The sequence below is a fragment of the Arachis stenosperma genome, chromosome 5 (assembly GCF_014773155.1).
Source record: "Arachis stenosperma cultivar V10309 chromosome 5, arast.V10309.gnm1.PFL2, whole genome shotgun sequence".
NCBI lineage: Eukaryota > Viridiplantae > Streptophyta > Magnoliopsida > Fabales > Fabaceae > Arachis > Arachis stenosperma.
Window position 1 is genome coordinate 2,370,417 of NC_080381.1, and position 134,502 is coordinate 2,504,918.

Genomic DNA, 134,502 nt, shown 5'->3' on the forward strand with positions numbered 1-134,502 from the left:
AAAAAATAGATCCAATGACTCAATGAGACCATGACTATAAAAATTGATAGTTAATGTGTAGTTAGGAGTGCACATGATCGAATGAAATCGGATTTGTCTTAATTTGGATTCGATTTTAAATAATGATCGAATTTATTTTTTAGATTTTTATTCAATTTTAAATTTAATAAAATCATACTATTTTTAAATTATACTAAAATTGAATCTAAACTGATAAAATTTAAATCTCAATAAATTTTATGTTAAAACATTATAATGTATTTATTTATAAAAAAATATTTATTATCAAAAAATTAATATCAATATTTAAATTTAAATTTGTCATAAATTCTAAACAGGGGAATCTACCTTTTTACTTCTCACTTGAAACCATAGAATTTTCAATTTTCCTTTTTCTTCGTTGACAGTCATATTTTTTAAGAAAATAGTGAAACCTAGTGTCAACATTTCAATTTCACCCCATGTGTCAACATTTATATATAACCTAACAGGCGGGCCTAGCTGCCTAAGTGACAGGCGATTTAGGTAATATAATTGGATGAATGGAACTATGGAAGTTCCTCCAAAAAAAAAGAAGAGGAAAGTTCCTCCGAAAAAAAAAAAAGAGAAATTCCTCCTATACCCTTATTTTCGAAGAGAAACGTTACTAGATATTATTATTATTATTATTATTATTATTATTATTATTATTATTATTATTATTATTATTATAAGAATAAAATATACTTTTTATTTTTAAAATTTATCAAAAAATTTAAAAATATTTTTAAATTTTATTTTATTTTAATTTTATCAAAATAATATTTTATTTGTATCAAATATATTTCTAACAACTAATTTTTAAAAAGGTTTAGAATCAATTTACTATTAATTTTACAAAGACAATTTTTAATACAAATAAATTAGATACATAATTATGTTATTGGCTTCTAATATTAAGTATGAGAAAGTCGCCAATATTTTTATTAAAATTTGAAAGGTATTTAATTATTAAACGAAAAATGAATAATTACATACTATTAGATATAATTTTATACCATTAAAAATATTAATTAATGGCTACAACTCACAAATCCTACTAACTTCCTAATACTTCTCATCAAATATTATTACTGAATTAATCCTAAACTTAAAAAGTTAGCTATTATAAATACAATTGATTCAAGTCAAAAATTAAAAATATTTTTATTTTTTATAAATTTTAAAAATAAAAAATATATTTTATTCTCAATTTTTATCTTCAATATTTAAATAATAATTTAAATGAATTGATTGGTTATATTTTAAGAATAATTTTATGTGCTCAGTATATATTAATTATTTATGACATTTTAGTTTAAAATTTATTTTGATATATTAATAATTTTTTTTTTTGGTGACTGATATATTAATAATCTAAATAAATTTTACCCATGTATCCAATTTCTTTTTTACAATCATTTTATAAATAGCCATTTAAAAAATCAATATAATTAAATAATAGTATAAAATTTACAATAATAGTTTAAAATTAAACTTTTTATTTTTCTTTTATTATTATAACGAATCTGGTGGGTGTTGTGGTGTGGGGACCAATATAGTTGCGTTACGCAGACGCACGTGACTAGCCATGGATAAAAAAAATAAAAATAAAAATGACGTGTCAATTACAGAGTAGAGAGTAGAGAGAAGAGGCCCATACTCTGAGAATCTATATAACGCTACGCTTCGAACGTAACGCTTCTCAACATAACTACGAACACAAACAGATCGGGGTCAATCTCATATCTCAGCGCATTCATCATCATGGGTTTGCAGGTCTTTCTTCTTTCCTTTTTTCAACCCTATCTTCTTTCTAATTGAACTCACTGCATCGAATTCATTAATTTGCTTTCGGATCATTGAATTTCTCTTTTTTTCGGATCCATGTCATTGTTTAAATCGTTGCAGGGACGATGAGATAAGACTCGTTTTGGATTGATGTGTATTTTTGTTGAGATTTTACCTGAAGTTTGTGGAAAAATTTATTCTGATGTTTTTGAATAACAGTCCTTTTGTGTAGTCTCAGCATGATAGTTTTTGGTAGTTTCTGTGGAAATTTATCATAAGCTCTGTTTTTTAGCTTCAGGACTAATGATTTGTGGTAGGAATCCCTTGATCTGAAGTTCCTTGTTTTAGCCACAGTGAAATCAAACTTCTGGAAATATTGAGGATTGTTCTTTTAGAAGTTTAGTTTGGTTTGCATCAGAATCTTATTTCGGAGTAGTTTTATGCTTCTATGTTTATTATTATTTGGTTATGAGAATTTCTTTGGCAAGTTATAACTAAATTTTTTAGAAAATGTGCATTACATATAATCGTTTTGAGTTATGCTAAGTGTACACCAAAATTAGCCATCAAAGTCAGCCACTAGTATAAAATATATGCTGAAATACAAATTCACATTGAAAATAAATTTATACACAAATATATTAGTGGCTGATTTTGGTGTACAAATAGCATTTTTGAATTGTTTTATTTGCTTTTTATTTTATCCATATCGTCATCATAAAAAGAACAATTCTTACTATTTCATTAAAAATGTACTCTTCACAATACCATGAACTTTTGGAAATAAGATTAGATTGGAACTTCCGAGAATCTCATTCATTAGAGAGGGCATTGTTATTGTGATGTAGGAGGATTTGAGAAGTATGCTGAGAAAGCAAAGACTTTGCCAGAGAGCACATCAAATGAGAACAAGCTTATCCTTTATGGATTGTACAAGCAGGCCACTGTTGGACCTGTCAACACCAGTGAGTGCACTTATTCCTAACATTTTGATATTGACATCAACATTTTAGTCTCTGCACTTTTAGATTTTACTTCTATTTCATGCTTCCATCAAATTCTTGAATAAATTTCATTATCATTCATCTTATTCGGGTAAGCTGTGTTATTTGTGTATCTTCTTTGACTGATGAGAGGAAACAACTTCTACCTCATGAGCTCGAAAATATATATATAGATATGAAAAATGAAAAAATCAGACAGAATTTGTTCACATTACTTTTTGTATCTCTGTCATGCTTTCCACTATGGTTTGATTTTCTTTTTTCTTCTCTTATTTGATTATATGATGTGTACAGGCCGTCCTGGAGTGTTCAACATGAGGGACAGAGCTAAGTGGGATGCATGGAAGGCTGTTGAAGGTAAAAATCCTCTTCTCTTATAAGCTTCCTTTCAAAGAGATGCGCTTTCTTGTATACCAAGTCGACACATACGCGCACACTCCTCTACCTCTGCCGTTGGATATCTAGTATGTGTCATCTTGGCATACAAGGCAAAATAAGTACACAAGACATTTTTCTTCCTTTAAGGTCAATTTATATGTTTAATCTTTTGGCAGGGAAATCCAAGGAGGAAGCAATGAATGACTACATCACCAAGGTGAAACAGCTGTTGGAAGAAGCTGGCCTCCCTGCTTGATAACATTGTCATCATCACTTTGATGTCTTGCTTTCTGATTCTGTGCTAGAAAGTTCTTATTTAAGGGTTTTGGAAATAAACAATGGCAGTGTTTGATCTAGAACTCCCATCTCAAGCATGTATCATCTTATATATGTTTGATGAATTAGATATGTTGGTTTGAGTTGGGTTATCTATATCGCTACAATTGAAACATCTATCTATTATTAGAATTAAGATTATTTGAACTTTGGACTAAAGCTGCTTAATCTAGGGTTTTTCATTTTGAGATCTCTATCATATGAATGGAATTCATATAATGCTTGATTAATTAACTCGGCCACTTACCTTTCTCAAATTTTTGGCTAAAAAAATTTCTCTGTTTATTTGTCAATAAATTTTGGTGTTTTCTTCTATTTTTTTTTTTCAAAAAGTTGTGTATTTTACCTTTAAAAAATTTGAGTTTATGTTAAAATTTTTACATTTTTATTCAAAAAATTATTGTGTTTAATTTAAAAAAAATTATGTATTAATCATAATTTTTTAATATTTATTGTTAATAAATTTATGGGTTTTTTTTTTCAATATTTTTTTCCAAGATGTTGTGTCTACCTTAAAAAAATTATGTTTTTATCATCACAACGTTTATGTGCTTTAATATCTTATCATCACAACGTTTATGTGCTTTAATATCAATAATTTTTTTTCTTCGATGTTTCTCTTCAAAAAAATTGAAATTATTACTCAAAATTTGACAAAGCCTGACTCAAGTTCGCCTCTTTCGTCACGGAAAAATGATGTGGCAAACGTCGTTTTACTCCCCCTTCCTACTCCTCTTCAATGTCTGAACCTCGTACCACTCCATTGTCACTTCCCTCAATCTTGCCTTTCTAACCCCATCATTCTTACCACCACCACCACGGCACCACCACCCTTCTCCTTATAGTTTCCGGTCCTCTGCACCTCAAGTATCATCTTATCATCTTAATATATAGCACGTTTATTATCTTGAACTTCATTCATGACCAAGTTCATCTCTCCTTTCTCACCCAATTATCATTCAATTTCCAAATCTGAATCATAGGCCAGCATCTCTCTTAAACAGTATACAGAATCTTCCCATAGCTTGTGCGTTTTTATTAGAAGAATGTGGACATATCGTTAATTTTTAGATATATAAGTATAGGACATACATTACTTCATATTATTCAAGCACCTCTATAACATGTCCAAAGATGAGATTAATATTGTAAGATGTGAGTATCATGTTTGGTGATAAATTGTGATTATGTAAAATCTCGCTATTGGGCTCCATTTATTGGTATGTTTTATGATCAATCAAGGTCTTTATATTATTTCCACCTAACCTTGCTAGATACACCAATCGGGTTTTTTAATATTGGATTCAAGCCTTAAAAATAGAGAAAAATCCTGTCCAAAATAAATAAATAAATAGGGAGAAATGTATATTTTATAATAAACGATATTTTAATAAAGACATTTGTATGCCAATTATTTTCATGTTCTCATCTTAACATATGTATTTATACCCAAAAAAATTGCTATATATATCTTAAAAATCAACCACTATATATTTATGTATAAATAAATATTGTGCCTAATTCATTTTTAAAGTGTATTTTATATTTTAACATATATTTTATGTGAATGACTGATTTAATTATAGATAATATATTTTATCTATTATTTATTATATAAGATATAGGAGAATTTTGGTACATAATTTTCATTTTTTAAAATTTTCTTAGTTACATATATAAAAATAATATTTTTACCATTTCAAAAGCTCGATCTCAAGCAAGAAATCTCTTAATTAAAAATTTAAACATTTACCATCTTGATTAATTTTATCTATATTATTATTTGGTTTAATTATTCTATTAGTTTCTATAATTTATCAAATTTTTAATTGAATTTTCATACTTTTTTTTAATTGAGTTCTATGCTACTTTTAATTTTGTAATTAGGTCTTTGTGAGTAAAAAATATATTAGAGTTAACGGAATATTTATTTGCAAATTGAAAGTAACCACAATTAAATACCTAATTAGATATTTGACCATACATTTTTTAAAAGTAATATTATGTTAATTTTAATATTTTTTATATGAAAATGACTTAATTACAAAATTAAAGTAACGTAAGAACCTAATTAAAAATATATATATAATGACATAATTACAAATTTGATAAAATTATAAAAATTAACAAAATAATTAAATTTTATTATTTTTATACATGTTTAATTTATAAAAAAGATGAACTAATACGCACATTAATACCATTTAATACTAAGGTTGTACGCAGATCGGATATGGCCGAAAATTCGATCTGATCCACACAATTTCCATCGGATCGGATCGGATATGATATTTGCGTTTTTTGGTGTCAAATCCAATCTTGTCCGCACATTTGCGGATCGGATATCGGGTATATCCGCATAATTGAACATTCTCTTTTTAATCATATTTCTATGTAAAAGAAATTCAATAAAAATGTTTCTTTCACATTTTTAAATCTATTTATTCCTAAAATATTTTTAATCAATTTTTTCTAAATAACAAAAATAAAATAATATAATATATGAATAATAACTACTAACTAAAACATACAAACAAGTAAATATAATACCAAATATATATATATATATACTTTTTTTTAATTATTATTGTGCTATATGCGGATCCGTGGATCGCATACGCGGATGTAGAGCTGATATCCGCGATCCGATCCATAAAGAGTGTGGATCGGATCCTATCCGATCAGATTGCGGATCGGATCATATTCACAATTTTTGGATCGGATGCGGATATTTACCACGGATACGATCCGATCCACGAACACCCCTATTTAATACACTAATAATAATGCATAATACTACAACATTGATGAAGGTCCTACAGAAAAATATATAAACATCATTTAAAAAAAAAACATAACTGCTATATTCATTTCGGATTTAGATCCTTTAAATTTTGAATTTTTACTTTAGAGAGTAAAGTATGATCTTCTACCCGTGAATAATTTCTCTCTTATATTTATTCTTGACCCCACTTATAAAATAAATAATAAAAAATTACACTTTACTCTCTAAAATATAATTCAAAATTTAAAAGATCCAAATCCATTCATTTCTATTTATTTTCCTTAAAAGAAATTGTTTCCTTTAGCCTTCCCTTATCATAAAGAGGGCAATAGGCCATTTCTTATATTGTGTGAAATTTGTGATATATGTTTAGGTCAAATAGGAAATATCACTCCCATATAGTAATAATGAAGTAATGAACCCATCCTTCAATTTAATGGAATGCATGGGCCATGGGTGCCACTCCATATATTAAGAAAATAAAAATCTTCCCCACTTCTACCCTATAAAAAAAATCGAGACAAATAATTAATGAGGGAGTACTTGTTGAACGAGCAATAGTTTAAAACTTTAAAAGTTAAAAATTCAGCTATAGTCAATTTCATGTTAATTTGATAGTTGAGAGTCGTTAAATGATTTAACTGATTTGGTTAAATTTTTATCTAACGACCCTCAATTATCAACTTCACGTAAAGATAATTGCACCTGAGTTTCTACCAAATTTAAATATTTTAAAATTATCTACAAGATATGGTATGGTTTTAGAAATAAAAAAATATTTTTTAAATGATATTATATTATAGTTACACAAATACAATCACACCACAAGAAATTGTTAAAATATGAATCATTTGAAAAAAGGTGAATCAAACTAATACAATGTACTATATATTTTTTGTTGTCCAACTCTCAATTTAACAAACTTAGTACTAATTTGCTGTGAATTTAAATTTTATTTAAGTGTCGCTAATAGATTTTTGTATTTAAAAACGATATTTGAATCTTGTAAACTTATTTAAGTGAACGAGTAAATTAATCACTCGCATCAACATAAGTTGTTTATATTACATATTTAATTCCCCTTCTTCACCTTCGAACAAAACCACTTTGGACAACAGCAATTTGCACCATATCAATGCCTTGGCGTGCATTATTATTATTATTCAAGCCATAACCACTATGATCACCAAAAACATTTAAAGGGCCATGGTTGAGCCCCACCGGCGACGGCGTGGCGCTGGCGCGGCAAACGGGACAACTTGTATGAGAATAAAGCCACATATCAATGCATGGCACGTGAAAAGAGTGCATGCATTCCGGCAAAGTCTTCAACTCCTCACCCTCTTCAAAATCTCCCAAACACACGGCACAAGTGCCGCCACTGCCGCCACCTTGATCGTCGGCCTCTTCGCCGTTCTCATTAACCTTTTTCTTGTGATACTTATGCGACGGAATCAAATGCGCCACAGAAGTAGAAGTGCTTGGTTCACCACCATCTTGTTGATGTAGATTTTGCTCATTATTATTTGAATTTTGCCGGTTATTGCAAAAACAAATTGCTATGAGATGGTAAATTGAGACAACAAAAGCAGCTGAACCCATTGCAAGAAGTAACACAACAATGTTATTAGATAATGGATTACCTTGGCCACCACCACCATCGTTATCCATAGATCATATCATAGATATCATGTGATGATGATGATGATGAAGGTATAATAATGGATCATAGGTCTACAAAGATATGTATGTGATTGAAATAATGAATTTGAGGCATTAAAAAAATTTGAGCAAAAGTGACAAATTAAATTAAATGCCAGCCTAAGACGACGGCTACAATGTTTTAATGTGTTCAATTATTATGTGTTTGGCAGGTGGCGGTGAATTCAAAGAGGTTGGTGTTAATTTAATGACTTGTGATTTAAGTTTTTGCTTCTTTTTTTCTTAATTTGGTCAAACATAAGAAATTACAAGGAGATACTCTTACATGCTAAGGAAAGTTGTTGTGCATTTAGCTGATGACTCTGTTTCAATAATACCTGTGAATTACTCTAGTAGTTTGTTAAAGGACTTCAACAAATAAATACAATTAGATACTTATTGGGTAAGCATCCTATGATGAGAAAATTGTGGAGACAATAGGAACATAATAAACATATCTAAGGAATAACGGTTTTGAAACAATCTCTGTAAAAATGTCTCTGGAACAATAATGTTGACTCAAGAATAGTTTGGGATAAAAATGATTTTTCAAACTACTATCAAACTTGGTTAAAAAGAAAAAGACAAATAAGTTTTTAATTTTTTAATTTAAAGACATATAAATTTTTTATTAATTAAAAATATAAAAATATTTTTTATTTTCTAAAATGTAAAATATTTAAGTTTTTTCTTCTAAAATATAAGGACAAATAAATTTTTTAGAAGAATTTAGATATCTCATTTTTTAAAAAATATAGACATTTTTATATTTTTAATTAATTAATCATTTATTTATCTTCAAAATAAAAAATTAAAGACCTATTTATAATTTTCTCTAAATTTTATTATATTCGTATATGTTGTCTTGAAATATTTGCTAAATAAGTCCAAAAGTAGATCTTAAGTTTATTATATTTATGAGTGTGACATTGCAGGCTATTTTTTTTTTATATTGTAACAACCTGTGTGATGTGCCCAAATATTTTAGAATATGTGAGTTTTACTGTGCTATGAGATATTTTCTATGATGCACGGACACTGACACAGATACGGGACACGACACGACATGGGACGCGCTGACATGCGAATTTTAAAATCTTACATGACATAGTATGCTACGGACGAACTTTTAAAGTGTCTTATTTAAATATAAAGTATTTTTTAGATAAATCGTAATGATATTTTAATATTTTATTGATATTAAAATATAAATTAATTTTTAAATTATTTTTAATGTCTTATTTTAATTATATCAAGTATTTAAAATATTTTTTATTTTAATAAATAATAATACATACTATATCTAAATTTATTTTAAGAATATATCTTAAGATTAAGACCGGACACGCTGACACGTGATGATATTAGGTGTGTCCAAGTGTATCCGGGGAAGAATTTTTTATTTTTTATTGAGACACATTTTGGACACAGTAGACACGCGTGTCGGACGAGTGTCGGTAAGTGTCGTGTCCGAAATGTGTCTGACATGCAGACACGGTAACTCAACAAAGTGTCCATGCTTCATAGGATATTTTTTATTTTTTAGAAGGCACAAAATGTCATATAAAAATATTCTTTTAAATTCATTAAATACAAAACGGCAGTGCCGTTTTCATTAAAAAATTTTTACTCCACAAAACAGCAGAGTCGTTTTGCATGTGATCAATTTTTTTACAAATTGGAAGATGAAAAATCTAAATTTGAGATCTAAGAACTGATACGAGAATTAAATGGTAAGCTCTTTGAAAACCTGCACCATTATGCTAAAGTTCTAAAGTAGCCATCACCAAAGTTACGGACATGTAAAATTAAATTTCGTTGAAAAAGTTAGATGAATATATTCCATAAATGATGTAAAGACAACACCTTGGCAAATATATAAAGAAAAGAAATGAAGGTTTGTCCCGTTCAAACTAAGTATTATTTAAACGCATAACGTGCATTTTAACAATCGGATAGTTCAAATCAGTATATGCATAAAACAACAGAAATCTGACGGTTCCAACTTCCAAGTATATGAAGACAGTGCAATTATATATTTATATTCCTAGGTATGGATAGACCATATAGGCTTCATTTTTTCTTTACTCTTTATTCATTGTTAAAGCAACTTAGGTGTTTTGGCCCTACCACCTTCTGTGGCAGAGCTTTTATCAATCAAGCCATCCATTGAATTGAATGCAGAATGCAAGAACATTAATCATCGGTTGGTACCAATATTTATGTAACTTCAATAAACAAAGAAGAAAGAGGGAAAAAAAGTTAACGGAATGTGATATTGATATCTCAAGGAGTCATTGCATTTTTTTCCCCTTAGGTACCAATATCTTAATCATGTTATCATAAGAATATAAGATTGGCTAATTCAATTTGAAAAACTGAGTTTCATTTCCTCAAACCAAGGCTACTAAAAAGGCAATGAACCTTGTTCTTATAGAGGAAGAAATTTTATGACAAAGACTAACAATAGAAATGGACCAATTAAGAAATGGGATTTTGGATATTCTAAAGTGAGAAAATTAATAAAATAGTAAAGTAAAAAGTTAACTTCTACCAAATATGAACTCCACCATCTTAATTCAAGAATGATTAACTCCTCCCTTTACCACTTTATCAATTTTTTCACTTTAGAAAATCTTGATCCAAGAAATGGATATTATAACTTTTAACTTTTTGTGTTCTCCTTCTGCCCTTTTCTCTTTCTCTTCCCTTTTTTTACTTTGAATATTTTGGATTGTGGTGTTTTTCTTGGGATTTATTATATGATGATTTTTCAGTAAGCTCCTTCTTTCTTGACCGTTACACAATATATACAAATTGGGCTTGCATTTAAGATGGATGTCCTCAATGGGGGTGAAAAGAAAGGAGAATAATTAACATACCAAAATAAGTAGATCTGGCATGATTTCATTTTACAGGGATATCCAGCTACCACTTTTATGCATTGAAACATATACATAGCAAAATAAGATAATTTGGTTAGATTTAGAGTGGTGAGGTGAGGCTTCCTAAAAGTCACTTAAGACTCTATTGAACAAAAGGGTATCTAGAAATGTAATATTCTCTTACACGTGATGCACCATCCCTTGCCAGAATCCCCTCAAGATCACCAATGATTCTGGCCAACCATATCTCCAAATTCCGCTGGATCTCTTTCAAGTTGTTCCTGATCGAGTCCAGCAACCGCCTTGCAGTTGGCATGGTCTCGCTCCTTAGCTCGTCCCTGTAATGGCTCTTCCCAATTTCAGTTTGCAAACCCATCAGTTTCTGTCCGGTTTCAGATGCGCCCTGCTGAAGCCGAAATGCTTCAAGTAAGAACTCCGTTTGGGTTTGTGCTCGAAATTCTGAACTGAGGGAGGGTTCGGAGGGATCACTACCCTGCTGGAAAAAAGGTGATGTCAGCAATGAACAAGCTTGACACAAGCCTGTTGTTTTGCAGAAACATACATGCAAAGTAGTTGCAGCCAACTTCAAAGTCAACTTTCTTCATGTTGCATCATGCTTGCAAGAATTGAACTTAGATTTTGATGTCTGCCTTAATTATATGCACACATTATAACAATGTAGCCTATGATTTCCTATTTCTGGGATCAATCACGGTTCACAAAAAGAATAGAACTTAACAAACACTAATTTTGAATAGACATCATTGACAGTGAGCTTTCCCCAACCACCAGACAGACCTTTGCTTTATCTGTTTATCCAATACACTTAATTGTAGCACATGCATAAAACATGGTATGTACTCATACAGACAACCATTAATTATATAAGCTGATTTTGATCAGAGTTTCACCATTGATTATATACAGTTCTGATCGGACTGCTAACATTTCAAAATACGTAGGTGGCTGACTTTAAATGATTGGAGAATGAAGTATTTTTACATAAAAGGGCTAATTCAAATCCCAATTTATGGATTAATTACTAGTTGCAAGATTAGGGGGTGAACTTGAAGCTTGAGGCTAGAGTTACTTACTATTCTCCTGCATAAATCATCAATCTTTTCTGAAAGCACTTGATATCTCTTGGTCTGCTTCTTTATTAAGGACGACACTTTGGATAGATCACTCTTACTGATCTTCTCCAAATTCAATAATTCCTGTTCAAGTAATTTGAGTTTAGAGGACACTCCCGCAGAATCACCTTCTACCTTCCAAGGGGACTCCCTTCTGGACCAAGAAAACTCACCCTCGATTAGTTGCAGATTAATGCCAATGCAACAGAAATTATCAATGTGAGGGTTACCAACTATTTACCTTGCCACAAAATGCTTGGTATTGTACATAGATTCAAGGGATTCATACTGTACATCCTGCAAGAGTAAACATCTACTGTTCAGAAATTGACAAAATGACTGATCAACATGTTTATATGAATTGCCAAGCAAATTTCAGTCAATGGACTTTCATAAACACTTAAATTGCTTTCAGGATATCCCATGTGATTAAACATTTAATTGATAACTACTCAATTTTTATTGCTTTCAGACCATCCCTTCTGATATAACTACTCCTTTTAATTGCTTTTAGTTTTATGGCATCCTATGCCAATGGATTTATGGCTTTGAGAGGCTCAGAAGAGGCATCTTTCAGATCCAAATAATTCAATCCTAGGTCCATTACAACAAAGAAAAACACGAAGTAATTTACTACTTATTTTATGTGCAAGATGCAATCTAAAATCAAATTAAAAAATGGTAAACTACAGTTGACCTCCCCGAAAAAAGTGATATTAATATATGAAATCCCTTGATCCTTTATGCCTACATGCCTAAACTGACCTGAGTGTCATGTTTGGTAGGGAAATTCAGTGTCACATTTTGCAAAATAAAGTGATATTGTGTGTTGTATAAAACCTAGTGATACACATGAACGGGTGTGTATCCTCAAGAGAGTTTGCTGTAATTTACACACACAAATTTACCATAGGAGACACCAATAATGTTAGAGCTCTACGGAACATATCACCCCTTATGGGGATTTCACATATATTCTCAATCCTACAAGCAACATTGTCACTTTGTCAGTACCTTTTACCACAGCTTTATCCAAATACATTAATCCAAGGAGGTAACAATTTTTCATAGAGGAACGTATGAGTTAGTAATTAATAGGCATGACAACCACAAGCGCAACAAGCAACCGGGAGAATGATACCCCTAGATTTCAGCACTAGATAAGAAAAAGTGATCATCGCCTCTGCTGAAAGTGAAGTGGACCAACCATGCAAATAGCAACACCAACGTAACAGTAACACCACATAACAGTACCAAAAGTGATACAAGAGAAAAGAAAAAGATGGGGGTGCAAAAGCAGACAAATAACACATGGATGCACGGCTCCACCATCATGAACCATTACGAAACCAAAACCAACTCCATCTGAACTTGATAGGAAAAAATAAGACCCTTTTAGGACCCATTAAAAAAGGCAACATCTTTATCTTTCAGTAGAAGAAATGAAGAAAGAAAGTCAAGCCTAAAACACAGTTTTTTGCTGTACTAAGCACCAACACAAACACACGTCTCCTCAGAAAAATAAAAAACCTCTAGTTTGAAAAACTGGGTTAAAAGAATATAAGCTGTGGTAAAAGGAACAGGATACTGTGTTTCCCGAGCCAGTCCAAAAGTTGATAATGATCTTTCGTTAACAAAAATATAATAATAATACCAATAAAGGGGGTGTCACTTTATGCGGTGAACCACACTGTAATAAGTTAATAATCATACCATATAAAAATACAAAATCCCTCCCCCACTTTAATTATTGGCTTGACTGTGGATAGCCTTGTAAAGGAAAATGAAAGAGAACAAACTCTAACATAAGCCAACTTAAATTAATTTTTTGTATTTTTAATTTTAAAATTTTAAAAATTAAGATAGTGGGATGTTTTTTTTTTTATAATAAACTTCCTATTTTTCAGCTTACTTTATTTATTATTTATTAATTATTAATAATTAATAAATATTAAATAAAATAAATTTGGACTCTTTTTTATTAATTATTTTTTTGTTACCAAATAAAAATATTTTTACACGAATAAATAACAATTAAAAATAATCAAGGGTTCTAATTATCAATCTGAATTCTTAACTACGCTATCAAAACAGCAGTGTTAATGTCCAAGCCTTAATAAATTCTCTTAAACATCTACTAACTAGTAAATCTCTCTCTCTCTCTCTCTCCTCAGTATTTAGGAATATTTTCAGATAAAACAACATAATTATGCTTAACTATGCATTATGATATCACAAATTATGTCAAGAGACACGTCATTAAAAGACTTAAGAACAATAATAATTGACATTAATTTTGGTTTAATGAAGGGGAAAAAGGTAAAAAATAAAATAAAATACGAAGAAGATGGAGGAGGAGGAAATTTGAAGGAACCTGGAAAAGGGAAGCTTTTTCCGCCCAGAATTTGGAAGATGCGGAAGCCATAAACTCAGAATCAAAACCATTTCCAAGAAACTCCATAAATCCACCACCATGTCCATGATGCGATGCATGTTCATTCTCATGCGCATAACTAACAACTTCATCTTCCTCCACCACACTCTCTTCTTCTTCTTCTTCTTCTTCTTCTTCCTCCTCCTCCTCCTCCTCCTCTTCCTCTTTCTTGAACCACTCTCTACTATTCCCCGCGACCACACCGTAACTCTCCCTGCTCCCGCACCCACCGAACCTCTCCTCCGCCTCAACCTTCTCCCCATTTCTGACCCTCGACCTCGACATGAAGCTCATTACCTCGTCCCTCTCTTTCTGGAGCTCGGTGAGGGCTCCACGGAGGCGTGAGATTTCATCGGCGGCGGCGTCGATCTGGCGAAGGAGTCGCTTCTCCTCTTGCTGCCACGCGTTGCGGTGAGAGGCGAAGATCTCGACGACTCTAGCGTTGGCTTTGGAGTCTTCTTGCCTCCTCCACCGCATTTCTCTGAGGTCTGCTTGGAGCTTGTGAACGAGGGAGACAGTGTTCTTGGGGAGTTGGGCCAGGAATAGGCCCAGGCCCAGGCCCATGTAGATTGAGATGAGCTTCTTCATGTTACGACGCTCCTCGTCTTGTCTAAGTAGTGGCGGTGGTGGCGGTTGTTGGTCCTCTTCCTCTGCCATTTGGGAATAATTATTTTAATTTTGAAGGTGGTTAGTGGTTAGTGTGGAATCTGTAACAGAAAAAAGATGGAAAAGAGAGTGCAGAGTGCTGAGTGAAGCTAAGTAAGTTAGCTACAAGCTACTACTACACAGAAAAAAGAACATTGCCTTTTTGTCATTTCTACTTCTCTTTCTCTTCCTCTTTCTCTTTCTGCTCTGGTTAAGCACCTCCTAACCCCTATCTCTCTATAAGATATTTTAATTGTACTATATTCATATTCATAATATAAAGAAAAATGTTAACAACCATTATTTAGTCATTAATTTAATTTTTTTAATTTTTTAATTTTAAATTTAATAATATATTTTATTTTTAATAAAATAATATTTTAAAATTAAAATTAACAAAAAAATCAATTTTATAATTAAAATGATACATTTTTGTGGTAAAAAATAAATTTTCTACTTATCAAAATGTTGATTTACATTTACTCATTATTTTAAATTTTTTATAAATAGTACTGTATCCTATTTTATTAATTATTATAAATTTATATATATATATATATATATTTTTTAGAAAAAGTTCCCAGCAATCGAGAAGTGACAGATACCCGAATCAGATTAGATTGACACTAATGTATGTCTGCCGAACAGAGGCTATATGGTAGCATTTGGTGGAGAGACAGAGACAGAAAGACTGAGACTGAGAGACAGAGACTAAGAGACAGGAATTGAAACAAATCTCAGTATTCTGTTTGGTGCAAAATGAGAGACAGGAATTGAAACAAGAATGAAACTCTAATTTAATTTGTACAAATGGTAAAATTAGAATTAATTAATTGAAATGAAAGTATTTTAGGTATAAAATGTTATTAAAGTTTCAGTCTCCATCTCTAAAAATTTCAGTCCCTTGCGTCCCTACTTTTTGGAGGTACTGAAGTACTGAAATTTTAGAGACAAAAACAGAAATTTTAGTACCAGTCTCTGAACTAACAAACACAATACTAAGTCTCAGTCTCTCAGTCTCTGTCTCAGTACCTGGAAACAAACGCTACCTATTAGTATTGATTTCCTTGGGTTTCTTTTCAGTATTAATTATTTTATATATGATGGATGAAACTGTTACTATTTGCAAAACAAAAAATATCATTATTTACGATTTTATAAATTATATTTTTTTAATTAAAAAATTAAAATCGTGACTCACAATTTTTTTGTCTTATTTAAAATTATAATTCATAATTTCTGTTAATTTTTTTTATTTTTATCTTATTTAAAATTATTATTTACAATTTCTTTTTATTTTATATAATTACATTACACTAAAATATCATAATATTAATAAAAAATATCAATAATAATTCAATATAAAAAATAGTCTTTTTTATTTTTGTATTTTTTTGCTAAAAAATTTGGATATGGAAGTAGAATAAGTGATATATTTTAATGTAGTAATTTTTTGTATTTTTTAAAATTATGAGAGGTACAAAAATCAAACCCTCTAATTTGTGTTTAAAAATTTTTAAAAGTTTGGAGTACACAAATCAGACTCATCGATTTGTGTTAAAAAAATTAAAAAAATTTAGAATACACAAATGGAATATGTGTACTCCAAATTTTTTTAATTTTTTCAACACAAATCGGACAGTCCGAATACAGAAATCGGATAGTCCGATTTGTGTACCTAAAAATCGGACGGTCCAATTTCTTTACTTTTTAAAAATCAGACGGTCCAATTTGTACTCCGTACATTAAATCATCCTATATTTTAAAAAAATATCACAGTTAATCACAATTTAAAAAAATACTATTGTTAATCCAATATTAAAAATAAAAAAATGTCATTCTTTAGTTTCACAAGTTAATAATTAATTTATTGTAAATTTAATTTTTATTTACGAATTTTTTGTTAACTAATAAATTAATATATATAACATGAGTTTTAATTTTTTATATTTAATATTTAAATAAATAAATAAATAAATAAATTATTGAATCAACATAAATTGGTGTTAATTTCCTTAGTTGAAATAGTATTTTTTTTATGTATTGAAATGAACACGATGGGGTTGTAGCTACTTTAACTGTGACTTTAAATATTGACGTAATTGCAATGAAATGAATTTAGAGAGAGACAACCTCTCTGCCCCAAATCTCAATTCCTCTCGGTCTGGAATCTTCAACAGTCAACACCAACTCCGAAAAACAACTCTAATCTTAACACTTCCCTTATTTATTTATCTTTTTTAAAACACACTTGGTCCTATAAATTTTATGAAAATTGTAGGTAAATAATAAAAATATTAAATAATATAAATAATAAATATATTAGATGTTTACTTTATTTGGTATACGAATAATTATTTTAATAATAAAATTTAGATAAATAATTTAAAGATATAATATATTTTTATTTGATTGGTGATTGTTTATATTATTTAAAATGGTCATTATTTACTTAATACTTTTTTAAATTTTAAGATCAGTGTTATGGGATCGATTATTTAATTTTTATATTTATTTTAAACTAAATATAATATTAAGATATAATTAATTTAATATATTTTATATAAAATATAATATAAAAATATAATTTAATTTAATATATTTTATACCAAACTCAATACAAATATTTAATTCAACCATAAATATATGTCAATTCATAAAAGAACATAATTTAAAGATAATCTATCTAAAATGTACAGTAAAAATACCAGAAATTATTTTAACATAGAAATAAATATAATATTTTAATTAAATATTGACATTTAAAATGTATTATAATATTGTAAAAATTATTCAACATGTCTCTGCGTATTGGCCAAAATATTGCCATGTATTCAATACACACCTCCACCTATTTCCACTTACAAAATTTACTCACTTGCAATCATATCAAATAATTTTATTTTGGTTTAATTACTCTGTTGGTCCCTATAGTTTCATGAAATTTTCAATTAGGTTCATATATTTTTTTTCTTTTTAATTGAGTCCCTACACTAATTTTTTTTTTCAATTAAGTCCATCTTAGTAGTAATTGGCTTAATTTTATAGGGACCCAACTAAAAAAAAGAATTGGTATAGGGACCTAAATAAAAGGAAAAAAAGTATAGGAACTCAATTAAAAAAAAAAATTGGTGCAAGAACTCAATTAAAAAGAAAAAAAAGTATAGAGACTTAATTGAAAATTTCGCAAAACTATAGAGACCAACAAAATAATTAAACCTTTTATTTTTAACCAAAAAAAATATCAATATTTTTTCATATAAAAAAAACAGCCTAAAAATGCTGCATAAATTTATCTGAATTCTTTTTAACTTTTTCTTCCAATATTTTAATTAACAAACATACACAATATATGCAATTTAACCCTAATCTTCGTGAAGATGCTCATTTGGAGCAGAAAGATCCATTGTAACCTCGTATTCTATAAATTTATGTTGAACTATAAAAGATAATCTTAATCTCTCTTCTAAAACAATGCCAATAAAAATAAAGAGCGAGCACATAGAAGATGACAAGTTTTTGTGGCCTTTGGCAACAGTAAATACTAATAGTGAGTGAGGATGAGTGGTCAAGTCATGAATCATGATTGTAGTCACAGCCGCACAGGTTCCTCCTAAACTCCTATTTGCTTTTGCCTTTGTTACTTTCCCTCCCTAAGCAATTCTTATATCAATAACGAAGACAATTGTTTTCAACCAAAATGAGTAAATAACTATGACTAGTGGGCCTTAATAACGATTTTTATTTGTTGTCTTGTGGTGTAATCTTGGTATTTTTTTGGTATTTATACTATAAATTTGAGGGTTATATTTGTAATTTTTATTATTTTTTTAAAAATTTACAAATTCGACCTTTAGTTTTATTTAAAAATTTTAAATATACAAATTTAAGGGTTAGATTTATATTTTGGCGTTGAAAATTTTTTTATTGCAAATTTGATTCTCCAATTTATATTATATTAAAACTTTTTTTATTTCATCGCAAATCGAATCATTTGATTTGTGCAATATGAATATTGACTCAAATTTTTTTCAAATACGAGGGTTTGATTTATTATTTAAAATAAAAAAATAAAATTTATATAAAAAAAACACATCAATTAACTATAGAATAAATGATTGTTTTCGTTCCTAACGTTTGGAACTAGTCAGATCCTTTTAGAATTCGCATATAACATGAAGCTTTTTTTATTTATTCCTTTTTGGATCAGTTGTGGGCTTACAAACCTTACCGAAATTATAGACAAAACAATTACTTTATTAAAATGTGTAAAAAATAGAATTGCACTTAAAAGTCGAGTACTTTATCATTAAGTTAACAATCTCGTCTTCCTTCAACGTAATGTTCTAGTATCTTTGTGTTATTGATTCCCACAAAAAAAAGAAATAGGATATCCTTAAATAAGAAAAAATTTGTTCTGATGAAACTTTTTTTTTAATCAAAGATTGGGATAGGAATAAACAAATTATGGATAAATCTAAATCTTTTTATAGGCGTCTATCCTAATTTAATTAGAAGACCAAATTAATTATAAAAATATGAGTTTAATTAGTCAATTTATTAGTGAATTATCACCATGAAAAATTTTAATAAAATCCCTATTAAGAAGCTAACAAATAGGCCCTTGTTCATTATTGTCCTATTAAGATAATTATTGTCCTATTAAATAATTATTGTCCTAGGAAAAAAATAATTATTAAGATATTTTTCAATTTGTTGGATTTTTTTTCAGTACTTTTCAAAAAAATAATTATTTAATTAACGAGTTGCTAACAATAAGATATATGACATATATCAACAATGAAGACTTAAGAGCAATCCCATTTAAAATATAACTGAATGTAACTCATTTTCCAAAAAAAATCTTTATCCTTATCACAAGTTCTTTTTCATTTTTGTCCAATGAAAATGTGGAAAAAAATGCTTCATATTTACTGATAATAATACATGCGAAAATAACCAATCTATTTTGCTTCGTTTTCACTGTCAATACTCAATACCAGCAAAAATTATATAATTTTGATTTTTGCAATTTTAACTTGCGAAAATACAACTGAATGAATGTGTATATTAGTAAATTCTTATGTTAATTTATTTCTGTAAATAATGAGAATTTTTTATATAAAGAAAAAAAACCCACTTAGTTAAAGAATAAAATGTTTAACATCATCGTAAATCTCACATATACTATTATTAAGCTACTAATAGATTAAGGTCCAGTTTAAGTAAACGGATTAATTAATTTTTTTTTAAATAATTTAAATAATAAATGCTTATATTAAAAGTAAGAAAAAATAGTCAAATTAGTCTCCGAAAAAATAACTCAATCTCCAAATTGGTCTCCAAAAGAATAAATTAATCAAAAGTGTCTCTAAAAAATTTAAATTTGATAACGTTAGTCCTTCCGTCTATAATTTGACTAACAGCGTGAACATCTGCTTACCTAGCCGTTAGTGTGACACATCAGCTGAAACTTAAACGACGTTGTTTTCTTTGCTCCCCTTTACAATGCTTCATTTTCCATCGCTATTTCGTTACATGTCTCTAATTCCATCTCTCTTCTAGAAACAATACCTCTTTGTAATCCCTTCGTCTTCGTTCCTCACCTATACAAAGACGAAGCGTTGAACGGCGTGTGGCAGTCTAGACCGACGACAATATTGTGTTGGAGTTGAAGGTGACTGGTTTGCGACAACCTTGGTCAACCAAAAAGGATACACTATTGCCTTGCGTGAGAGGTAGGTTACCCTTTTTTTGTTAGTTTCTGAGATTGATTCTGGTTTTATCTCTCGATGAATGTGCTTCTATGATCGTTGGAAATCCATTGTTACTGTTTGCAATGTTAGGGTTTGAAAAAATATGTTTAGGCTTATGGTTTTCATGGTGATCCATGAATGACTTTATTTTCGAGATTTGAGAACTATTAATGCAGTCTGTATAGATGCATGTGTGTGTTTTATTTTCATTTTGGTAGTTGATGTTGAATCTGCTTTGCCTGCTTATGAAAAAAATTGCCAATAGTTGAGTGTGTTGCTGTTTTGGTTGCAGATGGAAGGTCCCCCTATGACCTTTGTATTTCACCATGGTGGGAAGTTCAAAATAGATGAATTAGGATATCTGTTTTATGAACCAAATAATACTGAAGTATTAATGGGTGTAGAAGCAGACACTTTAGACGTGTTTTTTGTGAAGGGATATTATAAAGAATTGAGATATACTGAGATGAATGATTGCTTGTGGAAAGTCCCTGGAACACTTCTGGATAATGGCTTGAGGATGCTAGAAAATGATACTGATCTATTGGCATTGGTTAAGGACTGCAGGAGGAACCATTACGTCATAAACATCTATTTTGAGCATGTAGTGTCTAAGCCACACGTGGTTGACTGCATGAACGAGGATTGTGATGATGTACTACAGTTGCCAACCATCCCTGAACCTCTAGAGAAACTGAATAAGGACCACAATGAAGTAATGACTCAACCTTGTTTTAGGACTACAAAAAAATCACCTCAGCCAAAAAGGAACAAATCTCAGCCCACCAAGTTACCCTATCCTCAACCCACACCTAATTGTGTACGAGTTATTGAAATTGCTTGTTTTATAATTCTATGTATTATTTGCTTGTATTACAATTTTGTGGTGAATTGATGTAATTTCAGATTCAGATGATGATTTATTGAACGAATAATCATCAGATGGAGATGAATGGAAGTCAGAAGACTTTGATCAAGAATTAGACTCTAAGAATGAAGGTCTAGCTGTGCATCCACAGTATAATGACAGGGCCAAATTTGGTGATATAAAATTTGAGGTAAGCATGGTTTCAAGTCCAAAAAACATTTTATGGCTATCACTAGAGAAGGAAAGACCCATTGGCACGAAGACAAAGATGAAAATGAAGTATAATCCAATTCGGTGCATGTATTGTGGAAAGGTGGGCCATAACAAGAGAACTTGCAGCAAGAAAAAGCAAGACGATGCTCAAGAGAAGGCAAGGCTAATGCAATTGCAGCTTGCAGTTGTGCCACCACCACAAGGTGCACCTGGTCCGGAAGCAGACGACGTAGCTGACACTCAGTCCATTCAGACACTCTCTGCAGTAGCACCAGCTGCTCTAGATGAACAGATTGAAATTTCTGTTAGTCAGGATGCTCAGCTTCTACCGACACAACAATCACATACTTCAACCAATGTTACTCAGGTTATCTTGTATTCAGTTTTAAATTGAACATTAGTAACTTGCATCTGCTGAATATCACCCTTTGTAATTCATTAAGAATCTGTTTTGTTTGAGACAATGATGATAACTGTTTGTGCAGACTAAAGGTAGAGGAAGGCCTCCAAAACTCCATGTCACCAAGGCCATGACAAAGGGAAATGCCTCTCCAAAGCCTGTTGCTCCAGGATCAGTTGTTGTGTCTACTAAAACGATCAAGGGTAGCAGCTCCGCAACAGCCAAAAAGCTTGCTAGCTTCATGACATTTGTTCCAACTCCGGGTTTCAAATCTCCCAGAAAAAAAGACATGAAATGACTTGAAGACATAAAATATAGGGTAGTTAGTATTTGTTATTTTGTCAGGACCAAAATTTACCATTTGTAGACAATGTGGTAGTTGTGGTATATTGGATAGCCCTGTTTTTTTTATAGCCCTTTAGGTAAGAATAGCCTTAGTACAAACTTCTGTTAGGCTTTTTGAGCTTACCCTTTTGACTATCAACTTCTATTTTTATGTTATTATCATCCTAAAACAGTGTTATTATTTGAATCTGAGACAACGGAAACTCGTAAACCATTGATCATGTTATGCTAATCCTAGTTTACTTCATTTTAATTATGTTTCTTCTGATTTGCTAAAATTATGTTATGATCAAGAAAAATGGTGCATGTAGAGAACCTTTTTAATAGTTAAAAAACAGGAACATGCATATCAACAGGTTTACTCAGAAGGTTGTTCATATAAAATAACAGTAAATTATGAAGGTTCAAAATATCCACATTTTCACAATAACTGCTTCACTTGCCACTAAAAAACATACACATAATCATAAAAACCACAATCACAACTATTAATCCAAAATACAGTTACATCCTAAGTGCTTTAACTTCAACCTTCTAAGCTCATCATTCTCCATGATAGGTTATGGTTCAAGACAACAACATCACTCTCCATTTATGCATCAGTTTTAACATCTCTCTTTGCACCATCTAATCCTTCATACTCATCATCCTCAACCCACCTAAAGTAATTGCAGTGGCTGCCCTTCTGCAAAACATTAGGTTACATAAATCTCAAAATTCCACGCAAATAATTAGAAGCTTCAAGAAGACTATATTCATAACTCACCCGATATCTTGGACAAGCATGGAACAATCTATCTGGATTTTTCTTTGTCCCAGACTTCTTGATCATTGTCTTCAGCCCACAAAAGTACACTTGGTCTGTGTTCTTCCTCCGCCACCGCAGCGACGAGCTCGAAGCATGGCTTCCGTGTGATTGCGACAATTGTCGATTGCGACCCCCACTTACGCTACCCATCATGCAGTTGCTCAACAATTTCGGCCTCTGCATAATCAATCTAACGCTGCAGCAACAATAGCATTTCACAGGAAGAAAGGATTAGGGTTTACATACCTAGGACTAATTTGACATAAATAGCGAAACATATCTTGTCACTAGCTATTCTACACCAAGCTGGCATGCTGATATGCCAAACTGACGGCCACATAAGCAACTGTTAACGGCGTCAATGACGAAATTAACAAAAGGTAGACGGAAGGACTAACGTTAGCAATTTTAAATTTTTCAGGGACTTTTTTTATTAATTTATTCTTTCGGGGACCAATTTGGAGATCGGGTTATCTTTTGAAGACTAATTTGGCTATTTACTCTTAAAAGTAATTTATAAATAAGTTATTTTGTATTTGATTTTTTAGTTCTAAAAGTGTTTATTTTAAGAGAAGAGTCATAAAAAGTTTTTTATTATGAAAAAAGTTATTTTTTTAATTTTTCTATAAATATTAAAATAATTTTTTAGGAAGTTGTAATTTAATTTTAAAAATTATACTAAATATTAATACTATACATTTTCATAAGTTAAAAATAAAAAAGTAACTTATTAACCTATCTAAAGGGACTAATATACACTTAAGTGTGTACGAAATATTAGCTAATACAAAATTAGCAGTTAAAATATAAAGAAAAAAGAAGGTATTTAAAAAAAAAAGACCAAATGCAGTACCTTAATTTTGTGTGAATCTGTCTTTATTATATTATTGTTAATTTATAAAATATCAATCAACACAAGATTAATCATAATAATAAATTCTTTAATCCCATAACCAATGGTTTTGAGTTTAAATGTTAAGAGAAGAAAATCTATTTATTCTAGAGAAAGGTCCAACAAAAGAAATCAACTTAAATACCACTATATATAAGTTTAAATAATATATTTAAGAGTTCTCTTTACATATTTTTATTCATTCATATGTATCTCCTGCTTGAGGTACAGTAGTGATTTTAAATTTTAAATTTTATTCCTTTTACAATAAGATATTAAATTTATAACTAAAATTAGCTTTAAATTATTATTTTGTTATAATTTAATTATAAGTTATACACCTTTCTTCTCATGACATATATAACTATATTTTTATTTTTAATTATTATTTATTATTATAGGAAAAAAAATCCTAATCCTAATGTGTATGTATTTTTGGCAAATATTTAACTTTTTTTTTACCACAAAGGAGATGTGTAACATAATATTAAAATATAAATATTTTTAAATATATATTTTTATAAATATTTGATTTATTTTATTTATATATAATTTTTAAGATAATTCATACTAATAAATGGAATAAAATTTAAAATTATGTGAATATTCTAAATTAATTTTCCTTACCTGCTATTGAATATTTTATGTAAATTACATCAATTAATTAGATTCGATTTAGTTATATTAGAAATAAATTGAATCAACTAAATTTAATTTATTATATATATAATATAGAGATAGTAGATATTTTAGAACAGATGTGTAACAGAAATTGATTTAAAACATGTTCGTAATTTTAAATTCTATTCTGTTTATTAGTGTAAATTACTCTTTTTTTATGTATTTTATTAGAGAAAGTATAGATAACCAATGAAAATTTTGTACAATGTGCACAATGGAGGTTTATTCAGTATTAGAGATATAATTATTAGTGTTATTTTTTTGTCAAATTTAAACTTTTAGGATGAATATTTTCATGATATGGTAGTAGAGTTTTAGATTCGAAAGGTCAATCCTAAAATTAACTTAAACTTATGAGATAGTATTATGAGATATTTATTATCTCTGTTATCCGGATAATTATTCTGAATAGGATAATTATTCTGAATAGTATGAGTGATGTTCATTTTATTCATATTGGATTAAAGATTTAGCCTATTGTACACATTGTACACTTAGATCATTAATTCCTTAGCAGTACTCATTTTATTTTGGCAAAAAGAAAAAGAAAAAATAAATCAATGATTGAATCCTCTCTCTTCAGCTATAAATATCCAAATCGAGATTAAAAAGGGGTGCGATTACGACAGTGTTTGGCACAGAGTAGCGATTAGCGTTTAAGCATAAGCCATAAGCCCCTTCTCTCTCTTTCCAGAGCGAAAGGATCTCACTTTTGAAAATAACATAATCGTGTGCTCTCTGTCCCAAACCAAAAACAAACCGCGGCAACTCAGTTTCTCCGATCACCGACTCAACAATATTCGAAACCCTTCGTTACTTCGATCGGCGAAGAAGAGAACCCAAACACCGGTGCTTTTTTTATATTTTGGGGCTCCGAATTGAATCTCGTCGGGGGAATAGCTTGAAGAAAAGGCGCACGGAATCTTAGGGTTTAGGAGCGTGGAACGAACGGTTTTCACTTCCCGAGCTTGGATTGATTTGGAAATGAATCGCTGATTGAGGAATTTGGAGGGAAATTCGCAAGGAGAGGAAAACCTAATTTTCCAACTTCATCTTTTTTCTTCCACTTCGGTTCTCTTCGTTTGCATGATTATCAGAGTGGAAGTGCGTCAGTGAAGTTAGGATTAGAGGGTTTTTGAGAGCTGTGATTGTATTTGATCGCGGGTGGAAGATCCATCGGCGCAGAAAACTCGTAACATGAAGATAGTTATTTGGAATTTTGAGGTTTGAGCTGTGTAAGTGTTCGCTTTGATGAGGTGTTGGTTAATACGTTGAATAGACATTGGTCGGTGAACACGACATGGACTACGATTCAGATAACCCATCGCAAGATGGGAGGGATGAAGGTGAGCTTGTTCAATGGAAAATTGCTAAAGTGCTATGAACATTTGAAAAGAGAATACTAATGAGAAAGAAGAAGCTGGAAAAGTTTATTAGCTGGCATAGTTGAATATATGGTGTAGCTTGGTGTTTTAGGCTGGGAATATAGTTCTTTATCTGATCTAGTTTGTTGTTTTAGACTCTTTTAACATCATGGTTATTTGCAGAGAAATGTGAACTAGAGTTCTTAATGGAGCCTTTTCTTTTCCTTTGTTTATTTATTTATTTTTTGATGTTCTAGTTTGTTACCTTACCATAGTTTGATGACTTGAATTTTAATTAATTCAACTTGATAGATGATGAAGAAGAATATGAGGAGTCTGGCAAGGATAGTGGTTTTTTAGCCCTCATGTTTGGAAATTTTGATAATTCGGGTGGTCTTGATGCTGATTACTTTGACGAGGTAATTTTATGCTGCTTTAGACATTCGTTGTAAACTTAAATACACATAAATTATGTTCAGATTGCAGGTCTATTGTTTGTTTCCTTTTTAATAGTTCCCTCCGTCCATTGTAATTATTAATCAACAGTTCATGTTTCCTGAAATTTATAAGCCATTGTCGTTTTTATGATTGATATGTGAGGTTCCTGAGAGAGATTCTTTTACTGGCCAGTTGCACTGTGTGGATGTCTAGGCTGAAAGAAACTATATGCACTTCATCGTCCTTTGAGGATTTAGTTAGTGTGCAAAGATTTTATCCTATGATACAATGGTTAAGCAGGAACACGTTGTTTCTTTACGATCACACTTCATGAAATACTATGTTTAAATGCCAAATTTGTAGCCGAGTTCTGAATGTGAGATGACCTTAGTAATCAATAGTGGATAGCGGTTCATAGCAATGAGCCAAAATCTGCTATGAAAATATAGCAGATTGTGTTGCAACATATAGCAGCAGGCATAGCAGTGTATATATGTATATACGAATGTAAAATATAACAATGAATAATATACATAAATCAAGCAAAATAGGATTAGAGACGTTCAATATTTCTAGGAAATCTAATTCATCAAATGTATCACTAAATGAAATAGAACACACAATCATAGAGAATGCAGATCACACAAGCAGAAAAGGCAAAGGCAGAAAATGTACATGAATAGGGGATAGGAAGAGAGATTGCTCTTGGTGGCTGAATGGGTATTACTTAAATTGAAAAAATTATGGCTTTTTCAAAAATAGAAATTAATATCACAAGTATGTCCTCTTTCTCTCTTTATTTTTATATAAAAGAGGTTTCCACCACTATTTTCGTGTCTGGCTGCAATGCTGCGACAGAGAATAGTGGCTGCTGTGGTCGTGATGTGAAGTCTAAATGCTGTGCGATTCTCGTCTTCGGTTGTTGTTGTTGCTGTTGTTTTGTTTTGTTTTTTTTAATGCTTTTAAATACTATGTCAGACCACGAAACATCTGTTTGGTACTGGGTTTGCATATATTTGGTGCAACTTTTGGGAGAATTACTTTTTAAAATAGCTAAGTTGAAATAATTACTTTAGTTTTAGGGAAATCACTTCTAAATAATTGAGTTGTTTGTTAAAAGTCAGAGTTTAAGAGACTGTTTTTGTATTGGTTGGATGGAGTAAGTATTCTTTTGAAGGCTAGATGAATGGCTGTTAATGTATAGGTAATGGAGGGTAGATTTGTGCATTTTGTGCTCACTTGCTTGCCTTCCATTTAGGTTGAGAGGAATGAAGGTCTGTTGTAACATGACATTTGATTTTGATAGAAAAGCTATACTATACAATCATGCATGGATTATTTACTTTTAAATTCTCTGAAGTGTTGGAGCCTGATTAGCTGTATATGTTTTCTCTGTCTTAAAATTTTGGAGATACTAGGATGCCCTGTCCAACATAGATGTTTCTATACGAGGGAGAGAGATAAATGAATATATGATCCCATATGTAGCGATTTTAGAATGCTGACCGTATTTTGCTTATTGTATAATAAAATGTGTCTTTTTCTATAGCTTTGAGCAGCTTATGTAAATCTTTTATTATGGTTGCAAGGGACTTTTATTGCTTATTCTCTTTGTTGTCACCTTCTGAATTCATTTTTGCTTATGCATCTCGGTAAGAAACTGTGCTTGGTGCTAAATAAGAGAGTGTGTGTGTATTTTTTCTTTTTCTAGGATGCAAAGGAGCATATTCATGCATTGGCCGGAAAGTTGGATTCATCACTGACAGATATAGATGTAAGCAGTTATGAATTTCATTGTTTTGGCTCTATTCGATTTTATAGTATTCAAAATGTTATGCTGATGTGATTAACAAGTGTCTAACGTTCAACTCTTCCTTCCATATTTAGTTGCTTCCACATCTTCATCTTGTTTGATGATGAAAATAATGGTGTCTTGCTTGCAGTTGTCAGGAAAATCACCGCAAACACCACCTGATGTTGTTGAACAAGGTGAAGTTGTCTGCCAGGAAACTATATCATGCAGTTTTTGATATTCTGTTGGTATCATTTTTTTCCCTCATCCACTGAGAGCACTTCGCCTGTGTTTTATTTATGCTTAAGTACTTTCCAAAATGAAGTTTGCTTGGTGGAAATTTCAAAGAGAGAAGTAACTTTTATTTTCTTTCCACTGAAACAAAGTAGTTCCTTCTTACATCCAAAACCATGTGTCTCCTGGTGGTGGTGCTTCTCTACTGTAAATGGTTCATAAGAAAACTAATTTTTTATTTTGGAAAATAGAAGGTTTGTAATTGCGGCTAGTGCTACCTATTACTAAGGGCTAGGCCTTCATGTCAGCTGAAGGACTAAGAAAGCAAAATGTTATGAGCAATGACTTGTAATTTATAACAAAAATGCACGAAACCATAGCTGTCCATTAGTGTTTACAGGAAGTGTTATAGAAGGGCAAAAATCAAACAAAAGCAAAAAGCCTTCTATGTAGTGTAGCTTTCCAATCTCCAACCTTATCCAAGTGAAAAGGACCTCTAAAAAGATCATGAGTTTAACACTAAATAGAGGTCAAACTTCAAATCATATCTGATAAAACTTGCATGTCTTAAAATCTTTCATTGTAGGCGTGGAATTGGACTCTAACTAAATACTCTAAGCAGTGGTGTATGCTGCACAATGGCACCAAAAATTTTGCCTCTTATTAGTAGAACTAGAAAAACCTAGTAAAGAGATACTGATCTAAGATAGTGGGGGCACCACAAACACTCACCCAAGGTACCAAAAAAGTCTTTCCTAAAATTTCAGCCACAGGGAAATGCAAAAATTGAGATTATCCTGATTCTAGTTTGCTCCACACATAACACACACATATAGGGAAATAGTTTTATGTTGTCCAAATCCTTGGTGGAGCATATTTTCTTTTACACGAAGTTGCTGAATATTTGTATGACGATGTTTATCTAGTTTTATGTTTTTCTGTCGGGAGGATTACCTGCTCTGCATATATCTTCATTCTTGTCAAAGTTTCATCCTAAACCTATAAACCTAATGGAGATCATATACTTATATTCTGACAAAAAAAAAAAAAAAGAAACACATCATCTCTTTCCCTGGGATTTCTGTGTTAATGGGCCAAATTTTATGCTACTTTTCAGACATCATCTGATATGCTTTGTCATTTGTAGTTTGTCAACTAGATTATACTTGTCTGTTTCTTAATCATAGATATGCTTTTCTTTGCTAAATTGTTAGTCTGTTAGAAGAGAATCTTATTATTAAACTTTAATAGCAAGGGTTAACAATTACAGTTAATTCTTCTGACATGCACGCTCTGTTGGAAGTCTTGCTTTGCTTGGGTTTCTAATGTCTAGTGAAGCTATCTGTTTAACTTACTAACTGGGATTCTTCTAATGTTTAGACTCTATTGAAAAGGCTGAAGATGCAGTTGATTATGAAGATATTGATGAGGAGTACGATGGCCCAGAGACTGAAGCTGCAAATGAAGAGGACTATTTACTCCCAAAAAAGGAATTTTTCGCTGCTGAAGCCTCCCTGGAAGCTCTAGGGTCTAGAACTTCTGTCTTTGATGATGAAAATTATGATGAAGAATCTGACAAGGAACAAGATGGAGTTGATGATTCTAAAGCTGTCTCATTGGCTGGTAATATTTATTTACCTGACATGCATCACTGGTATTGCTGTTGTACTTTCTGTACAGTCGACTAAAGGTGTGGTTTTGTGCCAATACAGTTTAAATTTGATATGTGAAGAAGTACTTCTAGTTGATGTAAGAAAAATGTTTCTTTGTTTGAAAGTGCCTTGGTGAAGTAAGTCCATTTTTCTGTTTATCAAAATGTAAAACAATGCCTAAATGTTGGCCAGGTCCTTATAAAAGTCTGTTGGTGTCACTTTAGTCCACCTATTCAATGGGTTGGTAGACTCCTCTTGATAATGTTTTCAAAACCATAAATGGTAGGGGAAGCAAATTGAAGTATTGTAGTTCACTTACGTCAGCTTTTCTCTTTCAGGGGAGCAGGAAAAGAGTGTTGTAGATGCATCTAAAGAAGACAAAGACAGTGCGCTTGAACGTGATGTACAAGTTGGGTTGCAGCAGACTGAAGAATTGGCCATCAAGGTAAAGACACTTGAGGTTGGTTTCATTTTCGTCCTGCTTACTATATGTCTGCTTTCACCTCCTTTCTATCCGTCTAATGTTTATTAACTTGATTGATATTTAAATGACGTAATTTTCTGATCATTATGGGAATACACTGGTTTAAAGGTGCGACAAGGTAGACCTTGAGTTCTATCATGATTGCTTTTAGTTTTAGTTTGAGAATGCTTGTAGACTCTTAATCGAGACTATGAACGAGTGTAACGTTTGAAACTTCAAAAAAAGATGATGGAGGACTTTGTTTATATTTTTTGGACCAGATAATTTTAGAAAAAGATGATGAAGGACTTTGTTTATATTTTTTGGACCAGATTAAAAGAGGGCTAATATTCTGTTTAATAAGGCATGTTAAGTAGCAGAACGACCATGCTACTAAGAAAGCTGATTGATTCAATGACGGCTTTCAAATTCCTTTTACCCGCGGGTGAAACTCTTAACTATGAAACTCTTAACTAAAAATGGAAATCATATCTCTTACAATGACTCAACTCATGGCCATTTAACTTAAAGCATTCACAAAACGAAAATCAATTTACAAGTAATATTAAAATAAAGCTTCACTAGTCAAATTCGTTATTAAAGTTCTTACATTGTGTACAAGACATATGAAAAGAAATGGATTACTGTTATATTTAGACACCAGCAACCCAAAAAGTGTAGAAACAAATGGCATGAATATGTATTTCAACAAATATATACCTTTAGGTGTCAAAGAAGCCTCTCTACATTCTCTTCTTTGCAATAAAATATTTTTTTTTCTATCAATATCAAAGTGTTTCAACAAATATATACTTTTGATTGAAAAATATGTTTCAAACAAATGCTTGTCTCGCATTCTTTTGTATGGCATCAGTCTCATTTGTAGGCTACCCTGTCTTGTGGGAAAAGGGTTCACTGTTTGTGGCTGAGCCCCCTATGACCAAATGGTATTGAGTACAAACCTTGCCAATGCCACTCTCTTCCTTTATAGTTGTGTAAAATTCAAGCATAGATGGTTCTTTGTCTTGGGAAACATTGATTGGCCTAAAAGTCATTCATTTATCTATCCAAAAATTCAAACATCTAGGAGAGATAGCTATTAACTGGTATTAAAGCTTCTATGACAAAATGTGTTAGGGTTGGTCTTTGTTGCCCCTAACTTTTTATATTAGTCGGTACAGGTAGGTGGACTTGCTCATTTTCCATGCACAAACAGCCCTTGTAAGTGGCATGTTAAGATATAGAGCCATTTGTTTGCTTCTGCCCCATATCTCTCCGGATTGTAAAAAGCCTTTGGAAATGTATAGGTTATGGAAGAGTCAGTCAGTTCCTCTGTGTGCACCTTGTTTGTGATTCTGTCTATGGGTGTACTCATTCTAGTAAAAGTAGTAATTGTAGATATAGTGCAGGTGTACTACACTGGCAAAAGCTCAGTTCATGTTGAATAAACTAATAATAATTTTGTCTAACTTGATACATTTTTGTTGACAGGATTATAAAATTATCATGGTTGACTTTCTATTGACATGTTAATGTCTTAATTGATGAAACAAACAGGAAGGGCCTGAAGTTCTGAAAAGGTCTACGCCGTTGCCAGTTTTGTATGTGGAAGATGGGATGGAAATTTTACGCTTCTCTGAAATCTTTGGTATTCATGAACCTCTGAGGAAAGGAGAAAGGAGAGAGCATCGGCATTCTGTTACACACGGTACTTACCTAGATATTGGGGATATTTATGTGGGTTTTGTTTGCAAATGTGAATCTATTGTGCTATTCTATGAGGGGTTTTATTGGAAAAGTGAAATAGTTTTAACACGATCGCTATTTCATGTGGTTGTAATTTAGCAGTTGAGAGATTTTAATGGCAAAATGATGTGCTTTCTATACAATGTGTCTTTGTGGTTTCTGTACTAATTGGCTGCTTTTCTCTCCTGTTGTATTTCCAGATAGATACAAATCATTGGATTTATCTGATGATATTGTAGAAGAGGATGAAGAGGCATTTCTCAAGGGATTCTCTAGTCTTTCACTGACCAAACAGGCTTGTGTAGTCCATAATGATGCATCAGAAAGTAATGATGTTGATTTGGAATTTCCAAAATTTGGATTTCTTCATGGGGATGCCTCAACACCTGCGAAAGATGATCGACAACAAAAGGACTCTTGTCTTAGTGCTGAACCAATGAAAGGCGATTTCACGAATGAGCTTCCATGGAAAGATACTTATGTCTTGTCAGCCAACTTTTATCCTCTTGATCAGCAAGATTGGGAAGATGAAATCATTTGGGGCAATTCTCCTGTTGTAAGTGACACTAATTTTGAGAGCTGTGAAATTTCGGGACCAGAGTTGGGAGCCTCTGGTGGTAGTGAAATAGAAATTGAAAGTGGGATACAGAATATACAGTTGGAGCCCCAGAAAATAATGGAGGAGAAAAAAAGTAATGTTTTCATGTGCAGCTCTCCTTTATCATTGGAACCAATTGGCTCAAGGGACTCTTCTGATGCTAAAACTGATTTATTATCTAAAAATCTATTTCATCCCCAGCTTTTGAGGTTAGAATCCAGATCAGAGATGGATGACACTGGTTATGCAGATGGAAGAGCGGAGTACACATCTGAAAAGCATAATGAGCTTGGCCATGTAAAGCGTTTTACCAAGGTGATGTCTCAAAATAGAGACCTGGCTGAGGGGTCTTGGTTAGACAATATTATATGGGAGTTCAATAAACCTTCTGTTAAACCAAAGCTTATCTTTGATCTTGAAGATGACCAAATGCACTTCGAAGTTTTGGATAACAAGAATAGTAGCCATCTTCACCTTCATGCTGGGGCTATGATTTTGACTCGTTCCCTAAAATCAAGCAGTGGGGATTCTGAGCTACCAGTACAGGGAGGTCAATATGGATGGCGATATGTTGCTAATGATAAACATTATTCAAACAGGAAAACTTCTCAGCAACTGAAGTCAAATTCTAAGAAACGCTCAGCGCATGGTGTCAAAATTTTCCACTCCCAACCTGCACTGAAGCTGCAGACAATGAAGTTGAAGTTGAGCAAGTAAGAATTTATAATTATTAATTATTGGTTTGTTGACTCTGCCTTCTTACTTTTGCATGGAAAGAAATCAAGTAAACAATAATAATATCCTGTTAAAGAATTATTTTTGGAGTGTGCTTTTGACCTTTAAGTTAGTTTACAATGAAATTATGTCTGTGGCTCCTCTTTGGTGTTTTGCTCAAGTTGTTCCAACGGTGTTCCTATTTTTGATGTTTGGATTGACTGGACATACTTGCTGCATGCTTTTGTTGTATTCTTGTTCCTTGCATCTCGGTGTTTTTTTTGGAGTTATCTTATTGGATACAGATCCAATCATCTTAAATATGGTTTTTCTAAAATTGACAAGTATTGCTGTGCATTCGTGATGATCTTCCTACTTAAAAAAAAATCTGATTATTATTATTATCTCTGAACATCTGTATTAATGTTCACTCATGTGTATCGTAAGAATGTGTTCATTAGTTGTGATATCTGACACTTCCCATGGTGCACCTGTAATTAGTCATTACTAATCTGTTAGACCTACGCATTCTATGATATATCTGTTGCCTCTCATAACATAGGCATTACGTATGCCAGTTATCAAGTTCTTGCATTTCTAGTTTGTTTTGAGTGGTACATATCAAATATGGTTTTTTGTTTTATTTTATTGTATTTTTCTTCCTGCTATCTGTTGTCTTCTACATTGCATATTTATGTATTTATAATCTTATTAATTTTCTTGCAGTAAAGATATTGCAAATTTTCACCGTCCTAAAGCATTATGGTATCCCCATGATAGTGAGGTTGTTGTCAGAGAACAGAGAAAACTGTCAACACAGGGACCCATGAAAATTATTATGAAGAGCTTGGGTGGCAAGGGGACAAAACTACATGTTGATGCTGAAGAAACTCTAGCTTCTGTTAAAGCAAAAGCTGCTAAAAAGCTAGGTTGTCAATTTTGTTTTTCTTTCCTCTGGCATCTCTCTCTCTCTCTCTCTAAAACATATAGTAAGATCATAGTTTGATTTGCAGTTTTGATTATTTTCTCTAATATTTTAATTTCCTTATGCTTTTGTTTTAGTCTCTTACTTTCATCTCTTGTTTGCACAACTTACTGGGGATTATTTTGGGCGACAGATTTCAAGGGATCAGAAAACGTGAAAACATTTTATTTGGGGAGGGAGCTTGAGGATCAGAAATCACTTGCTGCACAGAACGTTCAACCAAATTCATTGTTACACCTTGTACGGACAAAGATTCACTTGTGGTCAAGGGCACAAAGGGTTCCTGGTGAGAATAAGTCACTGCGTCCTCCAGGGGCATTCAAGAAAAAGTCTGATCTGTCCGTGAAAGATGGCCATGTTTTTCTGATGGAGTAAGTGGCTTGAAACTATTTTGGTACTCTGTTTGTGCTTTAAATTGGAGTTATATTTATTATTTTGTTGCCATAGGAAAAGTTCGTCTTTAAGAGATGGAGAGTGACAATCTAAATTACTATTTTCTGAAATTCACTGCTATTTGCTGATTTCTTTATTTGCTGATTGACAAGCGACCTTCTTATCATAAAACCTCCACTGGCTGTTAGCTTTATATATGTTTTGGTGCCTGATAACTGAACTTATGCAGCACCCATATTGAAGTATACATAATTATGCATAAACACTTCCCCATTTTGTCTAGTGATTTGTCTGTTGTCTTGTCAAGTTCCCCATGCATTTCTTGACGCATGCACCTAATATCATCCTAACTTGGTTTGTGGCTGATGCAACTAAGCTCCCCCCCTTTTCGACAAACTTCATTCTTCAGTGGTGATAATCTGATTGCTTTGTTTTCGCAAAGGATGGGCATTGCAAAGACTATATTTGAAATCTCATTGTCTTGGTTTCCTTTGTACTGTGTTCATTGCCAGATAGGATTATAATTGCAGATACTGTGTTGGAAATCACATTAAATGTGTCCTCTATGTAGGTATTGTGAGGAAAGGCCTTTACTTTTGGGCAATGCTGGAATGGGTGCAAGGCTTTGTACGTACTATCAAAAGTGTTCTCCAGATGATCAATCTGGCTCTTTATTACGCAACACTGATAATAGCTTGGGGCACATTATATCTCTCGATCCAGCTGATAAATCTCCGTTCCTTGGGGACTTGAAACCTGGCTGCAGTCAGTCCTCACTGGAGACAAATATGTATAGAGCACCTATATTTCCTCATAAAGTTCCATTAACTGACTACCTGCTGGTACGCTCACCAAAGGGAAAGCTATCACTAAGGCGCATTGATAAAATTAATGTTGTTGGACAGCAGGTGTGTACCATCGTTACATATTTTGTTTGTCAGTACTTAATAGTTGTCTTCATCGATTTTTATGAATGTTGCCTTACTTCTAAGCTAAGAAATTTCTATACAAATCTTATATTGTTTGGCAAATCTCTATGGCAAAATGTTTCAAGCAGACATAAGGTGTCATGTATCTCGATTAATTTGCTTTTGTTGCATACTGCAATTGAGCTATTAAAATTGTATCTGGAAAATTTCCAATAGAATGAAAAAAGAAAATAAAGTTCATCATTGCGACGAGGATACAATGGTTTATTCAATCACTTTCTGCAGGAGCCTCTGATGGAGGTGTTATCACCTGGAAGTAAGAATCTTCAGACTTACATGATGAACAGGCTATTAGTACACATGTGCCGTGAATTCCAAGCGGCAGAGAAGCGGCTCTTGCTCCCATGTGTCCGTATTGATGAGCTTCTGTCACAATTTCCTTACCTATCAGAAGCCTCTTTCCGTAAAAGGATTAAGGAATATGCCACTTTACAGGTATTGTTGCTCAGAATGGTTGTTATTGAAGTTATTTATTAAAGATGGTTGCTAAAAGAATTCCTACATTTCATTTTTGAATTGACTTTTTCAAGGTGCTTTAATGTATTGTTATCATATTTTTCCGTACTGATTATGCTTCCTTGTTTCTTCCTTGCTGCCAGAGGGGAACAAATGGACAGTCAATTTTGGTTAAAAAGCGAAATTTTCGCATGTGGTCTGAGGAAGAATTAAGAAAAATGGTGACCCCAGAACTTGTAAGTTGTGTATTATGACATTCAGTTTGTTTTGTGAGGAATTAAACACTACATTTCTTTTGAAATGCAATATGATAACACAGGAGATCATCTGTTGGTGATGATGTGATGGTCCATCAACGGCTTGTTTCATTGGGGTCTTGTTTCTTAGTGCACCATGGGTTGATGAAAAGCCGGGTTTTGATAAAGTATTAGAGTTATCATAGATTTGTGTGCTTGTGTGTTTGCTCTTTCTGCGTTGTACTGTTTTGATAACCTCGTTAGTTTCATGGTTTACTGTTTGGATTGCAATAATTTTTAATTATAAATTCTACATGCAACTTTGTTCTGTGCTCTCTCTCTCCATAATTTCTAATTTTATTTATTTGTTTTTGCTATGTGTGGGTTAGGGGAAGTAGGGGTGGGTGCGTATATTTTGAAAATTTTTTTGGCTGCTTGTAAATCTATGTCCTGAATCTTGTTTCTTGTGCCTAACTGCTCATTATTTTTAGATTAATATTATTCTTCTCATTCCTGTTTTAGGTTTGTGCTTATGAAAGCATGCAAGCTGGCCTCTACCGTCTAAAACATTTAGGCATAACCGAAACACACCCTACTAATATTTCGTCTGCAATGAGTCGGCTTCCCGATGAAGCGATTGCACTGGCTGCTGCATCACATATTGAAAGGGAACTGCAGATTACTCCTTGGAACTTGAGTAGCAACTTTGTTGCCTGTACAAGCCAGGTGATCTATGTTCAATTCGGTTTGGAGATGTTCTAGAATGATGTAATTGTCGGTTGTCTTTGTTAGATGTGCATATAATTTCTCCATGCAGTTGCCAATGTTCTTTCACAGTGGCATTTTGTTATTTATTTTGTACAAGATTTGGAAACTCTGCAATTATTGATTTTTTTAACTCCAAATCTCGTGGCAAGGCCCAAATACTGCAAAAATATATATACATATTTTTGCAGGCAGAGGGTGCAGGTGGGGGTGGACGAGAGCAAAAAGAATCAATCGGCATGGATGAATCATGAACCGACTAATATAGAATGATTGAATTGTTGCTTGTCTTTGTTTAGATGTGCATTTAATTTCTCCTTGCAAGAGTTGCCAATGTTCTTTTGCAGTGCCATTTGATTATGTATTTAATTTTATACAAGATTTTGAAGCTTTGTAATGTTGTATTGGTTGTTCACCACAAATCTTGTGCCAAGGCCCAAATACAGAAAAAAAAAACTAATTATTTTTTATATTTTCTATTTCTTCTATATTTCTTATCCCTTAATTGAAAAAAGTTTTGCGACAGCAAGTCGTAAGCTTTATCCTTTCTGAGATGTTCCATTAATAATATCATGCCTTCACTTGAATGAATTTTGTTTTAATTTAGTCTGAAACATTCTACTCTAGCATTCACATAAGGCCAAGATATACTGCAACTCATGAATGTAAACTCTTCTGTTATTATACTTGAATTTGTGTTCGGACAGCAAAGTATTGTTGCATTTATTAGCGCTTTAGTGATGGTTTACTTCTATTGCTGGAAATAAATGGCTATGCTGCTTTCATTTATTTATTGTTTTTGATTTTAGTATTTTGAAATAGGAATTAGCTGTTGGAAGGTGGGGATCATTTAGAATAATTATAAATAGTATTGCTGTGCAATGTAATGAGAATTTTTCACTATCTGATGATTTCGTATTTGTTAAGTTTTCTTATAAATCTGTAAATTTTTATCCTTATTTTTGGCAGGGTAAGGAAAATATTGAACGAATGGAAATCACTGGTGTCGGGGATCCATCTGGCCGTGGCTTGGGATTTAGCTATGCTCGGGCACCTCCAAAGGCACCAGTGTCTAGTGCAGTGGTGAAGAAGAAAGCTGCTGCTGGCCGGGGTGGTTCCACTGTTACTGGTACAGATGCTGATCTCCGTAGATTAAGCATGGAGGCTGCACGGGAGGTGGGTCTTTTTTAGATTAGTTATGAGGAAATCTGAGATAATTAGAGATTATCTCGTGGAATTGCTTCCATCATGAACTTGAGGAATATATATATTTGTTAGTTCTGCAAAGTGCTTAATTCATACTAAAAATGTGGTCCACTAAGCTAAAGGCAATTTTTATTTGAATAGGATAAGTATTCAGAAGGTGTGTGTGTGTGTGTGTGTGTATTGGCTTCTCATCCTTTTGTCTTGTTGGGTTTTGTTTACTAGTTTTGTGAAGGGATAGCATATTTCATCCATGTTGATTTCTATTTATTATCTCAAGTATGCTCTTATAACAGGTGCTGCTTAAATTCAATGTTGCTGAGGAAGTCATTGCAAAACAAACAAGATGGCATCGCATTGCTATGATACGCAAACTTTCAAGTGAGCAGGCTGCATCTGGGGTTAAGGTCGATCCAACTACTATCAGCAAATATGCTCGTGGCCAGCGAATGTCTTTTCTTCAGTTACAGCAACAGACCAGAGAGAAGTGCCAAGAGATCTGGGATCGACAACTTCAGAGTCTTTCAGCTGTAAATGGTGATGAAAATGAGAGTGATTCAGAAGAGAACAGTGATCTAGATTCTTTTGCTGGTGATCTTGAAAATTTACTTGATGCTGAGGAGTTTGAAGAGGGAGAAGAGGGTACCAATGACTTGAAACGTGATAAGGGAGATGGTGTTAAGGGTCTCAAAATGAGAAGACACCCAACCTCAGCCCAAGCTAAGGAGGAAAAAGAAGATGAAGAGGCTGAGGCTGCCGAATTATGCAGGTTGCTCATGGATGGTACGATATATTATTTGTCATTGTAATGACTTGCTCTTTTTCTTTCGTCTTTTTTGTGGTCAGCATGTATAATTATATATTATAAGACAAGAATTTGTATAAAAATATGAATCAATGTACTTCTGCCGTAAGTAACTATAAGTTGCAAGTTGAAATGACTTTTTTGAAGCTGAACTTAAATTTGCTGTTTAATCCAGATGATGAAGCTGACAGGAAGAAAAAGAAGAAAGCTAGAGTTGTGGAAGAAGCTAGACTGGTACCAAAGCCGCCACCAAAATTCATCATCTATGACAGTACTGAACAAAATAAGCAAGTAACAAATACTTCACAACTAGATGGAACCATTCATTTGAAAGATGATGCAATTACAGATCTCAGGGAGGCAAGGCAACTTCCCTCTAGTCTTGTACTGTTGTCTGTTTTGTTTAGCACAACTATTTCAGAGTTTTGCGTGAAGCTCAGATCATAAGTAGTCATGTAAACGGTTACTATTCTGTCCATTATGCTTAATTGTTCTATTATATATGTTGTGGCAGGAGGAAACTTTTCCTGCTAAAAAAGCGAAGTCAGTGAAGGTCACAAAAGCAAAGAAGAATGAAATTGCACCTATTAGTCTACCTAATAAAAAACTCAAACTAAATATAGGAGAAGGAGCAATCAAGGTAATTGTAATTTATCACCGTCTTCTTCCCATATGCAATTCAGTTATAGTGGTTCATTCTAATTTTGAAAGCTATATAGTATGTTACTCTGAAATTTCTGTGTATAATTGTGGTAGTTTATTAAGCGAGCAACAAATGCATTCATGCCTATATGGAAACGTTTTGTTATTTTCATTTATTATACTGATATTAATAATACTTAATCAGTAATAAATTATTATTTTATACCCCAATTTTTTGGCAAATTAGGATTGTATAGATTGTTGAATCTGTTTCTCCAGATTTGTGTTTTTCTGTCGACAAGTATTCTTTGAGAAGTATTAATTATCCTTATGGTTGTTATGCTACAATGACTTTAGGTTCATTGAAACGTACACGTCTATGAAGTGGGATAAGTTAGGGGAACCAGTTGGGTTACTTATATAACTTTTGATTATAAGTCTCAAGTTATGGTCTTTCTTCTATCGATTTCTGTTTCTCATGTGTTGCTAAAGTATCATATTTATTTCAGTCTACTATTATTTTCTTTGCTCTCCTCATCCCAAATAGAAAGTCATTCCTAACATGTTCAAGTAGCACACTTTTACATTTTTGGGACAATAAACTCGGAATGTCAAATCCACAATTTAATTGTGGTAACTGCTTTTTTTTTTGTCTGAATGAAGGGCTTAAACTGTTTTTAAGATGTCCGTTTCAGACAGTTCGGGGCATTTTATCGTTTATGACTAATGGCATAAGATGTATGGAATAATTTATTAGGTGTATCATGTACCATATAGCAACATGTTTTGCAGATATGGTAAAAGCTTGAAGCTTTAGGGTTGATCTCTCTGTGTATGTATGTGAACTGTGAATAATGGATTATTGTTGGTTGTTTCAGTAATCAGTACCATTGTTAGTGTTTTTATTTTTAACCCCTCTTCATTTATATCTGGTGAACCAGGTATTTAAGGAGAAAAAACCATCCAGGGAAACTTTTGTTTGTGGAGCATGTGGCCAGGTGCGTGTATTTTGAGTTGTATTAATATAACCTAGTAACCTTTAGTTATTCCAGAAAATTAGTTTTTTATGTGTTGTAAGAGGTGTATTAATTTTTTATCTGTTAACCAACATCTTCAATTCACTTTTCTAATGCTCAAATATGTTGTCTTTGTAAATATCTTAAATTTGTTTTTCGACCCTTGAAAATTATGATAATTTGATTATATTATTCAAAATGAGTTGAATCAAATTATTATAATTGTTTAGGACTTGAAACAAACATACTACTTTAATGCAGGAGTAAAAGATCAAGCAAATAAATGTAGGGAGTTAAACAAAATATTTTGGATGTTTGGATGTAAAGCAATAAAGATAATTTGGGATTAGGGATTAAAATCTGAATTTACTATGTTTCGATGGGTAAAAATATATTTTGGTCTATACAAGTTTATTATATCAAGAAACTAAAGATATATTTATCTCTTATATTTTTATATCTATATGATTTCTTTGAGCAATTCTTCCAAATAATCAATAGTGTTGTAAGGGAAGTTTTTTCGTTTCATAGAAGATTTTGCATCCAATGGGTACAGTAGTAATTATTTTGTTGATGAACCAGCTTGGGCACATGAGGACCAACAAGAACTGTCCAAAATATGGTGAAGATCTAGAAGCACAGATTGAATCTACAGACATTGAAAAACCATCTGGAAAGTCTATCATTTTGGATCCCTCTAATCAGTCCCAGCAGAAAAGCCTCACGAAAAAGTTGGTGCCTAAAACTGCACCCAAAACCCCTTCAGTTGACAATTCCACAAAATTGAAGTTCATATGCATCTCCACTGAGAAGTCTTCTGATAAACCTGCTTTAGAAAACCTGCAGAGTTCTGAGAAGCCAGTCACGTCTGATTCTGAAACTGCTAGGTCTGCTAAGGTTAATAGAATAATTTTTCCTAAAAAAGTAAAGCCAGATGATACACAGGCTGAATCTGTAAGACGTCCTATCGTTATTCGGCCTCCTACTGATTCTGCTAGAGGTCAGGTTGATTCTCCCAAGGTCCCAATTAAATTTCGGCCACCTACAGATATAGAGAGGGAGAGACATCATCAAAAGCTTGTTATTAAACCTGCAAAGGAGATTGTTGATGTGGACCTTGACAGTCCTTATGGAAACAAACGACTAGAACACAGAAAAACCAAGAGAATTGTTGAACTGGCCAATTTTGAGAAACAAAGAAAGCCAGAGCCCATGTATCGGCAAGCTAAAGAGGAGAGGAGATGGTGGGAAGAGCAAGAGAAACGAAGAAACGAAGCGAGACTCAAAGAAGAAAGGGCTAGAAGACACCACAAAGAAGAAGTTAGGATGCTCAGAGAGCAAGAGAAGTTAGACGAGATAAAAAGATTCGAAGAAGATATTAGAAGAGAGAGGGAGGAGGAGGAACGGCAAAAGGCGAAGAAGAAAAAGAAGAAGAAAAAGCCCGAATTTACAGACGACTATTTAGATGACCCCAGAGCTAGAAGATATGATAAGAGGATGCTAGACAGAGACAAGAGCACGAAGAGGAGATCCATCGAGTTAGGAAAACGTGGCGCAGACTTGATGCCGCCAACAAAACGGCGAAGAGGGGGAGGGGGAGAGGTACATTTCGTTCCTTAGTTGTTATTTCCTTTATCTTGTGGTGGTGCTTTTTTATCAAAGGATTTTTTTTCATGGCTGTGATGGTAGGTCTTACCATTTAGCTCTTGTTTCACTTGGATTGAGTTGCATGTTTCAATTCAACTTTCCATTATAGGTTGGTTTAGCAAACATATTGGAGAGCATTGTGGATGCCATGAAAGATAGGTATGAGCTGTCATATCTTTTTATGAAACCGGTTTCCAAGAAAGAGGCTCCTGATTACCTGGACATTATAGAGAGGCCTATGGATCTTGCTCGAATCCGGGAGAGGGTTCGGAATATGGAGTACAAGAGCAGAGAGGATTTCAGACACGATGTTTGGCAAATAACTTATAATGCTCATAAGTATAACGATGGGCGAAATCCTGGGATTCCACCCCTTGCAGATATGCTTCTGGAATATTGTGATTATTTATTGAATGAGAATGATGAACACCTCACTGAAGCGGAAGCTGGTATTGAGAATAGAGATTTCTAAATGTCATGTAAAATTCAGATCATGATTTGATTAGGTAGAGCAGTCTTAATTTTTTTTTAATTAGTGTAAGTTCTTGTGTTAAAAAGAAATGAGTGTTTTCTGTACCAATCCCCCATAGTCTCATTAATTTTTCATCGTGTAACTGTAGATCAGGATGTTTCCATTTAAAAATTCTCTTAGAAGGCTAAACAAAGTCGAGCAGATAAGTAGGCTACTAGGGTTATAAATATATATGTCATCAATCAAGAGGACTGTTATAGTGTTATAAAAGTTATTTACATGTTCATATTTTAAATGAAAACATCGGAGCTTTCAATAGTTCTTTCTGTTTTATAAGTCATTTCAAATAGATGCTTAGAATAGTTGCACGTAAGAACCTCGTCATCTTGAGCAGATAAAAGTAGACCACCCAATATATGTGTTCGAGCAAATGGCATTTTGAGACGTTTTAAGTGTTTGATTCGTAAAGCCATTGGCATTTCAAGGGCTTAAGTAAAAAAATTCCGATTTATTGTCGTTCGTGTATTCACTGTCAGTCTTTCACCACGTGTGATGCTGCCTTCAGATATTGAGTTTTGGTGCGCGTCAAAATTCCATGCTCCAACGAAAACTGTCATATACTGCGAATTCCATATATTTGCTGCTAGAGTCCAGAGGTTAATTTCTTCAAAATTCGGCAATTTGAGGCAAATTGGCAAAGCATGTTTTTAGACACAGTAAGGAAGCTAAAAAAGTAAAAATGATGTTTGTATTGTTGGATATTTATAATTATAATTCAAGGTCTCTAGAAATGAAATTCTAAGAATGATAACAAAATTATATAAACTAGAATGAGACTTGTGCGATGCGTGGAATGGTAAATTAATGGTAGTATAAAATATATTTTAATAAGTATTATGTTTAAATATTAATTAAAATATGTACAAATTAATATTAAATTTGATATATTTTTTATTTAAAATGTTAATATAATTTTTTTATATTGAAGTTGTACAAAAGTTACATCTTTATTTGTTGTTTTTATTTTTACATTTTTTTTAATTGACGAACTTAGTCTTCTTATGCAGTGTTTATTCTCTTTTTTTTTTTTTTAATTTTCGGTTGTTGTTAAATTTGTTTCTTTTTTTCATATGTTCTTGTGAAGACATGTTCTTTCTAAACTATTAACTTCTATACATTTTCTATTGACTTTTTTGTTCCATCGTTGTATGTATGTTTTTTATCTGAAGATGTGCCTTAGATTCGTTTATTTTTCTTTCTCCTTAATCTCTTGATTGGTATGTCATCTAGATTTGATGATATGAGTATTGGTGAAGTTGGTTCTTATAATCAATAAAAAATATAAATAAACAATAAAAATAATTTTTAAATAAATAAAATTTTTGTAGTATTACCTGTTAGATTTATTGTAATAGGAATTATGTTTCAATATTTTTTGTTGGGATAAATATCTTAGTAACAGTGTATTGTTGAGAGTCATTTTTAAAGTTAAAATTATTTACTTTAATTTTTAATATAAGTGTGAGGTTGTATAAATTTTTCAATTGAGACGATGCTTTAGTATCAGTTGTGACTTGGGGTGTAATTAAATTTGAGCCAGTTGTCTCCAATAATTTTTTTTATTAAATAGCACAAAAATTATTGTAGCACTTTGATTTGTAATTTTTAATTTAATTTTAAATATGTAATAATTATTAAGTTAGTAATTTATAATCTGATAAAATTTTTTATGATAAGTATAATTTGATGGAATTTGATAAATTTTTTATAATTTGAATTTATAATAATTTTTTATGTCGTAGCACAAAATGTTATTTTTCGTATTTATTTTGTAGATTTTTCTTTGACATTTACTTGTTTTTCTTCTCCTAGTGCATACAAATTTTCAATGACATCTATAATAATAAAAACATAAAAATTAGAATATTTATTTTTCTTTGACATTTACTTGTTCTTATATATATATATATATATTGAATAAGTTATTTTTAATAAGAATAGTTTAAATAGTATAAAGTAAAAATATCTATTAATAATTTTTTAAACTTGCTCTATCACACAATTTCTTGAGTGATATAAACTCAAAATAGTATTAGAAAATAGTAAAAATAATAAGCTGTTTTTCATAAAAAAATTTTAAAAATATAATAAATATTATTATTTTGTAATCATCTAATAGAATCATTTCTAAATAGATAAATTTAACTTCATTTGTTGATGTAATTATTTTTTTATAGGTGAATCACAAATTGTAAAATGAAGTAATAGTTTAAAAGTCTTATGTTTGGTATATAACTAAGTCAAATAAAATAGAATTTGAATATTTTGTAACTTAAAATTTATTATGATAATATTATTATTATTATAATACTTTTAATGTAGGTATTTATTACATTTAATTAATACTTTATATTTTTATTGAATAATAATATGTAATTAATTAATTAATTAATTATGCATGGGAGTTATGGTTTTAATTTTTTTTAATATTTTATTAAAATTAATTGGTTAATTTTTAAAGTTTTGTCAAGTAATTAAAATTGTCATTAAAAAAAATATAACTTAAATCTAATATAAAAAGAGTTGGTATTAATTTTTATATAATTTAAATAGATAGATAGACCGTCTGTTATCTTTATAAGGCTTTTAAGATTTTATTAGGTCAATGAAATTTAACAAATGATTAACAAACTATAATCAACTAGTGTCTAGAAATGGTTACAACTTACAAGTGTAAGGTGCTTGTTTGTTTTAACAGTTGAAGTTCGTTAAACTCATGACCAAGGTAATAGTCAACATATTATCTCTCCATTTATTAAGAGCTTGTGGAGATAACTATTTTTTTTCTCAAAATTATAACCAAATAAGTTACTAACTGTACAATTCCATAATATGTTGCAAAATAAGGATTAATGGCCGTTTAATAAACAACTCAATTAATTTTTTTTGAAAAAAAAAAACTTAAAATATAAAAATAAATTATTTTATATTTAATTTTTAATTATTGAAGTCCTTATTTAAAAAAATGATAGACAGTTTTTAAAAAATAATTTTCTTAACTTCTTTATAAATACTTTAAATAAAATTTCGAAAAATCACAAGCTAGTTTTAAAATTATCCCAAATATTAATATTGTGATTTTTTGTAATTTAAAGATTAAAGAAAAAATAATTTTTGGACCTTCTCCAAGGGAACCTAAGTATTTAATTCTTAATAATCATAATTCTGATAGTAAAAAAATGAATTAAAAGAAGAGAAATAAAAACACTATAGAAAACATAAATAAAATCTCCTTTTTTTTTTGTAGTTTTCTACTTTTCTTAGTCAAGTATCTAAACAAAATAAATGGAAAAATATAACTAGATTTTCCATGCCCATAATTGGTGAAATTTCAACAAAATGATCTTCTCACAAGTCACAATAAGAGAGAATTTTGTTTTTGATATTGGAATAGCAATAGTATTTTTTTAAAATGTGGGTTGATGGGGTGTTATTTTTAAATGTGGGATCGTTTAATTAGATAAACAAAAATTGGACCGTCTGATTTTTGAGAGTACAGAAATCGGACCGAACAAAAATTGAACCGTCCGATTTCTTAAAGTATAGAAATCGGACCGAAGAATTTGTGAAATCGGATCGAGGGATTTGTGAGAGTATAGAAATCGGACCGAGGGATTTGTGAGAGAACAGAAATCAGACCGAAAAATTTCTGTTAAAAAATATTAAAAAATTTGAAGTATAGAAATCGGACCCTTCAATTTGTGTATCTTCTACACTTTTTAAAAACACAAAAAATTACAATATTAAAAATATATCACTCATTTTACTTCCATATAAACAAAAAAGCGCCACAATAATATACCACACACACAGAAGAAAAAAAAATTGTTATCCTTTTCAAATTTCAAAAACTTCCCCATTTCTCCTCTTCCGTTTCAGAACTCCATAACTGCAGCTACTACCTTCTTCTGTTATTTTCAGCTTCTACTCTCTGCAGCTCCATTCTCCATTCTACTTGTGATTCAATTTCAATTCAACCACCATGTCTCTTCTCAGCAGATTCTTCTACAAGCGTCCCCCTGATGGATTACTCGAATTCATCGACCGAGTCTACGGTAACAAAAAAAAAAATCGAAATTTTCATCATTCCCATTTCTTATTCCTAAAATTTTCCCTCATTTTCCTCGTCAAGATTCTTTTTTTCTTTTAAATATTATTTTTATGAATATTGTGCAGTTTTCGATTCGTGTTTCTCCACCGAAGTGTTGCCCGAAGGAATGTACCAGCTGCACCTCCACGAGATCATCACGGAGCTCCATGAGGAGTTTCCAGAATCTTCTTTCCTCGCATTCAACTTCCGCGACGGCGAGAGGCGCAGCCAATTCGCTGAATTTCTCACAGAATACGATGTTGTCGTCATGGATTACCCAAAGCAGTACGAGGGTGTTCCAATTTTGCCCCTTTCTCTTGTTCAGCACTTTCTTAGAGTCTGTGATAGTTGGTTAAACTTAGGGAACCATCAAAATGTGATTTTGTTTCACTGTGAAAGAGGGGGCTGGCCCCTACTTGCATTTCTACTAGCTAGTTTACTTGTCTTTAGGAAAGTTCATAGTGGTGAAAAAAGGGCGCTTGAGATGGTTCATAGGGAGGCACCAAAGGGTTTGTTGCAGCTTTTGTCGCCTTTGAACCCTTTGCCCTCTCAGCTTCGATACATTCAGTATGTGGCGAGGCGGAATATTTCACCGGGGTGGCCGCCTCCGGAGCGAGCACTGTCGCTGGATTGTCTCATTTTGAGGGCAATTCCTGGCTTTGATTTGCAGAATGGGTGTAGGCCGATGATTAGGATATTCGGTAGGAACTTGCTCAGCAAGGATGGGCTTTCCACTCAGATGATATATTCAATGCATAAGAAGAAGAAGAGCTTGCGGCATTACCGCCAGGTTCTGAGTGGAGTTGTTTTGTCTGCTTGATTGATTTGTTTTGCATTTTTGGCTGATTTTTTGTTGTATTAAATTTGTGTTTCTGTTAATTGATGTTAGGCTGTGTTCTGTGTTGACTTTTTTATTATCAGGCAGACTGCGATGTGATTAAGATTGATATTCAGTGTTTAGTTCAAGGAGATGTGGTGTTAGAGTGCGTTCATTTGGATTTGGATCCAGAGAGGGAGGTGATGATGTTTCGTGTAATGTTTAATACAGCATTTATTCGGTCCAATATATTGATGCTGAATGCTGATAACTTGGACATTCTTTGGGATTCAAAGGATCGGTATCCAAAAGGCTTCAGGGCTGAGGTGAGTGCTTTTTATAGTTTAGGATTGTATGGAAAACTAAGACTTCGATTACTTGTGGATGGCTGATTTTTCTTTCTAGTGAGAGTACCTGTTATTATCCTGACAATTTAGAACTTCTCGAATTTAGGTTTTGTTTGGAGAGGTAGAAAATGTAAGTCCTCAACGGGCTCCAACAACCATGCTAAATGGTGAGGAGAAAGGTGGATTGCCCATTGAAGCATTTTCACGGGTTCAAGAACTGTTTAGTGGCGTAGATTGGGTTGATAGTGGTGATGCTGCTGCTGTCTGGCTTCTTAAACAATTAACTGTCCTAAATGATGTCAAAGAGTTTTCAAGATTGCAAGGAAAAGGAAGTTGGTATTCATCGCCTGCTGACTCCGACGAGGAAAATAATGAATCAAGCACTGCTGATAGTTCGGATGAGGCCTTTGATGTTCCCAGGTTGTCTTCTGATACTCCAAAATTATTGACACCTGAAATCCCTGATTCAATCCATTTAGCTTTTGAGAATCATGGTGGTAATCATGAAAATCGCGATTCAGCAACACCTGATCAGTCATTGACAGATAATGGACCCTCAATTTGTCATGTTCCAAGCAATGAATATTCTCCTTGTTCATCTCCATCATCACCGTTATCAGTTCCTGCTACACAACCTTTGGTTCCAACTCCAGCACAAGCCCCTCATCCTCCACCTCCACCTCCACCAATGTCTAGTGAACATGATCCAGTAACTTCATCCCCACCACCACCACCTCCTCCACCTACTCCTCCTCCAGTACTTGCAAGAACAGGTTCAGCCCCACCTCCACCCCCTCCACCTCCTCCAATACCAGCAAGAACAGTTCTGCTCCACCACCTCCAACCCCTCCAATATCTGCAAGGACAAGTTCTGCTCCACCAACTCCACCCCCACCTCCTCCACTACCTGCAAGAACAGGTTCAGCACCCCCACCTCCACCTCCAATACCTGCAAAAACAGGTTCAGCACCGCCACCTCCACCTCCACCACCTCCACTACCTGCAAGAGTAGGTTCTGCCCCACCCCCTCAACCTCCACCTCCTCCAGCACCAATAAGAACAGGTTCAGCCCCATCGCCTCCGCCTCCACCTCCTCCACTGCCTACAAGAACAGGTTCTGCCCCACCACCTCCACCCCCTCTACCACCTGTAAGAGCAAGTACTGCCCCACCTGCTCCACCTCCTCCTCCTCCTTCAGCACCTACACCTAGACGAGCAGGTTCAACCCCACCAGCTCCACCTCCACCTCCACCACCTCCAGGACGAGCAAGTTCAACTCCACCACCTCCCCCTCCCCCAGGACCTGTGCGAACAAGTTTAACATCAGCCCCACCACCGCCACCTCCACCCCCTCCAGGGTCTGTACGAAAAGGTCCTGGTCCACCACCTCCACCTCCACCTCCAGGTGTTCGAACAGTTTCAGCCCCACCAGCTGCACCAAAGCCTCCAAATGCTCCTCCTCCCCCAATTGGTCGTAGTGGAACACCTGTACCTCCTCCACCTCCTGCAGGCAGGGCCTCTACTGTGCCACCCCCACCTGGCAAAGGTTCTTTAGCACCAGCAAGTCTAGGAAGAGGCCGAGGTACTGGTGCAACTGTTAATGCACCTAAGAAAACTATGTTGAAGCCCCTTCATTGGGTGAAAGTTGCCCGAGCAGCACAAGGGAGTTTATGGGCTGATTCACAAAAGCAAGATAATGAATCAAGGTAGTGATTACCGAATTAGTATTTTCATTCTAATATTACAGTGAGTTTCCTTGTAATTATCCCATAAAATACGTTGGAGTTGTCATTTTATGAAAACTCTTTCCTTTTGTAATTTTTGCACCATGGTTGGGCAATTGGACCTTTTGTTAGAATTTCCTGTCTTCTCCACCCACCTAACTTTCTTTCGACAGGATCTAGGATGGGTGGGATGCTATTTCAATTTAGCACTTCTGATTCAAATCATAAAACTTTGTGTTAGGGCCCCTGAAATAGATATATCAGAACTTGAGAGTCTGTTTTCAGCAGCATCTGCTTCTGATGGGAGCAATGCTAAAGTTGGAGGTCGGCGCGGTTCTAATATCAACAAACCCGAGAAAGTACAACTGGTAAGCAATTTCTCTAGTGGCATAAATTTGTTTAACAACCTGTTGCTTAAGGGTTCATATGCCTGTTCATAGTTAGAGTACTCTTGAATGGGACTGGTACCCAAGAGATAATAAACATCAATAAAAACTCTACAGAGAGACTTTGTCTATTCTTTCCAATTGCATTGTAAATGAAGAAGCAAAATAAGATGGGAAAAGTATAATGAATGCTAAAAAGATTTTTTTTATTTGGATTAATATGTAGCTTTTGGACAAACAAATATTCCATATTGCAGTTTGCTCTATGAGTATGATTGTGTGCTCTGGAAATCTAATGCAAATACTTCATCTTCTTTTTTTTTTCCTTTCAATTTTTGTCTAGTGTATGTTATCAATTGAACAAGGGCTAATATATCCTTTTCCTTTATCCCCTCTGCCAGATTGACTTGCGTAGAGCATATAATTGTGAAATAATGCTCTCCAAAATCAAAATTCCTTTGCCAGACATGCTTGTAAGTTTCTCTATCGTTTTGTTCAATTGCTTGGTTTTTTTTTTTTCTTTGTTAGGGCACTTTTCATTTGGATATAGCTTGATTGAGGGCATTAGTTTTCATGTTTGCTCTAACATTTGTCATTTTTTGTTATTTGGGTTTCAGAATGCTGTTCTAGCATTGGATTCTTCTGTTCTGGATATTGATCAGGTTGAGAATCTCATCAAGTTCTGTCCCACCAAGGAAGAGATGGAGATGTTGAAGGTACACCACTCTTCTACTCTTGTGTGCATTAACTTATCAAAAATTGTCTGAACTGTAAAGTATAACTTCATGTAATGCATATGATTTGGTATTTCTATGAATTGCATCTTGGCTGCAAATATCTTCATTTGCTTAATATACTCAATTCCAGGTTAAAAATCTTGAATCATATCACTGTTACTTGCATAGATGGACTTTCCCATTTTTGCTTCATTTAGGCCATATGCATATTTGTGCATCCTCTTAACCTTAGTTCATTTTTTTTAGGATTTCGAAATTCACACTTTGTGTTTGCTAATGGTTAGGTGTCTTTGATAATATATATATATATGCATGAACAGTTTCAGATTAAACCTTTTAAGTAAACTGGAAATCTTCCCAAAGGCACATTAAAAAACAACAAATTGCTCAAAAATTAAATGTAAAAGGTTTCCAAAATTTGTATGACATGCTTCCTTGTTTAATATGGAAAAGGAACTTTTTCTTTGTTCTTTCCCCAGCTGAAATGTCTCTGTTTTACAGAATTATAAAGGGGACAAGGATATGCTTGGAAAATGTGAACAGGTTCTTTCTTGCTTTTTGTTCTTAACAATGAACGTTTAGTTCTTTATAATGCCTACATTAATTCTAACGAAGTTCTTATTCTGATGACCCCTATCAGTTTTTTATGGAGCTGATGAAGGTTCCACGAGTAGAATCCAAGTTAAGGGTGTTTGCTTTCAAAATCAACTTTTCTTCTCAGGTATGCTATCCAGTTTATGATTATCCCATATTGCTTTTCATTCTTAAAGACAAATTCTTCTTGCTTCTTCAGGTGAATGATTTGAGGAAAAATTTGAATACAATCAACAATGCTGCTAAAGAGGTACTGTTTAATGGCTCTTAGTTGGAAAAAAAAAATGAAAGAATTACCAAGCTTATACTCATGTTATTGCTTTATAATACAGGTGAAAGAATCTGTGAAATTACGCCAGATAATGCAGACTATTCTTACCTTGGGCAATGCCCTGAATCAGGGAACAGCAAGGGGTATCTATTACTCCATTCCAACTTGACTGTCTTATATTTGAGATTTGTGTTGCATCCTGGTTCAACTCAATATTTATTACAAAATTATAGTTTCAACCATGCTGATTAGATTATATTTTACGTTTTATCAATGGCAGGATCAGCAGTTGGATTCAAATTGGATAGCCTTCTCAAGTTATCTGATACTCGTGCCAGAAATAACAAAATGACTTTGATGCATTATTTGTGCAAGGTAGATATACCAAAATCTTTGAACAATATTTTGTGTTATACTATGATATCTGACATAATTTTGCTCTGCTCCATCCGTGTGAAAATATATTTATTGGAGATAATGCTAAAGAAAAAGTTCCATTTTCCTGCTGATAATGGTTCTCTCTGTAAATCTCCAGTGTTTCATACTTTGCTCCATCTATTTTGCTCAAATGTGCATTTCTTGCTTAGGATTGTGATATTTGTAAAGTAACTTGTTCGCATCCCTTCCTTCACACATGACAAAACATAATTCCCTGTTTGGTTGGCCACTGTTGCTTTTTTGTTATGATATCTTACAATGTTTTGTTCTTATCTCACTAGCTTCTTGCTGAGAAAATGCCAGAATTGTTAGATTTTGACAAAGATCTTGTCCATTTGGAAGCGGCTTCGAAGGTATTCTTTTGTCAGTATTCCTATGTGGTTGGCTTCTTGATGATAAATCATAAATGTATTTCAATAGAACTTGGGCAATGAAGGTTAATTACTTACGAATTTATGACTTTGATGTCTAAAACCTAGATCCAACTGAAAGCATTGGCTGAAGAAATGCAAGCTGTGAGTAAAGGTTTGGAGAAGGTTGAGCAAGAACTCACTGCTTCTGAAAATGATGGTGCCATATCTACAGGATTTCGTAAGGTAAGGAATATAAAATGGCAGCTTTTACTTCTGAACTTACTAAAGAGAAAATGATAAATCTATAGGCCAAAACCATGATTCTTCAATTACATTGTTACATGTTATCCATCTGTATGAAAACTAATGCTGTGTTCTTCACCAAAAGATTACTGCATGGTGAATAACAGCTACTTATCATGTATTTTGATCATATTTTTTATGCCTAATTAGATTGCCAATGGGAAACCTTGAAAGAGAATCAATTTTAGGTAACTTTAATTGGTCTAAGTATGATTATTCTCTTGCTCAGGTGTTGAAGAATTTTCTTGATACTGCCGAAGCCGACGTGAGGTCTCTCATATCATTGTATTCTGAAGTGGTGGGTTCTTCACTTTATTTTTTCCTGCACATCGGAAATTTTAATGAACCGTCCTAATAATCATGATTTGATACTGATAACTGGTTCTCTTTCAGGGAAGAAATGCAGATTCTTTGTCCCAGTACTTTGGGGAGGATCCAGCTAGGTGCCCTTTTGAGCAAGGTCTGACATTCTCTTTATGTATATACACATGCATAATGACCCAGTTTTTCAACCCTTCTTTTGGTTAAAAACTTTGTTTAGAAGGGTCCATGCTTTTGGTTATGGTAAAAGTACTAGTGCGCGTATATTCATTCACACTGCAACTAAGTTCTTTATTTATGCTATATCATCCGTCTTTTGCAGCTTATTATAGAAGCAAAAGCTATTTTAAAAACCCTTAATCATGTAGAAGTAGAAGGTATTTTTTTTTGGGCTGAGTAATTAGAATAATAAAAATAACGCAAATGAAATATGTTGGGATTAGTTTTGCATTCAACTCTAAATTTCTAATCATGAATCTAACCCATTCAATTTAATCCCCCATTTTCACCCTAATACAAACTGACCTCATTACAGGCGACATTTTGCGAGTGTGCTTTCATATTGACGCAACGTGTCTCAACGAATTGCTTCAATGTGCCACAATGTTTTAAAAATAGAAAAGCATCTAGCAAATAACACTGTTAGTGCCCATAAAACACTCATCTTCATTTATTTATTCAAGTTGTGTTCTTTTGCAGTTACACAAATCCTTGTTGTATTCATGAAGATGTTTAACAAGTCAAGGGAAGAGAATGAGAGGCTGGCAGAAGCTGAAAAGAAGAAATTAGAGAAAGAAGCCATGAAGGAAAAGGCAGCAGCAAATAACACAAACTCCAAAAAAGAAATGGTTAGATAGATATCTATCTATCTCAACAAGCGTGAGCCATGGTTTCTTCAATTTCTACTATACCAAAATCGAAATACTGAATTTTGGACCATCCCAAATGCAATTCACTCATGTCTGCATCATGCATCACTTGGATCTGTATATTCAATGTCATAGTTCCTACTGATCGGATCATCCAATTGCATCATCTACCCTTATGGCTTGAAGAATGAGAAACTCATCAGCAGGCTAGTGATTCCATGTAATTATAAATTTATAACACACGAATGCTAATATAGAAAATTCTTCTCTTTTTTTAATAGGTACTATAGATAATCTTCTTTTACTTAAATTTTAGTTATATATTAATATTGTACTAAATTGTAATCTAGCTGTAGGTAAGTTTTTTTAGTTCAGAGATGTTTACCATGATACGAATTCTTGTGTATGATTCATTCCATGTTTAACATAGCTAACTAGCCATCATTTTCATTATTATATGCAAAGAAAAATGTCAAAAAACTGTTTAAGGATGCACATTATTCCAATTTTTATATTTAGCATATTTTTTACAAAATTAAGAAGAAATAAAGATTTAGGTATATTAATAAGCTTAAGGATTAAGTTTATGCAAATTAATTATTGAAAGGAAAAATTGCAAATCTTTCTAGCATTTCAAATCTTCTCTGAGTTTCCTGTAGTGTACAATGTAATAATGTATACACACTGGAAGAACATGCACCTAAAAAGCTTGACAAATGTAGTGTTCTATTGAAAATCAATCATGAATGAAGAGAACAAGAGAAACTTAAAAACTTAGTCTGATCCATCAGCATTTCATGCCGGAAGGGAATCATCCTGTTTCTCGGAGGCTTCTAATCTTTTTGCCTTTTCCTTCTCAAGCAAGTAAAGTCTCTTGGCTTCCGGCATTGCCTGGATGATTGTCTGCAACTTGTGATTCAACTCTTCCACCTTTTCCATAAGCCTGTCATTTGTGAACATTCCAAGAATCACAGTTCGGATGGTTTCCCAACTTTCCATGATTGGTAAAACAATGATCACAGCAGACCCAATAGTACCCCATCCTATAGCAATCACTGCCCAGAAATAGAAGTATCCTTTGCTAAACTCTCCTGTGGCCATAAACATGAACATAAGTTACAAAATGCATTCTTTTTCTAACCTTGAAATTATAGGAGACCAAATTCAAATGTGCATAACTCAAAATTAGTTACCTGCTGGTAAGGAGAGAATAGGCCAAAGTATAACTATCAAAACAGTGAAACCAACACCACACTTCACTATCCATGATTTTGCTCTTACTAACTTCTCTTCATTAAACTCTTCTGCTGGCAATTCAGTCTTTTCCTTTTCAACCACTGCGATTTGCTTAGTGCTACTCCAATCATAGTTCTGAGGCCAAAGCATGCTGCAAACACCATGAATACCGCCTCCAATCAGAATAGAAACAAGGTTCCCAGCAAGCATTGGAGCATTCCTACCAGTTGTATCAAGATTTATGTGTCCATATTCTGCTTTTGTAACAGAAATCCATGTGATGATTCCCATAATGCAGCCAATTATTGTTCCAAGAATGGCACCAATTGCATTTGCTTTTCTCCATAGAAGCATGAAAGCGATAGGAAGAACCGCTGATCCGATAAGAACTCCCATTGCAAGGTACATCCATCCTAAGGAAACTCCAGCTTTGTTTAGTATAACTGCAAGCAGCCCCATGAAACAACCAAATCCTAGAACAACAGACCTTGACACTTTCAGGATTTTCTTTCCACTTGCATTTGGATTTATGTAGGTACGGTAGATATCATATGTGCATAATGAAGATACTGCTATTAGTTCTGATGAACCAGCAGAGGTCACTGCCCTGATCATAAGCGCATTAAGAACATGAGAAAGTAAAACAATGATGCACAAAATATAAGTTCAAGGACTTTCAGTTTAGTTGAACCTTTACACAAGTTGTATCATCAACCATTTAAAAATTCAATCTTGTAACATGCTGCAAGTGTTTCTGATCATGATCATTACTTACATAAAAAGCATGGTTAGGAGAAGAATGGATCCACCTTTCCCCATCAGAGCCACAGCAGTAGCAGGGGGAACGAGTCCACGACCTGCCTCGCTTTCATTGATTGGTAAATCAAGGGCCAAGGCCCCCAGACCCAATGATGTAGCCAAAGAAAATGGCACAGCAAACCACACCAAGCCTCCTAACAAGTAGCCCTTATGAGTTGATGAAGGTCTTGCAGCAATGGCACTCACCCAATACCCCTAAACATTCCCATTTGAGGAATCAGTAGTTGACAAAAGGAGCATAAGTTACAACCATGAATGTGAAAAGCTAACTTTATTGCATTACATGTAGAAATGAAACAAATTGAAGATGGAAAGACACATATCTTAAGTCATGCTTACATTGTCAACAAAGACAGTGCCAAAGTTACCAACTATGTTTATAATCCCAAAAACTAGGCCTCCTGAACTCAACATTGTTAGGTAAGATCCTCTGTGATTCCCACTCACAGGACCACAAGCTTGTCCATGGTGTGATATAGGATCCTGACATGTTCTTGATTTGCTAGCAACCTCGAGCAGGCGACTGTAAACAACACTTGGGCTACCAAGCTCACTACTCGCCGTATAGACAAGGTAGACAAAAATCACCAAAACAATGTGCACTGAAAACAAATAGATGCTGGATTAATCGGAGATTCAGAAACCAGTGGCAAAGATTAACAAAAATTTAAGTAGAAACCTATGACAGAATGTATATAGCTTGCCAAGAATGTGGCTTTGAGTCCACCAGCTAGTGTATAGACAATGACTCCAAGGGGTATTAGGAAGCTTGCAGCATAAATGTTCACTCCAGTTAATGCATTTACAACGGCCGAACCACCGAGGAGCAACATTGCCGTTACAATTATATTTGTCAAGAAGCAGAAAAAGAGGAACACAATGTGTGCTGCAGTGCCCCAACTGAGAGGTAAAGAAACTTTGTTATCAAATCAGTGCTAAAAAAGTTGCAGTGTTCTTGAAACATCACTTAGCTTAGCAAGACTAAGAGAGTAAAAACTACTTGTTCATCCAAATTCTAAAAACAATTGTAGCAACAAGAAATTTAGCTCTAGAAAAGTTTGATAATTTATACAAGAAAGTTTGATATGACTTCACTTTGTTTATGCAAACCAAGATACATACCGAGCTTTGACAATTTCACAGACTGTATGAGCATGAGGAGCCTTTCTTTTAATCTCTATAGCCATTACTCCAAACAACAATACCTGTTCATGTTCAATGCATCATATCAAATCTCAGGCTTACTTCACTTTCCAAATTCCAAAATTTAAGAGGACTGAAACTTGAAAAAGAAGAAAATAAAAAAACAGCAGCATGCAGAGGAGATATTTAATGTAATATAAGATTCATGCCTGGATTGTTGCTCCACTAGCATACCAGAAAGGACCACTGACCCCATATTCCCAAGCAACATTTGAACTTTGCAAGATTGTAGCAGCCCATGTCCACTACACCACCAATTCATAGCAATTAACAAAACATATGTGAACAAGAAAATTGAACTACAGATTCATCAATCTGTGCAAACTTCAAAGGCTATTTTAAATTCATAGGTTTCGGCCTAATATAAGCGTTTGATCCAACAGAAAATGATTACCTGTGAAACAATGACACTAGCAATGAGTCCTGTCTTAACACTTCTTCCTGCAGTATTGAACCATTCCGAGGTGTGGCGAGACCCAACATATCTCTTCTCCAACCATACCTGATCCATAAAAATCAAAGTTTCTATCAATAATTTCAGCTTGATGGAAAATTATAGAAAATAAAATGTCATGTTAATAATTTTCTACTAGTTAAGCCCCAAAGTGGTTTGAATTGGCCACTAAAATAGTCCTGAGATTCCAATGGCACCGAGTATGTCAAAAAAATGCACCATGTTAGTCCTCGGCCTTTTTCCATCAAGTGATGCAGTGTACTTTTGCCAATCTCATCGACGTAATTGGTGCAATTAAAATTTCAGAGACTACTTTAGTACATAAAGCCAATCTCAACGACCATTTTGAGGCTCTGGTGTATTTTCTACTATACTAATTCATAACAAGGTGAATCTAATACATAATAACATGTGCATTATTTGAAAGATTATAAATACTAATAAATAAATTAAACAAACAAGATTCAATTAAGGATTGCAGACCAAGAAAGAGGTGAAAACAGCAAAGAAAGCACCAAAACCAAGAATGACAGAGTAGCCAACACCCTGATTAAGGACTGGTTTGCCTTCAAAGAAACTAGTCTGCCTCACACAGCTACCTCCATTTTCAGAATGATAGTACTTTGCAGAGAATTCAAAGGGTGGACACTGTGTTGCAGAAGCCATGAACAAAAGAAGTAGTGGATATAAAAACTAGAAACTGGTTGTGCTAATTAATTAGTTGCTATTCAAATTAAGAATAGAATATAACCCTATCCCTATGGCTATGATGCAGATACTCCATAAGTATCCATGTCTTGGAAAACTAGAAGCCCAGCTTATTTCTCTAGGTGAGTACAGAGAGGACAATAAGTCAAACTAAGAGGGTATCTCATATTTTAAGATTTTAATCAAAGGAATCTGTAGAATGGATCCAATCATGGAAACTCTTTTAGTCCGAAGTGTTGAATTTGTTACACTCTAGATATTTTGTCTGATTGGATAGGAAACTAATAAGTTAACATATATATATATATATATATATATATATATATATATATATATATATATATATAATATATTATTTGTGAACAGAAAGAGATGACAACGAAAATTGGCTTGTGTATGAGATTCTTGAATCCCCACTTTGAAATTCACAACTTTAGGTAGAAAAAACTCAAAAAGAAAATTGTATTTATTTATGTTTTAATAGGTTCAAACAGATTTGATATGTCTATTAAGTTTTTGAGAAAAAGACAAATAAATTCTTAACCTTTTAGTTCGCAGACATTTAAATTTTCAATGATTTGAAAATACATTTAAGTTTTTGACATTCTCAAAACCTAAACACATCGATCTCTCTGTTTACTTGGGTCTGGCAGACCCAATGAAAAAATCAAACATGACTTCCGTTGTACTGGTCTAGTCGAAATACGGATGCACACGTAAGAAAGTATTTAAAATGGAACAAAATAGATTCAAGGATCAATATATTCAGATTTTGAAAAAGTCAGAAATTTAAATATATTTTCAAATTTTCAAGAATATAAATGTCTGCAGGCTAAAAAATTAAAAACCTATCTATCTTTTTCTCTAAATTTTTTTGTGAATAGAATTAAACTTTTAAATCATTCTAAACCTAAAATTATTTTATGATAAGTTAAATTAGACGAGATTAGATATAAACTAAATTGCAAACACTTGACAAATTCTATCTTTATTTTGACATGGAAAATATTGAAGTGACTAATCATAAGTAAATGTCTTTTTTTTATTTGACATATGAAAATGTCTTTTATAAATATAACCATTAAAAAATGTTAGAAAATTTGACTAAATTACTCAATATGATACGTATTTGCATTTCAGTTATATTTTTATACGAAGAAGTTTTTTTTATGAGTAACTACGAAATATTAATTGGTAGTTACAAAATTCAATTTGTATACAATAATCTTGTTACGGATGTAGTACATCCTTTTTGGCTTAAAATGTGGCCATCCTGTTTTGATTTTGAGACCTATATTATATATCAACATCACATATAATAAATAATTAAATAGTACTAGTTGACGTGAAGAGATAGATGGAAGAACAAGAGATTCATGCATGTAACGCAAACCGTGAGAGGAATATTCCAATGCGTTTATTTAATTGATCAATTTGCCAGAGAAAAAAAAATCAATAAATGACCAGCATCATTGCTGTGAACTACAGATTCTACCACGGGGAACTCAAATTTTGTAGTACAAATGCAATCCAAATTCAATTTGTATTTATTTTTTAGATTATCGATGTTATTCTTATATTATTTATAATTTATTAATTATTTAATTTTAACTTTACAATAAAATTACATTAAAGTTAAATAAATTTTTTTATTTAAATAGAACACTTTAAACTTTTAAAATCAACATACGATTATGTCCAAACGTAAAAAACTAATTTAATACTTTACTTAATTTTAAATAATGCAAAAGGTAATCAGAATTTATTACTTTTTTTTATTTGAATTCATAGGATATTTTATGAAATTCCATTTTTTTTTCCACCAATCACTGTTTAACTAAAATAATTTTAAATTACTCGATTCTCATAATGATCTTTCAGTTCTTTCTACAATTTGATTTTGATTTTGTTATGATATCTATCTAGAGCCGCCAAATTGGTACGACATAGTAGTGTAGTACTAATACATTACTACAGATCAAATATACGAAGATAATTCTAATTAAATAATACAAGATGTAAAATAAAAATTACTTCTTTCCTTTAAAAACACAAGATATTTTTACAAGTTGATCTTATCACCAATCATTGTTAATCAACTTAGTCATTATATAATTAGAAAAATAATCCTCTAAAATGAATAGTTACAAATATTAACCGATTATTAGTTAAAAGAAATATTGTTTGTCATTTTTTTCAAAATTAAATTATATTAAAACTTTTTATTCAATAATTATCAACTTAAAAGAAAAAAAAATAGTATATAAATCCTCCTCCCTTAAGCCTTTTTTCTTCACACAAATACAAGAAGTCAAATAATAATAGTCCCTCAAATGATGATGAAGGGTGGTGGTGGCAGGGTGGCCAAGGAGTTAGGCTATTGGGTTAGAGGCCCTCTTATTCATGGAAATGGTGTAAGAAACACTATGACCACTTTGACCTTTTCAGATAATAATAATAATAATAAGAAGGAGAAGGAGAAGAAGGTTGAAGAGAATAATAGTAGTGAGGGTATTGTGAGTTATTGGGGAATTCAGCCTTCTAAGGTTACCAAAGATGATGGCTCACAATGGAAATGGAATTGCTTCAGGGTATGTATATATGCATATTTCTTTTATTTTTATTAGAGATATATAATCAAATTTCGACCAAAAGATTAGAATTCAAATTCTTTACTCCAAAGGAAAGAAAAAGGGTACAAATTAAATAAATAAATAAAAGTTTATATAATAAATTTGCATAAATTTTAAAAAAATATTATATTAAAATCGTGTTAAAAATATAATTATTTATGTTTTTTTTTTAATAGTTTAGACTTTTAGAATAAATAATTTTATGACAATTTTAATTTTAGTTTTAGAGAATTAAGTTTAATTATTTTAGTTTTTATAATTTTACTAAATTTTTAATTATATCTTTATATTTTTTTTTGAGTTAGATTCTTACACAATTTTTATTTTGTAATTAATTTTTTTATGTAAAAAATGTTAAAAATAATCGAATATTTCTCTCAAAATATATATATGGAGTTAAAAATTTAGTTAAATTTTTAATTATAAATATCTTTATCCATAAAAAAATATTCAGTTAATTCTAATTTTTTTATATTAAAAAAATCTTAATTATAAAATTAAAAAATATAAAAATCAAATATATATATATACTTAATTATACATTTAATAAAATTATAAAAATTAATAGAATAATTAAATTGAAAATGTATTTGATGTTGATCTTTCCTGTGTTACATGAAGCCTTGGGAGAGTTACAAAGCAGATATAAGCATTGATCTGGAAAAGCATCATGCGCCCAAGACCTTTACGGACAAGATGGCTTTTTGGACTGTAAAGGGTCTCAGATATCCCACTGATATCTTTTTCCAGGTTTCCACTACTTAGTTTATAATTCTATTCATGCATGCATGTATCTTCCTACTAGCTAGCTTTCTTTTACTTTTGCTTCTCGGATCAATATAGCATGCATGAAATGATGCATGTGATGTTTCCTTACTTGGTTTTGCTTCTATATTTTCCAATATTCATCTCAACAAGAGTACACAATCAGACATAATATATTTAAGAAGAATGTTAGGGGCAAGCAATTTTTGTGATTTGTAGTCATTAAATAGTAATCAATGATGTTTTTAATGGTGTAAGATTTCATCCAATAGCGTGTAATTATTCACTTTTCTTTTGCTAGTTACATGGTCAGAATCTAATAAAGTTGGTGGTCTTAGACTTTTTCTATATTTAATATTATAATATATAATACTGATTTAATAGTTTATTTTTAGTATACATAAAAGAAAATATTATTTATACACCAAAATCAGCTATTAAAATTAGCTATCAATGTATTTATGTATAAATATACCTATGATTTAATTTATTTTTAAAGCATATTTATATTTCAGTATATATTTTATATTGGTAGTTGACTTTAGTCAAATTCTGTCTTATATGTACAGAAGCGATACGGATGCCGGGCTATGATGCTAGAGACAGTTGCGGCTGTCCCCGGCATGGTAGCAGGCATGCTCCTACACTGCAAATCGCTGCGGCGATTCGAGCACAGTGGTGGGTGGATCAAAGCACTGCTAGAAGAAGCAGAGAACGAGCGCATGCACCTAATGACGTTCATGGAGGTGTCAGATCCAAAATGGTTCGAGCGTGCTCTGGTAATGGCAGTCCAAGGTGTTTTCTTGAATGCGTATTTGTTGGGGTATTTGGTGTCTCCGAAATTTGCACACCGCATGGTTGGGTACCTTGAAGAGGAAGCAATACACTCGTACACAGAGTTTCTTAAGGAGCTTGACAAGGGTAATATAGAGAATGTGGCAGCACCAGCCATAGCCATCGATTATTGGCAGCTTCCACCTGATTCTACTCTAAGGGATGTGGTTATGGTTGTTAGAGCTGATGAAGCACACCACCGTGATGTCAATCACTTTGCATCGGTAATTCTCACCAATTTTGGTTAATAAAACTATGAATTTAATAAGTGGAAGGAGAATGTTAGGTTGAACAACATAAACGACCACCAATCAAATAAAAATATACTACACCTTAATTTAATGTTATTAATTTAAATTTATTTTTTTAATCATATTAATTCACATTATTCACACATTATTCAAAAATATTGTTAGTTATCTATATTTTTTCTAAGTGAAAATTCAAGTGTAGTCAACTTTACATGAAATTGATAACTAATAGTCGTTAGATGAAAATTTATTTAAATCAGTCAAATCATTTAACCACTCATCTATAACTTCACGTAAAATTAACTGTACCTAAATTTTTATCATTTAGTTATGATTCATTGTTAGTCTAAAATAATTTTACACATGCATTCACATCACTAAAATAACTATCTTTTATATTGACCAAATGAACGTAATTACACGACTATATAAAAAGCTTTACATTTTTAGTGACTACATCAAAATTAAATTCTTAAACTCTCTGTATTTAGTTATAAACTTAATTAGTGTCCGAATAAGTTTTTAGTTCCTTCAAGGTGTGATGATTACCTTCTGCATACTTATTTTAATTTAGATCGATTTTTATAATGCTATATATAATTTCAGTTTTGTTAGCATACCAATTTTTCTTCAACTAACTAGGAGTTGATTTCAAATCTTTTTCGATATATATAATTTTACAACATAAAAGAAATAGAGAACAATTATATACTATATCTTGTAAGAAAAATTATTTATCTCACTTGATATGCCCTTATGTATAAGGAGAAGGATTTGGTAAGTAGATGTTTTATTGGTTTAATTACTCTATTAGTTCTTATAGTTTTGTAAACATTTTAATTAAATTCTTTTTTTTTTTTAATTGAGTTCTTGTGCCAATTTTTTTTTAATTGAGTCCCTATACCAATTATTTTTTTTAGTTGAGTCCCTATAAAATTAAGCTAATTACTACTAAGAGGGACTTAATTGAAAAAAAAAATTAGTGCAAGAACCCAATTAAAAAGAAAAAAGTATAGGGACCTAATTGAAAATTTTACGAAACTATAAAGACCAATAGAGTAATTAAACCTGTTTTATTTATAGAATCTTATAGTAAAAACTAGAATATATACTAGAAAGGAAAAGATGGATTTCTTAAATAAATAAATAAAGAGTAAAGTATATTTTTTGTTCCTGAAATTTGACAAAAATTTTAAAAATACCCCTAAGTTTTATTTTATTTTAATTTTTTTCTAGAAATTACTTTTTGTTCCTGAAATTTGACAAAAGTTTTAAAAATACCCATAAGTTTTATTTTATTTCAATTTTGTTCCAGAAATTTTCAAATTTTCAATCAAGCATAATTTTCATGTATTATTGTTAGGTTGGTCTTAAATGTTTTTAAAATTTAGCCGTCGAGAATATATTTAATACAAATCCAAAACTTCTGGAACAAAATTGAAATAAAATAAAACTTAAAAGTATTTTTAAAATTTTTGTCAAACTTTAGAGATAAAAAAATATACTTTACCCATAAATAAATTACTTATCATGTTTTTAGTGGCAATGATATACGTTACACTTATCTCATATGTATTAGAATTTAATTTATTTATTTATTTAAAAAACCTGAAAAAAAGGGAAAAATTTTAAAGGAGATTTTCTTGTAATATTGTGATGTTATTGAAGGATGTGCATTATCAAGGGCGAGAACTAAGAGAGACTCCTGCTCCAATTGGCTATCACTAAGAATTCAAGGGTCTTTGGCTAGAAGCCTAGAATAAATAAAAATGTTGGTTTGTGACAACAATATTATTGTGTTTTGTTATGGATAATACTCTGAATAATGCTGATGTATCTTGTACAAAGTTGGTGAGTTGAGTTATTTAGTGGGGAATGAAGAGTTTGTCAATTCATGTTGACAAAAATCTCATCTATTCAAATAAAATTTGTAAAATATCTTAATAAATGATCAATTTAAATTTTAGTTTTCATGTATGATATACTCCTTATTGGATTCTGCGATTCTTGTCAAATTAAAGGGAAAATTTAATTATCATTAGAAACTTTAATTAATTAAATTAATTAAATTTTTATGACAATTAATTTATTTGCTAAAGAGATTTATTTTTGTATTGAATATGTTTAAAATTATGATTCATGATAGACGTACCACAAATTATGCAAAAAGAGATACTTAAATTATTATACCCAAATCTTCTAAGTGAAGAGAAAAAATTATGTCATTTAAAATATATCTTATTAATTAAAAGTGTTACACTCTTTATTACGTAAATATATTTTAACCATATATTTATTACGTTTTATATGGATAATTAGATTCATATACAAAACAAAATTATATTCTAACGGACCAAATTTTTATAGTAGAATATTTGTGATAATAAAAATCTAAATATTTAATTTATTATACAAATATATAAAAAGTTTTATATTACGTTTTATATAGATAATTTAGATTCATATACAAAAACAAAATTATATTCTAATTGACCAAATTGTTTATAGTAGAATATTTGTGATAATAAAAATCTAAATATTTAATTTATTATACAAATATATATAAAAAGTTTTATGTACTGTGCTATATATAAAAAATGTTGTTTTCTCTATTTTTATTTTCAAATCTCATTAATACTCACCTCATATTATAAACATTTTAGTCTAAATACAGAAATATTGCTCACGTTATATTAAACCACAAATATGAAATATCTAATGTTAATTTTGTGGACGAACAAAATTTCTAGTCAATTTTACCGGAAAATACGAAAGGAAATGCATGTGTGTATGGGGAACCAGTGAGAGAATATTCCCTTTTAGGGTGTATGATATTGAGTTGGTGTGAACACGCAGCAGATAAGACCCAACTACTTGATCCCCAAGAAATGGCAAACTTTAATTATTATTATTCAATTAATGATCAGTTAAGAACAGCCGCATTGGTACGACAGGTAACTTGAATTTGATAGTACAAATTTAATACAATTTAAATAATACAATAAGTAATATGAAAATTTTACTTTCTTTTTTTGGTAGGAAATCATAATTTTTTTCATGTGTTTTAACTTTTAAATTGTCTAAGCTGAAAAATTATTAAACAATGCAATTTCTTTTCGAGAATTATTTTCTTTTAATTTTCAGGTGATAAAATTTTTATTCTTATTAAACTTTTTAAGGAAATCATAATATGTTATTAAATTAAATAGGATAAAATATATTTTTTATTTCTAAAATTTTATAAAAACTTTAAAATTATCCCTAAGTTTTATTTTGTTTTAATTTCGTTCTAAAAATTTTTTATTTGCATCAAATATACTTTGACAGCTAATTTTTCAAAAAATTTAAGACTAATTATTCAACAACAATTTCATAAGAACAACCCTCAACATAAGTAAATCAAGCATAATTTTCATGCATTATTGTTAAATTGGTCTTAAATTTTTTGAAAATTTAAATCGAAAACTTTTGAGACAAAACTAAAACAAAATAAAACTTAGAGGTATTTTTGAAACTTTTGTCAAATTTTAAGGACAAAAAATATATTTTACTCAATTAAATATAATTTATATATTTTAGGGTTTTTATTTTACAAATAATGTAAGACTTCAATAACTTTGTATTTTATTATGTAACGAAAATTATATAATATTTAAGATGAAAATTTAACTAAAAGCCGTTAGATGAAAATTTAGTTAAATTAGTCAAATCATCTAATAATTCTCAACTATCAACTTCACATAAAGTCGATGGCACCTGAGTTTTCACGTACCAGAATATACATTGAAATTAAATCTTATTTTCCTATGATATTACTTCACCTCTACTAATTGACACTCATATAATGATGATAATGAATTGTTATTATTAACAAAATCAACCTTAAAAAATATAGCAAAAAGAATGTGGGAAAAATAGTTAAGTAAAATATGGTTCTAGAATATTTTCCATGCCAAACCCAAACACATGCGTTCCACCGCCATAGTTGCCAACTAACACACCAACGTATCAACGTTACTCACCTCATCTTTTTCGCTCTCTTCATATATATACACAACCTCTCTTAAACCCTTTTTTTCATCACAACAACGAAAAAAGCAATTCAAATTCCCTTTAACAATTTCTCATCTCATATTCTTCTAGTTTCTAGTTTTCCCGAGAAAATAACAAACACTTCTACCCCGCTCTACTTGGAATCATTGTGGTGATTATCATGATGATGACGATGGTTCGTACCGCTGGTGGTGGTGGTGGTGCTAGGGTGGCCAACACTGCTGTGATTGTTGCAGCTAACCGTTTGTTCTCCACCGCGGGCCGTGGCGGCGTGGCGGCGGCGGCGGCGGCGAGAGGTATTGGTAATGAAGTCGGTGTTGGTGGTCCGAACAAGTTAGGGTATTGGATTAGAGCATCAATGATTGATGGAGGAAGGAGCGAGAGCACTATGGCCTTGTCATCGGAGAAGGAGAAGAACAATGAAGAGAAGAAGAAGATTGGATCGTCTTCTGAAAGTGTTGGGAACAAAGAGAATAGTAATGATAAGGGTATTATCGCGAGTTATTGGGGTATCAATCCATCTAAGATTACCAAAGAGGATGGCACAGAATGGAAATGGAACTGCTTCAGGGTACATATTTTCAGATCTGTTGTTATTTATTTTCTTCTTGAAAAGTTTTGTTTTGTTTTATTGAATATATATTTTTTTAATGAAGCCATGGGAGACATACAAAGCGGATCTGAACATTGATTTGAAGAAGCACCATGCGCCGGTAACATTTCTGGATAAGATGGCTTATTGGACTGTTAAATCGCTCAGATTCCCCACTGATCTATTCTTTCAGGTATTCAATTATTCATTGATATCTTTTCAAGTGGTACATGATGTGATGATGGTGCATGTGATGTTAGGTTGCTGAGGGTTAGGTCATAAGTTGATTAACCAGCACATGATGAGTCATTGGCTCTACTACTATTATTGTTTGAGAACTAAATTATGCAATTGATAATATAATACCTTTTATCTTTTGAAATAGGATCAAACAAATTTCTGAAAGTTAAATGATCTTCATGAAGATTAATAGCTTAGAGCCTCTTTAAGAAAATTAAACCGATGATTACATAGAATACTTTGTTTAATTTGGGAAGTCCATATTACCTCTTTGTTCTTCGATATAGAAATATTACATCTTACATTACCTTGAAAGAAAAATATAAGCCTTGATAATTTCTTAGTCTATAATATAAAATGCTTAATTAAGCTTTGTTCTTATCATATGTTTTATGCAAATGTAACAGCGACGATATGGATGCCGAGCAATGATGCTGGAGACAGTGGCAGCTGTTCCTGGCATGGTGGGAGGGATGCTCCTCCACTGCAAATCGCTGCGACGATTCGAGCACAGTGGTGGCTGGATCAAAGCTCTGCTGGAAGAAGCAGAGAACGAGCGCATGCACCTAATGACCTTCATGGAAGTGGCCAAGCCAAAGTGGTATGAGCGTGCTTTGGTGATAGCAGTTCAAGGTGTTTTCTTCAATGCCTACTTCTTGGGGTATTTGGTGTCTCCCAAATTTGCACACCGCATGGTTGGGTACCTTGAGGAGGAAGCAATACACTCCTACACTGAGTTCCTTAAGGAGCTTGACAAGGGCAATATAGAGAATGTGCCAGCACCAGCCATAGCCATTGACTATTGGCAGCTTCCACCTGATTCTACTCTAAGGGATGTGGTTATGGTCGTCAGAGCCGATGAAGCGCACCACCGGGACGTCAACCACTTTGCATCGGTAAGCTTATTTATACCCTTTTGTTAATCTTGGATGAAAAAATATTGAAGGTGTGTTTGGTATATGATATTATGATTTGGATTGCTAATGGTGTTATTTTTTGAATGAATTGCAGGATGTACATTATCAAGGCCGAGAGTTACGAGAGACTGCTGCTCCAATTGGTTATCACTAAGACACTGATTTCTTGTCAAATTTTTTCGTGGAGTGCAGATTGAGTCAAATTACATGGTGAATGTAATTTTGGCTAGAAGCCTAGAATAAATAAAGCTTCTAGTTTGGTGACAATATAGTAGTATTTTTCTCAAGGTTCGTCTAACAATGTCGATGTAAATAATGTGGAGTCTACTTATTGTTCTGAGTCATACATCTCCTTGTTTGTCTGAAGTCATATATCTGAATGATTTGTTATTCTATTGGGCACTGTTGAGGGTGCTCATGGAGTTATACGAAATCTCATAACTAGAGAGCTCCACTACATTTTGCCTGATATTTCCTTGATGCTCCTTTTTGACGGTAGATTGCATTACTTTCTTCATGGTTATGGATCTTAACATCATCAGACAAGTGCTGCTATTTTATCTTTAAGACTGGACTGGAATTTGCCTTATGGCAGATAATTTAGCGGAAGGAATGGATGAAATTTAATAAAAGATTTTACAAAAAGTCTGGCAGGGCATGATAAAACTGCATCAATTTGAATGACACCCGGCTGTCAGATAAGAATTATAATGAATCTATAACCAGTTTGGTATGATTATTGGGAAATGTGTTCGTTAGTGTATCGTCAATGCAAAAGTAAAGACTGCATCTTAGAAGCAAAGTTAAAACACGGTGTTAAACAGCTAGGAAAGCTGCGTGATGGTAATGGAGGGGTAAATGATTGGTATTGCCATCAGAAGATGAGAAAACGGGGGATGGGGTGTTACTTAATTGATCCCACAATCAAGGAAAATTTAGGTTCCAAGCTAGCAATTTTTGTTGCATTTGAACAAACATGGCATCGCAAACATTAGGCCATTTGGGATAACACTATTCCCAGTCCTTCCTTTATTCCTTACTTCCATTCCCAATTTCACGCTAAAGTTCCAAGCATATATACGTACAGTTAAGTGGAAGGCACCTTTTGAATTAGCTGCAATGTTTTTATATGCAAGTTATTAGCACTGTTCTGCTGCTCTGGACACGCGGATACCATGTGCAGTGAGCAGTTTAGAAATAATCATGGGATTCTCACGACTTCGTACTGATGGGAAATTCTGAGAGGGGATTCATTTGAAACGGGCCGGCTCTCAGACCATAGCTCCAGGTTGACCGTGCCGCAATCCCAATGAACAAGACACTTGAAAACCTCAGTTACGTTAAATCGATTGACCAGCGCCAATCCAAGACATTTATCAATGAGCCTCCACTCACCTGAGATAAAAAATTCATCATCTATTTTGCTGAGATATATTGACTTCAGTTCTGAATATTGATATGAAAATCATACTCCAATATGAACATTGTTAACATAGGCAGTAATGAATAATGCAAAGGATAAGATAAAATGACAATTACCATTTGGAAGAAGGTCTCCTTCAAAAAATTGCTCTCCACTTTCGGGAAACACTTCATGCGTTGATCCATCAATTGAGGCAAAAGAAATAAAAGATTCTGATGGGTGCAAAAGATCAAATGTTGGGTGAACCCTTAAGCAGACCAACCTGCAGAAAGTAAAATGGACCATAGCAGAAATCAATAATCTGAACAAATTCAAACATTTTCAATTAAGCAAATAACAGAACACAAGGATACTGCAGTCACAGAGGGTAAAACTCAAAAATTGTTAACCTAGCTAAATACAGTTTCTCATCAACGCTAGCTAATATTAGTGTTTTCTTTTTTCGGATATTAATCTATAAATAGCTGAGTAAAATATTCTGTAAAATCTGATTCTGAAGTACTGAAAATGTTGAGTAAAACTACACACCAGTCCTTGAAAAATTCAATTTGTAACCCACACAATGCTATTAAATGTTACAATACAAAAAAAAATAAAACCTTGAGAATCCTCCAGAACCAGCTCCAACACTGCGGGATAATATGCTTGATTCTACTTGAAACGTGCTAACAGCATTCTTTGGAAAATAGATCTGCCGCTGAAGAACCAATCCTCCACCAATATCACCCTCTAATACCATAGATTCTTCTTCCCTTGCAAGCTCAAGTTCTCGACTGCAAGAAAGAAACCAAGAAATGTATGTTGAACACCAAAGTAAAGAGGGTGTGGGCGGACCAGCACGGACAAAAATTATGCACACAAAGAATGGGTTAAAGGGGAATTTGGTGGCTCTCAGAAAAAACAAGTGTAAGGAAAACTAACTCAATGATAGAGTATTCCTCCGAACATCCAGCAGATCGATACTCTGTACCACTATACTCCTCGTATCCACTGGTTTCTAACCTGCTATGCAGCCATTGTGTTCCTGAAGGCAGATAATTTATCATGAACAATACAGCATTTGTTCCATCCATGCAACATAAAGTAATATGATCTCCTTTATAACTATATGGATCTAATGAGAAACACACAGAACCAACAGGTCGTATGGAAAATAAAAGGAGTTCTATTTCCAGATTAATTTACTGATTAAATAAATTGCTAATGGACAATCAATTTTACCTGAAGGAATGTGCACCATGGAAATGATTCTGCCGCCAATCCAGGGAACAATTTTAAGAACCCACTCACCATTTTTCAGTTCAATGGGAGTTCTTGAAAGCTCTGTCCCCTTGGGTCCAGAAAGCTCCTCTGCATCAGGAATCTGAATTGCCCTTTCTGCATAGCATTCATGAGAAATTAGCACACCATGATACAGAGTATGCATTATTAGTGCATGCATCTTATACACAACTGAGAAGAAAATGCATAATCAATTGCCAAATACTTCTCTCCCTGCTTACCCTCCACTTTGCTCATGGGGAAAGGAAGAGTGAAAAGCATGCAAAACTCTCAATTCTCAAAAAAAGGAAGGAAATGAAAAACCCATATACATGTGAGGAAGATGTGAAACTACTGAGCAATAGCACGGTGCTAAATATTCATGAATATCAAAACCTAAGAATATCTTCAACAGAGGTCATATAATATTATATTTTTCAAAAGCAGACTTGTTGGCAGAAGATAAATAAAGCTATAGCATCGGCAGAGAAGGATGCTAAAGAAGATGAGAATTTAAGAAAATATGAGCATATATACTCTATAAGGAAATATTCATAAACCCACAAAGTAAAGATCTGAGCAAGTGCCTACCTAATCGTTCCTTGTATTCCTTCTCACTAGTAGATACTAACTTCGATACCTCCTCTTCAGAAGGCAGAATAACTTGCAGAACTTCTCCATCCATGCCCCAGGTATCAAGCTGTATACAAAACCTAACTTATCAATATGAATCTCAAGTGGAAAGGATAATGTAATGAATAACTTCTAAGCACAACACTTGATTACTTCTTTCTATATAAGTTTCATGTTCCTCGTAAATTCCTTTTTTGAAGAAACACATACCATTGCACCCCCACCTAGCAATACTTGAACATGAAGGCGGCGTTTGGGTCTTCCCCATGATCCTTCAGATTTTTGTACTCTCACAGTAACAACCGATGACTGAAGTTCAGCCACATATTGTGTTAATAAATAATTGCCTTTGGTGAATTCATATCCATCACCATCATCCTCAAATAGAACACCTTCAGCTTTCCCTGTAAATGAATATATCTTATTCATACATTATCTAAAAGTACATTCATCTGAAAAGCAAATATAATGTGATTACAAGCATTCTTAGGGAAAACAGAATGCAGGGACTTACCTTGTTCATCTAAGGCCACAAGAAGCATCAAGTCATCTGATGGACGAGCTTCTCCAACATGTTGCAGAGGGAGACCCACAGGAATAATTGATCCACCTTTTAAATATAAAGCTGGCAAATCCTGTCATGCCCCAAACAGCACAAAAAATAAGTAAAGATTTTGAAGACAGAATAAAAAATAGAAAGAAAAGTAGAAATGACATGCAAAAAGTAGCAGAAGAAAGCATGGATACCGGATGTGCATCACCAAAGTCAAAACTCAACCAAATACCCTTAGGCAAAGTATACTCCAGCTTATCCAACCCCCGATTGCGGAAGGTGCTGATCAGATACAAAGAACACGTCAAATTAGTGCAAATTGTACAGCATTGTGTAAAACTTTCTATCAACAACTATAAGCTTCACCACATTTTGTGCTAGCATGAATAATAAAAATAATAATAATAATAACAACAACAACAACAATAACAATAATAATAATAATAATAAATCCTGCAAAGGCATCTCTCAATAATCTAACAGTGGCATCTAGATTGACTACTTTAAGTAAGGGGAAGAACCTTGCATATACTAAAACTGGTCCAAGCAAAAACGAGTTTTCAAGTTTCCTCAGACTAGGATCTTTTGGATCTGCAAGAAGCAAGAATATAAATCCATCATGTGTTAACCAAACAAAAGACACTAAATTTATTCTTCAGAACACGGAATCACCGGCAAAGAAAGTAGGTGTTGCTACTGGAGTGCCCCTTGTATGAGCAAAATAAAAAAGTGTGTAGATAAGTGGGATAAGGCGGTAGCGCCTCTTCAATGCCAATCGACAAACTTCTTCGCACTAATAATTAAAGCTGAAGTCAGTGATGCACAGTTTTGAGCATAGAAGTAAATTTCAATCACAGAAAAACATCACAGCAAACAACGGGGAAAATGAAATATAAGGAGTAAGGACTGTAGCTGCACATCTTCCCATTCATTATAGAATCTTATCTTCAGCCTCCAGCTGGGCAGCTGGCAGTGAGATTCCTTTAAAAAATCTTTAAATGAATTTTCTAATCAATAAAACATCAGTTGCTCAAAATCTAGTTTTAAGGTGCTAGCAAAATATTAATAACAAACCAACACGCAAATTTGAAATCATGGTTTAACAGGATGTGGATACTGATACATCGGCAACAATCACATGCTTAGTAAGTAGTTGGGTGTAAAAAAGAATAATATATGATAAAACCAGTATTTTCTTTTTAGGTACCCTGAATAATATAAATGAACATAAGTACATAAACAGTTATCATTTTTCACAGAAGTTCAAAAGATTTCAGGGAAAACAAGAGCAATTTTTAAAGTTAGCACTGAATAAGTTCAAAACGTGTTGTGCAACACCAAAACTTAAAGCATGAAATGAAGTACATGTGAGAATATATTTATTTATTTCAATTAACTCATTTTAAAGTTGATGTCAAGCAAAGACAAAGAACTAGATAATGTCCAGTACATTACCAGTTGGAAACCATAACAAAGAAAAGAATTTTATATAGGCAACTGCGAACCAACCTCTTCCCCAAAAGACCAGGGTTCATGGTCTTTTGTGCCTTCTTCAGAATGACCTCTGCAGAAGGGAAACAAGGAACCTACACCCATCCACCTTCCAAAAAGCCTAGGTGTTGCATTTCCAGCAAATCCCCCAAGATCAGGACCAGAAAATGGCTGACCACTGAGTCCCTGAACACAACAAATGCAAAAAATGAAGGGATGCAGAAAACTTACTGGATGCCAATATTTATGTTAGAAATACATAAATATCCTTCTGACTTTATCTTTCTTCCAGCACTGAACATAGTATTTTTTCAATACAACACCACTCACAAAGCACTGAACATAGTATGAAAATGTGTAAAATATAAAAAGCTATAAGGAGGGAGCTACGAGGACTTAAAATATTCTTCACAACAATTTGCAGGACAAAGTGGTACCAAGATGATATCAAATGCAAATGTTGCTCAAGAAGCATTGGTTTGATTCATACCAACTGAAGTACCATAGAGATACTCATATGAAAATGCTCCCAGGTTGAAAGGTTATCTCCAGTCCATGTTGCGGCATACCTTTGGCTACCAACGAATCCAGCTCTGGTGAGAACAAATGGTCGTTTGTTTTCGTTTGCCAGTTTCATACCTTCGTAGGTTGATCTTGCCATTAGCAGACCATAAACCTACAGCGAACAGTCATAAGAATAACTAGTGGTTCAAGGTAGACAATATTACCTTGCAAAACCATTGACATACTCAACAAAGACAAACTTCACAAAATAAATTCAGAGTCAAGCTGCAGGACTGTATCTTACTATTATATAACTGAATCACATCCTACTTGCATGTATCGCCCACAAGTTTATTATTTAAAAAGACATGTTACTCCAAAACTATGATAAAGGTTAAAGAATACTACATTATGATAAAAAGAATGATTCTGATGACCGCCAAGTTCACTGTCTCCCCTATGAACATTGTTCTCAGGCATTGTTTTTGTTACAACCTGGAAAAGCATAATAAATGTAAATTCAAATGTCAAGACCACAAATACCAAAATTTGGACAGAACCTTGCTTATAATTTATTGAAAACATATTAACAATATTAAAAATACCTTAAAAACAGCAGGTTCATTCATATCATTCCATATGCCATCAACACCATTGGAAACGAAATCTTTAACTAGATTAGCCCACCATGAACGAACTTTTGACTGTGTATAGTCAGGGAAGACACAAGGCCCAGGCCACACCTCCCCTAAGGAAAAAATAGATGAGCACAATGCATCACTAGGAGGAAAGAAGAATGTATAAAGTGAAAAAAGCATAGTGAAAATAATAGTTACCAACAAAAGGTGTTCCATCTGCCTTTTGGACCCAAACATCACTTTTACAACCACTATCATATACAAAATAACCTTCTTCCTGTTTAATGCCAGGATCAAGCATCCAAATAGCTTTAAAACCATTATAATGGAGGCCTTCTGCTAAAGACTTGGGATCACGAAAACGCTCCTGAAGGATATCAGAAAACTTATTTTCCAAATAAAAAATACTGCTAAACACATATTCAAGATGGTCAAACCCAAAAATTAGTGTGCAATGGGAACTTAATCTTGGACAATACATCCCCCCATGTGTGTGAGCCACGGCATGCATGTACTGATTGCAGCATCAATCCATATATTAGTTACTGCTATTTATCTAAGGAGAATAACATGCCTTGTCAAAGGTGAAACAACGAAAACCATCCATGTAATCGATATCCATCCATATCACATCACAAGGTATAGACTTTTTCCGGAATGTTCTTGCTACCTGCAATTTTCAATAGCTAACCAGTCAAGGAAATATGATACATGCCTTTCAAAATCTAACAACTAAACATATCGCTAGCTACCCACAACTCCAAAAGTACGCAAAACTTCAATACTGTTTGCTATGCACAATACATAAATACGCATCAAATCTTGAAAGTTTTTAAAAGAAGTTAATGAAACATAACAGAAGTTAAAGAAAGTTTTACAAAATTAAAAGTAAAAGTTATCCATTTTTCAGTTTAATTTTATCAAAAGCCATTGAAGGTGCATTTGTTTTAGTTTTCTTCTTAAGATACTCATCTCTGCTTCTCCTGAATAGCCTAAAGTAGATCCCATATATTTCTTGTAATCTTTTGAGTAGAAGTTGAGATGAGTTGTTCTATGAAGTGGTGATTTTTTTTTTCAAACGTAGTAAATTCACTTTTATCCAAATATAATAAAAAAGCAGAAACAGGCGAACCTCCAGAAGTAGAGTAAATGAATGCAATCAGTCCCTAGAGAATGCAATCAGTCCCTAGAGTCATTACTATTTAGAAAGACAAGATAAGAGCAGTGCAGTACCTCCAGAACCCTCTGGTCAGACATGTAGCTCCAACGGCACTGTTGATAGCCTAATGACCATTTGGGGGGCATAAACACGGTCCCTATAAATAAATTGATGACAATGGAACATAATATCAATCACATTCTAATATATGAATGCTGAATAGAACTTTAACATTCTAATATCAATCACATTCTAATATATCAATCCTATACATAAATTTAAAGTTAAGCAGTTATAACAGAGAACTTAAAAGTACATTTATCAACTCGTTTTGTGCTTCCAGGATTTGAATAACAGAGAAATTAATATTACCAATAATATCCTCATATTTAGGCATGGATTTGAGAAACTCCTAGTTTGATAAAAACACACTTTGCATTTTCATGTTCGCTTATTAACATAACTTGCATATAATTCATGCTTTCACATGGTGCATAAGTTTTTATACTGATTCCATGAGCTATGAAAGAATTCATTTTCCCCTAAAACTGCATTAAACCTTCTTATGTTAAGTCCCTCAAGAAAGATGAAGCACAATGGTTAGAACTAGAGCAATAATATTTATAGCTGGTTTTTTATTAAAGAAAATTACCTATGGCTTTTGATAGAGATATCAAAACAGCTGTGGGTGAAGCAAAAGGCCCAAATGTAATGACAGGATATGAGGATGGAGCAACAAACTGTATTGTTGATTCTTTTCTCAGATCAATCTGCTTATGAACAGAACAAATGACCATCGATCATATCAATATAACATCGGAAATGTCTCTTAAAGGTTAACCTACATAAATGACATAAATCCAAAGGTTACAGCACCTCACAACGCTTTGTAGTATCAGCAAGAATTCCTAATGCCTCCCCATTTGGAAGAATAGCTAACACCCATGGATGTGATTGGTACAAGGACATAGTTTCAGGACCATAACCATATGCATCTGTGTTCCACGTGAAAACCTACAAGTGCAATATAACTCATTGTTACAATGATACCAAAGAGGACCCTTTTAAACTTGACTATTCCATCCAATTGACTCACTCTTTTCCCTGTCCTTTCAAGCTGCCCACTAGCTTCTCCAGTTCCGTAGAGAGAAGTACCTGTAGGGAACTGTTCAGAAACAAATTCAATCAATTTCTGAAGAGCAGACAAATGATATAATAAGCAAAACAGGGTACGTTTCGTTGAGCTAAAACTGGGGTCAAATTTTTACACATCAAACTCATCATGAAAATTTTCATCCAGGTTTTACCCCCCCAGATCAAACATACCCTAAAATGTGAAAAATACACCTGAAAAAGTAATCAAGATGGCTAAGATAACATCCAAAAGCTCTAACTTGTAAACTAGTAAAGCAACGAACCTCAAGTTTGACAACCTGCTGCTCCAGCCGGCACTCAAAAGTAGGGGTATATACAGGAACCTTGTCACTAGTTATAGGTGTGTCTCGATCTCTGCTATTCACAAAAGAAATGCTGGGAAATGCTGCATCTCTATCATTTACAGAACAGTCAAATCGGAAGACTCCATCTCCCAAAATAGGCTTGTAAATCATTTTCCCTGAGCTGACACCAGTGCCATCACTAGTGACTGTCTTTCCTTCATAATTAGCCATTTTAGCTAAAAACTTCTCACAAAATCTCCTTTTTCTTCTGCATTCCAAAAACAATATTGTCAAACCTTATATAACTGTTTAATGCAGTACTTTAACCCAATAACACAAAAAGGTATAATAATAATAATAATAATAATAATGATGATGATAATGATGATGATGATGATGATTTCAGAAATATACAGTTCAACTGAAATAGCATGATCATCTATCAAATCATGTAACATGTAACACTGATGAATAAACTACTCAAAATTCCACGACCTAAGAACTCTAATTGACGATTAAACATGCAAGAACTAAAAATGCGGTATTAAATTCAGTTAAATTATCATAAATTCCTGGAACCATGCACTTTTCACTGCACAGCGTGGATTTTGTTGACGAATGATGAAGAATTATAAAAGGGAAATCAGAAGTAACCTGAGAGTGATGAGTGATTGTGAAGATGGAAACGATCGCGTATTGGTGTTCCGAAGAAGGAGAAGATGGTGGTTAAGTGTTGACGCGAACTTCGATGGAATCGCAGGGACGGTTGTGCTCCAACTGCAACAGTAACTGCTGCAACCGAAACTGAACACTTCCATGATCGATGCTTTTTGCTTTCTATTTATATTTACATTTTAATTTTTTTATTAATAGATTGTTATTAGTATTACTATTTTCGTCGACTTATTATTGGTGTGTTTTGCTGTTTTCGAATTTGTTGTTGCCGTCATGCTCCCACTTTCAAGATATAATGATTTGAGTAAAGTAAATACTATATTCAAAGAATTTAAATTAAATAAGATATTTAGTTCTCAATAAATTTTTATTTGAGACACATATAAGTTTTTTTTATATACAACCTATAAAAATTAGTCCTAATCCAATAAAAATAACCCTCAATTTAGAGAGCATATGTTTTCTCAACTTTAAATAGTGTAAAATAAGAAAGATTTTTTTTTTAACGTTTGTATGTCACATTTTTCTTCCTTTTTTTTCTTTATATTCTTTCTTCTTTTTTGTCGCGTGTTTCATCTTTGTGATTCTTTTTATTGTTGTTATTATTGCTGTATTTTTTTTTCTTCTCCTCTTTTTATTGATTTTGCAACATTATGTTCTTTGTTTAATTTTTTCTCCCAAGATAAATTATAAGAAAACAAAGTAAGAAGATAAGGAAGAATAAGCAGTAAAAAATGATGAAGAGGAAAATGAAAAATTTTGAATTATGCAGAACTCAAAATAAAAATATACCCAAAATTCTTAAAATACACCCAAATATTTTCGTATTACACCCAAATTTACTGCAAATATAGAAAAAATATTTTCTCTAATGCTGCATTTTTTTCTTCTTCTTCTAGTTAAATGAATATAAGTTCATCATTTTTCAAGTAATTTTGCAGCATTATGTGTTTCTTCTTTTTTTTTTAGTTTTTATTCTTGTTAAGAAATAAAATAAGAAAAAATTTGAGATGATAAAACAAAAATAAAAAGATGAATAAGAAAAAGAAGACGAAAAAGATGGTGATGATGATGAAAAAAAAAGAAGCAAGATGAGGAGGAGGAAGATGAAGAGTTTTAAATTATACAAAACTTATCAGAATAAAAGTATACCAAAAATTCTTAAAATGCACTAAAATATTACATCCAAATATCTTCGTGTTATACCAATACTGCAAATACACAAAAATATTTCTTCTAATATTGCATTTTTTTTCTTATTTCTTTCTTTTTTTTTAGTTGAATGAATGTAAGTTCGTCTTCTTCCAAGTAGTTTTGCAACATGATGTATTTTTTCTTCTTCTTTATTTGATTTTTTTGTTTTTATTCTTGATAAGAGAGTAAAACAAGAAGAAACTTGAGAAGATAAAACAAAAAAAAAGATGGATAAGAAAAAAAAAAGACGGTGATGATGATGAAAAAAAAAAAAGAAGCAATGGAAAATGAGGAGGAGAAAGAGGAAGAGTTTTGAATTATGCAAAACTTAGCAAAATAAAAATACATCCAAAATTCTTAAAATACATCCAAATATCTTCGTGTTACACTCATATTTACTGTAACTACAGAAAAATATTTCCTCTAATATTATCTTTTTTTCTTCTGAATTAAACTACACATCAATCACTTAATTGAATTTAAAACAATAATCAATTTCGTTCTAATTCAATTGATAATTTAGATCTGAATTATTTATTATTTTCAACAACCATACTGATTTTTGAGTTATGGTATAAACAACTAACAACTCATTTTTGATAAATAACTTCAATGTCAAGCATTATCGGCAACCATATCATATAATTAATTAAAAAATAATTGAAACTTTTAATCACTTCCTTAATTTCTAGAAAGGAAATTGAAATCTTTATTTTTTTTATATTTTCAAAAAATAGTATATATCTTTAAACTTGTACTTATTTAAATATTAAAAAACTAATTAAGAAAATAAATTAACATTACTTTAATTAATTTTCCCATATAATAATTAATTAATTTATCTTTATAAAAAAATAATTAATTAATTTATCTTGCCATTAATCACCATGTCGCTTTAGAGGCCCTTCCTGCGTTTCATTCAGGTCTGAGGAGTGAGTTCCCAAACATGGAAGATGAACAAACCAATGAGATTCTCCAAGAGCTCCTCAAAGTCGAGGTCGACATTCAAGATGTTCAAGGTTTATTTTTTTAACTCCCTTTCGTTTGCCGCCAAATGTTAATACCTTGAGCTTTTTCAATTTTCAATTTTTATTTATTTGCTGGTGGGTTTTGCAGAGCAAATTAGAGTGTTAGTTGAGAGGCAAGAGAAGTTGTACGAGAAAAAATCCGAGCTCAGTGCTATTCTGGAAGCGTGCAGAGAATCTGGGAATGAGGTTAATAATGGGGCTTCCATTTCTGTGGAGAATTGGTCTGGGGAATTTCAATGGGACTCTCAAGCTGATGATCTCAGGTTGAACATTTTTGGCATTTCCTCTTACCGTGCAAACCAAAGAGAGGTAACATGAAAATAAAAATGATTTTTTTTTTAATTTTAAATTTTTCATTGAAAACAATAGGAAAATTAGAATGTTACACTCTTACACTGCAGCAGCACCTGTTCAGTGTTTTGTTCTGAACTGAAAATTGTGTTGATGTTGATTGTTGTCATTGTATTGTTGTGGGGTCTAATGTAGAACACTTCATGAGTTCATGTTAAGAGTATGAATACAACAACAAAGCCTTAGGTGTGGTCGGCTTGTGCGCTATCATGCATATGTTTACAGTGAGACTGTTTATATATAGATCTCGTGTGGGGTCTTCTAATTGTTGTGTTCCTGGAAGTTACTAAATTCTTCCCGCTGGTTGGTAGAGCTCTGCTACCTGGTTCACATGTATGATGTCATAGACATAATGATTAGTTTCTTAGTGTTTAACCATTATATAAGTGCTTTGATTGATAATACATTTTTGTTCTTAGTTAATATTTGCTTTAAAAAATTGGGATGTGTTTGCTGTAATGAGCACATAAAAAATGTGTAGTTTGAACTTTGAAGGCTGTACTTTTAGTATCTTTCTTCCCCCTCTATTGAAGAAATATGACTTTTGTGTATATGATTTTAATAACAAGTTGTCTCATTGATGACAGATAATTAATGCCATTATGAGTGGAAGGGATGTCTTGGTCATTATGGCTGCAGGTGGTGGCAAGAGTCTTTGCTATCAGCTTCCAGCTGTTCTTCGTGACGGGATTGCTCTTGTTGTCAGTCCCTTGCTTTCCTTAATCCAAGATCAGGTGCATTTAGTTATGTTAAAAATCCAGCTCAAAAGGTCAATCCATAAGCTTTTCCACGAGTTTAACATGTTTTCCTCTTTCTCTCCATTTTTGTTTTTCCCTTTAATGGGTTGGACATATTCCTTAGGTAATGGGTTTGACTGCCTTGGGCATTCCGGCACATATGTTGACTTCGACAACAAGTAAGGAAGATGAGAAATTCATATACAAAGCATTGGAGAAGGGGGAGGGGGAACTCAAAATATTGTATGTCACTCCTGAAAAGATATCAAAAAGCAAGAGATTTATGTCAAAGCTTGAAAAGTGCCATCATGCTGGTCGTCTCTCTCTAATTTCAATTGATGTGAGTTCATAATAAAATACCATATCGATTGGTATTGCTTTGTGTTTGGTAATATCATTGTTAACATTTTCCTACCAAGGTCTGAATTTTCAATAACAATGTTATGTTAGGTGAGTGACAGATTATTTCTCGTTTGTTCTGTTTGCAGGAGGCACATTGCTGTAGTCAGTGGGGCCATGACTTTCGACCTGACTACAAAAACCTTGGTATTCTCAAAACTCAATTCCCTAACGTTCCTATGGTTGCTTTGACTGTAAGTCTTTATTATCAAACTTAAGCTAATTATTATAAATAAATGATCGCATTTTATGTTTGTTTGTCATTTTGAATTTTGATTTATATTTTGACATTTATTATTCAGGCAACTGCTACTCAAAGGGTCCAAAATGATCTGATGGATATGTTGCATATTCCAAGATGTGTCAAATTTGTCAGCACAGTGAATAGGCCAAACTTATTTTATATGGTATGATAATATATCTTCCTGTTTTAACAGACTTTCACATTTTCTACATAGACCACCCAAAAGATCAAAGAAGTTATATTTTTCATTTGGCTTCAATAACAACTCAACAGGAAGGTATATGATCAAACAGTTTCATAATTCACACTGCAGGTGAAGGAAAAATCATCTGTTGGAAAGGTGGTTATTGATGAAATTGCTGAATTCATTAAAGAATCTTATCCAAATAATGAATCAGGAATTGTATATTGCTTCTCTAGGAAGGAATGTGAACAGGTACCTCTGATTTGGCTTTCTTCTCCTAACATTTAGGCACACATATTTTGAATGTCAAATTTTGCCCTCAAGGAAGCATAATGCGCTCATTTCAAGAGTTACTACCAAAATAGAAAAACTTTGCCCCAAGACCTGATGAGCTAATTGAATTCTGATATATTGTTTGCTTTATTTTCTAACGAGTAATGCTATATTATACTGAAAATCTTCTTACACATTCTCCTAAAGGCTAAATGGATCAAACGTAGAAACTTCAAGTTTCTTTAAATCTTAAAAAGCAATCAATTATTCCTTAATTTAGTAATGAAGAGGGTGTTTAGGAAGATTAGTGTTTTCTCTTTGTTAATATGTATATACTTCAGATCCTATGTTATATGCTATTTGTGAGGTAGAGTAGATACTTATCCCTTTCATTGGCAAGATAATTTTAGGTTGCAAAGGAGTTACGCGAGAGAGGAATTAAAGCCAATTACTATCATGCAGATATGGATGTAAATGCTCGAGAAAAAGTACATATGTGGTAAAGTTTATCAGAATTTCGTCACTGTTACATGTTAATGGTTTTGAACAGGAATCAAATAAGTTGTCTTAGTAAAGTTGCACTTGTTGCATCCATTTCTCAGATATAGTTGTCTATTTGTCATTGTAAACTCTTTCTTACAACTGAGCTGATTAGGATGTCTATGTTTAATTGCACAGGTGGAGCAGTAACAAGCTGCAGGTCATAGTTGGTACAGTATGTATCATTTCTTCTGTCATAGTGACCAATAGATTTGTCATTTCTGGGTTCTAGTCTATTACAGCCCTTGTTATATGTTGTCTTATTTTTTATTTTCAATTTTCATTACAGGTAGCATTTGGTATGGGAATCAACAAACCGGATGGTTAGTATTGCAAAGCTCTTGTAAAACTCCTCAAGAATATCTTTTCTATAATAGATGTATGCACAATTTTCGTTTTTCTAAGGTAAATATGGATAAATTAAACCCCTTTTCAACGAAAGAAAAAAGAAGTGCTGATTCACATGGACATCTTACTTTTGTTACTGAGATATTGTTTAGCAATCATTTTTTGATGTTCAAATATTGGTGTGATAACTTGTAATTACTACTTTTAAATGCATGCCCTTCTTGATGCTTACATGATCGGAGAACTGGAGATTCTGCTGCTTCTTTTGTTGGATATAGAAATCTGCTTATTAATCCTTTTACAAGTTAGAAGTCCTTGATGGACATATATATCGTATTTGCTTTGCATTCATTGAGGTCAAGAATATTTCATGCTAGATATTTTCATATAGTCAGGTTTGTCATCCATCACAGCTTGAGTAAATCAATGGAAACATATTATCAGGTTTTTCTCTGATCCTGCTACCATTTTTTCCATTACATATCCTTTTATGCTATCTGTTAATGGTCAATCATCCTAGCAGCTTAAGTTGTTGGGGGGAAGGCCTATGAATGCCTTTCCTGTTGCAGCTTCCTAGTTAAAATTTTCTTGGGCTTGAAATGCGGGCATAGGCCATGCTTACCATACTTATCCTGTAAATCAATTTAGTGAAGAAAAAATTGGAGTGTCAAAGATTGACAATTTGGTCTATTGTCAAAAGCGACTTCCATTATTAAGAAAGTTAGACCAAAAACTTAAGCTGTCAAGTGGACGAGGCTTAGCACTGTTTTTTACTTAACATAAATACATTTTTTCAACAGGAAAGTGGTCGAGCTGGACGAGATGGACTTCCTTCTGAATGTCTACTATACTTTAGACCTGCTGATGTTCCACGACAGGTAAACATTTGCTATTGATTTAGACTAAAATGCATTCATATTTCATTACATTTCATTTCATTGAGATCAATCATATTTTCCAGTGGAATTTGATGCCTACTTTTGGTGCCAACCTCCCATTAAAAAGTGTAATGAGATTTTAAAAAAAAAAAGAAAAACTTATCTAGGAATATGCTAAAGTTGAATTTAATCTATTTTTACATGCTTGCCTTTATAAATATGCTTGTGCATATCTACTTTTGGGCATCGATATCAGATTGCTGGACTATATAATTGATTATCACAGAAATTTTCTGACAGAGTTCAATGGTCTTCTACGAAAATTCAGGATTGCAGAACTTGTATGACATTGTCCGATATTGTCAGGTACCAATACTCATTCATTTGTTCAGATTTTCATAGATTTCAAAGTTCAAAATGCCTGTTTCTTTCTTTCTTCTCTCTCCTGTTTTGGCAACGGTTCTTAATTTTAATTCTTATTCTTGGCCTATCTGTAACAATGTGAATATACCGATCCTTCCTTCTCATATATGCTACTGGAACTAATAGAATGTCCAATCCTTTAAACTGAACCTACTCTGGTCTGAGACTGACTACAAATCAATTAAGGTCTCTTCTTTTTCTTGGTCATTTGCTACAAATTTATATAATCAGTTATAATGGTGATGATGCCGACTAGTAAATTTTGTTTGCCTTTGTGTGCTTTTATTTTTAAGGATAAGAAAATGACCATAGAGTTTTATAAGCACAGTGAAATGTTTCGAAAGCTTACAAAAAAAAAAAGTTTCAACCGTCGTAATTATTTCTTCTCCGTAAGCTTTTTATAAGCATAAGTCCATTCTGCATATTCTGTAACTTGAGCATCTGACCTTTTTTTTCTTAACAAATTCATTGAATTATTTATACATTATAATTTTTGTTCTCTCCAACCAGTCCAAACGACAATGCCGACGAGCTGCCTTTTTCCGGCATTTTGCTGAGCCTCTGCAAGAGTGCAATGGTACTTTTTGATGTCAACATCTACTCTTTTCATTTTCCCCCAATTATTTCAGGATGGTGCGGTGTTACACAATCAAGTGATATTGACATACTCTTGATGTTGTTACAGGGATGTGTGACAACTGTGCATTCTCAAGTGAGGTGAAGGAAGTGGATGTCTCGCGTATGTTGCTTTGTCATTTTGTCTTCTCATTTCCCCAATATACTCCGATCTCTAAATTTGTTTTCTGTTTTATTCCTCCATTTTGTTAACAAAAGGACTTTACATGGGATGCTTTTCAGGACACGCAAAACTGATGGTTTCATTGTTGCAAGATATTCAAGCAAATGATCAGAGGACAACAATGTTGCAATTAGTTGAAAAAATGAAAGTGAAGCAAAAGGAACTAGGTTAGTTTGTCCTCGCTTATATATTATTTGTTGATTTGTCCTTCCAACCACACCTTTTCCTTCAAGTTTGTTCCTGCCATTGAATATGGTTGAACAAAACTTTGGAGGTGTAACCCGAGCCTCCAATATAACCCCACTCCCCTTTCTTTGTTTTTTCACAATTTAAACATCTTTTCTTTCCTGCCAGTCTTAATCAAAGAAAATTTCAATATTCATCTGTGAATTTTGATCTGAATACTGAAGTAGATTTATCTCAAATATCATGGGATAAAATATTTCTGCAATGAATTGTCCAGGTTCGGATTTGAAAAAAGAGGAAATTGAGCAGCTCATCTTACATCTATTGCTGGAGCATGTTTTGGTAATACACATTGATGCCTTAATACTGAAGTTTGAAATATTTCTTGCTCTCATCGTTGTTCTAAGTATTACTTTTCATACTTTTGCATGAGCTATACTTTAGTTTAATTGAACAACTCTACTCAGGCTTGGTTCAACTCTACTCTGGCAAGAATTTCACTCCATTGGTCATCTTAGCTCAAACTAAGATCAGTTAAAGTATAAATCTTAAAGAGACAAGCATGCTAACTCTAGTAAATATTGTCAAAGAATAATCTTAGATTTAGAATTGCACTATCTGTTAATCAAAGATTCTTAAGCTTTCAGCAGACTAGTTACTGTAAAAATGTATATTATCAATCTTTAGTGGCTCAGTGGATCATTTAAAGCTAATATTTTACTCGTGTAGAAAGAAGAATTTCAGCATACAGCTTATGCAACAAATGCTTACATTGCTTTAGGACCACTAACCAAGCCAATATTGCAAGGTATGCACGCAGTTTTCTTATTAAAGATGCTAAAAAATGTGACGCACAAATTGTCGATTATCAAGTTATACTTTTATTGCTATTACCCGAGATTTTATGTACGGATATACTTATATTCTTCTGTTCCCACTTTAACTGCTGCATTGTCCAGAATGTTCTCGACTCTGACCTGGCTGCGCTGTTTTACACGCAGGGAAGAAGGCTGTGAAGCTTGAGGTTTATAGTGAGCAAAGAACTAAGGCTGCTGTAAGATCAGCGAAACGAAGCCTTGGGTCCTCCGGTTTGGAGCTAAAGCTAGATGAGTTGAGAAAAGAATTGTCTTCCGTTCATGGAGGAATATTACCACACTCTATCTTGTCCACCCAACAAATCAGCTTATTAAGTTCTCAAAAACCAAAGTCACTAGAACAGGCAAGTTTCACAGTTTCTATATATAATGTAACTTAGATTTGTGCTGTTGCATTTTGTATTGTTTTTTGTTTTTCGGTTTTTGCAAAAGAAATAGTGAAAGCAGGAAATAGTATTTAATCGTTCACTTTTCTTCACAAAATTCTAAAAATATAAAACACTGAAACCGAAATTAGAAAATGAAAACAGAAACTAAACAAACCCCAAATGTTTTATGTATAATCTAGACTTATATATTTCCTCTTGTCTATGCAGTTGGAGAAGGTAATTGGAAAATTGAAGACAGAAAAGTATGGCAGTAGAATTCTTGAGCAGATTGAAAAATATTCTGATTTCAAGCCGGATGATCAGCAAGAAAGTGGTGCTAGTGCTGCTAAGAGATCAAGGACCAAGAAGAACCTTGTTCTTATTGAGAGTAGTGAAGATGAAGCATGAAAAAAGATGGTAGAGTCAATGCAATTTTTTTCCTCCAATTATATAGTGCTGTTTTATTTGGAAAAAAAATGAAGCATATCCTTGTTAAATAGAGCTTGTGGATCACCAAAAGATGAAAGGACTTGGGAAAAAAAATTCACAGGTTGGTTTTTCTGATCTACAAATTTAGTTGATAAATTTGATGGGATTATGAGTGTGTAACTCGAACCAAATCTGGGTTGTTGTTAATTACTAATTTAGTGCTTTCTAAAAGTAAGGAAGATTTCATTTTGATTGTATCAAAAGATGTACAAGTTTTGGGTTATCTATAGGGCTGCACATGGATCGGATAATATCCACATATCTGCGGTAATTATCCGCATCCGATCCAAATTTTGCGGATATTATCCGATCCGCACTATGGTCGGATCGGATCGCGGATTCGACAGTGATATCCGCAGATCCGATCTGCAAATCCGCATATCCGTACATCACATATAAATAGCATAGTTTAAGAAAGTAAATCCTAATGTGATATGAATTTTAGTGTGTTATTTTATGAATTTTATGATATTTTGTTTTTAATTTTTTATGTTATATTTCAACTTAGAATAATTAAACTTAAATCTTGTGTTATTATTTTGTTTTTGTTATTGAAGAGAACTATTATTGATAATATTTTATAAGTAAATAAGTTTAAACAGATAAAAAAATATATTTTCTGAATATTTTTTTGTAAAAACAGCCAAACAGAATCTTAAAATAGTTTTTGTTTAATTATGCGGATATACTCGATATCCGATCCGATCCGCATACTTGCGAATCGGATCGGATCGGATCCAGCCTAAAAAATGCAGATATCATATCTGATCCGATTCGATGAGTGCAGTGCGGATCGGATAGAATTTTAGGCTATATCTGATCTGATCCGATCCGTGTGCAGTCCTAGTTATCTAATCATTTGTGGTCAAATAAATATAGTATTTGACTTTTTTTCTTTTTTTTTTAATAGAAAGAGAGCTTAGCGTCCAAGACTATAAAACAGGCTTATTATTTCTCATTAAAATAAAATATTCTTAATAAAATATAATTAAAAAGATAACTTAATATATTATATTAAAAATTTATGTAATTATTTTGTCTTATACCAGAAAGTAAATAAATAATAAAATAATTATACTTTTTATTTTTTAACAATATCTTGTTATGTAAAATGGTGTTTTTTCTTCACGACCATAATTGTAAATCTATATAAAAAAAACTTATATATTTGTCCTATTTAAATAGTTGAATATTTTAATTTTAATGAAAAGTATTTCTATAAATATATTTAAATATAAACTTTTTTTTACTTTTATTTCTATTTCTGAAAAAAAAATTTGCTCTCTCAACTACATAAACAGAGTGAGTCCAGTATACTTTAATTTCACCCAGAAAAAAATTTAGTTTAAAAAAGAAAAAAGTTAACTAATATTAATTCAAATATAAAACCAAAATAAAAAAAGCATACTTATTATCTAACATTTCTCATTAACTATATATCGGATTTTGAGGAAAGTAAACTGCATCCATTTATGTCATACTTCATTTTCAAATGAAGTTTGTAATATTTCCCCTAAAATGTGGAATCTGTGTGATTCTTTAGATAAGGAAAGAAGATACGAATAAATAAAATGAATATTATTTTCTAAAGGTAGACAAAGGGAATAACAGCTTTCAAAAATTGTTCAAATCTATTGTGGATAAGAATGGTGCAGAAAGACAAAATATATTTTCTCTGCCATGTTTTCGAAGGTTCTTTTTAATTGTTACACGAATTTAAAATGGTCTCTAATCATTATTTATTTATATTGTTTCTACTTTATTTCAAATGCAGGTGTTGGAACTTTTTTTGGATGTTAGTATGTGCATATATACCATCATTTATTAAGTAGTGTTTAATTTGAGTTATTGGGCAGAAACCGAAAGTTTAAAACTCAGTATCATATTTATTGGTTTATAAACTGATACTAAAATTTTTGTTTTTATCTTTAAAATTTTGAAATTTTTATAGATATAGACTGAAACTTTAATAATATTTTAACTCATTTCAATTAATTAATTTTAATTTTATCTTTGTGCAAATTAAATTAGAGCTTTAGTTTTATTTTAATTTTTGTCTTCTATTTTATACTAAATAAAATATTGAAATTTATTTTATTTTCTATTTTTTAATTTCTATCTTTTAGTCTTTTAATCTTTGTCTCTTTACTAAATACTATTTTAAAGACAAAAAAAAAAGCAATGGCATTATAAAGTTCATAAGAAATACTACATATGATATGATATAATTTATTAATAAAATATTAGTTAATAATAAATTTTTAAATAAAATTTAAATTTATGATAAATTAATTTTTAGTGTGTCGAGAAATACGCAAGAAACTAAAAAAAAACAGTAAATAATAAGGGTAAAAAACTTAATAAGCCAAGTCAAGAATCATGTAACGTAAATACGCCAAAACGAAAATCGTTTCAGCAATAAGCCAAATCATATTTTTATACAATTCGAACCATGCTGGTTCGAATTCCATTTCTACATAATTCAAACCAGCTTGGTTCGAATTATACACAAACACATGCATACACGTAATTCGAACCAACTTGGTTCGAATTACACACAGTAATTCATGGTATAATTCGAATTATGCTGTTAAAAAATTAATAATTTATTTAAAAAAATTTATTAAAAAAATAATAATTTAAAAATTTAAAAAATATATATTTTTATTTCATACGTTAAAAAAAGCTAACAAAATATTTAAATACGAGACTTCTTTAAAATATTAATGAGTTATCAATTCGAATTCCATACAATACTTTTCTGTCCATTTTTAATAGTTCATGAATATTTTTTAATAAATTTTTTTAAATTATAGTACAAAAAATATTTTATCCTATGCAAAACAATTTAAAAAAAAATTGCTTAAAAAATGTTAGGAGTACTATAAAAATTTGTAATGTTATAATAACTTAGGTAAATACATGCATGTACTCAAATTTTAAATAAAATACTCTACATAGTCAATAATAATTTAGAAATGAAAGAAAATATTTTATTCCATACAAAATAATTAAAAAATATATTTTATTCTATACAAAATAATTTTAAAAAATGGCTTAAAAGATGTTATGAGTACTATAAAAGTTTGTAATATTCTAGTGATTTAGGTAAATACATGATAAAAATATTTTTTCTTTAATTTCTAAATTATTAGTGACTATGTGGAGTATTTCTTTAATGTCTTAAGTCATTAGGACATTACAAATTTTTATAGTACTTCTAACATCTTTTAAGCCATTTTTTAAATTATTTTGCATAGAATAAAATATTTTTTATGATATAATTTAAATAAATTTATTAAAAAATATTCATAATAATTTTTTAATAAAATTATTTAAATTATATGGTGAGATATTACATGATTCGAATTATGCATAGGGAAGTTCGAATTACTCTGATTCAAATGATATGGTGAGCAATTCGAATTCTATACAATACTCTTCTGCCCATTCTTGATAGCTCATGAATATTTTTTAATAAATTTATTTAAATTATACCACAAAAAATATTTTATTCTATGCAAAATAATTTTAAAAATGGCTTAAAAGATGTTAGAAGTATTATAAAAATTTGTAATGTCCTAATGACTTAAGACATTAAAGAAATACTCCACATAGTCACTAATAATTTAGAAATTAAAGAAAAAATACCTAAATCACTAGAATATTACAAACTTTTATAGTACTCATAATATCTTTTAAGCCATTTTTTAAAATTATTTTGTATAGACTAAAATATATTTTTTAATTATTTTGTATGGAATAAAATATTTTCTTTCATTTCTAAATTATTATTGACTATGTAGAGTATTTTATTTAAAATTTGAGTACATGCATGTATTTACCTAAGTTATTATAACATTACAAATTTTTATAGTACTCCTAACATTTTTTAAGCAATTTTTTTAAATTGTTTTGCATAGGATAAAATATTTTTTGTACTATAATTTAAAAAAATTTATTAAAAAATATTCATGAACTATTAAAAATAGACAGAAAAGTATTGTATGGAATTCGAATTGATAGCTCATTAATATTTTAAAGAAGTCTCGTAATTAAATATTTTGTTAGCTTTTTTTAACGTATGAAATAAAAATATATATTTTTTAAATTTTTAAATTATTAATTTTTTTAATAAATTTTTTTAAATAAATTATTAATTTTTTAACAGCATAATTCGAATTATACCATGAATTACTGTGTGTAATTCGAACCAAGCTGGTTCGAATTATGTGTGTGCGTGTGTTTGTGTGTAATTCGAACCAAGCTGGTTCGAATTAAGTGTATGCATGTGTTTGTGTATAATTCGAACCAAACTGGTTCGAATTATGTAGAAATGGAATTCGAACCAGCATGGTTCGAATTATATAAAAATATGATTTGGCTTATTGTTAAAACGATTTTTACTTTGGCGTATTTTACATGATTCTTGACTTGGCTTATTAAGGTTGTTTACCCAAATAATAAAGCAAATAATATCATATCAATAATAATGGACACCAAAATTTCTAATATCAAAAAACTTAGTCACCTTTTCCATACTTATAGGATCTGCTACGCCTGGTTGAACTTGGCCCACCTATACCAAATGAATGTATATCCACCGAATTCATAATTATCTTTTTTTTATTTTTTTTTTCGGTGTAATTTTTTAGTATTATCTTCTAGCATTTTAGTTAAACATCCCTGTCGTCAGAAACTCAGAATATGTAAGCTTTCTTTAAAATTGTACTTTTTCTTTTCTTTGATTTTGCATTGAGTGCTTGGTATATTTATAAAATGCCCTATCCCCAAATATATCTTAAATATTTCATATAAATGCTTAGAAAAAATATATAGAATTGCATCTTAATATTTTATTCTATATGACTATATATTTCGATTACCACTGCTAAAACTTATTTAATTTGTTTATTCCAATAAATTGTATAAAGGGTGATTTAATTTAAATATTAAACCTAATTTACATATGCTATAAAAAAAATTAGATTCTTCAATCATATTGAATTTATTTTTTTAAAATACTTGATTTTCATTAAAAAAAAAGTAAAATAAAGTATTACATATTTAATTCATACTCATATAAAATAATTGCTAAATGAATGTTTTCCCTATATAATATCAAATGCGCAACCTGACATGCAAAGTTGGTAAAAGGGTCAATTTGTCAATGTAATTAATCTATTCATCTTAACATGGGTTAGGTTAAACATGAGGCAGAGCAGGTTGACCAAATTTATTTATAAAATGACTAATGTTTTCAATTTAAGAATTATAATTCTATCTAGTTTGATGAAACTTTGGGGAATTAAATTTTTCCTAAAAAAAATAATAAAATAGATCAACCGCTTAACCTTAGTAAAAATGTTGCGAAAAAACAACAAGATTGTTTTTCTATCTTATATCATATACAAAAAAAAAACAAATACGCCAATAATATTTCCCATTTTTTAAAAAATAAAATTTAAAAGAGATTTAATTAAAAAAAAAAATTAATATAAAAATTTAGTTATAATTTTTTAATAATAAAATTTAACTTTAAATTTAATAAAATTATAAAAACTAATAGATTAATTAAAAAATTTTTTATTAACTAATGAATTGAATTACTTAGTCTTTAACTGTGACTGAATAAATAAGGATCGAAGAGATCAACTAACCTATCTCTCTTATCTCTAACTTGCAGATAGATTATAGCGAAAACACAAAATAAACTTGATATGCACAAATTAAGAGAGAGATAAAATAATCGTAATCACATACAGCCAGTCAGTAAGTAAAGAGAAACAAAAGAGAGAGAAAAATAAAAAATTCCATGTGTGTATATGCATAAAAAAATCATTATTAAATTAATTATTATATATTTATATATAAATACATATATAATTTAGTTTATTTTTAATATATATTTTATATTTTAATATATATTATATACTGATAATTAATTTTAGTATTTATTTTAAAAATAATAGTTTTCAAAATTTTTGCTAATTAATCACAAGTTAGTATTTGTATTGAAGATTGTAACACCCTACTTCGTAGAGGTTTACACCTAGGATGTAAAATAGAGGTGGTAAAGTGCTACGACCTTTAATATATATATATATAATATGGAAAACGGTATAGTATACGAGGAGTCTTGAAAAACGGGTAAAACAAAATCGCAAAATAAAAAAAAACGCAATACTCAAGAAACGAAATTACTTGCGTGCTAAGAAATCTAAAGGTTATAGATAAGAATAAGCGAGAGAGAGAGAATAGAGAGCCAAGAATATAGCATAACTAGCTCCTGACTCAGCCTGCGAAACTAAGGCTGACCAGAAAATATTTACATACATATACGAGTATCCCAAAACATCCAAAATACAGAAACAAGGCCCTAACTCTCCTGTAACCTCTATGAAGAACAAAATAATCAAGTTTTTTGAGAGAAAGCTAATTACATATATACATAAACTGATAACACATGTATTTTGTAGTATATTGTGTTGGATTGAATGTGAATTAGCTTAGTTGGTTGTCATCTGGTATGAGAAAGTTGATGGTGTTGATGATGTATATATATGTATATGTGGGTTGTTGGTGTGGATTATAGTGTGGTTGAGAATGAATTATTGCGTGGAAGTGTGCTCAGTATGAGAAAGGACTTAGGAGAAATATCTTTAACTACGTGTATCCGCAAAAGCTAACGAATTTCACTGAATTAGTTAAGAAGAGCCAATTCGCAGAAGATTACTCCATGAAGTGAGCGATGCTACAAGAAGGCTATGGAGAGACTGCTCCAGACGAACCGCATAGGGTCGGGCTAGGTATATATTATAATTGCGGGAAGCCGGGGCATATATAGCTCGAGACTGTCCACACAGGAAACGCCGGAATGCAGCCGAATCCAATTCTCAGACCCGAGGTAACCATGAACTAGCAGTTGAATTTCGAACTTCCTTGCATATCATGAATATGAGATATTCATTCGTAACGTATGACAAGTTTTGATAATCATGGAGTCCGAACCGATGGTTAGTCGAAGACTATTAGTTGTTGAGACGGAGCGATATTCAGTTAACTTAAAGGAGTGGCTAGGTTCTTGAAGGATAAGAGCCAGAATGACGCAGTGGAAGCAGGGTGGATTATACCTAAGGAATTGGAACTGTCGAGAGCTATGCGGAGTTACCGGTTGAAATCCAGTGACGTTAAGACTTTGAGGAGTGGAAATGTATCAAATATGAAGGAGGACTCTAGAGGACATTCTAAGCTCAATAGGGCCTATGGAGATTCAAACTTTCTCTGAATTGGTAAACAAGAGTCGAGTTGTTGAGGATTGTATGAGAAAGGCGGCTTTGGATAAGGTTGACCATCAAGTCTTTGTTAGGAGAGATCAGGACAGAAACATTGCACCGAGGGGCCAAGAATTTAAGAAGAGTGATAGTCACCGGAGGAATGATAGAGGAAAGCAAGTAACTAATTACTCAGAGGATATGAAGTGCCAAATATGCAAAAATTTTCACCCGAATGGGCCATATCGAAAGGGTTTAGGACTGTGTTACAAGTGCGGAATGTCAGGTCATATCTCCAGGAATTCCTTCCACATGAAGACTTATGACGCTGATCGGACATAATCACCAGGTGGAGGTAATCATGAAATTGCTAATCCAAATTAAATTGCTTTATATGATATCGAGATGCCTCAATTAGTTTTGGTTCATCACGGAGATGAGGACTTCGAGTTAATGGTGCCGGACTTTACCGATGACTTGAATGCGCATATACTAATTTCTTAACTTATAGCGGTTGAACTTGAAATTCCTTTTCCTTGTTGCTGGATGCTTTATACGGGGTACCAACGTACCACGTACCATTAGATTGTTTCAAATATTCAAATCAGATTTTTACAGGAGGCTTTGTGTCGTGTCAGGGTATTATCTCGAATTTAATTTATTCCTAAACGACGATTTGATCATTCTCTGAATTCCATTCCTAGCGCACATGAATCTGTCCCTCCCGAGGTGGGCTTGACCTTGTTGCGATATGAACAAATGACCCATGAATTCTAAAAATTTGTTGAAAGTGTAGTGCTCTCCTTTGTAACCTTATTAGGTTCGATCGCCCTACAATACATTCTTTTGCTTTCTAGTAAATACCGTTGTGTTGTTTGATCACTTTTAGGCTTAATTTTTTTTCTTTCAAAAATCAACTCGAACTTAGTTAATACCTCGTACAATTCATTAATATAATCATCATGATGCTAGTTCTTTAAAGCAAGAATTCGAGACGCGGGATGAGAAGTATAAATATGCGACATCAAGTGAAGTTTGGAGCCTTAGTTCTTACCGACTGCATTGTTCGGGATTAAGTCGACATGCTAGGATATACCGTGTATATAGACATTTGAATGCAAAGGAAAGTCTTCGAATTTCAAAAATAATATCAACCTTAATGCTAGTATTTGGAATATTTGAACCTAGTTATAATTCCTTTTCATTATATTCTATGTATAAGTCCTTTCTTTAGAAGTTGTAGCGCCTCGCCACCTTTGTTTTACATTTTAGGTGTAAAGTTCTGTGTAATAGGATGTTACAAAAATTCTCACACATACAATACTATAATGTTGAATTTTGTCTTGTATATACAATAATTCATTGGTCAGTAACAACAAATTATTATTAAATAGAGTTCTGATTTACGATAAAATAATCCTTAATCTGTGGAATTGAAAGATGTTGTGGTAACCAAAAAAAAGAAAATAGTTGTTTTAAATAAATTAAAGAAGTGACCGAGTATCATGCGTAGCATTATTATGGGATTACTTTAAAAACCATTCATTCATCATTCACATTCATATAATCCTCATTCTCTATAATACTTTCTAATTATTACAAAACTATATATGTATACAAGAAAATTAAATAATTAATAAAAAATACATAAATAATTATATATATTTAACATATTTTAATTTATGAATATTAATTAGTTATGATAAATTACAATGATATATATGTTTTGTTGAGGTTAATCAATATTATATATAGAACACTTCTTAAAAATTAGTATAATATTTATAAATAAGATTTGTGTTTTATTTGAGTTTACACCATATATAAATACCAATTACAACTAATAAAATATTAGAGAAGATTAATATAAATAACGTTTACAAATTAAATATTACGTACGTACTATGTATGCATATAATATGTCAACAAAAATTAATTAAGGAGGTTAATACAATAATTATCCTTATTAATTAGTCAGTAACAAATAAAGGAAAAGATAAATACTAATATATATCTTCAATAATTTATCTGTTAATTATTTATTCTCTCATTTATGATGGAGTATAAATAAGCATCACTGCCAAACTGCTATAAGATTTTGTATAAATTCTTCCACTCCAATTTCATAACGATAATACTAGAAATAAAAAAATAATTAATAAATATTAAATAAAATAAATTTTGATTATTTTTAATCAATTATTTTTAATTATCAAATATTTTTACTTCATAAAATCAAAAAAGTAGAGACCTAAATCGTAATCATAATTCAGACAAGAGCAATGCTAGGGGGCCAGCAATTTTTGTGATTGTTAGCCATCAACTAGCCATCAATGATAATTTAATGGTGTGAGATTGGTGTGAGATTTCATCCAATGGCTCACCTTTCTCTGCTGGTTACATGCTGGCCAAAATTCAATAAAACTGCTGGCCCCCTAGACTTTTCCTTCAGACAATTCACGTGGCCTTTAATTTCTAGCAATAGACAAGCCTTATCTTTGCTTTGAAGTCTTTAAAAAGTTGAGGCGCTTTTTTTTCTTTTTTTTTTTTTTTTTTTGCTTTAATTTTTAGAATGCTGCAATTGCAGACCATAACTCAAATGGGATGGAATATAAATAATGGCTACCAATAGTTTGCAGGATCACATGAAACACACAAAATTACGAGGTCCCAAACACTCCCATCATGATTTCATAGAATATATGGTACGTCCTCGAAATACAGATATTCCATTTCTACCTTTTGTTTAGCACAAATTATCAAAATAATTTGTTTACAAATCAATATTATCAGAATATAATTTTTATATATTAAAGACGTAGTAAATGCATGCAAATTTTATATAACTATGAAAACCGCAATAAAAATATAGTGGATTAGGGTTTGAACGTAAATTGCAGTTGGAGTATAGCAGTTATGTTGGATTGCGTGAAAGTAGAAATTGCTACATCTTTTCAGCGATTTCTTTATAAATGTGTAAAATATAGGGTTAAGTACTTTTTTCGTCCCTAATATCTTGGGTTAAAATCAAAATCGTCTCCGACTTTTTTTCTTTTTTAATATTATCCTCCACGTTTAAAAACGCTTTAAAATCATCATTTCCCTAATTTTTGGACCAAAATATCCTTCATCATCATCATTATCCTCCTCCTCACCTTCCTCACCCCACCACCTCCACTGCCACCAACATTGCCGGCGAGAAGAAGAAGAAGAGGAAGAAGAAAGCTTCACCAGTGAAAAACGACGCAGCGACAACAGTGACAACCCGCAACCCCTCCCTCCTTCGCATCGCTTTTCTCTCTTACTTTTCCGATGAACCAACGGCGGCAGCACCTCCTTTGCATCGCTTCTCTCTCTCTCTCTCTCTTCTCCAATGAACCAGTGACCCAGCGGCAGCAGCAACCCATCCGTCCCTCCCTTCGCATCACTTTTCTCTCTCTTCTCTGATGAACCAGCGGCGGCACTGCCTCCTTAGCATTACCTCTCTCTTTCTCTCTCTCTTCTCCGATGAACCAGCGGCAGCAGCGACGACCCTGCAGTAGCAACGGCGGCCCTACAGCAGCAATCCATCTCTCCTTTCTTCGCATCGCTTTTCTCTCTATCTCTTCTCTGATGAACCAGCGACGACAGCGGTGATCCAACGATGACCTTGTAAAGGCAATGGCAACCCAGTGGCAACGGCAACCCAACGGCAGCCCTTCCCTTTGTTATGGTGGCAGTGGATATGGTGGAGGTGGTGCGAGTGAGGAAGGTAAGGAGAAGGATGATGGTGATGAAGGGTATTTTAGTCCAAAAAGTTGAAAAATGATGATTTTAAAGCGTTTTTAAATGTTGAGGGTGATTTTAATAACAAAAAAAGGTTGGGGACGATTTTGATTTTGTCCCAAGTCGTTAGAGACGAAAAAAATATTTAACGCAAAAATACATAAATTGCGGTACTCCTATAACAGTTTATGCTTGCAAAGAAATGTCTATAAATACCAAATAAGAGAAAGTGGTATGATTGTAAATTATCATTTTCTCAATTTTACAAAGGGAAAATATAGGGAGTCAATGAAGTATATTTATAATGTGTACAATTGGGGTTTAGGGATGTTCGATTCAGTATGATATCAGATGTTTATTATCCCTGGTATCCGGATGATTATTTTGGATAATATATATGGGTGTATTGTGTTTGAGAAATTAGTAGTATTTTACTCTGGATGTTCATTTTTTAACTCATATTGGGACAAATAAACAGTCCATTGTACACATTGTGTATATATTCTATTGACTCCCCAGCGGAATTCTTTTACAAATGGATAGCGAGGAGCGTTTTTTTGTTCTAGTTCATTGCTCTAAAAAAATTCAAAAAAGGAAAAGGCACAATGTTAAGTTTACTAATAGAGTACCGGTGAGTGTTTTTATCCGGTCAACAAATATATTGTCAGAACTAAAATTAAGTATATTGCAAAAAGTGGAGTTGCGTGGACCAGATAGGTGAAAAAGTTGTTCTACAAAATTCTGATTACAGTTGTATCAACTGATATGAAGTATGAAACATTTGTGATAGGGTCAGACAAAGATATGCAAATTTTGTTTCATTAAGTTCTATTTCTAAAATTTTAAATACTAAACTACAAAATTTTTAATTTTAAAATTAAAAATAAAAAATTTAAAATTTAAAATTTTAAATCTTAATTTTCAAATATCATAATAGTAAAAAATGTCACTTATTTTTAATGGTAAAAGTTGTAAAAAAAAAAAAAAAACAAGTTTCACATTTCTTAAAATAAAAAATCTAACAGTTCTTTATAAATATAAAACAATTCTTATTCTTAAAATTAGTTTTTTAAGTAAGTTATTATAGGACAATTATTATTAAATCATTCTCACACCACACAAAAAAGATTTAAATCGTCTTTAAATTTCATCTTTTAAATTTTTGATATAGTTTTTGGAATAAATTTAGACCTACAGAATATTAGATAACAGAAAGACAACTTTAAGTTGTCAAAATAATTTTTAAAATATTTTAAATATATTTTTGTTCTTTATATTTCTTATGGCAAATTTATTTATGTCTATAATTTTAGTGTTGAAATTGTCGAACTTATTTTTTATGATAAATTTTAAATATTAAAAAATTATTTATTTTTACATGTTTAATTTAAATATTAATTTTTATCCTTTTTTAATAAATTAGGTAATTATATATAGATAGCATAGTGTACATTATTTTTTATATACTTTTTTATCTATTTATATTATTCCATTAATAAATACAGTAAGAGATTGCTTCTTGTGCTAAGTTCATTGGCAAGCTTGAAAAAGAAAAAGTGAGCAGGTAAAAAGGGATTATATAAGAAATTCCACCCTAGCCTTAAATTCGAGGTTGACTTGTTTGGTAGCCTAAAATTGGGACCAAAACCTAAAGTTGCCTTTATGCAAAAAAGTATAACTCACCCTAATTGAGAATTTTTTATTTTTAATTATTTTTTTCATGTCATTGCTTTCTGAGCAACCTTCCATTTCGGTGGGAAACATGATGTGGTTTCTTCTTGATATTAAAAGTTTATCCTTTATTAGTTGTTCTTCTGTTCTCTTGTTGATTTTTATTTTTTTACACCTTTTAAACATATTTTATGTATTATTTTTATGTTTTTTATTTTAATATTATAAAATGAAAAATAAAAAAATATATAATATATATGAATAAAAATATTAAAAATATTATTTCTTCTCATATATATAATATTTGAGTGCATGCATATAGTTGTGGGCTCATTTTTTTCTTCTCATATATATGAATAAATTCTTTATGTTGTGCATGATTATAAAAGTGGGTAGTGCTAGACATGAATGTGAGAATAATTTTTTTTGAATTATGAAGTAAAGAAAATAGATTGTCTGATTTTTTTATTAAAAAAATTAAAAACACAAATCGGACCCTAAATCGAAGGGTCAAATTTGTACTTTTAAAATTTTTTTTAATTTTGAAAACAAAAATCGGATGGCCCGATTTTAATATTAAAATTTTTTTAATGGGTAAAACACAAAGCGGATGGTCCGATTTGTGTACTGCAAATTTTTTTAATTTTTTAAACATAAATCGGAGGATCCGATTTGCTCTTAATATCATAATTGCGTAAAATATTCATACACTTCATAACTCTATCTTACACCATTTTTCTTTCCATATTTAAATTAAAAAGTGTATAGTTGTGTGAGAGACGGCAACAATGGATTCGGTAGGGATTATTGTCCAATGAAGACTTTACTAAATATATATAATAAATAATAACAAAGTAGTTGGTACACTTAACATACATACATACATACGACTAGTTATTTGAATAATGTGATCACTTTAGATCTTAAAGTATACTTTATTTTGTGAAGCATGAAAAAATGCTGAGATTGAAAACATTTGTTTCTTAACAAATTAACTAATAGGAAGAAGCAAGGAAAAAAAAAAAAGAAAGGAATAAATGCAATGCATGAACATTTTTTTATAGACAAATTAATCTCTACCCATCCTTTAATGGCAAGAATATTTTGAAAGTACGTTAACTAACTATGATTTATACAAATGAATAAAGTAATAAAAAACTATATAATTAAGTACACTGCCTCAATAAAAAATTAAAAAGAGAAAAGCGATGCTGATGATTAATGCTGACGTTAAATTTTTTTTCTTTTAATATTTATTTATTATACATATATATTTTGGAGTAACATGATATATGAGTAACAAGAACAAATATTGTCCCGTGCGTGAAATTCACTCAATTAAGAGTTTAAGACATGATTAAACACTTTCGATAAAAAAATAATACATAACTTAAATAATATAACTAGTTACGTTGAATTTTACGATTTAAATTTAATTAAATTCACATAAATAATTATGTTCCATTTTTTATGGAATTACTATCTTACCAAATTAAAAGCGTGATAAGAGAATGATAGTAAAGTGACAACTTAGGGTGTATCTAATAAACACGTTAAAAATGATAAAAGTTTTAATGCTATTTTATATGTTTGGCAACATTTTTTGACATAATTTTACATTTCAAATGGCTGTTCACTAGAAATAATAATATTTGTCGCTATTAATAATCATTGATCATGTCTAATCTAAAAATTTAAATGATTAATATGTCTAATTTTAAAATTTAGATAATTAACATGTACATATAATAATCAAATTATCTGATATTTAAAATCACTCAATCAATAATACCCACTTATCAATCTCAATATATTGGCTGATTCTATATCCGTCCATAAAAAAGATGAATATATATCTAGAACTAGTGTTATAAATTTCACTCAATATTTTTACTCTACTTATGTTGTTTTTATTTTAAATTAGACAAATGAATATCCAACACTAACAACAAATGTTTTTAATAAAAGAACTTAACATATTTAATCTATGAAGCTTTGATTTACTGTGTTTGTTTATTGGACACATTTTGGACATGACACTTATCGATATTTGTCCGATACGCGTATCTTTTATGTCTAACTGTGTTTTAATATAATAAATAATTTTTTTTAAGATACGTTTAGACACACGTAAATATTATTACATTTCAACATGTTCAATTTTATTTTTAACATATATTCTTAAAATGAGTTTAGAAATAGTATATATTATTAATTATTAAAACAAAAAATTTTAAATACTTTATATAATTAAAAAAGATATTAAAACAATAAAAAAACTAATTTTTATTTTAATATAAATCAAATACCAAAATATCATTATAATTTATCTAAGACATATTTTATATTTTTTATATATGTCGTATTCCCATGTCTTGTAAAAATTTTAGATTTGCATGTCAGCGTGTCCATATCGTGTCGTGTCTTGTATCCGTATTACTGTATCATATGTCTGTATCACTATATTAGTGTTCGTACATTATAGTGTCTAATTAATGAAGCAAATTTCAAAAACTTATTTAATTTAATACTTTTCAATTTTTAAAAATCAAAATTTTTAACGAATTTTAAAAACAAAAAATTAAATTGTGACTTTACTCTAAAAATTAAGAATATATAATACAGTCCCATGAGTGCAACTCACTCAAGCGAAAAAAAATGGTAAACTTTTAAGTTTTAATAAAAATTTCTCCTCCTTTATGTTCCCTTTTCATCGTGCATCTTTCTTGATGGGAATGTGACGCTTTAATTTCTTCTAGGTCCGAAAAGAGCTTAACACCAAAAATATATATAATGATAAAAAAAAAACTCGAAAGGACTTGAAATTAAAATAATAATTTAAGGAATGATGAAAACTATAAGATGTGTGATAAGTATACCACTTAATACAATTGGTATCCGTCGCAATTTATTTGTCTCTTCTTCTGTATATAGTGATCAAGTAATAAAAGTATCATTCAAAAATTATTTTTATCTTTTGTCCACAAAATTAAGCACTATAAAGTAGCTTTTCGTTAGAATTGTACATTTGCCAAGCTATTCTCAATCTCCATCATTATTGTGACTGATACCATATAAAAATTACAATGTTCATAACTATATATATGTATATGTGACATATATAGAGCATAATATATATCTTAGTTTGTCCTTTCTATATTTCAACTCTTAATTAAAAAATATATATATCTTGACATCTGGCATCATGGTACATATATTTTGTTGAATTATTGATTACGGCAAAATAATATATAAAATTCTTCAGACTAAATTGTTAATCTCATTTTAAACATATATAAACCACAAGACAATAATATCTTTCAAAAATTAAAAATTGTAAATCGATAGTTCATTATTTTATTCAAAAGGGTAGTGATACTTAATTAGTCATTTTATATAAATATATGTACATCTATATGAAAGGATTAATATACTATATATTTTATCTCTCTAATTTTTGTCAAAATCAAAATTGATGAAAACAAAAGCATGGAAGCTGAAATTTATTGAAACATATACGTGGGAGCAGTTGAGAATGAAGCAAAAAGGTGAATTGAAAGAATCATCATTCGCCATAAATAATTTCATTATCTACCGTCCGAGACATAAGAAAATAGAAGTAACTTTTGTTTTGTCTTCATATATTTGTGTTATTTAGCAAAACAGCTGGATTTTTTCATTCAATTTATAACATATTAGTCTCATAGAATACATTGTGTTTACATTTTTTGTACCTGTATTAGGTAGCTATTTGCACGAAAATATTTTTATATAAAAATAATAATTAATAGTTAAATATATTAAATAATTTTTGGATACAAATATTTTGTTGTCTAACCAGTGCAGTTACTTCAACCCTATTTTGAGGTGAAACAATAGTGCTAATATTTTAGCTCAAATTATATATATTTTTGCGGCTATATGCTGCACATCCAAATTTTATCCAAATAAGTTTAACATTAACAAAAACCACTCATTAAAATAGCGTTATTACATGCGTACTTTATCTTCTTTTTTTTTTTCTTTTCTTGCGCTTCTTCTTCTTTCAAATACAGGCATACGTCATCTTCTTATTCTTTCAAATTCACATATACCTCCTCTTTCTCTTTTTCCTCATTTTTCTTCTTTTTTTCGCGCACGGAGATTCTTCTTCTGCTTCTCCTCCTCCTCCTTATCTCCTTCTTCTCTTTCGTTATCGTCATCACCAACAACACCAATATTTTACTAATAGATTATTTTTTCAATCGAATTGAATGAAATGCAATTGCTAAATTGAATGAAATTGAATTGAATGGACGCATGTGTTCTGAATCTGGATTGAATTAATAATCTCTAAATTGAAGACAAAATTATTTGGAATTTGATTTTATATAATGGATTATGATTCGTTCATTCAATACTATACAATTGTTTCATCACCATGAGCACGTGTTCGGTTCATTATGCAGAAAACTGTTTTAATTTAATTTTATATAATAGATTATGTTTCGTTCATTCAGTACTATGCAATTGTTTCACTATGAGTATGTGTTTCGGTTCATTATGTAGAAAGCTGTTTGAATTTGATTTTATATAATGGAATATGTTTCGTTCAGTCAGTATTATATAATTGTTTCACCATAAGTACGTGTTTCGATTTATTATGCAGAAAGCTATTTGAATTTGATTTTATATAATAGATTATGTTTCGTTCAGTCAGTACTATACAATTGTTTCATCATGAGTACGTGTTTCGGTTCATTATGCAAAAATCTGTTTAAATTTGAATTTATATAATGGATAATGTTACATTCATTTAGTACTATACAATTGTTTCACCATAATAACATGTTCGGTTTGCACAACTCAAAATTCTTCCTCCTCACCTTCTATTGCTTAATCACTAGGGAGAGAAGGAGGAAAAGCAAAAAAAAAAAAAAAATACAGCAACAAAAGCAACAAAAGAATGACAATAAGAAAAATATATGTAAAGAAAAAGGAACGCGAAAGAGAATGATGAGAATGAGGAGGAGGAGGAACGCGAAGAAGTAGGCGAAAAAGAAGAAGTCCGTGTGTAAACGAGTGTGAAAAGAAGAAGAAGTCCGTGTGTAAACGAGTGCGAGACCTAAAATTGCTTGGATAAACTTAAATATGAAAATTGATTGGATGTGGAGAATATATCTAATTTTACCAAATATGCTATTTTTTAAAATAAAAAAAGAAATAATAAAGATCAAAACTAAATATTTAAATTTGTTTGAATCAAAATTAAAGAATAAACGACTTGATTTAAGATTAATAAATTATAAATAAAAAAGCAAAAATTTATTTAAATATCTTTCCTACTTGTAATAATAAAATCATCGTACAATTTTTTTGGTAACAAAATAAAATAATCTTCTCGTGAATTAAATAATAACACTGTATGTACTAAAAATTAGTAACCAAATAAGTTAATATGTAATTGTGTATAAATATATATACAGTTTAATTTATTTTTAATGTATATTCTATATTTTAATATATATTTTACACTTATAGTTTATTTTAAGATAAAAACTTAAGTGCAGTCAATTTCAAGTAAAATTGATAAGTAAAATTTGTTAAATAAAAATTTAATCAAATTATTTAAATAATTTAATGGCTCTTAAGTCTTAACTATCAATTTCAACGTAAAATTACTGTAATGGAATTTTTACCTTATTTTAATATATATTTATCATAATTGAATGATAATAAATAAAGAATCACGTATAATTTTTTTCATATAAAATTACTAATTACTAATTAATAATTATTAATTAAATATTATTTAACTATTTTAAAATTTTAACTATCAAATTGTCCATGAGTTTGTACTATAATATTATTATATTTTGAGAAATAGAATAAAAAATGAAGGTGTGTAGGGAAATCTAGTTAGAGATATAGTGATACAACTTTTGATGACATTTATTATTTATTGTTGTTATTTGGACAGCAGAGCAGTTGGAAAGGCAGCCTTGTGATTTTAATGAACCAAAAAGCTGAAACCCCATAATCCCCCTCTTCTTACATACTTTACCTTTTCAATTCAAATCTTCTGATCTGAATCATGAAACGGCAAAGGCTGAATAATGAAGGGGAAGAAGAAGGTGGTCCTCCATTGATACCAGGTCTACCAGACCACATAGCTCACCTATGTCTCACACGAATCCACCCTTCAATTCTCTTCCCAATCTGCCACTCATGGCGCCGCCTCATTTACTCCCCTTCCTTCCCTCCCTTCTCTTCTCTCTACGCCATTCTCTCTCCTCATCCACCGCCACCACCGCCACACCATCCCACCATCCAATTCTTCAGCTTTGATCCAATCTCATCCCACTGGCACCCGCTCCCTCCGCCACCCTCTCACCCTTCTCTCCACCACCTCCTCCTCCGCCACCCCTCCTTCCTCTCCCGCAACCTCTCTATACAATCCGTCTCCGCCGCCGGCTCTCTGGTTCTCCTCGCCGGCACCACCCACAACCTCTTCCCGGCCCTCCCTCGGCCCGTGATCTTCAACCCGGTGACAAACTCATGGGCCTTGGGGCCCAGCCTCACCACCCCACGCCGCTGGTGCGCAGCTGGCGTCTGCAGAGGCGCTGTCTACGTAGCCAGCGGCATAGGGACCCACTTCTCCCTCAACGTGGCGCGGTCGATGGAGAAGTGGGACACTCAAAAGAATGGGTCTCAGTGGGAGAAGAAGACCGCTCTTAAAGACGGAAGGTTCAGCAGGGAAGCCATTGATGCTGTTGGTTGGAAGGGGAAGCTATGCATGGTGAACGTTAAAGGCGATGCAGCGAAAGAAGGGGTTGTTTACGATGTTGAAAAGGATCTTTGGAAGGAGATGCCGGAGGGGATGCTTGCAGGGTGGAGGGGACCGGTGGCGGCCATGGATGAAGAAGTGATGTTCGTTGTTGATGAAGTGAAAGGTGTTGTGAGAAGGTACGTTGAGGAACAAGATTCTTGGGAAGAGGTTTTGGAAGATGAGAGGCTCAAAGGTGCCGAACAGGTTTCTGCCGAGGGAGGTAGGGTTTGTGTCGTTTGTGGCGGTGGTGGCGGCGGCGGTGGGATTTTTGTGGTGGATGTAGTGGCGAGGCCTCGGAGGATATGGGTGGTGGAGTTGCCGGAGGGTTTTGAGGCTATAGCTGTTCATGTGCTGCCTCGGATGCCCATAACTGATTTTTCTGTTAAAGTTTGAGGTTTTTTTTTAATTTTTATTTTTTTCTTTTAAATTGTGCAAGAGATAAAAAATGAAAAGTTAGATTGAGAATTTATAAATCTAACCTTTCCTGCTGTAATTGGCTAATTTTTTATTTTAATTGTAAAATAAAAGAGTTATTTATTTATTTTTATTTTCTTAGATAAAAAAATTAACTTAGATTAGTCTATTAATCAATTTATTTATCTGTTTAAGTAGATATAAAATTCAATAATATTTTATAGATATAATCATTTATTATAATTTGTGATACTTTTAAAATAAATTTTAATTTATAATAAATTAATTATTAACTTATGAATTTAAAAAAAAATTTAGAAATATCGTAAAAATATAAACTAGGTCTTGGGTGGAAAAATCTATCAATTTTACTGTCTGTTAATATTGGTTGATATATTTTGTTTGTAAAATAAAATGATTTTTTTTTTACTTTTATGCCTTTTTATAGATAGGTTGAATAGTCAACTTTCTTTCTATATTTGTTTTTGTGGCCGGTGGTGGGTTGTCTGTCGTTGAAAGTGAGAATTTGTCTTCAAGCCGTTAAATGGTGGAGTACGTATTCGAATGTATACTTGTATGTGGTGTCAAAAAAATAGCTTGTAATATTCTTCAATTTTTATTTTTGGTTCGGTGCAAAGTGTGTGGTGTGAATAGTGCTAGAGAGGAATGGAAGATGAGAATAAATTAGGAGAGTTAATATTTAAAGTAGTTTTTAAATTTACAATCGAGTTTCAATCTCTTTTTTTGAACTTATAATTATCTTAAATTTATTTTTAAACTTATTCTAATATATTAAATTTTTAAAATATTCTAAACGAGATTATTTATGTTCTATATAAATGTCAAAAATAAAATGACAATGTTTTATCAGTCGAATAAATTATCATTTATACTAGATACAGTTGTTGACAAATATACCAATATAAGAATAAAACGATCATTGTAATTATAGAAGATGGTTTTCGTGTGCCAAAAATATTCTGACGTTGGTTATGCAATTAGTCCGTTAGGATATTTTTGGCACACGAAAGTCTTCTTTCGTAGTTACAGTTGTCTTTTATTCTTATATGAGTACATTTATCAGCGTCTGTATCTTTCATAAGGTAATTTATTCTTTATCAGTCTAGTGTAACTTCTAATGTGATTTTTGTTCAACTATATTATTATTATGAGTGTTAGGGATAGTAACTTTTGTGATTTATAGTTATCGAATAGTCACCAATAATATTTTTAATGGTGTAAAATTTTATCCAATAATATAAGATTATTCATTTTTTATTTATTAATTATATGTTGACCAAAATTTAATAAAGTTACTGAACTTAGACTTTTTCTATTATTATTTCATTAACAAAAAATATTTTAGAAATGATCATTATTAAATTTAGACATAAATTTAAGACAATTTTAACTCTAAATTAGAAGTCTAGATGGTATTAACTCTAAATCAGAGTTTGGCATTGGTAATGAAAGTCCCTTGTGAGGGGTTTACAGGTCCCCTTTCTTGACCGGCAACTTGAGGAGTGATGAGATATATGGCGATTCACGTGGTGGCAATGTTGGATGAGGTGAGTGGTGGATACTTGAGGTGATGATGATGACTCATCATAGATTTGGATGCCACACTGCACTTGTATTTAATGAGTTTAGTGATATAATTGGTATATTCGGTTTGTATTTTACCATCCTATCTTGTCATAACCACCAAGTCATTAAATTTGTTCTGGTCTTATTCTCAGTTGGAGATTTCCATGATAGGTATATTTTTACCATTTTGCACGTATAAAAATCAACTATTAAATTTATGTATTATTTTTAAAATAATAATATATAATTAATAAATATTATTATTTTTAGCTAATACTTAATTAATGATAACTTATATTTATATTTACAGATATTTTACATAAAAAAATATATAATTTATATATATATTTACTAAAATTTTATTCACATAAATTAATACAATTTGTATCTATATTTTTTAGAATTTTTACACGATTAAATAATAATAAAAATATTAAAAATTAATAGTGTCCTATATATATATATTATATTAATAATTGATTTAGTTATTAATTTTTTATGTATATATAATATTTTTTTATATTTTATCGTATATTTTATATCACGATGATGTACAAATTTATTTTCTATAAATTTGTAAATTGTAATGGTCTTATTTAAGTTAAATTTATATTTTATATTTAATCAACAAATTTTACATGTTTAATTATAGAGCAAATAAAGTAATATATAAATTATTTTTGTTTGAAATACTATTCTATTAATTAATAGATGGGTAAGAACGTATAAAGGACGAATAATACTGAACTAAATCTAACGCAAGTCTAGATGTCTAATTCAACTTTATGATCGGGCCACTTTTTCAAGCTTGAATTTGACCCTAGAGTAACTCAATTAGTAACCAGGTCAAACTAGATTAATATGACATTTATGTATGAAAAATATTAAATTATTTGTTTTGTATTTGTGAAAAGTTTAAAAGATCCGAAAATAAGTTTTCGTTTAAGGTAAATTTTCGTTACGTAGTTTTCACTTTAATAATGATCCTATTAAGGATGATAATACAATTAGTTAATATTGACCACTAAAAGATTAGTTTCATAATTAAATCTAAGATAAATTTGCTACAATTTTTTGTCCAATATATGACCTAATCAAAAGGATGAGTTCCGAACCAAGTTGGGTTGGTTTAGTGGTTAACTTATTAGTCCGCTTAAACAAGTGTTGAGAGTTCGAATATTATTTTGTGTATGCAGTAATTTATTGGCCAATGACAAACCTTTAAATGAAACTCAATACCACAACAAATTAGTCATTGACTTCAAATTAGTCATTGACTTGCCGAATTAGGAGATACCGTTGAAAAAAAAAAAGATGAGACGCAATTTGGGCCACTTGATTGATTGATTCAACCGAAACACCTACAACTTATTTCGAATGCGACAAGAACTCACTTTTCCCATTTTTCTATTTATTAGGGTCATCAATAATACACATGGAAAATAAATTTATGACCGAAAAGGATATAATATTATAATACTACCATTCTTGAGAAACCGTGTTAGACATTATTATCGGTCTACTATATTGTCTATATAATATACTTTACAAAAGAAAATCAATTTTCAATTTGAGGAATACAGGTTGTAAATATTTGACTTCAATTTCTATAGCGAGGTGATATTGATAAATGATATTATATATGATAACAACAATTCGTATACGCCAAAAGACTACTTTTGATTATTTCATGAAAATTGTGTACGTGGTTGTTTAGGATCAAAGCTATGATTTGATTTATCTTCTCTCGTTTTTGTTTATTTCATATCAAAATAGTTTTAAGTTTTTCTGCCTTTGTCCCTCGGAAGTCGTAACTGTTCACGTTGACAGCCACAAAAACAATCAGTTTTGTCAATTTCGAATGATGTGAAATTTCAGAAAAAATTAAATAGAATGAAATCCAATTGTTTCAAAGCTTCGTTCCATATACTTCTTTGCTAGGATATTAATACTACTTTTTTTTTTTACCAATAAACATGAGTTTAATTTGGGGCCAAAAACGAGAATAAATGTTCATGCTTTATGTTATAAGGAAAATGGCTTTTTTTTTTTTCACAGATAATTTCACAAGTACCTAGAAAATTACATATTAACTTAATCTGTAAACATTTCTCTCTAATTGTTTACCTTGATGACCTAACACAACTTGGTGAATGATTACTTTTATTTTATGCGGACCCATTAATATTTTATTATGGTGAAATTGACAAAGAAATGTATAATATAGTGTAAAAATGTAAATAATATCATGTTTGCATAAATTGATAAAAATTATATTTATTTAAAAATTTTTGGACTTAATAAATAGTTGAATACTATAATAAAACTGTATTTTATTAAGTAAGATCAACTATACTATCAAATTTTTTATGGAAAAAAATTTTGTAGATGACTAAAGAGGCAAGTCCATATTCTCTCTATATAAACCCCTTTGTGAATCTATTTTCAATTTAAATGGAATTAGATCAGTATTTTTTTATAGAACATCTAAATTATATTCTGAGCGTCTATCATATAGTAAATTTTGTCTGAATAACGATAATTAGAATTTGGAAAAGTATAGGATATTATTTATCAATTTATTACTAACAATAATTAATTATTATATTTTAAACACATGTATAAGGAGATATATTCAGAAAATACATCTATAAAGATATTTCTATTAGACACGATTATAAAAAAGATATTTTTATTAGACACATTCACAACAACATTTTCATGAAATACAGTTATAAACAAGAATTGACAGAAATTGACAAAAATGTTGTTGATAATATAGTAGGATTGTTAGAATTTTATACGCATGTAAACAAAAGAAAATTTCCTGTTTTCACCAACCAATACTATAACTGCTGTTTGTCTGATAACGTTGAAGAGAAAATGCATTCTTATTATGTGAACTTTATTTGAAGGTCTAACAATTTAATTCATTTTTGTGTCTTAGAGTTATAATTAAAAATAACTATATAGATCAAACAATAACATTGACAAAGAAATATGGTGTTTTTACTTATGTAAAATAAAATAGCATGTGATGTCTCGTCTTGAAATTGGGTAGTTGTAAACGTTTAGTGAAATTTAATTTAAAAAATAAAATTGATATTTAAAAATTTTATCGATATCAACTAAACATAAAAATCCTTCAATGGAAATGGCAGAGACAACACTTCCCCTTCATTCATTCTTCTATTACAACAGCAAGGTCACATGGTTTTCAAGGCACAGATCTTTCTATAGTTAGGACCTCATAATATGTCAAAACTCGAGAATTTATAATTGAAGCTGCAATTAATCGCAATATTAATCCAAACAGAAGGGAGAAGAAGTAAAGCGTCACCTCTTTAGAAAACCGGTACAAGCTTTTCCATGGATCCATGTTGAGAGCTCGGTAGTTATTCTAGACCTGTCACTTGATTTTGTAATAGAGACCGTTACGATGGGTAACTGGAAATTAGTGGGCTAAATTTACTGGGTTGGCCCAATCGTCTGAAGGAGGGAGCCTTTTGGTAGGTTCGCATTTGGGAGCCTCTGTCCGATTTGTGTGTGAGAGAAAGAATGGAAGGTGGTACCTGCAAAGACACTCCGATATCTAAGTCAGCAAGAATCTAAACAAGTTTGGAGAGTATTGAAACTTAGGAATATCTGAGGGGTGTCAGTGTATTTATAGTGGTGAACCAATAACCACCGTTGAAGTAGTTATACCTTTTAAGGAAGATAACCGTCTCTTTATCATAGGGAAGTTGATATATGACTCCTAAAAGTGGATTGAGAAATTTTAAGGACAATTACTTATTTGAATAAGTGTTATCTTGCTAGCTAGCCCTCGTTCCAACTTTCTCATGGGGAGCTTATGTCGAATCCAATCTCTTATGAGGAGGTTGGTTATGGGGGAGGCCAATCTATAAATTAGACATTTTTTTTATCTTATTTAATTTTGGATCTTATTGTTGAGTCAGGATATGAATAAAGACCTTTCAAGTTAAAGTAGGTAAGGGAAGTATATGAAAAACCATTTCCTCTAATGCTAAATGCTAATTCCCACTAATTAGTTATTCATGAAGAAGTTGTGGTAAAATAGTAAATAAATTTTAATGTGAAAAAGTTTTTATTTTCCATATTTTTTATTATAATAACACTTAATTACTAGAAAACAAGTCAGATGCAAAAATAAGATAAATAATAATTTATTTACATAAAATGGTATTTTTTTTGTTGACCTTATTAAATAAAAATTTATCCACTTTGAAAACTTTATAAATTAATCTCAAAATCAATTTTTTTTTGGTCAAGAAATCAATTTTTTATTTTGCTAGAACTTTCCATTTATTTTGAACTGGGCCCAAACAATGGACTCCAGGGCCCAAACAGTTACCAAGTTTAAGATGGGCCTATAAGATTCTCCACACTGCAACTACTACATGCATTCTAGGGTTTCGCTCATCGTGTTCTAAAAAATGGTAAGATTCAGCAAAAAGACAATAGTTTCTTCTTTTCTGTGTTGTAGTTCTAGCAAGCTCCTTGCTCTTCTGTTTGATTCAATGTTTGATCGTTCTTAATTTACTGTGCAGCCTTCACACAAGACTTTTAGGATCAAGAAGAAGCTGGGCAAGAAGATGAGGCAGAACAGGCCCATTCCTTACTGGATCCGCATGAGGACGGACAATACCATCAGGTTCATATTTTTTCATTTTCGTTCAAATTTAATTGTTTATTTCTTCATCAGAATCTCGGAAATACTGATGCTGTTGTTGTTGTTGTTGTTGTATCTGTGTGTTCTTTTCAGGTATAATGCGAAGCGCAGGCACTGGCGCCGCACCAAGCTAGGGTTCTAAGGTGGAACAATCTACCTCTCCCATTCTAGTTTTGGAGTGGGTTTCAGTTTTGTAGTGCAATCTATGACATTCGAAGATTGTAAATTCATTTATTAGTTTTCAACTCGTTTAATTTTCAATTTACAATGAATCTGTTATCTTTTTGGTTTGATATTTATGTGAAGCGCACAATTGTTATGATGTTTACAACGTTATGATATTCAGTTGTCTTGCTTCATGATTATTTATAATTTATATTTATGATACTATGAATGTTAGTTGGTGCTGAATCCCTTATTTACAGTTGTTATGATGTTTTCTGAAATTGAAGATGATGTGCTTGGTTTTCTAGCTACACGTTTGTAATTGAGGATTTCTATGTGGGAGGGTTCTAGCATGGAGAAAGTAATTTCTGATCCTTAAGGCTGCATTTGTTTGCATAGACAGGATAATGTATCTAGAAATATTAAATTAGTGTATTTTGTATCTATTCTAGAAAGACACAGAGATACTGAGATACTAATAAGGGACATAATTTATTTTTTATTTTTTTTTATTATTCTTGTTAATTTTTTATAATTATATTTTTTATTATTATATTTTTTATCTCAAATTTTTTAAATAAAAAAATAAAATAAATTAAATTTTCATAATTTATTTTAGTTTATCACTAAATAAAATACAAGAATATAAAATTTTGTGTTTTTGTCCATTAATATTTTGTCTTCCTGTTTTCAGTCCTGTCTTGTTCTAAAAAACAAACACAATCTAAAGGACCAGGATAGTTTTTAAATTTTTGTCTAATTATGGGACTGTTCTGTGATTATAATTTTTTAAAACATAAAAGTCTCCAAGCCTTTTTTTATATATTTTTTGGTATTAATTGGAGAGAGAAAGAGAGGTGGTAATTAGTATAAGCTGGAAGGAGAAACGACCATGGCAACAGCTGCATCATCAATTAAGATCATCAATCACCCTTTTTATCTTGGGTATCATTCTCCATTCTTCCACCCCCTTGTTTCTTTTAGGGGACACACAAATTCCCAACTAAGAGGTGAGGGTACAAACAGAACTAGGATACTGCACCGACCGACCTGTTCACCCTTGTTTTCAAGCTCTACTTTCCTCACTAGAAAGTTCTAAACTTTCTCACATTTATGTTCCACAAAATCAAAAGGTAAATGCTTTAATAGCCATTAAAGCTACTTGTGCTATTTTTTTTTTGTCATCGTCGTCGAACTCTTCATAATCACTTCTACTTATTTGAGGACTTAAAAAAATTTTGAAAATTAAACAATAGTACAATAAATCCAATAAATCATGCCTAATTATCCATATCAATTTTTAATTCTTGGTGGAACAAAATTAAAAGAAAAAATATCAGCACAAATTTATTTGAACCACTAATTTGACATTTTCAATATTGGTCCTTGAAGGACTGAGTTTAACCTTTTTCCCACAGACAAATCCTTCTATATGTGCTTGTTTATAAGATGTTTGGTTTACACCACGATTGCGGGTTATTTAGACAAAGGTTCGAATCGATTATATTGCTCTACTATTAATTTAGTGATTTAGGTCCATTTAGGTAAACAGTTTAATTAAGCTTATTTAAAAAAAAAGTTTAAATAATAAATATTTATATTAAAAATAATTTATAATAGTTATTTTGTATTTGGTTTTTTAGTTTTAAAAATATTTATTTTAAAAGAAATGTGATAAAAAAAAATTATTATGAAAAATAAATTTTTTTTATTCTTTCATAAGCACTTGAATAATTTTTTAAAAGGTTACAATTTGATTTTAAAAATTGTACCAGACATTAATACTATTATTCTTCACAAGTTAAAAGTTTAAAAAAATAATTTTTGAAATTTCTCAAACGGACCTTTACTAGTTCAATCGTAATTCAACCGAAAAAATATTTTATAATAAAATAATAAATAAAATATAAATAATATACTAAAATATAATTATAGTCTAATATAAATTTTAAAATATCATTTAAATTAAAAATACTATATAAATCACAATATTATGATTTTATTTAAATATAAATTCAAAAGTCAAATAACAAAAACAACCAACTAGAGTTGCTATGAAACAAACTCATGTCGCTGATGGCCAAACGGAGATGACATAAGAGTTGCTACAGTTTAGTTTTAAGCTTGTATGCTCCATTTAATATGTTGAGTCTGTTATAACTTTCAAAAAAAAAAAACAACCAACTAAATATAAAACACCAATATCCATATTTGTCATCTATCATTAAAATTCGTCATAATTTATGGTAGATTTGTTTAGTTGATATAATCACTTTTATTTCTACCATTTGGACTAAAAAACAATACAATACATCCAATTACAACATCATAACTCCTCTATTAACTAAAAATGATTATTTAAATTATTCACAGTTATTCAACTCCGTAATAACAACAAGATTTATAGCTTAGCTAACAACAATTATTCAATTATTATTTAACTCAGTAACAATACCAGAGGTGTAGCCCAGGTACAATCCCACGATGAAAAATTAATTTAAATAATTAGAGCAAAAATAATCGAATAATTAGAGAAAAATAATCGAATATCAACTTATAAGAAGCAAAATAACACATCCAGAACCAAAAGCTTCAACCAACCATCAACAATTAGTTAAATTAGAGTATAGATTTAATGCCAAAAACCAAAAGCCACAAAAGCATTAACTTTCGGAATGATTATTATCACAGAAATTAAACAATAGCACCATAATAAAACTGGGAACACTGAATTTCTATTACTAGATATCTTGTGTTGTTGAGTGAGAGAGGAAGAGCCTTAATAGTGGGACCTAGTTGGTGGCTGGTGACGTGGGCTGAGATACTCAAGGTGAGCATGAACGCCACTAGCTTTAGCTCGCCAAGGCAACACGTGGCGTGCGCCCCACCACCACGGAAGAAGGGATTCGTAATCCCAGGATGAAGCTGCAGCCAGAAGAAGAAACTGGATACAGAAAAGGACAATTTTGATCTGAATCTGAGATTGGTCGTTGAAATTGGTGAGAGAAGAACAAGCTCGAGGGTAATGGGAGGGAGTGCTGCGCCGTTGTAGGGTTGCTGGGTTGGGTAATTGTTAGGGGGCTTAGGGCATTCAAACAGCGGTATTTTTGATAAAATTTAAAAAATTGGCCGGTTCAAAGTTCGGTTAGACGGACCAGTTTTTGTCCGTTTCACAGTCCAACGCCAATTTTTTTATTTTGCGATTGACATCTATTTGAACTGTTACTTTTATCAGTTTGCAATTCAAATGACCAATTTAAATTCAGAATCACCTTAATTTAGACACTGATTTGTTTTATGTCCATGGTTAAGCTGCCAGCTCTATAACACCGAATATGTGATCCATCCTCTTCCTAGATATTTTTATGTTTTATTGACAAGGGTCTATAGGCCTATGTTTAATTCGGTTTATCATGGTATAAGAACCCTAATAAAGCTCTTGTACACATTAAATGTAAATGTGGTAATACTTTTGAGTACTATTTTTAGTTTTCTATTGTGGCTGGAATTAAACTTGATATATTGATTACTATGAGAATAGTTAACATATTTGTATGGAATACGGATCCCAAATATACCATGTTTTTTTTGTCAGAAAATAATACAATGATTTGATTCGCATGTATTACTCTATAGTGTAAATTTCTTGTAAGGTTGGTCAATTATGTGTACTCAAGGGAAAAAAAAATGTTTGATTCAACGTTTATTGCCGAAGATAAATAGACACTTATAGGAAATCAAACCAAGTCAATCATAACAAGCTGATATTTACCATTTTTGCAAATGTTAAACAGCATCAAAGCTTTTTTTTATATTTAAAACCATGTATAATGAAAGCTTCAAATTTTAAATGACACAGCTTAATAGAAGTCAAATTCAAAATAATGACTTTACAAAGTTGGGATGAATTGAGATATTTTTTTTGACCAAAAAATCTCCCTATAACCCAAATTTGGGATAGAACACCTAACAAGATAAAAAGGAGAAAGAAAAGAAACAAAGAGATAAGAAAACAAAGTGTTTTACAAAAAAAAAAAAAAATGATAGAAAACATATGAAAAAGATCATAGAAGAAACTCATAGAGTAAAAGGATTTTAATTGTGGAAAAAATGATGTTGCCATGACGTGAGTAGTTGAAGGCTTGAAGCATATTAGTAAAGTTGACTTTTCATAATATATGTATGAGGTACCGTGTAATTTATGCTAAGGTATAACCATAATTTTGTTTTGATATTCTGTATTGTACTTATCGAAAAATTAGAAGCATTTAATGACTATTCAGACGGTAATGTTATCTAATTTGATGGATGTGTAAAACTATTTTTTTATATTGATAGTATATCATATTTGAATTTGCATTGTTTAAAAATCTAATGATATATACGTGTGTTTTTTTTCAAGGTGTTGGGAAAAAAAATGAAATCATTTTTCAAGTTTTCAGGATTACCGATTAATTGCTAGACTCACTTTTACTTTGTTTTTATTTTAATAATTATTAACTTTTATTTGATGTTATATTTAATTGATTTATTACAACTTTAGATATTAATATAGTCTTTGATTTTGTGAGATATATATGTGTTTTTTTACACAGATTTTTTTTTTCACGGATAGTGACCCTTTATTTTCATATTCTAAGTTTGGATATTGAATTGACATCGAATTTAATATATTATATCTTGACATTATATATTTATTTATTTTTTATTTTTTTTTAATGATCAAACCTTTAAAAAAGGTAGGTTTAAGTTTAATACTCTCTAAATAGCTTATAACAGTCTGCAGATCCGCTCAGGCCAATAGACTGACCTTTTTCCACCCTTAACTCTCACCTACCTACCGTTATATTGTAACAGGAGATCGTAGTATTATAGAATACAAGGTTCTCTTAAACTGCAACGCATGAAAACAGGCACTGCTAAACTTAATTTTGAAGACCAATAGAAATAAGAGAATATTAAAACGATGTTGTGAAACTTGAAAGACACCCTTGTTCTGTAGTTGTTCAACAGAAAAATACTAAGCGTTCAAAACAGCAATACTTACATAGTTAGCTTCAGAACAGAGTTCAGACAATGCACAAATGATAATAATCGCACAACATCCAAGTATAGCACATTAACAGTTACATAACATCGTTCCTATAGCAAGAGCCCAACACATTAAAATGCTTATATGTCCTCATTCATGCAACAACTTATTCATACTCTGTAACAAATAAGTTGTTATCTCACTTCTTCACTTATTGACACAAGATATCCAAGCACCAAGCAACATCCATGAAAGAGCAAATTAGTTTTCAGAACTGTAAGATGTCTCCCCCGATGACAAGTCCTCACATCGAAGTCGCTTCAACTCCTCGTAGGCCCATTCAAGTCCAGGGCAGTAATGAAGCGGGGGATTGAATCTGCTGTCGTTCATATCAGGTGGCAAGAAAGCTCCGTTCTCAACCAAGAATTTCACGGCATCCCTCCTCCTTTCTTTGGCAGCAATATGGAGTGGTGTCCCTGGTTTAAGAGAAGAAAACATGTATCAATATGAAATATTGTAAGATCCCTATATGATAGGTAGATAACTTACAGCCACAAGCACCCTTTGTTCTAGCATCAATGTCAGCACCACGTTCCAGCAGTTCATCCATCACTCCGAGGTGGCCACCTTCAGCAGCAAGGTGAAGAGGGGTCACGCCTTGTGATTTAGGGCCCCATGCAGTCACATTGACATCCATTCCTTCATCAAGAAGTTTTTTTACCTGTTCAAGAACACAATATAAACAGATGCTCTTATGCAACTAAATTGTCAAAACCAAACACACTAGTTTCCCAAATATGAAACAATTATAACTATAAAGAAAGAATCATCCCAAGGTTTACAAATGAACAACAGTGGAAGAGAACACAGAAGAGATTCATGCGCTGTAGGAATTAGCAACAAAACTTTTACTATATTCTAAAATCAACTAACAAGCCATAATCACTGGCAAGGTGCTGATAGGCAAGGCCCCCACCATTCCAAGGAGTAACGGCTACTAGACATTTACATCCATAACACCATGAGAGGAAGCTATCACCACAAATAGAATGGTGCAGGTCACAAGACAGCGATTTCAATATTGTACCAGACTGAATTAAGGCTTAAACTGTGCACCAAACTCAACAGAACATTTATACCCCAAATACTTGTTTTTTCTTTTGAAAAAAAAGGCTTAGGTCCTTTGAACATGAGATCCTGTAGATTCCTAGGAATGAGAAACATGTTTCTTACCCCCCCCCCCCCCCCCCCCAAACCCCCCTCTTTTCCAATAAAAAAAAGCATCCCCACATGCACATATCAAACGGACTCATCATAAACATTAGCTTAAACCTACTTGACTAACAAATTTCTACCAACAACCATGAACTACTGTGAATAGTGGGTTTTCTCTTGCAGTGCTCAACACTGTCATCCTTGGAATTGGTTCCCCCACAACTAAAGAAACTGAACAATTAAATTTAAAATATTTCTCTTTGTACAGCATTCTTATTACCAGGTTTAACAATTCAATTTAAGAGAAAAAATCCTATATGAAACCACTTCTGTCCATTCTATGATCACATGAATCATGACTCTTATTCCCCCTTTATAATCTGATGATATCTGAAGTAGAAGTTAGGATGTAACAATAGATGATAATTTTAGCAATAAATCTCAGTTTAAAGAAGTTTCAAGAAAGTATTGATAATCACGGTCAAGGTTTGAAAGACTTGGAATACTGGTTTAGGGTATGAGTCGGAAGCCAATACTTGTAGATTGTAATATTCATCCATCATACTATTTCCTTGCTATTTTGACAAGATTCAAGCCTACAGTTCAATCTAACCTGAGCATCGTCAAATTCTGTCTACTACTCCTCTTCTTAGTATATGATACAACTGAAAGTACGAAACCAAAAGGTAACAGCTTAACAACATAAAATAAGAATAGGATCATCTAAATCCAAATCCAATCCACGAGCAAATTGAATACCATTCCAAATACATAGCTTCATAAAGCATCCTAACACAAACAACAAGAACAAGAACAACAACATAAAAGAGGGGTTGATGAAACTGAAGAAACTCACCAGTTTGAGATCACCTTTGCGGGCGCAAACATGAAGAGAAGTCCAACCTCTATCGTCGGTACCAACGCCAGGCCTCAGCATGCGCCTCCTCGACGGGCTTCTCCTGAACAACACTGGCTGCGCCTCCAGCATCTTTTCTCAATCCAACACCCAAAAACGACACCCCAATCCAAATAAAAACGACGATCCAATAAAAAAACCCTAGAATACAAATCCCCAAAACAACTATTCTTTGTTTTCGCGGGAAACAGAAGGGAACAGACAACAAAATCTTGTTCTTTTTACGTGTTTACATATTAAACGAACGAGAAACGGGAAAACTAACAGAAATCAGAGCAGTAATAGACGTATAAAGGGGGAAATTAGCGAGAGTGATGAGCGACGCAATAGGGATTAAAAGGATTCAAGCCAGGACCGAATACGCGAAGGTTCTGAAGGACAAGGACGGAGTTCATGAAGGGAGACGAGTTGATGATCATAATTGATGATGCGAATATTAGGGTTTTTGATGAAGCAAGAGGAGTATTGAGAGTGGAATCAGGGGATTGAGGTGATTAATGGGAATCAGATGAATCCTTTCTTGATTAGGATTAGGGTTGATGGAAACATGGAGATCAGATTATAGGAAACCCTAGCAAGCAGACGCAGCGTACCGAAGCGATAACAATTGGGCAAAGATATAACGGGTGCGGAATGAACTCGATGATAATTTGTTTCACAATTGTGGCGTGTTAGTAGTTAGTGGGTCAAGGATACAGTGCTCCCTCACATGTTTGGGATCATGTGATGTCCTCAACACTACACCGTTAGATTTGCTTGTAAAGTAATTTTAGTGGTTCAGATTTTATTAGTTAAATTCAATTTTTAAAAGTAAAATAAGATAAATATAGTTTAATGTTTTAAAATTAGGAAAATCGAATTCATAAAAAGACTAAATTTAAAATCAGTTCTATATATTTTTTTTTGGAATCGATTTTAAACCACTTGTTTTATTAAAATTGTTTGTTTGAATCGTTACTTTAAAATTAGGTAAATTAGGTAATGTCAAATACATATTAATATCTTAATTATTATGATTACCTGAATAAGCATGATCAAATTTGTTTTAATTTGGTTGTGGTTTGTGTGGGATAGGAGTGTGTATGGGTCGGGTAAAATTGAGTTTGATGTGATTCAAATTCGGTCCGAAATAGATACCGAACTTATTTATTAAATCCGAACTCGACCCTAAATCCGATAAAATCTATACACTTTCGGGTCACGATTATACCAAATAAAAATCGGACATAACATTACTTTAATACCTTCTTAAAAGCTAATGTGAAAATATCCAAATTTCTAATACTCTAATCATTAGTTGACATGGTAAAATTTACTTAGAAAAATATAAGAAGAACCAACTCTTCTCTAAAATTAAAGTATAATCATAATCAATACTAATATTGTCTAATAACACAAAATATTTAAATCAATACAAATAACACATGCATTAATTAATCTAAAATCTTATGCATTTTAAACATAAAATATTAACTGATAATCTTATAATAACTAATAACAAAAAATAACACCAAATTAGTTCCTAAAATGTTCGGCCCAGCCGTGCACCACCCCTAGTGTGGGAAAAACGAAAGAGGGGAGGGTGAAAAGGGCAGAAGAGTAATTTAGGTTGTTAACGGATAGGGCGTAGTAATAAAAGACAGGTGGAGAGGAGAGGCATGTGTGGAATGCAAATGGCATCGATTTCCATTTGGAGTTGCAGTTGCAGTTACAATGGATGGAGGTGTAGCGTTGATGATGGAGGTGCGAGACAGGTGGCGGTGACGGTTTCAGCTTCAGGATCTTATTCTCATCAACAGATTACGAGAAGGTCCATGGCGGTTCTGATTTCATCATTGCCTTTCATGACTTCCGTTTTGCTCTCCGATTCGCCAGCACTTGCCAGGGAGAGGCGCAACAAGAAGAACATCCCTCTTGACCAATACATTACTACTCGTTAGTCCTTACCTCACTGCAATTCACATTCCTGATCAATTTGCTAGTTAGAATGAATTAAAATAGTAATTTTCTGATTGTGATTGCGATCGTGATTCAGAGGATGGATTGAAATACTATGATTTGGTGGAAGGGAAAGGTCCAGTGGCTGAAAAGGGATCTACCGTTCAGGTTAGTTAGTTAGTTAGTTAGTTAACTGTTGGAATGTGTCATCAGCATGGTTTCTCTATTTCATTATTGTTGATTGGTGGCATATAGTAATTCTTTTTATTTACTGTTCATTGTTTATACTAGTTGTGATCGACAGGTACATTTTGATTGCTTATATCGCGGAATTACCGCGGTATCAAGCCGAGAATCTAAACTTCTTGCTGGAAATCGTATCATTGCTCAGGTAATGTATGTTCTAATCTCAGCTAATTGTTGTGTGTTGTTCGGTTTTAGTGCTGATGCAAGGTTGCTTTTGCTTGATGGTATTGAAAGCCATATGAATTTAAGGTGGGAGCTCCACCAGGGAAGGAAAGGAAGCGGGAATTTGTAGACAACCCGAACGGTCTATTCTCTGCACAAGCAGCACCAAAACCTCCACCGGCTATGTACACTATTGTTGAAGGAATGCGTGTTGGTGGAAAGGTGATTCATTTCTTATGCCAGTACAAACTTGGTTTGGTCCCTCAAATTTGACGCACGCGACTCAATTTTGTCTCTCAAATTTCAGTTAACCCAATTTAGTCCTCCGGATTTTATCCCGTGTATAAGATTAGTCCTGCGACATGGTAGCGAGTCAATTTCGTTTCAGCATGACACCTCTCCATATAACATTCCATTCATAGCGTTGTGGCGGAAATACACTGAGAAACCAACTTTATACACAGTCAAATTTGAAAGACCAAATAAGGTCAAATGAGATTTGAGGACCAAATTAAGTCTTTACTCTTCAATTATATTGTTATAGTGTCTCTAATATTTTACAGAGATTGCTTCATCTATCTAATACTGTTAATTGATGCATTGCATTCAGCGAACTGTGATTGTTCCTGCAGAGAGTGGGTATGGTCAAAGGGGAATGAATGAGATTCCGGTAAAAACCCTCCCCACTCTTCTTTATGTACCAATGTATGTTATAGTTGGTGAATTAAGCACATGGCTAAAACATTGTTGTTCATGATGTTGCTTGCAGCCTGGAGCTACATTTGAATTAAATGTTGAGCTTCTGCAAATTGTAGATACCTGAAGACCAACAACTTTATCGTTTAGTACTTCTCATGCCTATTCCTTCTCCATTATTACCTTATTTCTTGGAATAGGGGCGAGAAACCCTATGTGCATTTTTATTGTGAGATTGATGTACTTCCCTTTAGCTTTGCCTGCAATTTTAATGTGAACTTATTTTTAGTAACACTTTCACATGCTGCTGCAAAATTATTCCTTATTTGTGGAAGACTGGAAGGTATATAATGGCATAAAAACCAAAACAAACTAACATGATCATCTGTGTTGGACTGGGTAGTTTTTGGCATTTAACTAACTACAGATACTAACTTTTATTAACCAAAACCTGCTCAGTCCTCACTCCTCATGGCTCAAATAACTTTTATTTGGCAGGTTTAGACAAACCCCAAAGTGCTTTTTTTAACAGGTTTGTGTTGTTTTTTTCCGGTTCCACTCTCAATTGCACTTTGCTAATGCCATTTGCATACTGCTAGCTCTTTGAATTTAGTACACACTATACTTTCTTGAATTATTATAGTAGATTGTAGTTATGCATCTCAATTTGTTGGAAGGGTAGAGTTGGTGGAGAAAGAAAATTTATGGTCTCTTGTACTTCAAGTAAGCATTGTGGATCATATTTTAACTATGATTTTGAGTTGCCTGGTGTCAACTGTCAACAATCCACATTACTAACTGTACATAGTTATTGGAAGAAGAGTAATTTCTCAAGTTTATTAATGATACCAATGGAAGTTATGGGACCAAGTGGCTGACGTCTTCTGTTATGTTGTGTGTCTAGAAAAGAAAAGAACGATTTTTTCTGCTTTACTTGTCTTTTTTCTTAATGGTGCACTATATGTTAGAACTCTTGTTTCAGGTTCTTTTTGTGCAGATTAGGGAGAACTATAATTGGACCTTCAAGCAAACTTAAAAGGTAGATGAAGTGTGAGATTTGATTTGTAAGAAGAGAAAAGCAGAGCGCTTTTCTACATATTTGTTGTATCCGTCATTTTTATGAAGAGCTATTTTGCGTGATACTTTGTTAGAAATCATTTGATATCAAATTATCAAGCATTTGGAGCTGTAATTGATATACTTCCGCAATACTTTATCTTATCCAACAAATAGGAATTAGATTAGTAGATTTCAATATAGTTTAAAAATGCAATAGTAGTTCAAATTTTCAATGAACTAAGTTACGTAGTAATATATTCATTTTTAAAAATTTTCTATTTATATAGACTTATTTGCTTATCATTTTAAGTTGGTCAAATTATTGGGTCGCTGCTAATGAGATAATTGTTAGAATAGTCTTTGTAAAAAATGTTAAACTGAGAAATAAACATGTATTATGTAAAGTATTTTAATTAAAAAAATCTGAACGAATGAATGTAATTTTTGTTCAAATAATTTGATCAGATTATGTCCCTAATTAAAAAATAGTCAAACTGTTTTTATTGGTGAGAGAATAGTGCTGCGAGTATGTCCCTAATTTAATGATGGGGTCACTGGTTTCAAAATTGTCGTTCTTAATTCTTTCTTACATTGTTTTCTTAGTTTAAATCCCATTCTTAAAAATTGGCTCTAATCTCTACACTAGCAACTAGTAATGATATCCTAAGTTCTGATAGAAAAATAGTGATGAAGACTGAATTTTTGTACACAAAGATAAGAGTCTCATTGACAAAATTTTTGCAGAGAGAAACTTCATTATGGACACCCTTGAATCAACACTAAACTCCATGAAACTCCGAGAATCCACGAGGACTGATGTCTTATCCTTACTTCTGGTGTGCCTACCACTTCATCTTCATGTAGGACTGACAATACTAATCTTATTCGAATGCATGCAATTTGATCCAGCCTATTTGACTAAGGTTGACAATCCAATCCACAACAAGTTGGGTTGAGAGTAGAGCTGATTGAGCTGCTAATAGGGCGTGTGCGGATTTAGGTTTAATGCTACCTTATTTACTCGCACCCATAATACATTATAGTATAAAATTATTATACATGCATAATAAAATTGATGGAGTTCAAATTCATATCCTCCTTTTTTTGTAATTTTAAGATGGATTTTGTTGTTTTTAATTTTAATATGAACTTAATTTTGTATTTTTTTTTATTAATATGTTTATGAACTATAAAATGATTAAATATTGTGTTTAAATCGATTTATTATGGATAGTGTCAAGGATCAAATTTTAAGATGCAGTTGGGTTAAGATTAAGACATTCTCAATTTGCAGGTAAGATAAAGTTAAATTTAAAAAAAATTAAATTTATGGATAAAATTAGAGTAAAGTTTAAACTACATCCTACCTATTATTATATCTATTCAAGTGACAGCGATCTGTTAGACTTTTGTTCTTACTTTATCGGATAATTTAGTTGACGAAAAGTGAAAAGATCAATAATAAAATGAGAGATGGTTAGAAAAAAAATAAATAAATTATATTATTAAATAAATTGAAACTCAAAATTACATAATTATAACAATAAAATTTTGGTTACATGCATATTTTAGAGTTAAAATCCTACAAAATCGTAACGATTTATATAAAAAAAATTACACACGCATATAAGCAAAACTTAATTATTATAATTATATAATATAATTTTGAGTCTCAATTAATTTAATAATATAATTTGTCCCAAAAAATTCTTAAAAGTTCATTTTCTTCCTATTGATAAATGTTCGCCTTTTAGTTTTAATTTACTTTATGCACCTCTTTCAGAAAAAATTAATATTTCTTTTGCAAAAGAAATCCTTTAAATCTAAACCGTAAATCAGTTTTTAAATTAATTATTATGTATTTATATAAATATATTTATAATTATTTATAAAATTTATTGCTAAAATGACTAAAACATCCATATTGCAAGAATACTTAAAGTTCTTCCTAAACTAAACAAAGTTACTAGCTCTCGTGTGTGAATGCAAAAGACTCTGGCTCTTCATAAACATCAATGTGGAGACCGTGAAAGGTCAATCATTCCTATCTTGTCGACAAAGAAAAATTGGTAAAGCATAAAGGAGGAGGCAAAGGAGCTTTTTATTTATTTATTTATCTATTTCTTTTCTCTAGCATCAAGTTTCTACTGTACACTCCAAATCTCCAATTCCTTGGTTTGGTTTCGATTAAAAGCAGAAAACCCTAATCCTAAACGTCGTGGTAGCAGAGAGATCAATGTTCGCTGGCGAGAACGCCCGAGCGGCTCGCCTGGCCATGGTGGCGCCGCCGCAGCCGCAGATGTTGAACCCGGCGACATCGTCGGTGATTTCCGGCGAGATATCGCCGACGACGGCAGGGAGAGAGGAGAGGGTTCCGGCACAGCCGCAGTGGAGCCAGCAGGAGACGAGAGAGTTCATAGCCATACGCGCGGAGCTTGAGAGGGACTTCACTGCATCGAAGCGGAACAAGACGCTTTGGGAGGTTGTGAGCTCCAAGATGAGGGAGAGAGGCTTCAGGAGGAGCCCCGAACAGTGCAAATGCAAGTGGAAGAACCTCGTTAATCGCTATAAGGTGTGACTCTATCTCATCGATTTGTGTTTGCATTTTTTTATTGGATTTCATTTCATTGTTTTACTCGAATTTTCACCTTTATGTTTTCGACCTACTTGAGCAAGCTTAGATTTTAGGGTTAGAAATTTGGGGGCTTCTGATATATATGTTTCTGTTGTTGGTTACATCGTGGATATTCTTTGTGCTTCTTGTGTGCGTTTTTAAGATGCCCTTATTGCTCTGAGTTTATGTTAATGTTAAAGCTAGTTTTTTTTACGAAATTTCATACAATGAATCCTAAATGTACCCGTAATGGCTTAGTATTTTGTTAGTTATATTTATGACCTGATTTTGCAGACAGGAGTGATGATATCTCCACCAGCCTTGTGTGGCATTGGAATTTTTTTTCCATAGAGAAGAAGAGAAAGTCTAGAGGGCCAGCAATTTTGTTAAAATTTGGCCAGCACTTAACCATCAAAAGTAAAATAAGTAATCCTGCATCATTGGATGTAATCTCCCACCGTTAAACACACTTATGATGGCTAATTGATGGCTATATATCACAATTTCTGCTGGCCCCCTAGCACTCCTCAGAGAAGAATTAAGGAACTGCGGAATATTACGTTACGGTTATATTGGGAAAATGAGTGTGAAATTTGGAATACCGAATTGCATAGTGCTTCAAATTTATGAACCTTTGTATACAGAAGTAATTTGGTTTAGAGTGTGCTTGGTGGAGTTTATAAATAAGAGGAAGAGGAACAACCAGCGCTACTATAAACTTTTATATGCCGAAGTAATTGGTTAAGAGTGTTCTTGGTGGAGTTTAAAATTAGAGGAAGGGAAGAATAATAATCAGCAAGTAATGCATTTAGATGTATTTTATCTATCTCCCTCTCTCTAGTAAATTTTGCCACACATTTAATTGTTATATGCTACTTTAAAGATGGAATTGTTGGTCTCTAGTGTGCTGTATGCTCTCTTTACCTGTCAAAATGATGTGTATTGTTGGATATGCAAGAAAATTGTGTCACTGAAAATGCAGAAGAAAGGCCATATCTTTAAGCTGGGAGCGTTCATTTCCTTTATTGCATGTAATCATCTATTGATATTGTGCAGGGAAAAGAGACATCTGATCCAGAGCATAGTAGGCAATGTCCATTTTTCGAAGAATTGCATGCAGTATTTACTGAAAGAGCACGTAATATGCAACGACTGCTTCTTGAATCTGAGGCTCGTTCAGCTCAAACAAAGAAAGGGGTGAAAAGGTCAAGTGGAGAACGGTCCTCGGAAGAGTACTCTGAAGATGACGAGGAGGTAGAAGATGACAGTGAAGAGGAGAAGCCTTCTAGAAGCAATGCTCGTAAAAGGAAAGTTGACAAAACTGATAAGTCTTCAAAGGCAAACAATCCATCAAATACTTTCAGTAATACTGCTAGTAGTATTCAGGAAATGCTCAATGAATTTTTCCAGCAGCAGCTAAGGATGGAGATGCAATGGAGGGAAATGATGGATAGGCGTGCCCAAGAAAGACAGCTTTTTGAGCAGGAATGGAGGCACACAATGGAGAAACTTGAAAGGGAGAGATTAATGATTGAACAGACATGGAGGGAGCGGGAAGAACAGAGGAGAATGAGGGAAGAGAGCCGGGCAGAGAGGAGGGATGCTTTGTTGACAACTCTTTTGAACAAACTCATACATGAATCTAACTAAATGTGGTAACTGACTTGAACAGTTAGTTTCAGTTAATTATTTGATGCTTTCATTAATTATATGTTTAGCCAAGGTTAAGCCAACTTTGATAGTGGCTTTTGGTTACAATAGAGAATCTTGGAAAGGAAAAATTGAATGGGTATAGCGGATATATTGAATATTATAGGAGTATATGAACTGAAAATTGATACAAACAGATTGTGTATGGACTATGGACAGTTGCTGTAACTAAGTCAAGGTGTGGATTATAGCTGTTTGTATGATTTTTGGTATATTCATTAATTAAGAAAAGAAAAAAGGAAAGAAATCTTCTTGCTTCGTTGTATGAAATGAAATCTGTGTTTGCGAATAAATTTCGTCATCAGTGATCATGATAAGACAGGTTCTTCTTGGTTTGACCTCTTCTATTTTCACATCATGATACAACCGATTTGAAGAGCGAGTATAATAGAGTGTTCAGCAGAGATGATTTTAGATTGTAACCTATATTTAATGGCCGTGGATAGTATCTGTTTCTAAAATCTGTAACCAGCTGAAACGAATAACAAAATTTGTTGAAAAAACTTCTAACAAAATTTGTTGTAAAAACTCCTGACCTCACAGTGAAGCACAAACGATACGATTGGCATTAATGGAAGAACAGATAATAGGTTAAAAAATACATAATTCTCTAGTACCCAAAAATTAAGAACCTTTGTCATTAGATTACTTTCGTATGATAGATGAGAATGCCAACAAAAGTTGACCTGTAATTCCCAGGTTCATATCTGGTTTCGCAAGAGAAGAGAAGAGAATGAGAAATGGACAAATTCTAAGTATGATTTTGAGTTTGTGCAAAGGGATGTTACTTAATGCAACGTTGCAGAGCGGCTTCAGTTAGCCTGCACTGGTACAAGCTGATAATATTCTCGTCTCCATTAGAATCAGTTTTGAACACCCTTAGCTTTATGATCTTACAACAAAGCATATTAACAAAAATGTAATTAAAACAGGTTGCAATTTGGCTTAGGTGCAGGAATTACATTTAAATCACGGAGGCACACAGAGCAACATTCATTTTTCTTTCTTTGGAACTTCCATACTAATTTTGTTTAGAAGAAATCATTAGCTTGACTCGGGAGGTTTCTCCTTTGGGTGTTTGGAGCCATAATGATCAACAAGCTGGTTTTGATTTGCAAGCTGAGTCTGAAAAAACAAAATGAAACAACATTATCAATAATCCTAATACAGACACTACATAGTTCTAATGACACATTTAGGGGTGCAAAAGATACCACAAAAGCATCCAGAGTTAACAGACCACCACTGTCAAACACTTTTTCTTTGCTGCTTACCACTCTCAAACACTAAACATATATGATTTACTTAAAACCCAACAGAAAGACAATGAATAATTCACTGTATAAGACATCTAGTACTTGCAATTACCAGCCAATTTTAGCTAGACAGCAACCTATCTTCTTAAATATGAGTAATTTTTAATTTAGAAAGGAACGTTAAGCCAGATGTCGTAACTGTATGCTCATAAGAATTAAAAGTTGTTCTAATAACTGGATATGGCGACTAATCTGAACCTAGCAAATTGCTAAATGTTAGTGATTCTCTTAGCCACTTGTATAGTTCTCAGGCTAAACGCCATATTGCTGTTGCAGCTGTGCCTATCTCCCCATACATAAACTTGTAGACTCATTGAGAATACATACATGATTTGAACGACAGATATATACATGACATACAATGCACACCACATATTATTAGCATTTCAACAACATGAATTCATACAGAAATATTAATCGGCTTTTGTTTCCCTGTATTTCAGCACTATATGATCTTTATCGTATAATAATGATATTTGAATTTTGGCTAGTTGTTAGCTCAAGTAAATGTGTCATTTAAAGCATAGAACACAAAGGCTTAGTCTCTTCTGATTTATTGCTAACTTCCACTCTTAGAAGTTTGCACATCATAACCCCTGCTTGAAGACTATGCATAGCTTACATACATACTTTCATTCATATCAAAACAACACCACCACCACCAAAGCCTTATCCCATTAGGAGGGGATCGCTTATCTCATTAATATCAATACAGCTTGTAAGTTGTAATTTATTCTTCTGTGGAGATGCTTCCGTTTTAAAAAATAAGTATAGGAATCAACCCCTGAAACTTCCTCACTCTATCAATATTTTGTTTTGCTTTTTCAATAAATAGTTACCCATACAAAAGCAAATTGGATAGCAAACCCAAAAAATCCATTTCAAAACTAACTCTTTAAATTTAAGCCTACATATAATGTAACATTTCACCAACATATCAACAAATAAAGGCATATATGACTATCATAAATCATAATAAGTGAGCGAAACTGCGAAAGATAAGTATATAAAGACAAAATACTTGCACAGATTGTTTTGACATCCACATTAACAGTTACCCAGTAAAATGCCTTGTAATAAACATTATTGCCACCCTTTTGCTTTCTCTTATAAAACACACTTGCATTCTCATTCCATGCATTTCAGTATTTTTGAGCACTCATTAGCTAAATTATACCATGAACCATGAATTGGAAGCTGCCAACAATAACAAAGCCAACATTCGAAGGAAGACAGACAGAAGGGAAAGGCTTGAAGAGTAAAAACGATTCGCTTCCACTTTACCCACCAAGCCATCCTCTTCCCTTTCGTCCCTTCCAAAATCCAATCTCCCAAACACACCCTTAAGGCTACTACTTGGATGAGATTATCAACCTAATTAATAATATTTGAAACACAAACACTTGATGAAGATGAAAATTTGAGTTTCATGCAGTTAATAAGGCCTTCACATATTTACGATCTCTCCATATGAATGACCTAAGAACCAATTACTAATAGAATCAAACAGAACGCTATCGTAAAAATCAAACATAATAGAGCAAAAGACGGATCTGATTATCGATGCCATAACCGAAAAGCTCAATTAGAAAGAGAATAAAACAAGGAATAAAAGAGAAGTTAAAGAAGAGAAAGGGAAATTGAGAAGACCTTGCAGATGGGGCAAACGACTTTGAGGCCAACGGCTCTGGCCTCAAGCTGAGAACCCTTGGCCTTCTGATTCTTCTCGGCGTTACGCTTCTGTGCTTCGATCTTCTGCTTCCCTCGCGTCATCTCTCAAAACCAATCGATGGATTGTGAGTAGTGTGACGTGTGAAGTGTGGCGATAAAATGATGATCGAGAAGAACGAAAGGAAGAAAGGCGAGGACTAACGCAGAAATACGAAGAAGAATGGTAGAGACGCTACGTGGGACCCCCTCTTTCTTGTCTTCCGACTTTCTGTGTGGCCCACCCTCGTGGCTACCACCATTCATGAATTTTGCATGTCACCTTGTAAAAAAAATAAAGAGTAAAGTATCGTTTTTATCCCAACATTTGAAGGTAAGTTTTAAAGTTATTCCTAAAGTTCAATCGTCCTATTTAAGTTTTTAATATTTTAAAATTGGTTCAATGTTGTCCTGTAGTTAGAAATTCATTAACAGAATTGACAGTAGGATAAAATTGAGACGATTTTAAAACATTAGAAACTTAAATAGGACGAAAAAGTTGGGACAAAAAGGATATATAGAAATAAATTTTAGTTTTGAGAAAGTATAGGGAGCCAATGGAATATTTGTACAATGTGTACAATGGAGGTTTAGGGATATCCGATTCAGTATTAAAGATATAACCATTAGTGTTATTTTTTTTCATCCGCTTAAACTTTTGGGATGACTGGTATCATGACATAGATGTTTATTATCCCTAGTACTTATTATGGATAGTATGGGTA

General features: G+C 32.0%; 15 protein-coding genes across 24 annotated transcripts; 10 read left to right on the plus strand and 5 right to left on the minus strand.

The window, feature by feature from the left end:
• Positions 1-1,770: 1,770 nt before the first annotated feature.
• LOC130979687 (acyl-CoA-binding domain-containing protein 1) lies at positions 1,771-3,674 on the plus strand. Its single transcript, XM_057903207.1, has 4 exons — positions 1,771-1,797; positions 2,633-2,774; positions 3,108-3,170; positions 3,368-3,674. Exons 1-4 carry the CDS (start codon positions 1,786-1,788, stop codon positions 3,445-3,447), a joined length of 297 nt encoding a protein of 98 aa, XP_057759190.1. The 5' UTR covers positions 1,771-1,785; the 3' UTR covers positions 3,448-3,674.
• Positions 3,675-7,218: 3,544 nt separating this feature from the next.
• LOC130982972 (RING-H2 finger protein ATL52-like) lies at positions 7,219-8,167 on the minus strand. The gene has a single exon (XM_057907133.1). It carries the CDS (start codon positions 7,981-7,983, stop codon positions 7,399-7,401), a length of 585 nt encoding a protein of 194 aa, XP_057763116.1. The 5' UTR covers positions 7,984-8,167; the 3' UTR covers positions 7,219-7,398.
• A 2,674-nt stretch (positions 8,168-10,841) lies between these two features.
• On the minus strand, positions 10,842-15,335 carry LOC130982549 (uncharacterized). 3 transcript variants are annotated; one of them, XM_057906589.1, is made up of 4 exons: positions 14,406-15,335; positions 12,273-12,328; positions 11,993-12,182; positions 10,842-11,394 (listed from the first exon to the last, which is right to left on the minus strand). In XM_057906589.1, the coding sequence occupies exons 1-4, from the start codon at positions 15,120-15,122 to the stop codon at positions 11,041-11,043; spliced, it is 1,317 nt and encodes a 438-aa protein (XP_057762572.1). In that variant the 5' UTR covers positions 15,123-15,335; the 3' UTR covers positions 10,842-11,040. The 3 variants fall into 3 exon arrangements, with proteins under 3 accessions (XP_057762572.1, XP_057762571.1, XP_057762570.1); XM_057906588.1 differs by having other exon boundaries at positions 10,842-11,391; positions 11,993-12,185; XM_057906587.1 differs by having other exon boundaries at positions 11,993-12,185.
• A 10,367-nt stretch (positions 15,336-25,702) lies between these two features.
• LOC130981762 (transcription initiation factor TFIID subunit 1) lies at positions 25,703-44,009 on the plus strand. 3 transcript variants are annotated; one of them, XM_057905440.1, is made up of 21 exons: positions 25,703-26,419; positions 26,750-26,856; positions 28,587-28,649; positions 28,819-28,864; positions 30,282-30,524; positions 30,892-31,013; positions 32,574-32,724; positions 32,963-34,073; positions 34,801-35,063; positions 35,193-35,430; positions 36,024-36,360; positions 36,667-36,876; positions 37,041-37,133; positions 37,656-37,859; positions 38,868-39,074; positions 39,398-39,884; positions 40,082-40,266; positions 40,421-40,546; positions 41,490-41,546; positions 42,147-43,166; positions 43,321-44,009. In XM_057905440.1, exons 1-21 carry the CDS (start codon positions 26,374-26,376, stop codon positions 43,681-43,683), a joined length of 5,679 nt encoding a protein of 1,892 aa, XP_057761423.1. In that variant the 5' UTR covers positions 25,703-26,373; the 3' UTR covers positions 43,684-44,009. The 3 variants fall into 3 exon arrangements, with proteins under 3 accessions (XP_057761423.1, XP_057761424.1, XP_057761425.1); XM_057905441.1 differs by having other exon boundaries at positions 30,892-30,998; XM_057905442.1 differs by having other exon boundaries at positions 34,801-35,003; positions 43,321-44,008.
• A 3,551-nt stretch (positions 44,010-47,560) lies between these two features.
• LOC130981695 (formin-like protein 14) lies at positions 47,561-55,488 on the plus strand. The gene is made up of 19 exons (XM_057905338.1): positions 47,561-47,798; positions 47,920-48,623; positions 48,755-48,976; positions 49,104-49,754; positions 49,817-49,820; positions 50,154-50,703; positions 50,963-51,089; positions 51,509-51,580; positions 51,725-51,823; positions 52,346-52,387; positions 52,485-52,565; positions 52,638-52,688; positions 52,771-52,852; positions 52,990-53,084; positions 53,429-53,500; positions 53,627-53,743; positions 54,033-54,101; positions 54,197-54,263; positions 54,824-55,488. Exons 1-19 carry the CDS (start codon positions 47,726-47,728, stop codon positions 54,979-54,981), a joined length of 3,336 nt encoding a protein of 1,111 aa, XP_057761321.1. The 5' UTR covers positions 47,561-47,725; the 3' UTR covers positions 54,982-55,488.
• A 102-nt stretch (positions 55,489-55,590) lies between these two features.
• On the minus strand, positions 55,591-59,673 carry LOC130981693 (urea-proton symporter DUR3). The gene is made up of 9 exons (XM_057905336.1): positions 59,189-59,673; positions 58,646-58,753; positions 58,401-58,496; positions 58,171-58,253; positions 57,728-57,948; positions 57,388-57,650; positions 57,005-57,243; positions 56,187-56,836; positions 55,591-56,084 (listed from the first exon to the last, which is right to left on the minus strand). Exons 1-9 carry the CDS (start codon positions 59,369-59,371, stop codon positions 55,789-55,791), a joined length of 2,139 nt encoding a protein of 712 aa, XP_057761319.1. The 5' UTR covers positions 59,372-59,673; the 3' UTR covers positions 55,591-55,788.
• A 2,050-nt stretch (positions 59,674-61,723) lies between these two features.
• LOC130981694 (ubiquinol oxidase 1, mitochondrial-like) lies at positions 61,724-65,854 on the plus strand. The gene is made up of 4 exons (XM_057905337.1): positions 61,724-62,004; positions 62,668-62,796; positions 63,381-63,869; positions 65,565-65,854. The coding sequence occupies exons 1-4, from the start codon at positions 61,747-61,749 to the stop codon at positions 65,622-65,624; spliced, it is 936 nt and encodes a 311-aa protein (XP_057761320.1). The 5' UTR covers positions 61,724-61,746; the 3' UTR covers positions 65,625-65,854.
• A 2,014-nt stretch (positions 65,855-67,868) lies between these two features.
• LOC130981939 (ubiquinol oxidase 2, mitochondrial-like) lies at positions 67,869-70,169 on the plus strand. The gene is made up of 4 exons (XM_057905707.1): positions 67,869-68,520; positions 68,606-68,734; positions 69,189-69,677; positions 69,793-70,169. The coding sequence occupies exons 1-4, from the start codon at positions 68,110-68,112 to the stop codon at positions 69,850-69,852; spliced, it is 1,089 nt and encodes a 362-aa protein (XP_057761690.1). The 5' UTR covers positions 67,869-68,109; the 3' UTR covers positions 69,853-70,169.
• Positions 69,186-79,673, minus strand: LOC130981938 (uncharacterized). Its single transcript, XM_057905705.1, has 23 exons — positions 79,453-79,673; positions 78,778-79,066; positions 78,456-78,524; positions 78,236-78,373; positions 78,012-78,129; positions 77,434-77,516; positions 76,775-76,870; positions 76,399-76,567; positions 76,168-76,310; positions 75,971-76,057; positions 75,549-75,734; positions 75,077-75,244; positions 74,240-74,360; positions 74,089-74,158; positions 73,762-73,849; positions 73,529-73,649; positions 73,225-73,418; positions 72,973-73,081; positions 72,343-72,498; positions 72,043-72,145; positions 71,721-71,894; positions 71,238-71,383; positions 69,186-71,093 (listed from the first exon to the last, which is right to left on the minus strand). Exons 1-23 carry the CDS (start codon positions 79,614-79,616, stop codon positions 70,900-70,902), a joined length of 3,186 nt encoding a protein of 1,061 aa, XP_057761688.1. The 5' UTR covers positions 79,617-79,673; the 3' UTR covers positions 69,186-70,899.
• Positions 79,674-81,564: 1,891 nt separating this feature from the next.
• LOC130979214 (ATP-dependent DNA helicase Q-like 2) lies at positions 81,565-89,206 on the plus strand. The gene is made up of 20 exons (XM_057902596.1): positions 81,565-81,686; positions 81,784-82,004; positions 82,634-82,780; positions 82,908-83,123; positions 83,272-83,376; positions 83,485-83,589; positions 83,740-83,862; positions 84,294-84,382; positions 84,562-84,598; positions 84,713-84,746; positions 85,163-85,215; positions 85,572-85,649; positions 85,950-86,015; positions 86,583-86,649; positions 86,758-86,811; positions 86,931-87,038; positions 87,335-87,399; positions 87,787-87,865; positions 88,059-88,276; positions 88,529-89,206. Exons 1-20 carry the CDS (start codon positions 81,614-81,616, stop codon positions 88,706-88,708), a joined length of 2,118 nt encoding a protein of 705 aa, XP_057758579.1. The 5' UTR covers positions 81,565-81,613; the 3' UTR covers positions 88,709-89,206.
• Positions 89,207-107,461: 18,255 nt separating this feature from the next.
• LOC130982370 (F-box/kelch-repeat protein SKIP25) lies at positions 107,462-108,829 on the plus strand. Its single transcript, XM_057906351.1, has one exon. The coding sequence runs from the start codon at positions 107,573-107,575 to the stop codon at positions 108,698-108,700; it is 1,128 nt and encodes a 375-aa protein (XP_057762334.1). The 5' UTR covers positions 107,462-107,572; the 3' UTR covers positions 108,701-108,829.
• A 5,900-nt stretch (positions 108,830-114,729) lies between these two features.
• Positions 114,730-115,337, plus strand: LOC130982439 (60S ribosomal protein L39-like). The gene is made up of 3 exons (XM_057906448.1): positions 114,730-114,768; positions 114,880-114,983; positions 115,095-115,337. Exons 1-3 carry the CDS (start codon positions 114,766-114,768, stop codon positions 115,141-115,143), a joined length of 156 nt encoding a protein of 51 aa, XP_057762431.1. The 5' UTR covers positions 114,730-114,765; the 3' UTR covers positions 115,144-115,337.
• Positions 115,338-120,160: 4,823 nt separating this feature from the next.
• LOC130982043 (phytochrome-interacting ankyrin-repeat protein 2-like) lies at positions 120,161-122,965 on the minus strand. The gene is made up of 3 exons (XM_057905886.1): positions 122,270-122,965; positions 120,748-120,919; positions 120,161-120,674 (listed from the first exon to the last, which is right to left on the minus strand). The coding sequence occupies exons 1-3, from the start codon at positions 122,399-122,401 to the stop codon at positions 120,460-120,462; spliced, it is 519 nt and encodes a 172-aa protein (XP_057761869.1). The 5' UTR covers positions 122,402-122,965; the 3' UTR covers positions 120,161-120,459.
• Positions 122,966-123,975: 1,010 nt separating this feature from the next.
• On the plus strand, positions 123,976-127,388 carry LOC130979972 (peptidyl-prolyl cis-trans isomerase FKBP18, chloroplastic). 6 transcript variants are annotated; one of them, XR_009086825.1, is made up of 8 exons: positions 123,976-124,264; positions 124,365-124,435; positions 124,572-124,658; positions 124,748-124,897; positions 125,286-125,345; positions 125,445-125,515; positions 125,870-125,903; positions 126,354-126,608. XR_009086825.1 is itself a non-coding variant. In XM_057903551.1 (7 exons), exons 1-6 carry the CDS (start codon positions 123,988-123,990, stop codon positions 125,496-125,498), a joined length of 699 nt encoding a protein of 232 aa, XP_057759534.1. In that variant the 5' UTR covers positions 123,976-123,987; the 3' UTR covers positions 125,499-125,515; positions 125,870-126,614. The 6 variants fall into 6 exon arrangements, 3 of the variants coding, with proteins under 3 accessions (XP_057759534.1, XP_057759535.1, XP_057759533.1); XR_009086823.1 differs by adding an exon at positions 127,175-127,388 and having other exon boundaries at positions 125,445-126,410; XR_009086824.1 differs by having other exon boundaries at positions 125,445-125,903; positions 126,354-126,609.
• A 1,002-nt stretch (positions 127,389-128,390) lies between these two features.
• LOC130981616 (trihelix transcription factor GT-3b-like) lies at positions 128,391-130,966 on the plus strand. Its single transcript, XM_057905192.1, has 3 exons — positions 128,391-128,499; positions 128,659-129,002; positions 130,101-130,966. Exons 2-3 carry the CDS (start codon positions 128,667-128,669, stop codon positions 130,692-130,694), a joined length of 930 nt encoding a protein of 309 aa, XP_057761175.1. The 5' UTR covers positions 128,391-128,499; positions 128,659-128,666; the 3' UTR covers positions 130,695-130,966.
• The last annotated feature ends 3,536 nt before the right edge of the window (positions 130,967-134,502 follow it).

Excerpts from the sequence above, each read along its gene's own strand:
- LOC130979687 (XM_057903207.1), top strand. Across the intron at positions 2,775-3,107 it reads TGTTGGACCTGTCAACACCA|GCCGTCCTGGAGTGTTCAAC; the intron begins GTGAGTGCACTT and ends TGATGTGTACAG. Across the intron at positions 3,171-3,367 it reads TGCATGGAAGGCTGTTGAAG|GGAAATCCAAGGAGGAAGCA; the intron begins GTAAAAATCCTC and ends ATCTTTTGGCAG.
- LOC130982972 (XM_057907133.1), bottom strand. The coding sequence starts at position 7,983 with ATGGATAACGATGGTGGTGGTGGCCAAGGTAATCCATTATCTAATAAC.
- LOC130982549 (XM_057906587.1), bottom strand. The coding sequence starts at position 15,122 with ATGGCAGAGGAAGAGGACCAACAACCGCCACCACCGCCACTACTTAGA. Across the intron at positions 12,329-14,405 it reads AAAAAGCTTCCCTTTTCCAG|GATGTACAGTATGAATCCCT; the intron begins GTTCCTTCAAAT and ends TTACTCTTGCAG. Across the intron at positions 12,186-12,272 it reads ACCAAGCATTTTGTGGCAAG|AAGGGAGTCCCCTTGGAAGG; the intron begins GTAAATAGTTGG and ends TTCTTGGTCCAG.
- LOC130981762 (XM_057905440.1), top strand. The coding sequence starts at position 26,374 with ATGGACTACGATTCAGATAACCCATCGCAAGATGGGAGGGATGAAG. Across the intron at positions 39,885-40,081 it reads ATGCAGGTTGCTCATGGATG|ATGATGAAGCTGACAGGAAG; the intron begins GTACGATATATT and ends TGTTTAATCCAG. Across the intron at positions 40,547-41,489 it reads TAGGAGAAGGAGCAATCAAG|GTATTTAAGGAGAAAAAACC; the intron begins GTAATTGTAATT and ends CTGGTGAACCAG.
- LOC130981695 (XM_057905338.1), top strand. The coding sequence starts at position 47,726 with ATGTCTCTTCTCAGCAGATTCTTCTACAAGCGTCCCCCTGATGGATTA. Across the intron at positions 47,799-47,919 it reads ATTCATCGACCGAGTCTACG|TTTTCGATTCGTGTTTCTCC; the intron begins GTAACAAAAAAA and ends AATATTGTGCAG. Across the intron at positions 53,744-54,032 it reads TATCTACAGGATTTCGTAAG|GTGTTGAAGAATTTTCTTGA; the intron begins GTAAGGAATATA and ends TCTCTTGCTCAG.
- LOC130981693 (XM_057905336.1), bottom strand. The coding sequence starts at position 59,371 with ATGGCTTCTGCAACACAGTGTCCACCCTTTGAATTCTCTGCAAAGTAC. Across the intron at positions 58,254-58,400 it reads CTAGTGGAGCAACAATCCAG|GTATTGTTGTTTGGAGTAAT; the intron begins GCATGAATCTTA and ends GAACATGAACAG. Across the intron at positions 57,651-57,727 it reads CTATATACATTCTGTCATAG|TGCACATTGTTTTGGTGATT; the intron begins GTTTCTACTTAA and ends ATTTGTTTTCAG.
- LOC130981694 (XM_057905337.1), top strand. The coding sequence starts at position 61,747 with ATGATGATGAAGGGTGGTGGTGGCAGGGTGGCCAAGGAGTTAGGCTAT. Across the intron at positions 62,005-62,667 it reads GGAAATGGAATTGCTTCAGG|CCTTGGGAGAGTTACAAAGC; the intron begins GTATGTATATAT and ends TGTTACATGAAG. Across the intron at positions 62,797-63,380 it reads CCACTGATATCTTTTTCCAG|AAGCGATACGGATGCCGGGC; the intron begins GTTTCCACTACT and ends TTATATGTACAG.
- LOC130981939 (XM_057905707.1), top strand. The coding sequence starts at position 68,110 with ATGATGATGACGATGGTTCGTACCGCTGGTGGTGGTGGTGGTGCTAGG. Across the intron at positions 68,521-68,605 it reads GGAAATGGAACTGCTTCAGG|CCATGGGAGACATACAAAGC; the intron begins GTACATATTTTC and ends TTTTTAATGAAG. Across the intron at positions 68,735-69,188 it reads CCACTGATCTATTCTTTCAG|CGACGATATGGATGCCGAGC; the intron begins GTATTCAATTAT and ends CAAATGTAACAG.
- LOC130981938 (XM_057905705.1), bottom strand. The coding sequence starts at position 79,616 with ATGGAAGTGTTCAGTTTCGGTTGCAGCAGTTACTGTTGCAGTTGGAGC. Across the intron at positions 75,735-75,970 it reads ATCATTCTTTTTATCATAAT|GTTTATGGTCTGCTAATGGC; the intron begins GTAGTATTCTTT and ends TGTTCGCTGTAG. Across the intron at positions 75,245-75,548 it reads TCTCTATGGTACTTCAGTTG|GGACTCAGTGGTCAGCCATT; the intron begins GTATGAATCAAA and ends TGTTGTGTTCAG.
- LOC130979214 (XM_057902596.1), top strand. The coding sequence starts at position 81,614 with ATGGAAGATGAACAAACCAATGAGATTCTCCAAGAGCTCCTCAAAGTC. Across the intron at positions 83,377-83,484 it reads TTCCTATGGTTGCTTTGACT|GCAACTGCTACTCAAAGGGT; the intron begins GTAAGTCTTTAT and ends TTTATTATTCAG. Across the intron at positions 84,599-84,712 it reads TGCAGGTCATAGTTGGTACA|GTAGCATTTGGTATGGGAAT; the intron begins GTATGTATCATT and ends TTTTCATTACAG.
- LOC130982370 (XM_057906351.1), top strand. The coding sequence starts at position 107,573 with ATGAAACGGCAAAGGCTGAATAATGAAGGGGAAGAAGAAGGTGGTCCT.
- LOC130982439 (XM_057906448.1), top strand. Across the intron at positions 114,984-115,094 it reads AGGACGGACAATACCATCAG|GTATAATGCGAAGCGCAGGC; the intron begins GTTCATATTTTT and ends TGTTCTTTTCAG.
- LOC130982043 (XM_057905886.1), bottom strand. The coding sequence starts at position 122,401 with ATGCTGGAGGCGCAGCCAGTGTTGTTCAGGAGAAGCCCGTCGAGGAGG. Across the intron at positions 120,920-122,269 it reads GCAAAGGTGATCTCAAACTG|GTAAAAAAACTTCTTGATGA; the intron begins GTGAGTTTCTTC and ends GTTCTTGAACAG. Across the intron at positions 120,675-120,747 it reads AACAAAGGGTGCTTGTGGCT|GGACACCACTCCATATTGCT; the intron begins GTAAGTTATCTA and ends CTCTTAAACCAG.
- LOC130979972 (XM_057903551.1), top strand. The coding sequence starts at position 123,988 with ATGTGTGGAATGCAAATGGCATCGATTTCCATTTGGAGTTGCAGTTGC. Across the intron at positions 124,265-124,364 it reads TGACCAATACATTACTACTC|AGGATGGATTGAAATACTAT; the intron begins GTTAGTCCTTAC and ends ATCGTGATTCAG. Across the intron at positions 124,659-124,747 it reads GAAATCGTATCATTGCTCAG|CCATATGAATTTAAGGTGGG; the intron begins GTAATGTATGTT and ends TGGTATTGAAAG.
- LOC130981616 (XM_057905192.1), top strand. The coding sequence starts at position 128,667 with ATGTTCGCTGGCGAGAACGCCCGAGCGGCTCGCCTGGCCATGGTGGCG. Across the intron at positions 129,003-130,100 it reads ACCTCGTTAATCGCTATAAG|GGAAAAGAGACATCTGATCC; the intron begins GTGTGACTCTAT and ends GATATTGTGCAG.